Source organism: Mustela nivalis, assembly GCF_964662115.1.
Source record: "Mustela nivalis genome assembly, chromosome: 11".
NCBI lineage: Eukaryota > Metazoa > Chordata > Mammalia > Carnivora > Mustelidae > Mustela > Mustela nivalis.
This window is the reverse complement of record NC_139030.1, coordinates 80,989,992-81,134,170: the sequence shown is the minus strand read 5'-3', so window position 1 is coordinate 81,134,170 and position 144,179 is coordinate 80,989,992. Positions and strand designations below refer to the sequence as shown.

General features: G+C 38.0%; 1 protein-coding gene and 1 long non-coding RNA gene across 3 annotated transcripts; both read right to left on the bottom strand.

The window, feature by feature from the left end:
* Positions 1 to 24,088: 24,088 nt before the first annotated feature.
* On the bottom strand, positions 24,089 to 31,884 carry LOC309844147. Its single transcript, XR_014300519.1, has 3 exons — positions 31,803 to 31,884; positions 29,961 to 30,010; positions 24,089 to 24,177 (listed from the first exon to the last, which is right to left on the bottom strand). It is a non-coding gene; the product is annotated as an uncharacterized lncRNA (long non-coding RNA).
* A 14,978-nt stretch (positions 31,885 to 46,862) lies between these two features.
* On the bottom strand, positions 46,863 to 138,468 carry CUL3 (cullin 3). Of its 2 annotated transcripts, XM_082690408.1 has the most exons (16): positions 138,031 to 138,468; positions 117,791 to 117,988; positions 97,762 to 97,875; positions 76,957 to 77,117; positions 75,826 to 75,940; positions 73,705 to 73,933; positions 70,642 to 70,787; positions 69,724 to 69,900; positions 67,986 to 68,156; positions 67,321 to 67,428; positions 62,750 to 62,874; positions 62,215 to 62,311; positions 60,623 to 60,757; positions 54,431 to 54,617; positions 49,827 to 49,972; positions 46,863 to 47,333 (listed from the first exon to the last, which is right to left on the bottom strand). In XM_082690408.1, the coding sequence occupies exons 1-16, from the start codon at positions 138,094 to 138,096 to the stop codon at positions 47,202 to 47,204; spliced, it is 2,307 nt and encodes a 768-aa protein (XP_082546534.1). In that variant the 5' UTR covers positions 138,097 to 138,468; the 3' UTR covers positions 46,863 to 47,201. The 2 variants fall into 2 exon arrangements, with proteins under 2 accessions (XP_082546534.1, XP_082546535.1); XM_082690409.1 differs by lacking the exons at positions 117,791 to 117,988; positions 138,031 to 138,468 and adding an exon at positions 116,446 to 116,508.
* Between the last annotated feature and the right edge of the window lie 5,711 nt (positions 138,469 to 144,179).

Here is a 144,179-nt window from a genome sequence, read left to right as displayed (position 1 = left end):
CCAGCATACCTTCAAAGGAAAGCATGACACATGCACAGTGATCTCTATCGGTTAGCAGCGTAAACTCCAGAACAAAGGAAATTCAGAGCTAAGGCACTTTTAACCTCACTAGACTGCTGCTTTGAAGATAGGAATATTTATGCCAAGCTTTGACACTCTGGAGCTACAGAGGCTTATCAGGCACCACATCAGCTCCTCTGAGGTCTAACCAGAAACTTCCAGCGTCCATGGATATCCTAGATTCCATGACCTACAGAACATAGGAGTCTACATCAGCGCTCTCTCTCTGTAGACACATACATGCACACACAAAAATGTTGTTTCCTTGCTATTAATCACCACAATCAAAACTGTGAAAAAAATCCTCACTGTGTTCAGTCAACACAATTTTGAAACGAAACACTTGGGACACAGATGGAAGAGCCCAAAATATTCAATTTACTCAGAGAAATCATGTCCTGCCTCATTCAGAATAAAAAGAACTGCTTTCCAGAAAACGTGTCAGCCTCTTGCCATGGCAATTGTTCATTTTCCTTCAGGTTCAAAATATTTTTATCTTAAATGTCAGAGGCTCTCTCCCAAAGATGTTTACCCAGTCGCCCAAATCTGACAGGATATGCAGCTGTGAATGAGTTGGTGAAATTCAAAAGCTTGAAATCCTGTTTTCAGACTTGACACACTAGATTTTCTGGGTCTTTTGACACTGCTTCCTTTCAACTCTTTTAATCATGCCCTAAATTCTTCAGGCACCCTGGGACCAGCTGGAATACAGGTATCTATTCAAAAATTGTAACTTCTCACTGATGCAAAGGAATGCTCTGGGAATTTAAACTAACCCACTTCCTCTACTTTCTTTCCAAATTAAAGCTCAGGAAACCAGACCCGAATACTAACATTTCTCCCTAGAATAATGAGGAAGTACATAAGCAGGAGGTTCAGGAACGTCTTTGCGTCTTTGGCTATCCATGCACTTGGACCATTTTTTGTGTAAGACCGCCCCAGAGGGAAGCCAGGCTGGCTCCTGGTAACTCACCTCTTGGAAAGGCTCCAGCATGGGTCTGAGTCATACCCGCTTTGGTCAAGAGTAAAGGGGAATGCCAAGAGGCTCTGCAATAAAGTCCTAGCCATGGGAATGCAGTATTTCTGGAAAACAATTGGCCCATGCATTATCAAAGCTTTGAAAACATGGCTCCCAGGGCACCTGGGTAGCTTAGGCGGTTAAGCGTAAGACTCTTGAATTTGTCTCAGGTAGTGATCTCAGGATCACGAGATTGGGTCCTGCTTTGGGCTCCATGCTGGGCGTGGAGCCTACTTAAGATTCTCTTTTTCCCTTTCCCTCTGCTCTTCACTGACTCACGCTTGCTAGCGCATGCCTGTTTACTCTCTCTCTAAAAAAAAAAAAAAGTGAAGGGGCGCCTGGGTGGCTCAGTGGGTTAAGCCGCTGCCTTCGGCTCGGGTCGTGATCTCAGGGTCCTGGGATCGAGTCCCACATCGGGCTCTCTGCTCAGCGGGGGACCTGCTTCCCTTCCTCTCTCTGTGATCTCTTCCCTTCCTCTCTCCTACTGTGATCTCTCTCTGTCAAATAAATAAATAAAATCTTAAAAAAAAAAAAAGTGAATATCTTCTGACTCAGTAATTCTCCTTCTAAAAAGCTATTCTAAGTAAATATTAGAAACCGTGACAAACATTTGTGGACAGGGATAATCACAACATTGTAGATATGTGAAAGTAGGGGGAAAAATAACCTAAATTTCAAATAAGACTAATAAGCTAGAGTGTATCAACATGCTAGGAGCAGAGTAAAATAAGTCACGGCACTCCATTTGAAAAGCTTCTTTCAAATAATACCTCCGGGTGTAAAACTTCTTATGTTAATGTTACATTTTAAAAGCCAAGGTATAATATTCCATTTCTAGTGTGTTTCTTGATGGTAAAGAAATATTCATGGAAAGAACAGTAAGAAAGTACAAATGTGAATAACGGTAATCTCCAGATAATGGATTAACTGTGATATTCCTTTTCGTTTTTATCTTTCTGTACTTTCCAAATTACCTGAAATGTGCATTTAGAACTTTAATAAGAAGAAAACAATAAATACATTTTTTTCAACAAAGTAACTTATGCAGCATCTCCCTCCTTTATTACCCTGCATAGAAATATAGATAAAATGAGTTAAAATAAAGTCAAAGTTTATTGGGGGAGGCTTAAAAATATTAGAACTTAGAGTAGTTCCTGCAGTTGGTTTTCAAATAGACTGCAAAAGTTCAAAATAAATAAAAGGAATAGGACATATCCAGGATGTACATTTATATTTTGAGGACAGAATCTTAATTGTGAAAACACATGCAGACAACATTTATCAAGCCAGATAGTCTCGGTTAATGCACATTTTAATGAGCTCTTGTATGAAACATTTTCTTCAAGCTTCTTTTGACACAGTCTTCCCCTGTTTGGGGGACCCTAACCATGTTTGTTTGCTCTTTTTTATTTATTTATTTATTTATTTATTTTTTGCTCTTCCTTTTTTAACAATAAATAGTTATTGAACACCAGTTATAGGCCAGGCACCATGCTAGGAACTCAAGATAGAGTAGTTAATAAAACAGACACAATCTGTTTGTGTTCTCTCACTAGACTCTGCATTCTGGTGGGAATTAGGCAAACATTCATAAGAGATGACAACCGGTTCTATTAAGGAAAAGAGCCAAGGGAGGGGGTCCAATACAGGTGTCAGGAAAGACTTTTCTGATGGTTGAGGGAAAACCAGCCATGGACAGAGCAAGCACTCTGGGCATATGTAATAACAAATGTCCTGGGGCAGAAAGGTGTGTACTGTGTTTAAGCCACTACCAGGAGTCCTGTGTGGCTAAGGAACCGTAACTGAGGGCAGCATGACGTTGGGAAGGGTTGGCAAGGGGGTTGGCAAGAATCACAGCAGTCAATGATTTCCACAGCTGTCATAAAGAGTTGGACTGGTTGCAGTTGGAAGCCAATAATTTCCTTCATTTTTACTCAAGTCTTTTTTAACCTCATCCTTAACTAATTATAGACTCACAGGAAGTTGCAAAAAATAGTCCATCGATGTCCTTGTGCTTCCGCCAGCTTCCTCCACCCCCACCCCACCCCATGGCATCTTCTGTGGGCACAGAACAAAAATCAAAATCAGGAGGTTAACGTTGGTGCAACACTGTTCTCTAGACCATAGATCTTGCTCAGCTTTATAGCTTCTGTGTTTGTGTATAGTTTCACTCTATGCAATTTTATCTCATGCAAAGATTCTAGTGAAGGATTTTTTTTTTTTTTTAAGATTTTATTTATCAGAGAGAGAGAGGAAGAGAGCGAGCACAGGCAGACAGAATGAAGGGCAGAGGCAGAGGGAGAAGCAGGCTCCCCGCCAAGCAAGGAGCCCGATGCGGGACTCAATCCCAGGACGCTGGGATCATGACCTGAGCCGAAGGCAGCTGCTTAACCAACTGAGCCACCCAGGCGTCCCTAGTGAAGGATTTTAAATGGGCGATCAAATCTGGTTTCTGTTTTGGATACCAGGGGCTGTGAGGAGAATGAATTGGGTCACAGCGGTGAGGAGGCTGCTACTCTTGGGAGAGCCCGTGGGGGTCCCGTCTAGGTGGAGGCAGCAGAGAGACTGACAAAATGAGGGAATTCTGTGGAAGGTGGAAGGGGCGGGGCCAACCAGGCTTGGGGTAAACCCAATGTAGGGGATCGGGGGGAGATAAAATTCTCCAGGTTTCTGGCTTGAACAGCCAAGTGGTCATCTCCCAGGAAGAAAACATCCAGTCAAGGAGCAGGTTGGGGGATGCCTGGGTGGCTCAGTGGGTTAAAGCCTCTGCCTTCGGCTCAGGTCTTGATCTCAGGGTCCTAGGATCGAGACCCACATCAGGCTCTCTGCTCAGTGGGGAGCCTGCTTCCCCCCCTCCCCCTGCCCCTGCCCCCTGCCTGTCTCACTGCCTTCTTGTGATCTCTGTCTGTCAAATAAAATAAAATAAAATAAAATAAAATAAAATAAAATAAAAAAAGAGGAGCAGTTTGGGTCACAGCAGCTCCGAGCATGTGAGTAGGAACTGCCATCTCCCTCTGCTTTAGGTAGAGGACACACATCTGAGAACCAGCAGCATTTACACAGCATCCAAAGCCATTCAAAGCCCTGCGTGAAATCTGACGACTTTTTTTTTTTTTTTTTTTTAGTTAAAAGATGTGCAATATAACTAATGATTATAACAAAATAAAATCATGTTACTTTAAGCAAAGCAGCCCTGGGTGACTTCACCAAGGGAGTGAATGTGAGAAGGTGGCCGGAGCAGAGCTCTAACAACTCAATATGCTACTTAGCACACGCTCATTCTTCTCCACCATTTACTGGTCATTTTGTTGGGACTAAGGTCTCCTTAGAGAGAGACTATAAACCTCCAAGTGACAGAGATGCTGTCCTTTTAAAAACTTTTAACACCAGTGTAGCAACCATACCGTGTCCTATTAGTTTCAGGTGTGCAATAGAGGGGCTCAACACTTGCAGACATTGCTCAGTGCTCATCGAGGTAAGTGTCGTCTGCAACCCCTCCACCTGTTTCCCCCAACCTCCACCCCTTTCCCGGGAGAAAATATTCTCCTAAAATCTTGCGCTGCTCCTCACAGTACCTGGCATGATGGCATGAGCACTAGGAATACTCAGTACATTTGTTTTTGTTCAGCAAACGTTTACTGAATGTGACCTTTTGGCTGGTATTGGAACAAACACCAGGGAGACAAGAACACAGCTTCACTGGCCGGGCAGTCATTGCCTCCTTCCATCCGTGTTAACGTGAGGACGCACGTGGAGTGCGGACAGAGATTGCCCTCTCAGGTAAGAAACCCCACAAGCTCTGATGGGGATCGGACCTTACAAAAGAAGATGCCAACTTAGAACAAGGGGTTCATATTTCTCTTCTGAAGCCTGGCACCAATCACCTCCAACAATTAACAAAAAAAGATGTTATCTTTGAATTATCACATGCCAAAATATCGTTTACAATATACTTCTGGGCGGTTTTGGAAACCATTAAAAACAGGTTGTCAAAGCTCTATAAATTTCTACATGATAATGGAAGCTCAGCCTGTAAATTAATAGAATATTTCAAGTGTCATAGAAACTATTTCTAGAAGGTGAGGATCAAGCATCACCCCAGTGAGAAATCATCTGAGGTATCAGAAACAAGAAAAACACATTTTCTGTTCTATAGAATGCCCTTTGACTCTTACATCTGATTTCATGGGCTCTGGGCACAGCTGGATGGCTAGCTTGGAACTGAATCCACAGCAAAGGGGTATGAGGGTGGTGTGAAGCGCTGTTTGCTCTGAAACTGCAAAATCTCTTCTGAGAAGAGAAAATTCTCAGTCTCCAGAAATTTCAGAAGATTTCTCCCTTTTCACTTAAAAATATGTACCATCATTCATTCATTCATTCGGTAATTATTTATTGGGCTCCTTCTACATTCAGGATTTATTGGGCTCCTACTATGTGCCAGGTGTTGATCTAGGTGATGAGAATATAGAGGCAGATGAAACAGACAAAAATCCTTGTCCCTCACCCACTTCAGGGAGGTCCTCAGAAAATAAACAGAATGTGACTCATGAAGGATTTCAGAAATGAAATCAGAATGCAGGAAAGGGATAAACACTTGTGATGTGCTACAGACCAGACCCAAATCACAGCCCATTGTTCTGGGATCCAACACAAACCTCATCTGTTTAGCAAGGGAGGGTGGGTTTTGTTTCACTGTCTGTCCTCTGAGTCCTGGAATTGAGAGGAGAAGCCCAAGGGGTTTGTGAAGCCAAAGAAGCCACAAAAATGACCAGGGCTGGGGCTCCTGGGATAGTCTTCATGTCACCAATCCAGATGGCTGGCCCTGGCCATACAACCAGGCTTGCTGGGCCATGAGCCCAGGCTGGCATTGCTCCTCATCTTCTTTCCAGTTCCCACTGCCTGTTGGACTGGAAACTTCTACCTGGTCCTCCAGATCCCCTGTCCACCCTTCTCCACTCTGCTCTGTGTCCTGAGATGGACCTCTTGTCCTTTGTCCTGGTTCTTCGGCCAGGGAGGGGGTCTGAGCATCCTGAGAGCAGGATATTGGTCCCAAGGCTCCTGCCTGCAAGGTCCTCATAGGCTGGCCTCCTGTGATAGTCAGGGCTCCAAGTCACAGTCTCTTCCTAGAGCCCATCACTGCCCTGTGCCCTCACCCCACCAAGCTTCCTGCTTCCTGGCCCCAAGGTCCTGCACCATCCCTGTGGTTTCCTTAAGCCCTGCCCACACCTTTAAAAATAGTTCCTTTTTTTAAAAAGTATTTATTTATTTATTTGACACAGAGAGAGAGAGAGCGCCTGCACAAGTTGACAGAGTAGAAGGCAGAGAGAGAGGGAGAAGCAGGTTCCCCACCAAGCAAGGAGCCTGATGCAAGACTCCATTCCAGGACCCTATTTTACCTCCAGTCACCCACTTTGAAGGCACCATCTGTTTCCTGATGAAGCCTTGACTGCTAGGCTCCGAGAGCACCTGCAGCCTCGGGAGGCAGACACGCATGGGTTCTTCTCAGACTGTCACCGCCATCTACTGTAGCGTGACCCTGAGCAAACAAGTGAATCTCCTTTAAGTAGTTTCTTACTTGGTGACATGATGAAGACACTAGCACCCACTACTGAAGGTTGCTGTGAGCCAAACACACCCATTTGAGAGGCTTTGCACAATGTAGTGTGCACAGTAAATGCCCCAAAAGAGAGGTTGTCTTTAGAAACAGCTGCACCCCAGCTTGGACCTAGTCCCCACCGATGCCACATCCTCTGCTAGTCATCATCATCTGTCCGACAAAGCCAACCAGTTACCATCCCGCTACTTCCCTCTTCTGCCCAGGAACATGGAAACGGGGGTCCTCCACTAACTTCTCAAAACTGATTGTCATCCTCAACCACCCCTTCTGGTCACTTCTGAGATCTTCCTTCCTTCCTCACAGTCCCCAGGAGTCACTGTCCTTCAGGTGGTCTGGCCTCCTAACGGGTCAGACTCATCAACTTCAGACTCACTAAAACATTACCAGCAGCCTGGAAGAGAAATATCTAGAGTGCTCCAGACCCAGGTCTCCATGGGGTCCTGCTCAGGTCTCCATCCTGTGTCCTTTTCTCTCTCTCTCTGAACACACTGCCTCTGCCAGCTTGCCCACACTGTGGCTTCACCTACTGCCTGTATCATCATGAGCTCCAAATCCAGATTCCTAGTCCTGATCTGAACATTCAGCCAAGCACCCCACTCTGATGTTGTACACGTGTAAGAGCCTATTTAGCCAGAGTGGCCCCACCTCGGCTGAATGGCCATTTTGTTTATGCAGTAAAACTTAAGTGGACCCTGCCCCCCCAGGGGAACTTATTTAAAAGCAAGTCCGGCAAACCAGTCCCAGGTAACAAAGCCCAAATACAAGGGTGGGTCAGGTCAGGTCAGGTGGGGATAACAGCTTGAATGCAAGGATGAGTCCGGTCAGGTGGAGACATCCAATCAATAAAGCGCGCATACTGTCTCCCTAGCTACCAACAAGTGCGGGCCCTGCCTTTTGGGCGCCAATTCTCACCAAGGTGATAGGCTAGTTCAAATAGCTACTATGGGGTGAATTGTAATTTAATTGGTCACTTCTGTGTGACCTAGCATGACTGTGCAGCCTTCTCTGTGTGTTAAAATCTCATTGGCCACCTGTGTGTGGCCAGGCCCAAACACACGGCCTTTGTGCTTAAAAGCTAGTCTATAGGGCAGAGAGGGGTCGCGCTCTCTATAAGAGGCGTGGCCCTGGCCGGTCTGTTTGATTCTCAATGCTTGGTGTGAAATAAAGCTTTGCTTGACCTTCGCTTTGTATCAGTCTTGCTCCTTTAATCACGGACCCATTACTGGGGGACCCAACATTGGGACCCAACACAAGCACCTCAAACACGGCATATCAAAACTGTCCCCGGTCCCCTCCTCCCTGATTCCTATTCTTTTTATGGGCACCTCACACCCTCAGCGGCCCTGAGGGTGACCAGTGACTCAACCCTCTCCCCTGCACGTCCTGCCAGTTGCCACGTCCTGAAGGATTCATCTCAAGGTTATCTTGTGGATCGGTCCTCTGACTGATTTCGCTGCTGGCCCACTGGTCTCTCCTCCGGTGAATTTCAGACACCTTCCCATGAGCTCCCTGTACTATGCCCCCAAAGCAAGCTTTCTGTGTTCATTTTTGATCACATCACCAACAGCTACTATTTATGATGTGCTGGTCACTGCTGGAAATGCTCTACTTACCTTTAACCACTTAGGCATCTCAGTAATGTGATAAGGTAGGCTCTGTAATTGTCCTTATTTTCAGACGAGCAAGTGGAAATACTGAGGTCCAGTAACGTGTTGCAGGTGCACACGGCTGGTAAGAAAGGGCAGGTAGAACCTAGACAGTATTAGCCTGCCTCTGGCCACAGCATTACCTGCCTCTGCTTCACTTCCACTCTCTCCAACCCTTATCCCCTCTTCACTTTTCCCTACAGAGCCTTAAACTCCTTCAGGATTCTACCCTGAAGGATAGTGCCCCAACTCCTGGGCTTGGCACCAAGGGGCTCCACAAGCAGTCCCTGACAGCCTCCGCACCGCGTCTGTTACTCTTCCCAAAGGGAAGGGCCCCCAGCAGCTTCCTCAAAGAACTGCCTCCTTTCTGCCCCTTCACCTTCTTAAATGACCTCCAACCCTCACGTTGTACCTGGTGAAGTCCCGAGCTCTCTTGGAGTTTCAGCATTAGCATCTCTTCCTCCAAGAAGCCCTCCTGACCTCCCTGGGCTTATCCATGCCCATGCCCAAAGGACGGCACTTGGCATGCTGCTGCCACTCCCCTTACATGTCTGTCTCCAGGGGGCGGGGCCACAGCTCTCTTGGTCTTTAGAACCCCAGTGCCTGACACCTGCTAGGCTTTTCAAATATTGGTGAATACATACATCAGTGAAAGATAGAGGAACTTGTGAAGGGCAAGTGCAAAGAAAGCAACAGAGCTGGCTAGGGGCAGCGATGTGATGTAACATCCATTATATATGACTGTTTTAACACAGGATTCCAGCCCTTGTAACTACAGACCATCTCTAGTCATCACACTTCCTCATTCCACACTGAAGCTGGAATGGGCCCATGGAGTCTTTATTCCCTCAACCCTCCTTGATTAGACAAAGGATGTCATTATGTTGGGAGGGGTTCCTTTATAAAATCAAAATCAAATAACTCCTCTTCAAAGTCCAGCTTTTTTTCAACCAAATACAAATAACACCCAGCCCTAGGAGGACTTTCATAGTTTAAATGCAAAATCTTATCTTGCAGAGACCATTAAGAGTGCGACTGGGAAGTGTGTGTGAGGGGTCAAAGGTCAAAGAGAAATGACAGTCCAAAAAAGAATGTGTCTGGATGGATGTGCCTGATTTCTATAATAGTCCAATAAAACATCACATCCCCTATTGTTCAGGCCTTCCTCTTGGGAAGCCCTGGGTCCCTCAATGACGTATACACCAATCCATTACTAATTACTGATTTCCTCTTGAAAAGTCAGACAGAATCAAGAGTAACACGATCCCTGATTAAATAACAAAATTAGGGTGGCTCAGTTGCACAATGGATAGCGCACTGGACTTCTAAATAAAAAAACAGTTCTTCATCTGGTTGAAAAAGTGTCTGTTTAAGTTTATGGTAAAATCTCCACACAGGTAGCATTTTTTGAAAAGAGAAGTTGCCTTTCATTATTTTGAGAAAGCAGAAACTTATACTAAAACGATCCACTTGGTCGCCAGTCATTTTATGGGAACTCCATAGCCAGCTTGACCACCTGATCCTGCTACAGCAGCTACCAGGAAAACAGGGATCAGAGAGCTGACTCTGGGCCTAGAGATTTTCACTTGTGAGCCAGTAATTCAAATATGTTTCATATGCTGGTTACAAAGGCAGTAAATTAAATTAATACAAATTATTAAATTAATTAAATTAATCCTGATCTTCCAACAGGAGCTGAAATGAGTAGAGCTAAATATTCACTTAGCCAGAAAATTGCAAGCTCCAGAAGCCCACTGCTAAGCATTCGAGTGGCTCAAGATTTTCCAAATGCTTCTCAAAAATGAGAACTATCTGGCTGGGGTGCCTGGATGACTCAGTCATTGAGCCTCTGCCTTTGACTCAGGTCATGATCCCAGGGTCCTGGGATCGAGCCCAGCATTGAACCCCACATCAGGCTTCCTGCTGAGCAGGAAGCCTGCTTCTCCCTCTCCCACTCCCCCTGCTCATGTTCCTCCTCTCTGTCTCGCTCTTTGTCATCCAAATAAATAAAATCTTTTCAAAAATGAGAAATAGTCTACAAAAACGAGAATGGCATTAACTCTGCAAAATTTTCTTCTTGGATGATACATCGTCAACTGAACCCAGGTAGAACAAAAGGTCAATAGTTGGAATGGGGCATATTACAGAAAGGGTGAGAGATAAAAAGAAAATAACTGGCATTGCAAGCATCACCATTTTATGGGAGACAGATCCACGGACAGAGGGTCTTCAAAGGGCTTTCACTGAGAATCTTCTTGACATTTTCTTCTTTGCAGTGACCACCCCAGCCTGAATCGCAGAAAAGTATGTAAGTCCTTTTCTGCTGAGCAGTTCTTCTGAGCCATCATCAGCTCATCCTTGAAAAGGAAAAATTATGGTCTACAAAGATAGCCACCGACACCAAAACTCATTCCCCTTCCCACCCCCGCACCCCCCCCCCATGTACAGGTGGCCTCATCCCCCTCTTCTTGCATCTGGGCTGTCTCTGTGACTTGTTTGACCTGATGGATACTGCACGGGTGATGCTATGTGACTTTCAAGTCTCTCCCTTAGAAGGGTTTGCAGCTTGTACATTTGCCCTTTTAGAACCCAGCTGCCATGTACAGAAGGTCAGGCTAGGCTACTGAATGATGAGGCCATGAGAGACAGAGGGAGAGAAACAGAAGGCTCTTCCCCATAGGGAAACCCAAGCTTCTTGGCCAACAGCCCACACCAAGGCCCTAGACCAGTAGTGAGGCCATCTTGGTTTTTCCAGCACCAGGTGAGCAGTCCCAACATCATAAGAAGAGAGATGCCTGGACAGTCACAGCCCTCTTGGCCACTCAGCTGAGGCCCCACACCTCACAGAGCGGACAGGTGTGGGCTGCTGAACCATGTTTGAATCTCTAACCCGCAAGGCCTGAACAAATACAACGATGATTAAGTCCACTAGGTTTTGGAGTAGGCTGTGACCTAGAAAGAGATGATTCATCCATAAAATGAGGCCGGTTCTATCAAGGGCTCCTCCTACCTGCTTGCACTGGTGAGGTGCAGTGAAGGTGCGTGTTTCTGTGAGCAGGGCAAGGGCCCAGCGCTGTCCCAGTACCTGCCAGGTAACGAACACTCCTTCAGAGTGAATGCTGCTTCTACTGTTATTGTCAGAGGCAGACTAAATGACTCTGGAAGAGCTTATGTCACATACCCCCTGAGGCCCTTTTCCTGTCCACATGTTGGGAGAGTGCTGAGACAAAGATGATATGAGCACATTCCCTAGGCCTCGTGCTCCTGCACCCGAAGCAGAAAACAGCCTGTGTCCTGGAGATCACCTTCTCTGGAAGGGCCTCCTAGAGACACCCGCTGAGAGAAGCAGTCCGGGACAGTTCTTCCAGCATGACTCCCTCTTCTGCAACTTTTGAGAAGCAAACTCCTCTCTTGGCTTCATGGAAACTAAATTGGACCAGTTGGGTATGCTTTCTAGGGAGGTGTAAATGGCAAACACAGGGACAGACAGTGGATGTCAAGGAGACCCCAGAAAGAAGATGGATGGCCTTGGTAAGCAGCAGCAGCGGGGGAATAGGTAGGTAACACAAGACTCCTGCACACACCTGGTTCCTGGGTGGGTCTTTTCGTTCTCTGTCAGCGACCTTGATTCTTTTATGGCCTCTGTAAAGGCGGCTGGGTTTCTGTGGAAAGTTTACCATAAAACCCCATTTTTGCAATAACTGTTTTGCAAAGTGGTCGAGCAGGATAGTGTGTTAGTTCCTCCATCCCCTTCGTCCAGACCAACCGAGTCAGATGAATGTGCAGTCTAAGTAAAATCAGCAGAGATCTTCCAGACAGAGACTCTTAGGTGTTGAAGGCAGTGGCTGCCTCAAACCGTCTCCCACACTGAAAATTCTGGAGCTGCCCCCAAACACACACTGACTCCCTTTATTTGGAACCCGGTCTTTCTTCCCCAGCTTTTGCTCCTTGCATTACACTAAAATCCTGTCCGAGGCTTGAAGTTTCCTTCACAGCAGCCAGTTCCTCTCCCCCTGCCCCCTTCTGACTTGGGAGCTAATTCTGATCCCCAGTGCAGACTCTCCCATGGGCCACAACAACAGGAGTCCTCACGGAGATAGAGAAGTCACTACTGTCGCTCACAGCACAGCCTTCTCCACATGCCTCCTTCTCAGCCACCAATCCTGGGAGATTCACCCCCAAACAGCATCCATCCTATCACTGTTCCTTCCCTTTTATGTGGAGCTGGGATGCTTTATAAAGAACATTTAGTCAAGGCAAGTCTTTACAAGTCTTTGCCTAAGAGGATTTAGTTATAAAATACCTAAAGGGCTTCTTCATAATGGAAATTCAGCCTTTGTAATGTAAATCCCACCATCTGGCTCCTGCTCGCAGAATGAGAGCAATATTAATTTACTTACTATTTAATTATTCTCTCTTTCCCCACCCCCATCATCCCCTGAGAGATAGGGTTTCCAGGGACTAGAAGAATATTCTCCACTTCTTTCGAACATTCCAAAGCACTTTTGCATCCTAGGAGGGCTGGACACTGACCTTGAGAATGACAAAAAAAATTGGGAAGCACCCTAAATCAAAACAGACTTTGCAGGAGATGTGGCTCTTCCCCACTCTTGACTATGCCCCCTTCACATTCTTTTGTTTGGTTTAGTGGACTAGACCTTTGATGTCAGAGTCCCACCAGCTCATTCATGCCCAGTCTGTAGAGTTTTCTATTGTTCTTCAATAGAACAAATCAAAACTAAGAAAATGCCAATATTTTCATCTGTGTAATTTTTTTAAAAAGATTTTATTTATTTATTTGACAGAGAGATCACAAGTAGGCAGAGGGGCAGGCAGAGAGAGAGGGGGAAGCAGGCTCCCTGCTGAGCAGAGAGCCCTATGCGGGGTCTCAGGGCTCCACCCCAGGCCCCGAGATCTTGACCTGTGGAAGTCACAAGCTTAACCCACTGAGCAACCCAGGCACCCCTCATCTGTGTAATATTGTCTTGAGGATAAAACTGAAAGTCAGAGACTAAATATAAGACACGGTAGTACTTACGAAGTAGGGTCATTCATTTGCTTTTTTTATTATTTTTTGAGTGTCTACTAAAGCCATAGCGTGATTTCTACAAAAATAGCTTATTGTCAGGAACAGTAATTTTAGTAATGACTATTCTATTTATTAATAGCATCTACCAGGTGTAACGGGGCCGGTGTCTTCATTTAATTCTCACACAATCCTATTTAGCGGAGGAACTAGCAGAGGATCTGTAGATCAATAGTTCTTCCTGCCTCCCATGCAGCATGGAAAGGTGTGATTAGGATTCCAAGTGGGGTTTGTTTGTGTTTTTTTTTTTTTAAACTCCAACTGCCATGTACCCCTACAAGGCTATAACCTAAGGAAGAGAGAAGAGAGAATCAGTACCCTCAGTCAGTCTAGAAAATATTTTTATCTGATTCAGTATTAAAGCCAGAAACATTTCCCATCTCTAGCTTGTAAGCAACTACCCATTAAAGTGATAATTCTTGAATGAGGTTTACCCAAAACTGCCTTTCTTCACTTCTTGGTTCAACTCTTGATGGTTTTGGGGTCCCCCCCACTCCCCACCCCCCACCCCCGCTTATTTCTCTTTTTCTTTTGCCCAACAATCTCCAGCTTCAGGCTGTGACACAGTGACAATTCCGCATTATTTTGCGTGTCAAGGGCCTGCCACACTTGACATTCCCCAGCTACTCAACCCACTCATTGGAACTTAATCACTGTTGATTAGTGTCAAGATTTGAAGGATAAGCTATTCCTCACTCCCACAGTTTACTTCTTACTGGAAGAGTCACAGTGGGCACCAGGAGCAGTTGGCCTCTGACTTCAGCCTGGATTCTCTGAGGTATTACTACACCCCCCCCCGCCCCCCTCCCTGCCCGGCAAATGGCAAACTTACCGTTTTGTTTTTTCATTGCCTCATCATTACCTAAGTAAGCTGTAACAATGTGGCCTTGATAAAGCAAAACCTGATCCAGCCCAGTTAGAAAGGGAAGAGGAGACACCCCCCCCCCACCCCCCACCCCGCCTTGGTACCGCAGTGACTCTGAGGGGCAGGTTCTATTCCTGTCCGGGGGCGTACCTGCCGCTGGGGGCCCTTTGTTCTGATGCCCGTGGCCGTCACCCCAGCCACCCACCCTTTAGCTTTGACTCTCCACCAGCGCTGGCCTCACCACTCACCTTTTAGTACAAAGAGAGGAAAGAAGGGAAGAGCTTTTCAGAGAAAAGTCCTAACTGCTAGGGGGAAAAATAGGGATGGGCCAGAGACTAGGACTCAGGGACCCAGTTTGCGAACCACTTGGAGCACCTGGTGTCTAACTCTGCTACTGGATCTTTTCCTGACGGTGGAGCGGAGAGGCCAGGGCGGGGGCAGGGCAGGGCTCTGTGTTTGTGTAAGGCGCGAAGTGAGCGTTTCGTGCTGTCACGGATGGGGACAGGGTGGAGGAGGTGGTTCTCAGGAGGATTCAAACTGCGAAGCCAAAGACTGGTGTCGGGGTTCGGAAATCGGAATAACGAGGGCGGTGAGACAAAGGCCGAGACCCCGGACGTAGCGCCGGCGACAGAGAAGCGAAAAGGGGCGGGCACCCCGCATCCCGCTGGCCGGACGGAATCCGAGGGGAAGCCAGGCCAGTCGCCCCCGCCCGCCTCCAGCCCGCCTCTCCCGCGGACGCGCGCGCGTCCCAGCGCCCAGACCCGGAACCGGCGGCGCCGCGGGGGTCTTGCTAGGTTGGACCCGGCTCCGGCTGCCCGTCCGGGCCAACTCCCTCCGCGCCCCGCCCGGGTCCCGGGAAACGCCGTTGCCGAACCCAGGGCAGGGGACGGGCGGGTGCGCCCCTCGACCCGCTCCGCTGGGGCCGAGGCCGCGGTCGCTCGGCGCTGTCCTCGGCCCGAGGGGCTGTGCCGCCCGGTATCCACCGCACTGGTTCCGCGCCGCGCCGCCCCGCCGCGCCCAAGTCCCCGCGCCTGTTCGCAGTGATCTCCTGAGGCTGCCGAGACCCCCGTCCCGTGCAAGCCCGAGAGCCAGGGCCCCGCTGAGCCGAGGCCGCCCGGGCACCCGATTCACCCAGGCCGGGATGCAGCCCGCGGCGAAGGGGCTCCATCTCGGAAGGCTTCCTGGAGGCGCGGAGCCCCAAGCCTGAACCTAGCACTCCCTCTGCTTGGCGCTCAGCCAGCTCAGTAGGCCCGCTGTTCTTTTTATAATGATGATTTTCTTACTAATCGCAGGTGTCATCCCTTCGCCTCTCCTGCGGAACCACCTGCGGCTCCTGGTAGCCCGCACAGTTACCGCGAAGCCCTCGGGTCCTGCTCTGGCGCCTGCCTTTCCACGTCTGGTCCCCGCCTCCGCCGGCCGCGCGCGCGGGTGCCGCAGGCTTCAGCGCTACCCCGGACCCCGCGGGGAGCCCGGGCCGCACCCGGCGTCCGGACCCCCCTGGCAGCAAGCCCCCTCCTCTGAACTCGCCGGCAGTTCACCGCTCTCCCTCTCCTCTGGAACATGAAAGTCAATGCCATTTTCGTTTTTTCCCTTCTCGCCTTCCTCCCGGAGCCTCCAAGCCTGGAAGGACTCTTCAGGGCACACAGCACCAACTCCTAACAGCGCCACGGGGAACCCGCCCGAGTTGCACACTTGTTCTGGTCAAGGCTGGTCTCCTCCCTCCTTCCCTCCGTAGAGTCTGTCCCGCGTCGGGCTCCTGCTGTCCTTCCTTCCCACCCAGATACTGGGCAGACTCCAACCTTCCCACTGCTTCCCCTTAGCAGCTGAGGCAGGCTCGGGTTTCCAAGAGAAAAATTATTCCCCCAAAGTTATTTTGTAAATCATGACACTTAATTTTTTAAAATCCATTTTAGAAGCTTCGGGTTTCAGCTCTTCCTTGCGTTTGCTGTCTTGCAGGTTTGAAATCCCCAGAGCTACCCCCTAACCCTTTGGCTGTTCTCTCCCTCGTGCCGGAAATCTTCTTCCCCGAAGGGGGTGGGTTTCAATCCGAGCCCCATAGGTGTGGTTCCTGAGATGATCGCAAGTCCAATGGACATTAAATTGGAGACTGCTAATTTTAGGGGTTACTTGTTTCAGTAGGGTAAGTCTTGGATATGTTACACATAGGAAAGGCACGGCCAGCCTCACTGGGGGTTATTAATTTTCTTAGAGTGACATCATGTGGTAAGGGGAGGACCACCCAGCTTGTCCTTCAAAGTGCTGATACATTGTAAAGCAGATGCGAGAGAGAATGGGAAGGGAGAATTCAAAGGCATTGATTAAGTTGGAATCATGGGATCCTAGCAGTTTCGGACTCTATTTCCCACGCAGTTCCAGAACCCCCTGGTAATGTAATGCTTCCTCCAACCACCCCCCACCTCCCCACGGCCTCCCACCCCCAGCACTCCCTTCCAGACCAGGAGGCTAGAGAGTCCTACCCAAGGTCGACTTTAAAAGGGATGAACCACTGACAACCTGAACGAAAAGGAAGCCACATCACTTACCGTTTGGCTTTCGCGAATGAGCCTCAAGAAATAAATTAGATGTTCTGTTACATGTGGAACATTCAGAAAGTTAAGAAATTTTTACAGAGTATCTCATGATACTCCCTTTAACTAAACAGCCGAAAGCAGCGTTTTCCAAAGAGCACTGTACAGGAATTAGTAGGTGTTAGGTGAATAAAAGGGTTCCAGTCCTCAAGCAGATGTGGATTAAACAAACAACTGGGCTTTAAAAAAGTTAAAGACTTTACAGTGGCACTTCTTAGAGATGGGAATACACTATGTAGCCCTTTAATGTCTTACAGGGGGGAATGGGGCTTGGTTGTGGCAGCCAGCCTCCAGGGTGTGATGGAGAAGCTGGATCTTCCTGCAAGGGTCCCCTGCACTGGGGGCTGGCGTGCAAAACCCAGAGAAAACTGCCCTGAGTGCCTTCTGAGGGCAGGTCAAAAAAAGCACTCAAGTTTCTACTTTGGCCTCGTAGATATATATAATTCTGAATTTGGTTTGCAAGTATTTTAATTAGGATTTTTGCATCCAAATCATACATGTAATTTGCCTATGATTTTCTTTTCTTGTGCTATTCTTACCTACTGTTTGCAACTGAGGTTTTATATTAGCCTCGTAAAATTAGTTGGCTGACTTCTTTCTATCTCTCTCTTTCTGAAATCGTTTAATAAGAGAGAATAAATGCTCCTTGAAAGTTTGGTAAGACTCCTCCCACCTATGGAAAATCATCTGGCCTGGTGGGTTTTTTTTTTTTTTTTTTTTTGAAAGGGTAAAGGAGGCTCTCAGGAGAATCTTTTGATTACTAACTCAATTTCTGGCATAGCTATTGGCTCATTTCTTCTTGGGTCAGTTTTTGAAAAATATACTTTTTTTAGAAAAGAAAATATTTTATCAAAGTTTTAAATGTTCACATGTGGTTTTCAAAATGCCCAGTGAAACTACAGTTCTGTCCTTTCTTTCATTCCTAACAGTGCTTCTATCTGTGTATATGCTTTTACTCTAATAATTTTCTATTGTCTTAATTTAGTGAAAAAATCTGGACTTTGATTTTGGTGATATTATTTCTTCCTTTTACACTTTATTACTTTCTGCTCCTGTTCTTGAAAGTTCCCGCCTTCCACTCTCTCTATATTTACTGCTCTTTTGCCAACTTCTTGAGGTTAGTGCTCTACTCATTTGTTTTCAGAACTTCTTCTCCAAAACATATATTTAACATACATCTACAAAATGTGTCTCTAATACCTGTTGTTATCAAATTTCTTATCTTTCTGGTTTTAAGTATACTGCTGTTTTCATTATGACCTATTTTAAAATTAATTCACAAATTATTCAGGAGAGCATTATTGTGTTTCCAAATGTGTGTGCAGATTTTTATTTGTACTTCTTTTTATTATTTATTTATTTTTGCTATCTTTTATTTGTGAGCTCTTGTCTAATTTCAGTATATCCAGAGATTGAGTATGGTCTGTGTTATAAATACATTTAAAATGTGTTTAGACTTCACTGCCTATTATCAACTGTTGAAGATATTTTTGAAAATAATGGTATATCCAACTTAATTTTATTCTTCAATTCTACACCCTGACACTTATAAAGAAATGTAACCAATCAGTGCCTTGTAGGGATATGCTAATATCCTCCAATATGACGATGATAGGTTTGTCCATTCCTTATGTCCAGTTAATTTCTGCCTCCTGGATTTCAAAGCGCTGTTTTTTTGTATATACAAGCTCATAAGTACCATATACCCCTTTTATTACTGAGTTCTTTCCTTCTTTATCCATATGATGTTTTGCCATAAATTATATTTTGTATGAAATTGATTACTGCCATTCCTAGGGTTATTTTTTTAAGGTTTAATTTTTAAGTAATCTCTATACCCAATGTGGGGCTCGAACTTACAACCCCAAGATCAACAATCTCATGCTCCACTGACTGAGCCAGCCAGAAACCCCAGGGTTATTCTTTTTATTATTTATATGGGTCAGGTTTTACTACCTCTTTAGTTTTAGCTTATCTGGCTGGTTTTATTTTTGTACATACATTCTATCAGACTATGACTAGATTTTTACATTTTGATTTCATCATGTATTCTCTTATTTTTTTTTATAGTGAGTTTATTCTAGGTTCAAATTTTTGGATTATTGATTTAAAAGTACTTGATTTTATTATTAATTAAAAGTACTTGATTTTGATTTATTGATTTAAAAGTATTTAAAAGAGGTAATTTAAAATTACTTCTACTTTCTTGGTTTTTGATGTTCTGTTCACTGTCATTTGTCTTTGTTTCTTTTCTTCCCCCTGTTTTGCATGCTCTTGAACCAGGAAAGCTTTCTGTACTCCTCCCTTCATGGTTAGGAAACTAGTGACAGTGTTTTCATTTTTTGACCACTTATCTTTATTTCCTTAACATACATATTAGACCATACATTTTTCTAATAATCCAAAATGCTCAGTAATTTTTTTTTCTGCAAAGCAATAGCAAAAAAGCCTTCAGCACATTTTAACTTTTGTCAACATTTTCTCTTCAATTTATTGTTATCTAGAATTTGAGTTTTACATTTTTGAAACAAAACAAAAATTAAGAATTTTTTATAGTTAAAAAAATTTGCTTATACTTTGTCAATTTCCCTGCTTCCCCATTTTTTTGTATCCATACCATCCCTCTAGGCTCCTTTTTCTTTCTACTGAATGAAGATATTCTTTAATAATTACTTCAGTGCAGGTCTTTGCGTGGCTTTCACTCCGTTCCTACCATTGCATTTCTATCCATTCCCAGTCCCTGAAATAATGTATTTTGTTTTCAATCCATCTTAACAGTTTTTCTTTTTTATGCCTGTCTTTGCTATGGGTTGGAAACAAAGGGGATGAGTTAAGGGGTTAATTTATGGGTCATCTTGACTAGAAATCAGAGTTAATGGCTACAGAGTTCCTGGTCCTCAGAGGGAAGGATCAAAGTAGTTCAAAGCAAGCAATTATGGCAAATGTCCCGAAAAGATTTTTTTTTTTTTAACAGGCATATGCAAGTATCAAAAGGTATTTGGCTTTTGTAACTTTTTTTTTCTTTTTTTCTTTTTGGTTTAACACACTGATATTGGAGTGATAATGCTGTGTGCTGACCCCTGGTGGATTCAGCAAGTGCCTATTTACTACAATTTTTGGAGCTGGAATAGATCTTATTTCAGGAGCTACAGACTTCAGAGGTCAGACATCTTATATAATTGTATCAGGTAACCCTGTGTATGAAAATAGATCATGGTGCCAAGTACAGTAAAACTGGAAAATTCACCAAAGGCATATAAATTCAATTAAAAAATGTTAACACACACACACACACACACACACACACACACACACACACACACTCATGAAAGAAACCTGGAGTGAGAGATTGATTGAGCCAGTTTGGCCCAAAGTTCCATATTTAAGTTAACACAGGTTAAACCTCTGTCTTGGGGGAAATAAATTGATAACGAATGCTCTTCCCATGATCCAATCTTACTTCCTCCAAAATACAGCAAATACTCAACAATGCTATAATGGGCTATTTTTGTTAAATCAAGTTATACATTTGTTGACAAGGTTCAATGGGGAAGAATATTCATCTTTAAGTGAATTTCATGTATCATTCTGTGTTTTAAGTAAAACCATGTTGCATATATTAGTTGAGGCACTGTACAGAGAAACTCATTATTTTAAAACATTAAATGCTATACCAATTTAAATTTCTTTATCTGCTTTTTTATGCAGTCAACTTGAAGCTTAAGAATTTAAAATCAGAAACCAGACTCAAGTTGCTACATTTTTAACTAGAAAGTATGATTTGAGAGAATAAGAGTGAATCATGTAAGAGTAGCAAGAGTAGTGATGTTCTAGAAACAAATACTTTGTCCAAATACTTTGGAAAAATCCAAAATAAATGCCCAAAAGATATTACATGGAAAATAAAATATGCAAATGTTATACAGTGATTCAAAAGTATCTTCATTTAAAAAAATGACCTGTAGATACAAACTCTAATATGTACAAATACCAGGTGCCCAGAACATCTACATACAAATGTAGTGTTTTAAGAAGTTGGCTTCACATTTTTGTGAACTGTAGAAAATCTTGTAGCTATTGTTAAAAGTGAAAATTCCCAGGCCCACTCTGCATTTTCTAATTTCGTGGTATGAGGAAAAGTCCTGATAGTAGGGCTTTTTAGCAAGCATCACTGGTAATTCCAAGAAACTTTGAGAAACACTGCTGAAAGGGAGTATTCGTTCCCCAAATAAAGAAACACCTTTCCTGTTTCTATATTTTTTAAAGGATATGCTTACTCCATAACCAAAATAATGAAAATACAAAGTGTAAATTTCAAAATCTTCAGCCTTACCATGTTTTGGATTGTTTTGAATATAATGTTTGCATTTTTTAAAAATGCCACTTAAAATTCTCTTAAATCGGTTTTCTTTTATAGCCTTATCGTTTATTAAAAGACCTAGCAGATTTTTCATCTATTTAAGTACCAGAAATATTTTAGTCTGCATGCTAGAATCTCTTTAAAAAATATGCCAACAAGGAACACTTCTGAACTTATGAAAAATGCTTACTATTCATTTCCCTTAGTGTGTGTGTGTGTGTGTGTGTGTATAAATATTTTATTTATTTATTTGAGAGAGAGAACAAGTACACACTTAAGAGAACATGATTTGGGGAGGGGCAGAGGGAGAGGGACAAGCAGACCTCTCACTGAGCAGGGAGCACTAGGCCGGATCCCAGGACTCTGGGATCGTGACTTGAACCAAAGGCAGACACCGAACCAACTGAGCCACCCAGGCACTTCCTTGGTGGATTTCCACTGGAATGAGAATAGGTAATAAAATAGAGAAATTACCTGATTCTGAAATTCTCATTGGATATACCCCATGATACTTTGGAAATTAGCATTATACAGACTTCAGGGAAGACTGGTCTTTTCCCTCAAACAATGGATGCCAGAATTTTGACACAAACTTTCTCTCCTTAGAGTATCTCCCACACACAGAAGGCTCAGCAAGGCTAACCTTCTGTTGGAGGAATAGAGATGGGAAATCATGAATCACTTGAACTTCACTTACTGCCTGGAGCCTGTTGACTATGAGTAAGACTATAAACATGACGTTCTCACGCTACAGCAATGTGAAGTTTGTTAGGTGTCATAGTGCTCACAAAACATACATTAGCTATTGAAGAATGTCATGTTGTAGGGCTTTAAGACACTTTAGAAATCATCTAATTCTCTAAAGCCTCAATGACTTCATCTTACAGATCAGGTAAGTGAAACCCAAATTCATAGGAACCTCTAGGTCTCCTTGAGAGCAGGATTAACTCTTATCATCACAAGCCTGGGCATAACCCTTGGGATGTCAAAAGTATTAAATACATCAAGTTAGGATCAATGATGAATCAATTAAATGTTGGATTTTCTAGCTCCCACATCCAATACCAGATCCAGAATGAGACAATTTGACACCAGAGTGACCTTTGGTTCTTCCGACAGGTAAGTGTGGACCCCCGGGGTATTTCAGTTGTTCTAGACAACTGCACATTGGGTCTGTTTTCCTATTTTCTTTTTTTTTTTTTAAGATTTTATTTATTTGACAGACAGAGATCACAAGTAGGCAGAAAGACAGGCAGAGAGAGAGAGGGAAGCAGGCTCCTTGCTGAGCAGAGAGCCCAATGCGGGACTCAATCCCAGGACCCTGAGATCATGACCTAAGCCGAAGGCAGCAGCTTAATCCACTGAGCCACCCAGGCACCCCTGTTTTCCTCTTTTCTTTAGCAACACTGAACAGGATCAGTAACTTTTACTTTTTCCACTATAAAAATGGACAAAAGGCATTGCTGTTTTAATTTTTCTTTTTTTATTACTGGTACTGAGTAACATTTCTCATATTTACTGGGAAATGGTCTTTCGTCTATGAATTTGGAATGTACTTTTTTACTGTGTCCTATCTTTCAATGCTGCTGTTAAGAAATACTGTTCATTCTGATGTTTGGTCTCTGTGTGAAACCTTTTTATCTTCGGAGACGTGTATGCTCTTTTCCTTCCCAGCATTCTGAAATTTCATTTCATGATTATGTATTTTGGAGAGGCTCTATTTTGAGCAATTGGTAAGGCCTCCAATCTGAAACCTTGTATATTCAGTGGTTGTGTCACTTATAAGTTATTCCTTTGAGCTTTGCGCAGTGGCAGTATTGTAGCCAATGAGGTTTATCCGAGGCGCGATTATTGCTAATTGGAAGTTATTCCTTTGATCGCCTTTCCTTGTCTCTGTTCCCTTCGACATTACATCCTGGGATTCCTCTGGTTTAGATCTCCCTCCTGGGCCAGTCTACACATTATCCTTCTCGCCTGTTTTCTCCCTACTTCTGGAAAATTTCTTCAACCGTATCTTCCAATCCTCCTTCCATTGGGTATTTCAACTTGGTGATGGTATTTTTAATTTCTAAGAAATCCTCTTTACTCTCTAAATGCTCTTTTTCTTAGAGCAACCTGTTCTTACTCTGTAGATACTGCATCTTCTCTTAGCCATCTGAAGATACTGATGGCTCTTTTCAAAGTACCTTTTCACCATGCCTTCCAAGTAGCTTTTCCCTGTTTGTCTTGGTTTCTCATATTATATGCTTTGCTCTTCAGCTGTTAGAACATGAAACCCAAAAAGCAGGTTGGAAACCGTGAGTGCTTGTGTGAGACTTGTCAACCATGGTCTTCACTTTGAGAGAGGCTGGCTGGACCGTTTATTGGGGAAAACCCCTGACATCAATACCTTTGTGTCTTTTCTCTCAGCTGGTACGTTTCCCTGTCTGGAGGAGTCCAGTCTATCCTGCCCTCAGGATGTCAGTCTGGCTGCCAACATTCTTGGAACCCCTTTGGGGAAGAAAGCTAAAGTCTCACACCTGTTGTATCAATTTGCATTTACCTCCCCTGTTCTCAGCAAAGCAGCCCCACATTCAACTTGTTCTGGTACCTTCTATTTTGTTCTCTGCAGGAAAGCAAACAACTCTAGTCCAGTTTGGGGAGTGGGAGAGAGCCAGTAAAAAGGCTCTGTGGAGACTAGGGAGGGCATTATTGGAGTCCTAATTTCTTAAACATACTAGGAACTGATCCTCTCTGGCTTTTAGCTTCACTTTTTCAGGTTCCTGATATGTCCAGTTCCTGAGACTTTAAAACGTCTATAGTGTGAATCAGATTGCTTCTTGATTCTCTTTCTTCCAGATTAGTATTTCAAGAAGCTGCTCAGTCAGCTGCCGTTTTCCATCTGCTTTATGATCCTAACACAGGCCATTCCTTTCTCTGCCCTATAGTCTTGAGGAACTGCAAAAATCAAACAAAGAAAAACACATTTACTCTCATTTTTGTAGCATTTCAGGAGGGAGTGAAGGTTAAATATGTGTGTCCAACCTGTATCTTTAACAGTGGTCTTCATTTATTCTCAGATGAACCTGAGAACCAGTTTGTTTTGCTAAAAACGTATCTGTCATTAATCTACTCATTCCCACCAAGGGTCAGACTCTTCATTTTATCCATTACTTCTACTTCATTTTATTTATCAATTAATTTCTAGTTTTATGTTTATTATTTTCTTTTCCTTCTTTTTTGTTTTCTGGTTATTTTTATTATGTGCTTGAATTGAATGCTTTGTCTCTGATTAAATAATAGAAGCATCAAATCCTGAATTTTCTTCAGTGGCCAAATTCTTCAGCTGTTCAATATCTAATATTCCCATTGCTGTTCGATTTTAAGGAGCTTGTAAATTCAATTTTTATTTTCTTGCTGATAGGACTTATTTAGAAGAGCAGTCTTAAGTTTCCAAATGGGATTAATTTTATCTTTTCAATTATTAATGTTTAACCTTGTTTCACTGAATGTGAGAGAAAGTAGAACTATAAAATTTTACTAAGATTATTTTTATATTATGCTGTTTAAAATTTTTTTTTTGCCTTTAAGCTTCATAACTCCCTTATGAAAACTCTTCAGTTTTAACTGTCAAGATTATGTAGCATAATGGACATAACGTTGTTTTTTTTTTAAAGATTTTATTTATTTATTTGACAGACAGAGATCACAAGTAGGCCGAGAGGCAGGCAGAGATAGAAGGGGAAGCAGGCTCCCCACTGAGCAGAAAGCCCAATGTGGGGCCCAATCCCAGGACCCTGGGATCATGACCTGAGCTGAAGGCAGAGGCTTTAACCCACTGAGCCACCCAGGCACCCCTGGACATAATGTTTTAAAAAATATTTACATGGTTTTCCCTTCTGCCTTTCCACACATGTAAGTCCAAGGTGTTCATCTGCCACCAAAGAGATGTTGGAACATGAGAATTACTAAAATTCATTTGTGGAGAAGAAATGTAATGATGAACAAAGAGTTTTCAGTTTCTGACATTTAAATGGCATTTTGCAAGAAGACAATAGGCAAATATGCTTGAAAGTCTGTTGGAAACAAAGACATGTCTAAATTCCTTTGCTTCTACTTAATATATCAAATACTAGGTTGTGACCACAAAGCAGTAATTCTAAAGTTTATAGAAAATACTTTTGTCCACCAGGAGGGATTAGCCAAGAAATTATAACCAGCAAGGTGGCAGATGTTAAGCAGAGAAGTAAAAGAAGAGTCTGTCCGTTCTATTCCTGAGGGGGGACATTTGGAAGAGCAGGACGAAGAGGCCAGGGGGCACTGGGACCTAGGAGAAGGGAGTCAAATGTGTGTCTGATTTTGCTCAGAGCCTTGGCTTCAGGGAAAGATGCTAAGATAGTGATGCCTCCCCCCCCACCATGGTAGAAGGAGCCTGAGGCTCAGGGTGGCTCTGCTCTAAGGAGGGCGGGCCAGGTGGTTACAAAACAAGAGGGTCTAAATCTGTGGCCTTCATCCTTGTTCATAAGCCAAGGGATGGGGGATGCCGAACTGAGAAGCAGCAGGCAGGGGGCAGGCTCTGGGTGGATTGCTGAGCTAAACTGAAGGGATGAGGGCCCACCAGTCCTCAGGGAACGCTCAGAAAAGGCTTCCTCAGAAATTTGCCAGTGTAGCTCTACACTGCATTTGGCATTTGGTATTGCAACTGAGAATTTAAAAAAAAAAATTTTTTTTTAAAGATTTTATTTATTTGACAGAAAGACTGAGATCACAAGTAGGCAGAGAGGCAGGCGGAGAGAGGGGGAAGCAGCCTCCCCGCTGAGCAGAGAGCCCAATGCTGAGCTCAATGACCTGAGCCGAAGGCAGAGCCACTGAGCCACCCAGGAGCCCCCAACTGAGAATTTTGATGGGAGTCTGATTCTCTTTCCTTTACAGGCAAACTGTATTTTGTATCTATTTTGGAAAATGCTTATTTTGTCCTTAGAAATCAAATATATGTTTTTCAATTTGTTTCCACTTTTTCAATAATCCTGCCAAACATTTGTGAGGCATTCTGAGTCAGAATTCACAGAATCCTTAAACGTGGGGAAATTTTCTTTTGGGATTTATTTTGTTTTCGCTTATCCTCCATCTGCTTGCTGGTTTCCTAGCACTCCTATTCATGAATATGGGGTCTCTTTGGTCTCTCCCTTCTGTCTCATCTCTTCTTTTAGAAATTCCCTTCCTTGGTCTTTTTTGCTTTGTACCCTGGAAGAATTATTTACCCTTCTAAATCATTATTTCCATTTTGGGGAATGTTTTTCCCGTTAGTGCTTCTAAGATGAAAAATTTTTGACAATTATTTTGTTTTCTTATTTCCAAGAAGTCTTTCTTATTTTTGTAAATAGCCCTTTCTTATGACAAGATTGATTCATTACTGCAATATCTCTGAAATGAGCAAGAAGCCACATGTTTAAATACCGTGGAACTGTCTTCTGCTTTCTGCATTAATTCTGTCGTCTTGGGGTCATCTGCCGACTATTCGGTGCGGCGTCGTATTTTCAAGTGACTGATCCTGCTCCTATTCCTGCTCCGTGGCTCCGTTTCCACCTACGAGGCCGCAGCCCAGTTTTGTTGGAGATAACAGGCTCTGTTAGTATCCATGTCGGTCTGACTGCAGGAGGCCAAAGCTTAGTTACAGGAGGGCTTTGGGGGTGATTTTATTTCTTGGGAGCGAAAGGGGATCCTCCTGAGCTTTGAAGCCTGTGGGGATTATTCTCATTCCACAATACCCCAGCGAATCTCCTGGGTACCTGAGCTTCCCCCTGCAGGAGAACTGAGGGCAAACGTGTCCCTCTCATTTGTATCATCTAGGCTGACACCTGTGGCACCAGTACTGTAGATGCCTCCCATCTCTGGTTTTCCTAGTGAGAGAGTATTCTCTTTCCACATTAGGTGAGATTCCTGGGTATGGAGACAGGAAAAGGATGACGATGGAAACAACGTGTGTCTAGGCGGCACTCTTGTTCACAAGTGACTGACCAGGAACAACGGGGGTTGGAAGGGACTGAGGCATACCACCCTCAGTGTAGTATATTATTATATAATCTGCTTTATGCAGTCATAGTTTAGAAAGAGGAAATCCTTGTTTCCCTGACTAGGTAAGAATAATTTCCTACCCAAAGTCCATCAATGCCTGCAAGTTGTTCTGCAGGGGAAAGACACTAGAAAGTAAAACCTCCTAGAATTTGGAGGTATAATGAAATGTAACAGGATGGTGTTCATGAACAAAGAAAAGATTTAAAATCATAAGGAACAAACGTCATCTAACTGGCCATATTTCATGGAAGCATGTGTGGGCTATATTCAAACCCATACATTCTAGCTAAAGACCTGATGCTACCTGCCTTCAAGACTTACTATAAAGCTATAATAACCAAGGCACCATGATATTGAAAGAACAAACAGACCAATGGAACAGAATAGAGGACCTAGAAATTGACTCACACAAGCATAGTCAATTGAAAAAGGACTAAAGGCAATTCAATGGAGAAAAGATAATCTTTTCAATAAACAGTACCAGAATTGGACATTGGCATGAAAAAAAAAGTGAATCTCAATACAGATCTTGCATCTTTCACAAAAATTAACTCAAATGGATAATATACCTAATAATAAAACTCAAAGCTATAAAACATCTGGAAGATAAAACAGGGGAAATCTATGTGACCTCAGGTTTGGCAGTGAACTTTTAGATTCAACAGCAAAAGCTTGATCCATGAGAAAAAAATAAACAAAAAGCTGGTAAGTTGGACTTCACCAAATGTTAAGCTTTTGCTCTGCAACACACATGGTTAAAAGGAATGAAAAGACAAGCTGCAAACTAGGAGAAAGTATTTGCAAAACACCTATCTAATGAAGGACTTTTATCCAAAACACACAATGAACTCTGAAAACTGAGGAGTAAGAAAACAGTCCAGACGAGAATATGAAAAGATCCTTCTCCTTATATGTCACCAGGGAACTGAAAGTTAAAATTCATCATGAGATATGACCACACATCTTTTGGATGACTGAAATCCAAACACTCACAAGAATAAATGTGTGCAAGGGTGTGAAGCAGCAAGAACGCTCATTGCTGGTGGGAATGCAAAATGGTGCGGTCCCTGTGGGAGACAGTTTGACAGATTCTTAACATAGCCTTAAGATATGATCCAGAAATCCTTGGTGTTTACCCAAAAGAGTTGAAAACTTCTGTCCACTCGAAACCTGTATGCTAATGTTTATAGCAGTTTTATACATAGTTGGGAAAAGCTGGAAGCAACTAAGATGTCCTTTAATAGGGGAATGGATAAACAAACTGGGGTACATCCATAAAATGGAATATTATTCAGTGGTAAAAATAAGTTAGTTACCAAGTCATGAAAGGACATGGAAGAAACTTAAACACATATTGCTAAGTGAATAAAGCCAGTCGGAAATGACCACCTGCTATACGAGTCCAACTGTATGACTTTTTTTGGAAAACGTAAATCTATAGAAAGAGTAAAAAACAAACAAACAAACAAAACAAACAAACAAACAAAAAAAACAGTGGCTCTCAGAAGTTTGAGGGAAATGGGAGTGATGAATACATGAAACCCAGGGGATTTTAATGGTAGTGAAACTATTCTGTAGGATACTGGAATGGTAGATGCCTACTATTAGGCATTTGTCAAAACCACACACACACACACACACACACACACACACACACACACACACACACACCAGAATGGATCCCAATGTAAAATGCAGCTGTTAATAATGATACATCCATATTGGTTCATTAATGGTAACAAATGCAACACACTCATGCACTAATGCAAAACATTAATAGTCAGGGAACAGTAAGCAGAGAAGAAAGGATATGTGGAAACTCTCTGAACTTTGTTACATTTTTTATAGAACTAAACTGTGAAAAATAGTCTATTAATTAATATAAAACAAAAATGTACCTTCCTCCTCATTCCCTACCCTTCAAATTCTTCCAAGTGAAAACATTCAAATGAAATACTGAAGGAGCAAGAAAGAACACAGAAGTCTCTCTGGATGTATTGGCTGTCTCTTCAGTAATGGTTGCACTCCCAGCATGACTAAGTATTCATGTGATTTGTCTTGCCTCTTCATTTGGACGGTGTGTTCTTTAAGGTATTTCATTAGGTATCTTGCAGGTACTAGAATCTTGATAGCTACTAGTTAAATCAACTTAATCTTACACCAGTTCTCCAAATTACTTTTGGTATCTCAAGTCCAAAGATGATACATTAGCAAATACACTGCCATCAGCATGGAAAGAATTAAGACATACCATTATTCTGTTAGCCTTAACTTCACATGAGTTTTCTACTGGCAAAACAACTTTCTTCAAGTGAATTGTTCAGTCCGATGAAAGGATGGCCTTTTGCTAACCAGAAATAATGTTTTCTATTGTGAAGTGACAGAAGAAAAGGAACTGGTCAATGCCACAAAAAAACAAAGGGGATGGGACACCTGGGTGGCTCAGTGGGTTAAGCCTCTGCCTTTAGCTCAGGTCATGATCTCAGGATCCTGGGATCGAGCCCCACATCAGGCTCTGTGTCCAGTGGGAAGCCTGCTTCTCCCTCTGCCTGCCAATCCCCCTGCTTGAGCTCTCTCTGACAAAGAAAGAAATAAACTCTTTAAAAACAAAACAAAACAAAACAAGAACAAATGGGATCCACATGTTCCTCTGAGTTTTCACTTACCAATGCTCATCACACAACTGCAGAGATCTTTAAATTCCATGGGCTTCTAACTATAAGGAAAATAAATACTGATTATTTAACTAATTATAACGTTTATTTTGAAGAACAAGATAAAATGGTTTACTTGGTGTAACAGGCTGAATAATGCCTCCCCACCCCACCCCAAGATGTCCACACCCTAATCTCAGGAACCTGTGGATATATTATTTTATAGGGCAAAAGGGACTTCACAGATACAATTAAGTTAAAAATCTTGAGAGGGAAGATCATCCTGAGTCATCAGGATAGGACTGATGTGATTACAGGGTCCTTGTAAGCAGGGGGTCAGAGTCTAAGATAAGGGGGTGTGACTGACAGAGGCATTGGGGAAGGAGGAGAAAATTTTGAGGATATTCCAGGCTGGCCTTGAAAATAGAAGAACAGGAGCCTCTCCCAAGGAATGTAGGAATTTCAAAGAATGCCGAGGAAGGCAGACATCCTTCAGAAGCTAGTGAAGGCAAAGAAATGGGTTCTCTCCCATAGTGCATACAAGGCCACAACCTTGTTGGTATATTGACTTTATACCAGTGACACTGATTTTGGATCCTGACTTCCAGAATTAAGATAATAAATTTAAGCCACTATTTCCAGGTAATTTATTACAGCAGCCACAGGAATCTCGTACACCCAGGGAGACAGATTCCATCTTGTAGAAGTTTTCATTATGGAACAAGTGTATTTGAAATGAAAAACAAAAAACAAAACAAAACAAAAAACCCCAGAAGGATTTGTATGTGTTTGTGTGTGTGTATACATGAAAATATGTCCAGTCAACCCAGGGACTCCAGGAAATTGAAACTCTGCTGGGGAAGGACTAGTAGATATCCAGGAGTCTTGGATTCTATATTGGGAAACAACTCATACCAAACTAAAAGGAGTGATTTATAATGACTGGACTTAGATTAAAATCAAGAAAAATACAAATACTTGTGACTCTTTGCAGATGAGATTTTTAAAGAAAAATGCCAATCAGTGGAAGAATTAAATGTGGCTGAGATGTCCAATCCCATGAGCTGGAGACGGGAGACTGTATTTGGAAGTTGCCCCCTTTACACCGTAATAAAGTCTTGATTTCATTTCTGAATGATGAGAACGGACATATCCAGCCTGCAGAAGATGTTTTTTAAGGGACCTCACTTTTTTTTTTTTTTTTAGGATTTTATTTATTTATTTATTAAGGATTTTATTTATTTATTTGACAGACAGAGATCACAGGTAGGCAGAGGCAGGCAGAGAGAGAGGAGGAAGCAGGTTCCCTGCTGAGACAGGGCTCGATCCCAGGACCCTGAGACCATGACCTGAACTGAAGGCAGAGGCTTCAACCCACTGAGCCACCCAGGTGCCCCCAGGACTTTATTTACTTGAGAGAGGGAGAGAGCACAAGCAGGCAGAGGGGCAGAGGGAGAGGAAGAAACAGACTTCCCATTGAGCAGGGAGCCTGACACAGGGCTTGATCCCAGGACCCTGGGATCATGACCTGAGCTAAAAGTAGACCAACTGACCAACAGAGCCACCCAGGCACCTGAGGAGCTCACTCCCTTAAAAGACACCAATTTCTTCTTCCAGTTGGAGACAAAAGAAATATACATTATCTCAAGTTCAGCAGGTAGGAGACAGGAGAAGAGCAGCAAGGGAATGTTGAGGTGTCGAAACTATATGGGGAGGATTAAACCAGATGTGTAGCAGGAACAATCAGGAACCTCATAAGATGGAGAGACACATCTGACTCAGAAAAGGATTGAAGGATCCAAGCTGGAGCCAGGCTGGGGTGAACCCAACACACTCATTCAGGTAGGGCCCTACCTGCAGGTGACAAGGTACTTCCAGACACCAGCAGATTTGGAACTAATTTTCTTGGTTCTGCTTCACGTATATTATATGACCACACCTTGAAAAGACAAAGGTCATTGGTGAAGGGTTTTGCTGCAGAGGAGGGAGGCAGAAGTTTGGGTCGAAAAGCAGGATTCATTTTCAAAAGAGCAAACATATAAAGGAGAGATTCTCTAAACATTAAGAGCTTGATTTGCTGGCATTGATTTTCACAAAATAAAGGTAAGCACATGAATAATTAATAAGACATATACTATACATTTAGCTCATCAGAAAGTGCTTTTTATGATAAAAATTAAAAAGATGAATGTGGGTTAATCGTTTTTCCAAATATAAGTTGGCACACCATTAGAGACAAGGAGCATGCAAATGGTAGAGTGTGAATGTCAGAATCTTTAGAGTAATAAAGTGTTTGGGGAAATGAGAACTCAAGGTGTGAAAGGAGAGACCTTGCTGAAGATTAACACAGTAAAACTATCTTATTTAATCTCCTTATTGATTATTTTTATAGTGAGTAGAATTGCCATTCAAAATGCCTCCTTGCTGATTATGTTTTAATTTGTTTCAAAGTAGTTTTGAATACCTTCCGGGAAGAGGAATTATGCAAGAGTTCACAATGATCTACAACTAAACTATATCTAAAATGGGAATCTTTCATTTTTTATACAGCTGTCAACTGTCAAAATGCTGGTTTTTATCTAAAAGCATTAGACCAGAGTGAATGTGAACTTATGGCCAAGTTAGGAATGCCTGAATTCAACTGCAATAGCCAAAGGACTATGTGTGTAGAACAATCTAATTCGTCTGGCATACATGCGAGGAGTCAGACATTCACACTCTGGATTTTGCCTTCCCAGGAAAGAGCACTACCGTCCACCTCCTTGTCCAAGCCCTTAAAGTTTTATCTACCAGGGTTCCAGGCTTGGCTTCCATCGTCAGTCAGGAAGATTGCGGGATCTCCCTCAAAAACACATCATCAATCCACCTCATCATGGGAGTTCAAAAGCTGCCATCATCTTTTCAAGTAAATACTATAAAACCCTTGAAATCAGGATCTTGTCCCTCATTTACCACACTACTGTTTAAATGACTACTTAAACTTTCAATCTGTCCATCCTCTGATTAAAATTCTCCATTGGCTTCTCACTGATTACATTTAAACCTCAAGCCGGTGGTGCCCGGGTGGCTTACTCATTAAGGGTCTGCTTTCTGCTCAGGTCATGATCCCAGGGTCCTGGGTTAGAGTCCCACATTGGGCTCCCTACTTGGCAGGAAGCCTGCTTCTCCTCCCCTTCGCCCCGCTTGTGTTTCCCCTCCTGCTGTCTCTCTCTCTGTCAAATAAATAAAATCTTTAAAAAATAAAATAAAAAATAAAGAAAATGCAAGCCAAACTCTATCAAAGGCTGCAAGATGTTGAATTAGTCCTTTACCTATTGTATTTTGAGAAATTAGCTTTACTGAAGCACAATTTATATACAATAAAATTAACCAGTTTTAACGGTACAATTCAATGAACTCTGACAAATACACTCATGATATAGAACACCTAAAATTCCCTTCTGGTTCTTTACAGTTAATCTCTTCCCCCAATCCCCTGGCATTTTTTTTTTTCCTGGAAAGAGCTAGATAGTAAATAATTTAGATTTTGCACTCCAAAGAGTTCCTATCACAACTATTCAAAAGCAGCCATAATACAGAAATGGCAATACATAAATGAGCATCGCTATGTTCCAATAAAAATTTTTAAAGAACTATTTACTTGAGATACTTAAAAGAGAGAACGCACATGTGTGCACATGGAGGAGGGGCAGAGGGAGAGGGAGAGAGAGAATCTCAAGCAGTCTCCCCACTGAGTGGGGAGCCTGACATGGGGCTGGGTCCCAGGACCCTGAGAGCATAGCCTGAGCCAAAGTTAGAGTCAAACGCTTAACCAACTGAGCCACTCAGATGCCCCTCCCATTAAAATTTTATTTACAAAATAGGCATCAGGCCAGCTTTGGCCCACAAGTGAGTGTTTTCTGACCACTGACCTATAGTTAAAAGATTTTGAAAAACGTTGATTATTTCTTAAATACGTTTCAGTCTTTGTCTCCTTAGTCCTCCTACTGGGACTTCAATTACACATAATTTAGATCATTTCATCTCTCTCTCTCAACATTCCATTAGAGTCTTTTTTACATCCTCTATTTCTCTCTTCTTTATGATCTTGTTTTTCTCTCCTTTCTGAATATGTGGACTGTATTTATAAGAGGTGCTAGTTGCATAATCACCATTTTATGGGTCTGTTTCTTTTATTTTTTCTCCTGATAATGGATCATACTTCACTTACTTGCATGTCTAGTAATTTTTTAAAAAAGAATTTCTTTTTAAGCAATCTCTACACCCAATGTGGGGCTTGATTTTACAACCCTGAGATCAAGAGTCACCCGTTCCACCGACTGAGCCAGGCAGACCCCTTCTAATAATTTTTTTGTTGTTGTTGGATGCTAGATGTTGTGAATTTTATGTATTGATTGCAGGTTTTGTTGTATTCTTTTACATACTGGTTCATAGTTAAAGTATTTGGACTCAGTTGGAGTCTTCTGAGGTTTGCTTTTGATCCTTGTTGTTGTAGGTCTAGAGCAGCCTTTAGTCTACAGCTAATTTTGCTTCACTACTAAGTTGACACCCTTCTGAGGATTCTATTCAATGCCTTGTGTTTTGTAAGATTTTTGTAAGACTGGCTAATAGGGGCATAAATGACACCCAATCCCATTTGGGCTCTGAGACTCTTCTGCCTTCTCCTTTCTTGTGGATCTTTCCTTGGCTTTGGGTAATTTTCTCTCCTGAATGCTGAACTCAACCCTTAGCCAAAAACTGGAGAAGTCACCTCTGCAGGTGTCCTGCACTGTTTCCAGGCGCAGTCCTCTCTTCTTGGGACTATGATCCATAAATTCCATCCATACTTTGACCACCCTAAACTCTGATATCAGATTTTTCAACTTAGAAAGACTTCCGGGGTCCAGGTTCCTCCCTCCCTGCACTTAAGCCTGGGAACAGTCTTCCCATAATAACGTAGTGCAATCATAGGGATTGCCTTCTTTTTCCCCTTCTCTCAAGAACCACAAGCAAGTTGTCCAAAATCTCAAAACCACTGTTCTTTTTTTTTAAATTTATTTTTAATTTTTTTTATAAATATATAATGTATTTTTATTCCCAGAGGTACAGGTCTGTGAATCACCAGGTTTCCACATTTCACTGCACTCACCGTAGCACATACCCTTCCCAATGTCCATAACCCAGCCACCCTCTCCCGATCCTCTCCCCCCAGTAACCCTGTTTGTTTTGTGAGGTTAAGAGTCACTTATGACTTGTCTCCCTCCCGATCCCATCTTCTTTCATTTATTCTTTTCCTACCCCCAAACCTCCCATGTTGCATCTCCACTTCCTCATATCAAGGAGATCAGATGATAGTTGTCTTTCTCTGATTGTCTTATTTTGCTAAGCATGATACCTTCTAGTTCCATCCACATCGTTGCAAATGGCATCGTTGCAGAGTATTCCATTGTATATACACATCTTCTTTATCCATTCATCTGTTGAAAACCAGTTTTATATATAGTTTGTCCAGTTCTCTAATTGCTTAGAGCTGGAGTATAAATCTCACCCTTGTTGCTCCATCATGACAGAAACTAGAACTCCCCTTGTATCTCTTTTTATCTTATCTTCTACTTCTTTCCCAGATTCCACACTGTGCTTGCAGTCTTGTTCTCTTTTTGCCCCTTGAATCCACAAAACTCCTATATGTCACACCCTCTATCCAGAATGCTTTCTGTGCAGATTTTTGTTCACTGCTGTCCACAGGTAGGTCTTAGCTCAAATGCTCAAATTGCTTTGGGGAGGGTTTTTCTAAATCCTTATACCATTGCAAAGTAACTCCCTACTGTTCCTGGCACTCAATTTCCTTCATTGTGCATATCATTCTGAAAACACCCTAATTTATTACTTGGTCTCCCACCAAAATGGAAGCTTCATGATGACAAGCTTTTTGCTTCCCTATTTTACTACCATATCCCAGCTCTTAGACTAACACCTGCAACACAATAGATGCTCAATAAATATTACTTGATATATACAATACTGAGGACATCTCAATATTCTATGCTCTCTATACAATAGCTGATGTCTCTTTTCATTTGAAAAGTTAATTTTTATAAAAATTGTATTATATAAAGCCCCAAAGTTAACAGAACAAATTAACTAAATAGTGATTTGCAAGCAAATTTAGATATTCAGATTTAGGTGGAAGATCTGTCAAGGGCATCTCAAAGGCAGTGTTGCCTTGGGTGACAGGTTGGTAGATAGACTCTTTAGAGTCCTTCTAATGTTTCCGATTTTGTGAAGGCTGCTAGTGATCTTCATGTTGCTACATCCTGAATTTCATGCTCAGCTCTCATTATACGTGACTAACTAGCAGTTTCTGACATAGCTGATAACCACCTTCTTTGTAAATGTGTTCTTTGCTTGGCTCTAGTGATACGCCATGTTTTTTTATTTTCCTCCTTCCTTGGCCATTTGGCTTACTCCGTCTCACCTTAGTCCCTCTTCCAAACCTCTTAACAGTGGGGTGCTCAAATCCCTCAACCTCTTCTTCTGTTTACTATCAACTCCTCTTGTCAGTTTGGGCCCACTCAGGTGATGGATACCACACGTAACTTAAATGAAGGAAGTTTAAAATAAGGAATTAGTAAGCCATTTTGGAAAACTAATTGTGCAGATTTCAAGATAACTGTAAGGGGCGGTGTAGGCCAAGAGAGAGTGCTTGAAGAAGGACAGGCTCAGAAGGGGGTTCAGCCCTCCCTGAAGAAACTGCAGCCCAGTGGAAGGAGAAATTTGTTGGTTCACTGTCACCGTGCAAGCAGGAACAAGCCTCTGGGAGGCAGGTGAGCCGAGGCTGACAGGCATGTGTGCATTGGGCGTTGGGTGTCTGTGTCGGGAAGGCCATGGGAAACAAATCCCCAGGTGGGTATGAGCAGAGGCTGATGATGGGATAACGGGATTGGTCCAACAAAGGAGACGGGATGTGCAGAGGGGATTGAGGCACCACTGCAAGGCACTGCTGCAACCGGGAGTTCGAAAGGCCTGGCTCTGCTGGGATCTTGTACCCTTCTGTGCCAGACTCAGCCCAGATGCCTGGACTGCTGTAAGGGAGGGTAGTCTTGCCTCCCAGCATGTATGGGGGGGGGGGCTGAGGGGAGAAGTGAGGGAGCAGTGGTTGGTGCTGTGGGGTATAGGCCCATACTGCTTGGGGGTTGCAGCCAAATTGCCATGACTGGGTCAAGGGCTTAAGAGAGCACTGGGGCAAGAGTGGGGCAGCCAAATGCTGGGAAGAGCTAGACCCCGGATACCAAGGGGTGGGAAAAACATGCAAATGGGACACTGGATGAAAAAAACAAAAAGTGCCCTCTCAAAACCTGGTGGGTGAACATCAGGCCCAGGACAAGAAACCATTCCTCTTGTGATGCCTCACTAGTACCTTCTACTGCAAAACTTAACACTGTGTCACCTGGTAAAGGAAAACCATTAAAGGACTCAGATCTACTGGCACAGATGGAAGGGTGTGCCGATAACCGACCACATCCTTGGTGAGTTCCTCCAGTTTGATGGCTATAAATACCATCTACATATTGACAACTCTGGAATTTGTATTTCCAGCCTACTCTCCTGCCCTAAACCCTGAATGTGCACAGCCAACTCCTAGTTGATGTCACACTTGGTTGTCTACCAGAAACTGAAATTTAAAAGGCTCTAAAGTGACCACAGCTCACCCCTTCCTCAAAACAAAATGACCAGTGTTGCTATGAACCTAAAAATGACTATCTTCCCCTACCCCCAAATACAGTCAAAAACCAAAAAAAGGAAGTGAGGGGAACGGGAAAGGAAAACTACCCCAATCACCTTTACCCCCAACTAGGGAATGGCAATACTATCTCATCAGTTCCTCAGACCCAGTGCTCTGGTGACAGTTCTTTCTCAGAGCCCACATCATATTCCTCAGTTCTATGTGTGAAATACATGCAGGATCTAATCACTTGTCAGCACAGCCATGCCCATCACCTGGGTCCAAGCTCTCATTGTCTTCACCTTGCGACTGTTGCAATAGCTATAAAACAGCGACTGGAGCCATCTTTTTCTAAAGCCTGAGTGAGATTTGTGTCATGGCCATGCTGATTCCCCTGCAACAGTTCTCCAATTTCTTCCAGTAACAACCAGTCTTTAAAAGCCTGCAAAGCCCTCCAGGTTCCTGCCCCCTCGTAACCCCCCTCAATTTCCTACTTCTCTCCCCCTCCTCCACTCTGCACCAGTGACATCAGCCTCCTCCCTGTTGCTCGAACATTCTAGGCAGGTCTTCGACCTGTCCTATTTCTCTGCCTGGAACTTTTCTTCCTTGACAGTGGCATGGCTTGCCTGCTCCTTCACTTCCTTCCTTCTAGCTCAGATACAACCTTCTGAAGGCGGCTGCCCTCATCATCCTATTTAGAATTATAATGTGACCTCCCCTCGACCATGGCACTCCTCATTTCCTTGAGCTGCTTTACTTTTTCTCACAGCCCATACATTTTGCACACTATATAATTTAGCATGATTGACAATTCTCCCCAGTGTACTCCTCTTTAGGGCAAAGCCTTTTGTCTGTTTTGTTCACTGTTGAGTCTCCAGTGTCTAAAACTCTATATGGTACATAGATGTATAGATAAATACATATGAAAATACATCTTAAATATGGCTAAACACATAAAAATACACAATAAATGGTTACACAAATGAATTCTATGAAAAAAATGTCATTCAATATAGTGTGAACATATTTCATGACATTTACATTCTTTAAATGGAGTAGGTTATACATGAAAACACTATGTAGCACATGGGGAATCTTCATTTAGTAATGACATCCCAATTCCACCTGGGGATGAATGGGACATCCCACCACTAATACCTGTAACTTTTAAAAAGAACCTGTGTATTTCACAAATTGCTTGCGCCACACTCTGTCTTGAGTGAATTAAAGAACGAATCAGAATTCTTTGTAGGATTTAGTCTTGTCACCCTATCCTCCATGGTCCCTTTTCAATGTCTTCACTCGTTTCTAAAGAAGTTTTCTTAGTAAACCTCAAATGACGGAAATTTGAAGAATCAGAACTCAGGATAGATGGCAATTTCACACTACACCATTACATGCCATTATTCTGGAGGTTGGATTTCCCCTACACTTCAGAACCCAAACCGCAATTTCCTTCCAACATCTAGGCAAACTCTTACAAAGCCAGTCCCTCTCCTCCTCCCCACCTTGTTTTAGCCTCATTCACTCCTAGACAGCAAATGTGCTCTGTAGTTCTTTTGCTTCTTCTCTACTATAGGGGAAGCAAGGAGGCTGTCAGAGGGGGGAAGCAAGGGGGCTGTCAGAGGTAGGTACCCTAAAAAAGGAGGCAACTCACAACCAGACTGGGAGGGAAGCCAGACAACTCAAAGGCACAGAACTTGAACTACCGCAATTGATGCCCACTGACCCAGAGTTGTTAGAGACAGATCAGGTTATGTATGCACCCACCTCTTTTCAAAAAGCTGTAGATGTGTATCAGTTGCAGAAAGCTGACATCTGAAATTATAAAAAGAATATAAATTATGTAAATCTCTGGTTACACTAAATACCACATTTCCATATATATGTAGACATCTTTATCTATTTCTAGTGGGTTTTTTTGGGGGTTTTGTTGTTGTTGTTTACTGAAGAGGGGAGTTATTTACATTGTTATATCTGACAATGACACACTTAACCATGGGGAATTAACTTATAAATACAACTTTATTTCTTAGTGAACAAATTTCCTAAAGAGTTCCATCTATGTAGGCTCACATGTACCTGTACATTTTTGTCTAACATAGAATTTTGTTAATATTTAATAATACACTGTTTCTTAGCAAAGGTAGTGAAATAAATAGAACAAGTTTAACTGATTTTTTTATTAACTGGTTTCCCACTTGATAAACTATATACCTAGTAATTTAGAACAGAAATGATCAATCTACCTATCAGCTATGTACTATTCCAAAGATCTGATGTCACTCACCATGCATACACAACTGTGCACCCATGTGCACACATATACCCATATCCATACGCACACAAAAATGTGCAGACCATTTGCACAAAACTGGATTTCAACAACGTGATTGGATTGTAACTGTTTTAGTAAACTCACTTTTTGGTCCTATTCATTACAAAAAAAAGAAGTAGAAAAAAAATGGGTCTTTTAAGGAAGGGCTGCAGGAAGTAATTTAGATAAACATTATATTTCAAGAGGTTAAACTAGCTCAAAAGAGAGGGAAGAATATTATGAACGAGTTTAGTTTATAAATCCAAGTTTCTAGACCATAAATTCAGTTGATTATAGCACGATGTATTTAACAAGGCTAATGCAACAGCTTGGGTTAATATGTAGATCTACTAACTATATAGAAGGGGCTATGCTGTTGTTATTAGTGGGCTGGAATGAAGTTAGCATTTGAGAACTAAGTAACAGGCAGGTAAGAGCCATTACAGTGAGAGCATGTCACCAGCTAGTCCTTTGGTAAATTCAAGCTCCAAATCTTCTAAGAGAAGCTACAGAGGAAAAATCTCCCTTGGGAGCAGTAATGCTGTTTGTCATCCAGACTACCACTGAATTCATAGTTGAGGCCAATGGAGAAGTAAGTTATAAAGACAAGTGAACATTGATCAGCTGTGTATCCAGCACTTTGGTTGAAACAGCAGTAATTGTGGCCAGGGTACTAAGCACAACAGCAATAGCGAGGACTCTCCAAAGTGCACCTTCAGGGACCACAGTATAAGCTAGAAGGGGGCCCTCCCTCTTTTACCAACCTTGAGAATGAGGTTTGCCTGGGGATGAGCTTGTGGGTCTCCTTACACACTTAGCTCTTACTTACTCTACACACCAAACTGATGGAACGACATTTTAAGAATCGTTTCAAGACTCTCAACTTTTTCAAGATTGAGAAAAAACAATTAAAAACATGTATTTTACTAAATTACTAGTACATAAGAGAATATGGATGATTCTATAAAGCTCATTACTGAGAAATAATCCAAAAGTCAGATTTGGCTATTAGGGAATTGGGAGTATCATGTTCTTAAGGGAGTCCCCTCATGTCAAATTAAGTGGATGACTGTCAAACAAAAGCCTAAATTTCACTGGAAACACTTCATACCATTTGGATCACACGATAATAGCGGAGACTATGGCTTATACTTTATGATCTCACAAAGTTGGCAGCAAAAACATACCAATTTTTGTTACCCAGATCTCTTTAAACTGCTTCACAACCATTGGTTCTTAGACTAGTGGCATAAAGGTAACTGAACTTTGAATACCTGGGTTTCTGGATTCAGTTACTCTCCATGGGAATGCCTGATTATAACTGTAAGACCACAGGTTACTCTTTGACTATGAGGGCATGATTACGGACTCATTCTCCCTGCACCACCCCACTCTTCCCCCTCCCCCGCCCATTTAAGAGAATCCACTAATGACAACTGGTGGGTTGTGATTAATACTGTTATCTGATTAATACTAATTGGCCCACATTGGAATCAAAATTCTTGATCAACATGTTGTTTAACCAGCTGAGGTGTACTAAATACATGTAAGGGGCTAAAGAAAACCTCACAAATTGTATATCAAATGAACATTCTCTTAGTCATATCAGGAATTTATATGCTTTAATGACTACCATCAAAAGCAATGGTTCCCAAATTTAGCTGAACAAAAGAAGCACTTCAGACTTTCTAAGTCAAAATCTACAAGAGGTATTAGTTTTGTTTTAAAGCTTCCCTAGAAAACCCTGGTGTGCAGTTAGGTTTTAAAATACCAGTGCCACTTGCTGATCTGCTTTGGGAATTTTTTTTTTTTTTAACATTCTGTAGTATGCTTGTATAACCTTAATGACTACAACCCTCCAGTTCTTTGAGAATGGATTACATTATTTTTTAATTAGCCCAAGTCAGTTAGGTGAATATGGATGCCTTATTACAAATTTGGATAATACCAATTTTTGTTAAAAAAAAGCATTGAGAATATGTAGGAGTACTGCAAAATGGGTTTGCAGACAAACAAGAGAGCATGCGTGAACATAGTGTGCCTTCGTTTTCTTAACTTTGAAGGCCATTCCACTTCCTTTTCCTTCTTCGTTTAGCTGGATTCCAGGCCCTTCTGCTAAGTTTTCTGTCTCTTTTGGCCTACAAACCCATTCCATTTAAAAACTGGACTAGTGGTTATTTTTAAATAGAGGACAGTATCAATATGGGAAATAAAATTTAGGATGAATTCTACAGATACTGATATTGGACATCAGTTATATAAAATTTTATAAATGCAGTAATTTGAATATACCATATATACCAATACACACAGCTAGTATTACCAATTTCTCTCTTGTGCACAATCTATAAGTTTTACAATATCAGATTCTCCAAGGAATACTTTCTAATAAATCAAAAGAAACTTCCACCAAAATACACACAAAAAAATCTACCCTCAGACTCAAATTCAATTTATAAAATTCTGTCTACACTTGACCAAAATCAAGTCAGTCACTGGGGACACGTTAACACTCATTACAAGAATAGGGTTTGGAATCAGACAGATTTAGGCCCAAATCCCCACACCCTAGTTAACTATTCATAGGCTCTTGAATAAGTTTTTGTATCATTAAGTCTGAGTTTTTTCATAGGATGTTGTGAAAGTCAAGAGGGCTTTAAAATCAGCATTAAATATCATCTGAACAACTGAGTGGTTGGTCTACATTTTCCACTTTTTACCTAGTTGCAAACCAAAGACCAAATTATTAATGAAAGTAAAAAACATAATTCTTACACCATATTATTTGTCATACCTCCAATAATGCAGTACACATCTTAACTTCTGAAGCTGAATCCTTTCAAACTTCCTGCTAAGACACTTGGTGATCATGAAGTGCATTCGTCTGATACTTCCAGAGCGCCTACAACCACCACATGCCAGGCATTGTGCTGAGGCACTGAAGAAGTACAACTGCAGAAAAGAATTTTGAGACTTCAAATTTTAATTTTCCCACACTGCAAGAATTGAGTATAGTTTTGTGTTATTTGAACTGTACTGTTATCCAACTATTCAAATTTAACAATTTGTTACTAAAAAATATGCAAGATTGTTTTGAGCTCCTCCCATAAAATTACAAGGCCATGTCTGCTCCACTCATTCATTGGAGGATCAATTAAGGCCCTAGTATGAGGATCAGACACTTAAGTGACACCATTGCGAATTTGCTATCCCTAAAATTCACCAAGGACTTTTCAAGACTTTCCAGCTATTCAGGTTCTCCTGAGGGCTAGCTTCATGATCCATCTCTGCACCGTTCCCTGTTAGATTCACTGTCACTATTCCGTCTCCTCAAACTTCTAGCTAGATAATGGATTTGGTACAAGGCATGCAAAGGAGAAAATGTCTTTTAGAATTCAAGATTTGAATTTAAGTTCCATTTAAGCATCTCTCCATGCAACCCACTCAAGTATGTAAAACTTGCACTAAGCTTCCAGAATAGCAGGGATTGCCTTCCATTTCCTTTCCTACCCAAAACTGATGACCAGTAAGATGAAGTATCTAAAGTTTCCATACCAAGATGCGTGGTGTACTAAGTTTAGTTTGTTAAGTAAGAGTAATTTTGCCATATTCTCGAACTTTCCTTCCTGTGAATGAGGTATGGAGTAAAATAATGAATTTATAAACAGAAAGTCACATCAAGTGACACCATCTCAGGTGTTAGAACAGAGTATCAAATGCAGGCCCAACCAGCTTGGCTGTGCCCTTTCCTAGCAGTACCCTTAGGCAACATTGACATAATCGACAATTTCCATCTTATAAAGCTCATGTGAGGACTAATTAATGCACATGAAACACTCAGAACAATGTCTGGCACATGGTAATAAGGACATAAATGTTGTTATTAACTGTTTGCTTAACACTTTTATTTATCCCTGCTTTGGGGAATAGAAATAATTCATAATAATTTTGCTAACCTGAAATGTTTTAACGTTCATATCCATGGAATACAAAATACCTATTGACTATGTGCACCATATAGTAAAATATATGATCTTCAATCTTCATTATCTAACAGTTTTCCTCCCCAAGTGGAGACAAACTAATAGCAGTAAAAGATAGCTTATATAAAATTAGGCTATAAAAATTGAGTCTCAAGTTACAGTAGATAGGCAAAAATAAAACCTGTGTACTACTCAGCTATTCAAAATAAGTATCTAAAAATGTAACAAAAATAGCATCATCTGGATTTAACATTTTGAAATTATTTTCCAAATTGAGGAACTAAATAATATTTAGAAACCCCAGATGATGCCAATGTACTAGTTTTCTGGGGATGCAGGCATCATCTTGAACTCACTCTGGTGGTCTCCCAAGCCTTTCTTGATACCTAACATACACACTGGGGGAATGGAATATCAACAGTGCTTTACTAGGACAAGGATTCTTATGGAGAAGGTCTACCAGCATCCTGGGGGTTTGGGAGCTGTACATGTCTAGGTATACAATGCTACAACAGGTGATTCTAATACATCCTTTGGAGAGACAGGTGTCCCTTCCCCCATCCCCTTTTAAAATTCACTGACATAAAGAATCCTTGTATTCACAACCACATTTTATTTTGTGAGGCTGTGTTCCCTAATTGCAATGAATTTTCAATCTTTAAATAATATAACTATATAACAATTCAAAATAAACACTGTCCTGGATTTGAAAATGATAGCAGAGAATACAACTTAACAAGTGAATAAAGATTACATCATTTTTGCAGTTAGAAAACTATGTATCCACCCTCGAAATTCTTCAAGTAAGTCATCAAAATTTATTCACATCAACAGGACTAAATGATTAGGATGTATTATTCTTTGAAATTAAGACATTAAAGAACTGAGAAAAACAGCATGAATGACCACTTGCTGAAAAGAAAGCAATGTCAACACGTGCCATTACGAGCTTTATGAGCTAAAATAATAATTAAGAGTCAAAACGTGTAACTGTGTTAGGTGACCCATTTTTGTTTTTCACTGCAGTTATCATTCTCTGGCCATTCAACCCAACTGGAGTTCAGAAACGTGTTTCAATGTACTTATCAGCATTTAGAAGCATAAACATGAACCTGTACTCCCAAACCAGCATCTCAAAGCTCTAGATCTACATCTGATTTGTACAACCATACTTGAGACAAAATATAAATTTAACTTTACTGATTTTTAGTGATTTAAAGTAGCACTTAAATTTGCATTTATTGAAATTTCATATGTAGGTTTTACACCTTTCATATTTATTAACTCAACAATCTGAATTGTTCTATTTCCCAAGGTGTCATAATTATTTAACTGGGGACTGAGAACAACGAAACAACTGTGCTACCTAAACTACCAGTATCTTCCTATAGACAAACACCCTCCCATTACAGAAATCCAATTATGAAATCACAAGGGTGGAACCCTTCGGCTCACCATTCTACACCTGCCCTACTAGTGCTCAAGTATGGTAAAAGTATCCTGAGAATAATGTTCATGATAGTTTTCATCTGCATCTTAACTGCATCATGTACAAGTGGAAAATGTAGATTTTAAGAGCATAAGGCTTATAATTCTACAGTACAAATGGAGACAAAATTAAATGCAGTAAGAGAATATTTGCCAAGTTTAAAAAGAAAATTATAACCCAAGAGACGCATGGGGGAAAATATTTATGTGAAGCTTTTAATCCATTTTAGAATTCAGTTGTTGTAACTTGACCATAAATTTAAACAGAAACCATCTTCTGAGACATACATTCTAATATATGTATCAACAGTACTGATAGTCAGCCAAGAGCTGGTTATTTCAACTCATTAGTAACATTCCACTTTTCTATCCAACATCAACCTATAGTGGTTTGCCCCAATTACACGGCTGAAATACTGTCTTATGAAAACAAAATGAAACAAAATTAAATAAAATTGAAGATAAAAATACTTTGAAGTTAAAGCAAACTATAATCCTTGGTGGATCAATCATGTAAAAAACATTGGTGAAAGTTGGAAGCACAGGATAACTGACATGAATCTTCAGCACAAAGTACATCTTTGAAAACATGAAACGATGACTCTTTGGAGGACAATAGCTAAATACCCAAGAATCATCAGGTTTGAAAAATATTGCTTAATCACTCCCCATAACACAGCTGCAAGAACTGAAGATCTCGTTAAAAAATACCAAGGTAATCATATTTATTGCATCTTTAGAATGCATTTTAAACAGAAAATTAACAGTGCACCCCAGCTTCACCAAAATATATATTTAAGAGAGGGGCAACCTAAGAAAGATATTTATAAACAAAGTATCGGCTGTATGTGCTTTTCAAAGGTCTGAATTAAATACAACCAGCTGCCAACTTTGTGCTCTGACATACTTGAATTAGTGGGTGTGTGCATACTAAATCATTTATTTTTGTCTATAATAAATGAAATAAAAACACTGCCCTATACAATCCACTATTAGCAGTGAGTACAACAGCAAAAAATTATTATACAATTTATACATACTAAAATATTTTCTCTCTAGAGATAACGTAAAACAAAACCCAATCATGAGAGGACTTAATTTGGGAATCTCAAAATACAAGAGGGGAAAATCAAATCCGGAAGTGTATAGAGCCCAAAATAAAGGTTCCTGGTCATAAGGCTAGAAGATTAGTAAGTGCATATGGTAGAATAAAGCATGCTCATCAAATGTATGCTTGGGTCTGTGTATATTTATCAAACCTTTAAATTAAACAAGAGTAGCTAAAGAAGTGTCTTAAGCAGAGCAAGATAACTGGGAACGGTGTCATTTCTTTTACCATTTTTGTTACCCAACTTATACAATGCGCAAAGTGCTAAGCAACACTACAAAAACACATTTACATCAACACTGAAGACCTGGGGAAATGAAATTCAACAATTTTATTTTAATGAGCTGTATTTTCTAAATTTTTGTTTTATTTTTTCCTGTTTTCATACAGTATTGAAAACAAAACGCGGCACATTCACATTTTCCCGAGGAACTGTAAAGATGATCTCTACAGGGATAAATGTTGTAAAGCCTGAAGCTCAATCAACTGATGTTGAAAACTCTCAAAGGGAGTAAAGGCTTGATCTGAATGGTCTAGAACATGTACTGTAATTTAATAGAAGAGATGGTCGTCTTAATATTTAATGATTTAAAAGAACTTCTCAGTCCATGCGGAAGAGTACAGTCCAAGAATAAATCAAATTTCTGAACGCATTTTATGCTACATATGTGTATACTTTGCGATCCTCAGGTGTTCGTGCCAAATATTCTCTCTCAATAAGTCCTTCAATACGTTTCTTAATAACAACTGGACTTGGTAAGAATCGAGCCTTCAATTGCTGAGTTACCTAAAAGAGAAAGTAAAAAAAAACTAATTCCTACCAGAAAATTTTAAAAATGTATTAACACTTCCATATAAACACAAAAATTCTTATCTTTGAAAAGAAGTGATGTGTCATTTTAAGATTCAGATCAAATTCTACAAATCAGATTAGCAAATTCAAAAATTTAACTTTAAGAAGGTTTTATTTGAAAATGTAATATATGGGTTAGAACATGCCTCCTTCACATGAGAATATGAATGCTGAAGTGGGTTAGTAACTGAATTAGTTGGGACTATATGAATGCATAGTACATTATGGTTTAACCATTCTGATGGTCTAAATGTACTAACCTCTCCGTTACTCTCCCAACTCACAGAATTTAGGAACCATGATGTATTTAAGAGAACAGACTCTGGACCCCAGAGTCTCTAGATTCAAATCCTAGCTCTCCCATTTATGACCACTGGGCTCCTGAGAAAGTAAAGTAATTGCATATGCTAAATGAATTAATGGTGCTTCCTGGTCCTGGTAAATGCTACTGTTTGTCATTCTTTTTTCCTGCTGTTGTCAGGATTCTAGGTATCGTGACACATTGGTAAAAATAAAATGGTAACTACAGCAGCAGCTGAAGTCTGTGCATTGTTTATCAGTCATTCTGTATTTATTTATTTATTTATTTATTCCGTGCTCTTAAACCTGCAAAGTGGGTTGTCTTCTACAAATGAGGAAAACAGCCAGACAGTAAGACTGACATGCATGCATTATTGTAAACAGAGCCAGGAGTCAGAGATGAGAACCAAACCCTTCTGCCCGCAAAGATCGTTTTCCCCACTGACCCTTCGTGCCTCTCTTGCAGAACACCCATCCACCCAAAAGCCAGCTTTCCTTTTACTCCTATTGGAGAGTTCATTTCCCAGAGCCACAATGGATCGGCAATTCTTTGAAATGTGAACTTCAGTACTTCTGCCTCTAGCTAAAAATCTATCTTCCTTCTGGTATTATCCCTCCAGTATCAACAAACTTGTTCTCAACCCATGTGAGATCTCTCATCCTCTGACCCTTTCTTCTAAGCTACTAACAATTTCTTCTGACCTACCTCCTTGATGGGGTCCAGACTGCAGGCAAGATCACTTTCAGCTACACTCTGAACAGTACCCTCAAATCCCAGATTCCTTTGGTACTCTTCATCAAAAATCTGCTTCACATTTACATCATTCAGAATCTACAACTTGGGTTCTTTGCTGAGTAAAGTCGTCATTTTTACACCTTTGGGGCAGACCAGGAGACAACAAGATGCAGCCCACAGGCCAAACAGCCCTGCGGCCTATTTTGTAAATCCTTACTGGAACACAGCCACACTCCTTTGTAACCAGTGGCTGCTTTCACATTACACCGATCTCTGGTACACACTGGTAACACAAACTTCATGTGTTCAAGTTCAGCAACTTCCTGAGCACCATTCACCTCACATCCTGTTTGTCTGCAATTCCTCACATTCCCACACCGTACACATACACATTTATTCACACTTGTATCCACCCTTGTTTAGTACACCCCGGCACCCTGCCCTGGGTTCTCGAGAGAGGCATAGTCAGTACTATCCTTGTCAACATGTCTAGCACCCACCTGTGTTCCCTGCACAGTCCTCTCACCTTTCAACTGTCCCTCAACCCCCATTTTCTTTATTCCTTCTTTATTCCTAGGACATAAACATGAGTATCTTCCCATCAGAAAAACAAAATCCAGGACACTCCAACTTAACACTCAGTCCCCTAGTACTGTTCTCTGCTCCTTCCCATGAGCCAGCATCTCAAAGGACAAGGCCCCTTCCTGGTGCTTTCAGCTCTACTTCCTTCTCGAAGCACTGCCATCAATGTCACTCTACCAGAGCCATGAAAATGGCTGAGAAAACTAATGAGTTACCTTATTAGCAACAGGGCATTAGTTTTGAAATGACTGACCAATCACTCATGTAATTCTTTCTCTGCCAATGTGATATAAAAGTCAGCTTGTACAAAATACTGCAAATGCAGAACAGAGTAGCACGCTGCCCCTCCCTCCCTCCATTTAGCCTCCAAATCAGAAAACTAGGAGTCCTTGACTCCCTTTGTTTCCCATGACCAGTAAGTCCTATTGGTTCTACTTCCATTCATCTTCACTTAGCTCTCTATCCTCTACCAATACTTTATTCAGCCCTAATCATTCTTACCCATTCCAATGGCAACACTGACTTTTAAAAATAATGGTAGCTTGTTCATATTAAGTAGGGAAAATTTTTTATTCTTCATGTGACAATTTTCTATTACGAATATATTAGTTCTTAAAGTGTGCACATATTTGGATGTACTGATGTGTTTAATTATCAAGTAACTGCCATACTTTTAATGATAAATGTTACCTAACTCTGGTTTCCTAATTTTAAAACTGTAAACAACCTGAAATATAGTGATTTCCTAAATGTGAACTATAGTATTATTTTGCTTTTCCTACATTAATCTAGTCTTTAAGCACCCTCACCTCTGCTACTAATACATTGTGCTGCATCTTCTTTCTGGATTTCATTATCCGCACAATAGCAGCTTCTATCTCATGTTTTCTGTCGTCATCCACTTTCTGCCTCGTTTCTTTCCTTTCTGGGTCAGATTCACCTTGTTTGGCAGCAACTAAAAGAGAAAGACACTTATCATGTAACTACCATTAATAAAAAAATGCAGTATATAAACAAACAATATAATTTAGAAAATACCTACAAAGAAAAACCAATTTCAATATGAGTATACATTAATTCAAGTAAACATTCAAAAGGTGCCTAATTCAATGTTTAACAAATATTTAAACAATTAATAATCATGGATATTAAAAAATCTTACAATTCTAACTTATTCTTTTTAAATATTAGGAATTTAATTTTATAGAGGTAATAAAACCAATTTTATTTTTATAAAATAGATTCCTCTTCTGGAAGAAAAATGGCAGCCAGATGTACTTAGTAGAAAAATTACCAGAAAATAATTTTCATTGCAGAGCCAACTAGTATTTTACTAACATCACCCCAAGACACTTTAAGGGAAGGAAAGAGTTATGTGTTGGCAAGATGCAGTTAACTCAATAGTTAGAAAGTACCACTAAGATGTCAGTTAAAGGAATAAGTAATTGTACTTGTCACAGACTACCTAAAAATTTATCATGTATCTTATTAATTTTTTTCCATCACAATCTCATTATCACTAATGCATACTCTATTCCAGCCTTCTGGGAAAGAGAAGTCTTACTCTGTTATTCCCTACTGTCTTCAAGGTAACTGCTCAGGGATTAAATACTGAAGTCCCTTTCTTTTACAACTCTGCTCTAACTGAAGTAAGAGAAAGAAAAATGGCATCTGATTTTTCATTTGGTCATCAGTAAGAGATAGGTATGAAATTTCTGGAGGCAAAAACGAAATTACAAAGAAGCACGTAAGACATTGCTGACTTAGGCACAGGCACACCAACAAGACAGCAGACACTACAATTTAGCAGAACATCATTCTAGTGTGCATATCTATTCAGGTGTTTCTCATTAGAACCCCTTGGTTAAGAATTCTATTTTCAGTATCTTTTCCCAAGTTAAAGATAATCAGTATCTTAACAAAAAAAGAGTAAAATTAGATTAAGATGACCTACTAAAAAAGAATAAATAATGCTTTTCCTCAAACAAGTCAATGTCATTAAAAAAAAAAGATACTGGTTTAGAGTAAATAGAAATTAAAAGGACATAAAAATCAATGTAATGCAGACACCATGATTGAATCCTGGATTTAAAAAGTGATATGAAAGACAATTTTTCTTTTTTTACAATTTACTTATTTTAAAGAGAGAGTGGGTGTGTGTGTGTGAGTATGGTTGGGGGACAGATAGAAAAGAGAGAATCTCAAGCAGACTCCGTGCTAAGTGCAGAGCCCAACTCAGAGCTTGATCTCATGATTCTGAGATCATGACTAGAGCTGAAATCAAGAGTTAGATGGTTAACCAACTGAGCCACCCAGGTGGCCCTGAAAGGCATTTTTGAGACAACTGTGGACAAATATATATGGGTGGTACACAAATATTTATTTATGCAAATAAGTATGTATGGAATTATTAATTTTCTTGGGTATGATATAGTATTACAATTATTTTAGAAAATATATAGCCTAAAGGAGTAAATGTATGCTGAAGTATTTGGGGCAGGGAGAAGTGTGATGTTTGCTGAATAGCTGTAGCAAATATATACATAAATGTATATATTTGAGGAAAGGGCGAGGGTAGAGTCAAAGGCACCAGAACAAATAGGACAAAAAGTTTAATGACTCATAAATACCAGTGATGGCCATATATCCATTATGGTGTTTCTCACTTATTCTATGGATTTGAAAATATTTAAAATAAAATGTTGGAGGAAGAAATAATTTTTTAAAACAATCTATTTTGTTCTGTTGGTTTTGGCCGCCTAAAGAGGTCTAGTCCAAAATAAATGGAAAGACTGTGGTTACACATACTGAATTTAAATGTTTTATAAAATGTGAGGGCAGGAGCTCACTCCCAGAGCCTCACACCATACCCTGCCTTAAAAAGAAGGTAACAGAGGCATTTGCTTGTGTAATGGGGTACATATGTATCTGGCTTATCAAGTAAAGGGCAAGGGAAACGTGACCAGTGGTGGTGACTGGTGAACTATGGAAACCGCTGTAGATTACAACAAATCTTTTCAAAGGTTGTGTTATTTGATTAATACTTTTAACTTCTTTGAACTTCTATTAATGACTATAGAAAAGGCAGAATTGGGTAAGGACAGAAGAGTCTCTGCATATTTGATTATGAGCCAAAAGGCAGGGCTGTATTTTGACAACTTAAGGAAACCTATGTGGTCACAATACTTAACACCAGGGAGAAAATTTTAACTTATACTAAATATTTTTAAGTGATGATAATGATCTAAGTAAATTTCAAAATGAAAACATTATTTCTTCACAGAATTTTATAGCTGAAAAGAACTTTAAAGACATCATCTAGTTAAATTTCTTATCATATACAACTGTAGTCCCATTTTAATTAGATTTAAAGTACTATACACACACACTTAACATCAAAAAAAATTTTTTTTTAATCTGAGAGAGGAAGCAAATGAGAATGAAAGTGGGAGGAGGGCAGAGAAGGGAGGGCGAGAGAACCCCAGGCAGGCTCCACACCTAGCACAGAGCCTCAGGCCTTGATCTCACAACTCCGAGATCATGACCTGAGCTGAAATTGAGAGCTGGACACCTAACTGAACAGGCCACCCAGGTGCCCCTAAAAAATTCTATTTTAATCAGATCTAAAATACTACACCAAGACCACCACCACCCACAATTAAAAATTCATGAAGAGAAGACTATTTCTTTTGATACAATAACAGTATCTGAAACTACTACTATTGGACATGATGGAATCTGGGATTACAGAGTTACACTTAGGCTAAAGCGTGGTGAAGTTTGGTAATTCAGATGTATGTACATACCCGCACATCTTCCTCTAAATCTAAAATACAAACAAGTCCAGAACCTGAATCTACCCCAAATTATAAAGTCTTATGTCTCACACTGGGGAAAACAAGGTATTTTATTCCATGAGTCTCTTTAGTGTAGTTCTATTTTATTTTCAATTTACATCTGTGTCCAAACATGGGGCCATTTTGGTGATGAAGATACAATGATATGGCCTGCAACTATGGGACAAAGTAGACAATGCTTTAAAAGAGACACCACTCTGCTTCAGAGGGCATACAAATACCAATTAGGGTCAAAAAGGTCAGCAGAAGGGTGTAGGTAACATTTTGAATGAACGTAATCTGGCAATCAATTACATATTTGACATAAAATAATTTTTAAAAAGACCTCATCTTTTTATTAGTGTAAAATGTGAACATAGTTTTTTGTAAATCAAAAGAACTGCAATCATTTTAAAAACTTATTTTAAAGTACTGTTTCAATACACAGACTTCATAAACAGCTGTGATGGATGAAGTTAGCCCTGGGAAGTTTATCTAACACTAAATTTGAAATCAGGGAGCAAACTATATATTAGAATTTTAAACATTCACAAAGATAAGCTGCCTTTTCCCCCTTAAATACACCAAAAACACACTTCATACATTATGGTAAATGTATAATTAACAGGATGCTCATTATTAATTAAAAGTAAAAACATACTAAAAATCATTCACAATAGGATCATTTCTATGTTTTTAAAGTAGAGAGATTATACTGGTTTCAAGGTTTTGAAACTTAAAAGATTCTCTACTAAAACAAATGGCTGCATCTAAAAATCACACTAGATAACCACACTTTGAGAAATATATAAATCAGTTTTAAAAACAGATGTCCAGGGACACCTGGGTGGCTCAGTTGGTTAAGCGGCTGCCTTCGGCTCAGGTCATGATCCCAGCATCCTGGAATCGAGTCCCATATTGGTCTCCCTGCTCAGCAGGGAACCTGCTTCTCCCTCTGCCTGCCTCTCTGCCTACTTGTGATCTCTCTCTCTGACAAATAAATAAATAAAATCTTTAAAAAAAAAAAAAAAGATAAAAATAGATGTCCATTATTGGTTAACTCAGCCAGTTAAAAAGTTATTTTGTTAACTTCTAATATATTAACAAAATTCTATTTCGTTACTGAAAACCGTACAGAAAGAAGTACACTTTTACAGTACCAATTACTTTTTAAATGCTTACTGTACTTAGATTCAACTGTATTTTGACAGGAACACATAAGAATAAAAACTACTTTACTCCTTAAGCCTACTGTCATGCAGCACCAGAAAAGCCTTACTTTTTAAAATTTTTTAAGATTTTATTTATTAGACAGACAGTGAGTGAGCACAAGCAGAGGGAGCAGCAGGAAGAGGGAGAGGAAGAAGCAGACTCCCTGCTCTGCAGGAAGCCCCATACCGGACTAGATCCCAGGGCCCTGGGATGAGGACCTGAGCTGAAGGCAGACACTTAACCGACTGAGTCACCCAGGCAGCCCAAGCATTACTTTTTTTTAAAGAAAGAACTCCAGCAGATAATAATTTCTTTTGAGGAAAAAGATCATTTTTTTAAAAGAGGAACCATATAATCCCAGATACCTGTTTGAATCTTGACTCTGTGTAGTTTGGATGTGAACTGATCATTAACTGTGAATATGTGGCCATTTTCTATTTCCTTGGACTTGGGCTCTTTCGTAAGAACCCGCTGGGTTGGTTTACCACAGGCAAGGGACTGCAGAGCTCTAACAAGTTCTCTTTCGGGGATATCCGTCTCTTGTTGAATTTCCTGAAATTCCATCAGATTAACACAGTTAGACTTTTTGAAAGATTATAGTAGATTAGTTAATTAGTAAAGTAGAACTGACCAAGCAGTAAGTAGTCAGAAGGAATTCCATTGAAGAGATAATTTGCAACAAAGAGCTCCCTTTACAACAAAGAGTTTGTAACAAAGAATAAGGACTCTTCACTAAAATCTCACTTATTTGGAGAAACTAGAGAGAAAGTTTTTCAAATTACAAAATATTGAAAAGACATGTACATTTTTGTTTCAGGAGATACAAGGCCTGGCCTAAAAATGTCATCCGGCAGAGTTTATTACTGACCTGCTTTAATATTTAGGTAAAAATAAAGTGTTAACCAACAAAGGATTGCTAATTTTGGAAATACTCTACAATCCTTCTCCCCAATTAATCCACACTACTTCTGCTCAGCAACTTCCTTCACAGAAAGAAGCAAAGTGAGCCTGAGCTAAGGCCTTCTATCATACAATCAAAATTTATAATCCAAGTTGACTGTATTTACTGCCTGTATGACCAAATGAAAAAAAATTAAACACCTAATATTTAATTCTTAACATGAAAAAGAGTTAAGAAATATGATTTAGTTCCTACACATCTACAGGAATGTATGCCACCAGATCTCCACAGTAGGATATACAGCTCTGATTTACTGTACAAAGCTGTTTCTCAAAAGCAGCTCAAGAATAATGGGCATGAAGATGGGGATATTGATTATATAACTGATTTGAAGAATCATTCTTTCACAAATCTGAGCAACACCTCAGGCTGCTCTATAGGACTGTCTGGCAAGTGAGGATTCAGAGAAATGCGAATTTAGTGATGATGAGGCACATTCCTTTGCCTCAAATGATCTCTGTATGCCTAAGTTAGCCACGTCAAATGCTATGTATGTTATTAATTCCAGCAAGTTAAATAGGTGATATCAGAATGTTGATTGTAACTATTATGTACATGCTAGAACTGACTTATTTACATATGCTACTGTTTAATCATATTCAAAGAACTAGAAATACCTTCTTAGGTGTTTTTTTACAATTATAGATCATTGCAGGAAGTGACTATTGCAATTCAGTGTGCATCCTTTATGACTTTTCCTATACATCTACATACACACACAGGAATACAAAGACACATGTATATACATGAAGATGCCCATTCATACAATGGTATTAACATTAAACATACATGGGTTATCTACTCTATAATATGTAAACTTCCCATCTGAGCACATTTACCCTTTCATATTCTTTTGCTTTTATTGCCCCTTTGGTACAAGTCTTCTACATTTCCTGTTAGAATAATTCCTAGGAAGATCATGATTCTTATTTAAAATATAACTTTCCTCATCTCATTTTCTTATCAACTCTGATTTACAGACAAGTTGATTTTTTCTGGCGAGGGGAGGGTGCTGAAACCCGGGAACAAAACCGACAAGTTGATCTTTCAGTTGAACTCTCCTCAGACGATGTTCTCAGTTGATTACACATTGTCTACAAATTTTCTCACCTCCACATATTTTACCAAACCATTTTTTTTTCTTGGTGTGTTAGTTAGGACCTATAGAACAATACTGAGTAGCTGTAATAAAGGCAGATATCCTAAAGCTTGTTCCTAACTTTAATGGGAAGGGGTCTAATATTTTATTAACTACTGCTTGCTTAGGTCTCTCATCAGATATACCCTTATGATATTAAAGGTATTTCATTCTATTGTTTGGTGGTTAAGGGTCCTCCATATCCTGTAAATATGAAATGGAAGACTAATTTCTACAAATGCTTTTTCTACATCTATAGAGATCATTAACTGATTTTCTTCTTGAAATGTCTGATAAGACAGCAAGTGGTCAGTAAACTTAATTATTATAATAAAATTTAACAATACTAAAAAATTTCTTCTTTGCAGTTCAGGAATAAATCCTATTTGGACACAATGAATAATTCTTTCAATACACTGCTGAATAGGACTCGCTAATATTTGATTTAAGATTTGTGCATTTAAGGTTGAATAACCTATACAGCTTTTTCTTTTTTGTAGTCTCCTTATTCACTTTCAGTAATAAGGTTATGCTAACCTTGGATATTTTCCAAAAGCAATATGGGTGTTTTGTTTCTGAGTTCAAAGTTCTCCACAGTAGGATATACAGCTCTGTATAAATTAAAGCTTTCACTTTAATTTGCTAATTATGAAATCTTCTGTATCTTCCTTTTTATTGCCTGGTCAGTCATTACATCTGTGAGGGACGTGTATGATTGTGAACTGTGTATTTCACCTTGTACTTCTAACCGTTTTCCTTTATATGATGTGAAAATATGCCATTAGTGATTGCTGTAACTTCTTAACAAAATATCAATTATCACTATTGTTCAATCATTCTCTATTTATAGTCTACTGCCTAATTTTGATCATCTTCTATTTATAGTCTACTGCCTGACGTTAATTTTGCTACTGTCCATTAGTTTTTATACTTCACACTCTTTCTCAGAAAAACTTAAGAACTATAATAAAGAACATTCAGAAAAATATGTATTAATACCCATATCTCTTTCAAAAACCAAATGCAGGTTACAATAGTCCAAGCTATAGACTTACCAGTTTATGTATGTCCTGATCTTAACCGTTTTAAATAATACAAATTTCTGTTACTTAAAGAAATACTTAAGGAGAGGAAAAAGTTTAGCAGCCTGAATACTGTGGATGAATGGGACACTATGAATAAATGCCATCTTTTGCATGCAGCTTCCATGATGGCATGTAATGATTCTGGTATGTCTTACCCCTGTGTGATCCCCTTATCCTATCAGGGCTGACTTGGGTGATCAAGAAAATCAGAAAGTGACAATATCTGATTTCTAAGGCTAAGTCATAAAGGCACTTCAAGGTTCTGCCTGGGTCTCTTGGATTGCTGGCTTCAGGGAGGAGAATTAGCCACCAGGATGCAAGGACAATCGTGTGGTAAGGTCCATGTGACACATTTCCCCATGTATTAACAGAGGAAATCAACTTGTCAGCCTTGTGGAAGAAGAGTATACCAATAGCTTGGAAATGCACTTTCCAGCCCCAGACAAACATTAGATGATTGACACCCCAGCTGACATCTTCACAACCTCATGAGAAACTCTGAGACAAAACTACCCAACCGACCCTCACCTAAATCTTTAACCCACAGAAACCAGGAAAGAGAATGAATTGTTAGTGGTTGTTTTAGCCACTAAGTTTTAAGATGTGTTATGTAGCATTAAGTAACTAATACACCATTTTACTGAACTTGTAAAGAAACAACACTGAAGTTTAAAAATCAGGTTCCTCTTAAAAAACATTAAAGTTAAATACTTTTAACTATCTTCTCTAATTTGTGGAGATGATTTCTGTAAGAGTCAGCTAACTTACGTGGCAGACTACAATGAAACACGTGGTATGAGTACAAACGTCAAGTGCCTTTCACAATGCCCCCTGTTCAAGATGCAAGCAGTCAGAAGGCTTTGGGAGCCACAGGAATAGCATATATATGCCATTTACACTCAGGCATCTGGTTTGTGACTTAGCTAAAATGTGAAACATTAGAGGAATTTTCTGCTTAATTTTATCCTCTACCTAATGATGCTCATTAGCATTAGTGATCTCAAGCTAGTTGGGAAAGGGAAGAGTAAGCCTGAACCACTAAAATTACTAGTAATTCTAATAATGGCTTTAGAAAATTAGTTTTTGTTTCTCCATTTTCACCAGCTCTTTACAAAACAGGACTCTGAAAACCAACATTAGCATTTATCAAGCAATTTATTTTGCTTAAAATGTATTACCCATGGCAGATACAGATTAAAACATTCAAGCTGTGAGAGATAATTTAATTCCACCTCTGTTTGAAGAGGTTTACCATTTGAGTAAGGGACTCAATACTTGCTTAATCAATATCCTTGGGAGTAAGTCACATGTAACTTGTCCTTGACAATTAAGATTACTCCCTAGGTAAGACACATCTGGAAAAAGGTAAGAGCAAAACCTCTTGACTTAGCTACTGACCTAAAACACTTGGGTTTCAAAACATTTCCTTGAGGTGTATCGCATAAAAATGATCATCTCTTAATTACATCTTTCACATAAATCCAAGTATGAAGGCAGGTATTAAAGTGGGCCTACAATTTAATTTTGCTCTAGATTTCGAACTTTAACTTATTTCTATGTTCACCTAGATCTAAAAACTGACTTTCAATTTTAAGTATAAAATTTTACAGCTTTTCGAAACTATTTATTCTTTATCTTCAATTTAAACTTAAGAATCACATGATCTTTATTTCAACTCTAATGTACCCATTAAAGGTAAGGTAAAGGTAAGGGAAAAGTCCAAATGAATTTAATGTAATCAAAGAACTTAAAGGAGGAAAGAAAAAAAAAAAAAAGATGGTTATACAAAAGAAAACTGACACTATCAAACTGGTATGTAACTAGCCTAAGGATAGATGCAAAAATCAATGAAACAGCTCAGAGTGTAGAAAAAGACCCACACATATATGGTTAATTGATTTTTTTTCATAAGGGTGCCAAGGTAATTTAAAGGGAAAAGAACAAACTTTCTGACAAATGATAATGGAAATGAACAACTATCTGTGTGTGTAAGGGGGTATAAATCTTCATTTTTATGTATTTATTTTTTAAGCAAACTCTACCCACAACATGGAGCTTGAACTCATGACTCTGAGATCCAGTCATATGTCGTACTGACGGAGTCAGCCAGCCACCCCAAGCAGGTGAAATAATTCTTAATTCTTAATCTTAACCACATAAAAAAATTAACCTGAAACTGATTATAGACTTAAATGTGAAAGCTAAAACTAAAAAAGCCACTTAGAAGAAAATACAGAAGAAATTCTTTGTGACCTCAGGGTAACCAATAATCTCTTAGCTATGATATCGAAAGGAAAGAAGTGGCAACTGGACTTTTATCAATATTAAAAACTTCTGCTCTTCAAAAAATGTCATTTAAAGAAAATTAAAAGGCAAATGACAGACTATTCACAGCACACAGGTCTGACAAAGGATTTGTATCTAAAATTTATAAAAAACCTTTCAAACAACAAGTAAAGATAAGGACACTTCACCAAACAAGACATGTAAGTGGCACAGGAACACAGAAAGGATGCCCAACATCTTTAGAGTCAAGGAAAGGCATATTAAATCCACAATGAGATACAATTACACTTACCAAGTTAAACAGTTAAAAGACTTATTACATTTTTTAGAAGATGTGGGGCAACTGGAACTTCTCTACACTGCTGGCAGGAATGTAAAACAGCACTACATTTGGGACACAGTATGGGTCTCTTAAAGAAGTTTAACACATCTCTCTATTCCTAACAGCCTAAATCTGGAAAGAAGCCAAAGCCCCTCAACAGGTGAATGGGACTCAGCAATAAAAAGGAACGAACTACTGAAACTATAAACACACTAACATGGGCAAATCTCAGAAATGTGATGTGAGAGAAACTGGACAACAGCAACACATACTCTAGGATTTCACTGATCTGAAATCCTAGTAAGGCAGCGCTAACCTATAATGACACAAAGCAGATCACTGGCAGTCTGAGCACAGGGGGAGGGATCTGACTGCAAAGGAGTATAAAAATTTAGGGAGTAATAGTCCATACCTTGATTGTGATGGCACTTATACAAGTGCATAGATCTATTAAAACTCATCAAATTATGCACTCAGACGGGACATGTTTTATCATGTAAACTTATGGTTCCATAAAGTTAATTTTTAACAAACTAAATGAAATGTGACCTAATATGTGTATGGTGTTCATAAAGTTCATAAACTGTTCACTACAGTTTTATGCTGTTTTCTCAAACAGCATTCAAGGGTTACTTAATACTAACAACAGTAATAATAATACTCAAATAATAACAGCTTTACGGGTTAATCAAATAAGCAACACTCCAGTAACAGGTGAGAATCAGAGACAATACAATGCTTAAAATTTATACAACCACACCATACCTCAAACGTGTATTTTTCTCTATTATTAAAGAGCATTAATATGGTCATCTGGAAAGTGGAGACCTGCAATATGTGCTTCCGCGTATTAGAGCCAGTTACTTGTGCCCCTCCAACACCAACTTCGGATCCATCTTCCTGTTTCATTATTTAAGAAACATAAACAAGATAAAATTATCTCCTGATACCTTTAACTGTATGTTTTTCAAAGATAAGCACTATATTATCCAACTCTTTCTTCCCTTAGCAAAACTTATATAACTAATTTCTACATGAAAAGGAAATGTCACTTAAAAAATGGGTATGTGTATGGGTATGTGTACACACACACACACACACACACACACTAAATTTCTGTTAAAGGACTGTCCTTTTTTTCCTCATTATGAACATTTTAATGTATCTGATAAAATGAAGCAACATAACTTATCGTTACAGCTGTAATTATTTTAATAGTACACAATGGGATAATGGATTTAAAAGATAACACTGCCATTTTATAAGCTCCCAAAAGTAGTAGGGGTTTCCTTCAGTGTGGTCTGATCACAGCAAGAGATCAAATAACAGCACAGGATGGAGGGGAAAACCTCTGCCATCCTTAAGCTTGTTCCTGCTCTATGATTTAAGTACAAAATAGAAATTTAAGTCTTCAGTAATTAACATATGAACTGTTTTTAAAACCCAGTGATCTGTTTTAACAAAACTTCAAAAGAAAACATGGTTATCTAGGGAAAAACCCTCTCCTCTAACACAAAAGCAAGGAGTAATTAAAAGTTGAGTTTTTTGTATCCTTAACTTTCCCACTTACACTCAAATGTATAGCAGTGTCAAACACTATTCAGTAAATGAATTGCAAAGAATACTTCCCATTTCAATTAAATATAAAAATCAGAATGTGTAGACATTGACAGTAGTAAAAAAATGTGTTACAGTAACATATGAAACCAGTAGCACTTTTATTAAAATAAAGAATAAAACTTATTTGCTGCCTAAATAACAACTTGGATATTTTTTCTTAATGTTTTTCTAAGAGCTTTTTATTATTGTTCTATGTGAAGGCAAATGACTTTGATTTGATTTAAACGCAAGCAATGAAAGTAAATTATCGGTCTAAACCTCAAAATTTTTGATATAAAAAAGAAATTACATTTTAAAAACAAAGGCAATTCATTAGTGCCTTGCTAATTTTTATAATAATCACTTTACTAGTATGTTGCTTATCTCATAAATCTCGTTAATTTTCCTGGTTTTGATCTATTGGAAGTAAGGATTATAAAAGACTGAGAATTTTGAAAAGGGACAGTTTATTTTCTTATGCAATACTGTCTCAAATTTAATCTTATAAATAAAATGCACAATTGTATTATATATTCCTGAAGGAAGGCTACTGATACAGTCTTCATACTGTCCAATGAAGCTAGCCAAATTGAGAGAACAGAAGTTAACACCAGTTTCCCCTTTAGAGTATTTCAAACAAGTAGGGAAATTCTTAGGAGAAATACATTATTTATCCAGATCAACAAAAACCAGCAATGAGTTCTATAAACTAACTTTAATTTACTTTATGTAAGTATGTTCAAACTATCAATATTTACCTTTTTAACTGGTCCATAAAATGTAGCATTGAGATCTGCAGAACCCATATGATGCTGGAGTGTGAGCTGTCGACCACTGTGTTTGGCTAAGTAAAACCTTTAGCAAATCAAACCAGGTTTTAGAGAATCATGTAATTTATACATTTGGAATTATAAACTACAGGATAACAACCCTTAGTAAGCATCTTCGTGTAAGAGAAACATTAATCTCTATTAGTATCCTTTGCCCCTTGGCCTGCTGCTCATCTGCTACTATCCATAAGATCATTTTTCTCCATAGTAACCCAGCCATGAATTTGCTCTAAGCCAGGGGCAGACATCAACAATGCAAACCATACTAACCATGGAAAACGGTTCTCTTCAAAGAGTTTATGAAACTCATTTTTACATATTAAAAACCATAAAGAACAATTTCTCCTTTTGAACATGAGGTAAGAAATAGAGTAAATTCATCCTCAATCAAGGACACACTTATGCCCAAGTTTATTTCAACTCTGGACAATTTTTGTACTTACAAAGTTTGATCTATGTTTACCTTCTGAATATCTCAAAAGCATGTCTTGGTGCTGGCGGGATGTTACACTTTGGTGTGGCTGACTGAGTGGGCCAATATCCTGTTGTGAGCACCCGGACTGTGAGATCAACACCACCTAAAGATACCTGTATGAAAGATAAAAAAGATGTCTCCCTCAAATTAACTAGAATTTGTTTTCCATTCCATATAGACACTGCATTAGAGCTATCCAAGTATTCAGCTCCATGTCCAATATCTAACAAATAAATCTTCTTAAAGATGAGATCAGTGTTTTCAAAATTTTAACTATCCTGGCAAATACCCTATATTGCTTAAGATGCTGATTTAAAAATAATGACCAAAAGAGAGCTCTTAGCATACAAACGAAGTCTTACTGGTGTCACTGAGAAGAGTGAAGTTTTGACCCTTATGGGTTTTTTTTAACTAAAATGTCAATGGGCCCTATCAGTATCATTTTAGAGAGGATTTTGAACGTTTCATTTTAAGGATATTAATCTTTCATCTTAAATATTTTTATTTATTTAAATATTTTAAATATTTTTACCATCTTAACAACCCATTTCTAATATCCCATTCCCATTTCAACTACAATGATCAAAACTTCCATGTTTTCATATGTAGTTCTTAATTTAACCACCTCTGCATAGGGTACTGCAGATCTAGTTCTATACAGTGTGCTCTACAAATACTGGATAATTGATAACCACCTCTACAAAATATATGCTAGTATTACGATCACAGTTAGATGTTTCCTTCTTTATGTATAAATTTTTAAGAAAACTAGAAAGCACATTGTAGGAATTCCTCAGGGTGAAATATTATCTTTACTATTGATATTCATAGCTTGTTCTAACCATTTTTCTGTATTTACCTAACGTGGGTGATTAGTGATGCAGATTTTTTTTAAAGGGACAGTTAAACTTCATAAATATCAAGAAGTATGCCACACTCAGATTCTTTACAAGTCCCTATTAAGTAACTACTCAATTTTAAAGATGTTGGCAGGGTGGGGGTGGGGGGGCGAGCACCCGGGTGGCTCAGCTGGTTAAGCAGCTGTCTTCAGCTCAGGTCAAGATCCAGGAGTCCCAGGATCAAGCCCCATCTCGGGCTCCCTGCACTGCCTTCACCCCATTCATGCTCCCACTCTCTCTCTTTGTTAAATAAGTAAATAAATAAAACAGAAGTTGACCTAGTACTCTTAGATGCCATGGAGGAGAGAGGGCCACAGGAGAGACTCTTAGAGGATGAGCAGAGAGAGGTTGGCACTGGGAGTTGGTGCATTTTCAAGTGGCAGTAATGGTGTCACAACTTGGTTCAGTCCACCCAAGACAATACAGTTTTTTCTCCTTTCTCCCATGTACCCACATAGCTTGTTCTCTAAACTTCAAATCTTTCCTCAAAATGTCAGTTTTTAGAGGACGCCTTCCCTGACCACTATGCCACTACAATTTTCCTCCATATTTCCTAACCGCGGGTAAGGTGCTATGTGCTTGCTTGTCATCTGTCTCCAGATGAGAATGGAAGTTCCATCATGGAAGGGAATGAAGTCTCTTCCATTCTCTGCTGTATACCCAGTGCCCAAACAATGTTCGGCATGGAAAGCACTTAACGAGTTATTTGTTAAATGGAAAAAAAACCAAAAACAACCTCAAAGAACTATTGCTTTAGTCGTCTCGATTTCCTCTTCCTGTAGCTTTTTAAGCAATATTTTGAAGACATTCAACTTATTTGCAAAGATAGTACATGACAGGGGCAAGTATACAGAGACTGAGGTATCAGAAAAGTCTGCTGGGATGTGATATGACTTGCTGATATAAATAAACAAAAATATAATAGCAAGCCTGGTTTCCCTGCCCCTGTTCCAGTTTTTAAAATAAAAATGCAAGAAAAAAATGGACTACTACTTAAAACTTCCTTCAGCATAATAAGATTTATCAAAATAAAATATACCACAAATATTACTTGAATTTTAAGAAACCACGTGTTCTATTACTTCGAAAAGTAAATGGAAGAGCCACTATCTTGATATATTGCAATAGGCCAAAAGCACTTAATAAAGTTAGAGAAAGGTCTGCTTGAGGACTGGTGGTATTTTAAAAGGACTCAAAGATTTCAGAAAGCTCAGTATTTGTTCTGATTATTTTGCCACTTGTCATCAAATGTTCCTAATGCAGATTAAGGCTTAAAAAGACTCACAGTTTAAGATACTTAGCATAAACAATTATAAAAAGCCAGCAACTACAGACAAATAATGGCCTTACAGTAAGTGGAAACTGCAAGCTGATGAACAGATATGTAACTTTGAGAATCTTGATAAGCACTCTATTTACTACAGTTAACAAACTATTAAATAAATATTCTACCATAGACTATAAGATATACTTGCGTTATTAAGATAAATGAAAAATTCACAAACTTTATAACAGAAAATAACAAAGGCAAACAGGATCTGATAAAATCATCATGCTAAACAACTAACCCACTCCTCTTTTTTAAAATGAGCAACAATGGGGCGCCTGGGTGGCTCAGTGGGTTAAGCCGCTGCCTTCGGCTCAGGTCATGATCTCAGGGTCCTGGGATCGAGCCCCACATCGGGTTCTCTGCTCAGCAGGGAGCCTGCTTCCCCCTCTGTCTCTGCCTGCCTCTCTGCCTACTTGTGATCTGTCTATCGAATAAATAAAATCTTTAAAAAAAATAAAATAAAATGAGCAACAGTAACGAAGTGGTCAACAGTGAACATCATAATTTTCTTATAAAAAGACCTTCACCGATCACAGACAAGGTAATTAGACACTTAAATATTGAAGAGTAAGACTGTTAAACCCATCCAGGAACATATCTCTTACAGATGGTTTATTTCAACAATATATTTACTCAGACCAGGTTGTATCCCTATAGCACTTATTAAGTGTAGGATTAGTGTAAGAAAAAAATCAACAGGAACAATAATGCTATCACATGAAAATATAATTATATTAATGTATCAGATAGTATCAAGTACAAATCTCTAAAACTATCTAAAAAAGAAAAAAAGCATCTAGGATAACCACATTATACACTTCATGCCCAAGGTTTCTATTTGTCACAGACTTGTATCTTTCCTGCTCTCAGCCCTTGTCCACAATAAACTTTTATGAGGCAAATTATGTTAACTATTTACAATGGGGAAAGACCGGAATGAATTAGAATGCCTACACACACACACACACACACACACACACACACACACACACACACACACACACATCTATTTCTATAGAATTAGGTATTTTCGGGCGCCTCGGTGGCTCAGTGGGTTAAGTAAGCCGCTGCCTTTGGCTCAGGCCATGATCTCAGGGTCCTGGGATTGAGTCCCGCATCAGGCTCTCTGCTGAGCAGAGAGCCTGCTTCCCTTCCTCTCTCTCTGCCTGCCTCTCTGCCTACTTGTGATCTCTGTCTGTCAAATAAATAAATAAAATCTTAAAACAACAACAACAAAAAAAGAATTAGGTATTTTCACACAATATGTCTGTGTTGAGACTGGGAGCAGTTTAAGCGATGGTTTCATACCTTATTATCAAAGGAATGGGGGTACCCTGGGAGGCTCAGCTGATTTAGCGTCTGACTCATTTTTAATTCAGGTCATGATCTCAGGGTTGTGATCCAGGCCCCTGTCAGGCTCTGTGCTGGGCATGGAGCCTGCTTAAGATTCTTTGTCTCTCCCCACCTCTGCCCTTCCCCACCAACGCCCCCTGCCCTGCATGCTCTCACTTGCTCGCTCTCAAAAAAAAAAAAGAGAGAGAGAAGAAAGTCAGAGGAATGACCTCCAATTTTTTAAAATGGCTGTTAGAAGTCTTAATTATGAAGTTGTATATGGTAACTTGTGAAAGAAAACTTTTAAAGAAAAACCTGTGGAGTTCTTTAAACTTAAGGTGAAGCTGAAAAACAGTTAAAAAAAAAAGAAACAAAATTCTGAACATTAAACTCTCACAAAAACCCTATGGACTCCAAAGCCATGTAAGTTGTAGCTTTACTGCCCTTCTGGGAGTTACAATACAAAACCATATTTATAACACACTAATGTCAGCATTTTTATACCCTTGTTCATCTCTCACAGGCTCTGAGAACATGAGACCCCTTTATGCTGATCGTCTTACAGATGAGAACACTGAAGTACATAGAGGAAAGTCAGGTAACAATTCTACGATCTCACAATCCTAGGGGGTAAAGTGAGAGGAAGAGTACTAACTAAACGGAGCAAGCTTGCCCAGGCCCTGTCTTCTTTCCACGATCTATAATGGTTATAAACAGTGGGATCATTCTATTAAATTTTCAGCACATTCCCTCAAGTGGAGAGGATAAACTAAGTTCTAGGAGAATAAGAAAAAAAATTTTAACATTAACAGTTAAAAAAAAGGAGGGGCTTATATGGGGGAGAATAATTTTTTAAGGTATAAATAGACAATACAAATATTGCCACTAATAGTATTTAAAGAAATGATACCAGCTCAGTTTAACTTGGAGGAAATGCCCATTACAAAAGACTTCACAAAGATACATACACATAAGTAGAAATTAATGGAGAATCTTACCCCAGTTGCCTGTAGATGCTGCCTGAATTCATCCATAGTTGTGTTTGAGATGCTCATATCCCTAAACATTCCTTCCAGTTTTGAAGTGAACTGACATCCGCATTCAGTCTGTGGAAGAAAAATGCAAATATACAAAAATAAACAATGGATTTTTCTATATGCAAATATATAAAGTAAATTCTTCATGTAACTGACAGCCTTTCTAAATCTTTCCAATAGCTGCACTATGCCTATGGCTACCAAATTTCAGTGTGTTTAAGAGTAACCCATGGATTTTATTTTAAAATGCAGGTTCACACTCTTTTGGGGATCCCAATACACTCACTAAAGGCATGGAACAACCCTCTGTGTTGAATAGGCAGCTCAGGTGATATTGTGAAATCAAACTAAATGGTGATACTCCCTTTCCTATATCCCTCACACTAATCCTCCTCCCTCAGATCTCAGTGAATGTGTCCTGCCACATCAAGAGGAACTCCAGCAAACTACGAATGTCCTAGAACCTAAACAAACTTAAGTGCAACATGCTCAAAAAACCAAAGCTTTATTAATGTACAGAAATAACCATTTTAAATCAATTAAATATTTTCTAATCACATTGTGGCGTTCAATCATGTGATAAACATTAGTTAGGGGCACAACATTCCAGCTTATACACACCTTACCTTTAACTTAGATATCATATTTTTTTCAGAGTCATCAGAAACACTTTTATTTGTGAGAAGTCTCCTTGCCAAGTGTTGTTTATAATAACGTTCAAATACATCTTTTTCTTGCATAAACCTAAAAAGGACCATTGCCTTATCCAATATTGTTTCTACTTCTTGTTCCGTTAGCTGCAAAATCAATGAAAAGACAATTTATTTACTACAAAACTTTAGTTCTAAAAAAATAGCACCACAGTTCATCTGCTGTTTAAAAACAGGACAGGGGCACCCAGGTGGCTCAGTCGGTTGAGCATCTGATTTCAGCTCAGGTCATGATCTCAGGGTTGTGAGACTGAGTCTGCATTAGGCTCTGTGCTAGGCTTGGAGCCTGCTTGGGGTTCTCACTCTCCCTTCTCCTTCTCCCCTACCCACCCCCAAAAACAAAAACAAGTAAACCATGTAAATAGTCTGGTTCAGATGTTGTCAGGAGGGACCTAGTTTGAGAACGTGCCTCTTAGAGGAGCACCACTCTTCTACATCCTCATCTAGTGCAGTATGGATCAGGGACTGGAGTTCCCTTCCCTAGAGGACTACCACTGATGGAGCAAATAAGGGGATACTGGCTGGATTAAAGGATCACTAAGAACAAATGCAATGAAAAAAAGTTTTTTTTTTTAAAGATTTTATTTATTTGAAACCAAGCAAGTGAGAGAGAGATCATGAGCTGGATTGGAGGGTGAGGGTCAGAGAGAGAAGCTGATTCTCCACAAAGCAGGAAGCCCTACGTGGGGCTCAATCCCAGGACGCTGGAATTGTGACCTTAGCCGAAGGCAGAGGCTTAACCAACTGAGCCACCCAGGTGCCCCTGAAATGAAATTTTAATCACAAAAAAGAATCTTAAAATGCTTTTTTATAGCATTTAGGCAGAAACTAAAAAGTAAAAGACAGGTATTTTCCTATCAGCTCTTCTGTGCAAAGAGAAGAGTAATAATTGGTTATTTAATTAAAACTAAAAAGGCCTCTGTTCTTTTAAATAAGGGTAAAATGATATTGTAGCAGATTTTATTAAGCATACATTTAAAAATATGAAGACTAAATGAATTTTCTTTCCTATTGTGATCTTCTTGTTTGTTTCTTCATTGTTATAATTGTTATGGCTGACTGAAAACCTATGGCCATTTGCCGTTTCCCCTTCTGTTTCACATACACTAAGATGAAGTTAACAAGACCAATGTATGTGTGACCACAATATGCTTAATTTGATTTTCTTTGCTATAGTAATAGTAAGCTCCAAGATCCCAGATACATAATAAAGGCTTTCAAACTAGTTTCTGGTAGCAACTCTAATCTACTCCTTCACATTCTTGGTATCCAAGTACTATTGTTTGATACGTAACTCCCAGAACCAGATGACTGCAAGCAACATTCCATGCTATGATAGTTGTCTTCTAGTTCCCTGTTATCTCTACAGCATATCAAACCCTCACAGTCCACAGGCTGTTGAACAATTGTGGCTGTGTAGCTGTTTGGTTCTGATGTAAATTATACATTAAGTGAAATGTCAAAATACTTTTAACCATTTCAGATACCTTAAACAATCCTTTTCAAACATCACAGCACAAATTTAAAGCCATAGCAAAGGAAGAGGCTTTATTTCATACCTACAACATGTCCTATTTTTGTATTTCCTAATTTTATATACAATCTTAAATCTACAAATAAAACATAATGTGTTTTCAAATGCTTTAATACTTACCCCTTTGACTCCCTTCTTCAGCTTATCATCAATAAATAATGAGAGGTATTCAGGGGACCTGGAGTTGAGGTTGAGAAAATACTCAAAGTCACCCGCAATAGTTTGTTTAAAGAGCCGGTCATTATTGAACGATTCCTGGAGGAAGCGATCAAACCTACTCTTCAGATCCAATAAGCCCTTCCAAACAGAAACAAAGAAATTCAGGATACATTATATAATAATTTTCTTTTTATAAACAATACACTTACTATCAGGTATATTTATCTAATCTTGCTGGTAATAAATGGGTACATGCGGTATTAAACTTATAGGTTCTGTATTATTATTTTCAAGACTTATCTAAGCCCATATTAAACATGTCAGCAATGAGGGAAATAGTCCATTTTCCATTTATGTATTACTCTATTGAAGATGAACTAAAGAACCTCTGTGCTATTTCCCCACAACAACCTTCTTTGTCTTGATTGAGTAAAGCCTAAAAAAATCAGCTTTAAAAAGCAATTATTTAAATTGAAATATGAAAAACTTGAGGCATAATTTATTCATAGTATTGCTTAAAAACACAATATTTTCAAACAGAAAGTATTTAACTGAAAATAATTACTTTTTTCTCATACCCCAAAGTACAGAACACTAAAGCATATAAAAAAGTAGTGATTTCCATTCCTGAAACAATTTTAAAAAGGTCTTCATCAAACAGGTTAATGAATGAAAAGTAGCAGTTTGGTTCCCTGATATAAAGAGACATACTTGGCAAAATCCTAAAATATTTAGGATAATTACATATACTACATTTTTCCACTGGGAAAATTAAGAGTAAAAAATACAAAATACAGCTTAGGAAAAGTGAACTTCTTATTAGCATGTGTCAAAATTATTTTATCACAGACTTAAGGAAAATCTTCTGTATTCGCTTACCTGGATATAGTCAACAGGATTCTTTCCTTCGCCTTCCTCAGAAACAAGGGCTTTACCTTGCTCCCTCAAATAGGAACTCATACACTCACACATTGTTTTCAAGCCATTTGGCACACGACTAAATAACTTGTACATGCAAGCGAGGTCTGCAATCAGAAAGAACATACAAATTAACTACATTAAGAATTAAGAAAAAAATGTGAATCTGTTTATTCTGACTTGTGAATTTAAAGAAGCTTACTTTTCAACTTTTCACTACCACTTGCTGATCATGTAAAAAATTACCAAAAACACCCAGCAAAATAGACAAAAGGAAAAAAATTAGGCTAAAGATTACTATTGCAACTTATGAAATACAGCTTTCAGATAAGATGCTTTGAGGGCATCAATATGTCTGAAAACATTTTTCTTCACATGGAAGACGCCCATACAGCATAATAAAAAAGCCACACAAAAAAATGAAAACTGCAGCTTTGAGTTCCTACACAATTCCAATCTAAAGTCCAGTAATAATACACAGTATCTATCAAAAGAATAATTTCAATTATTGTGTTAACTAGTAGTCAACATAATAAAAACCAATTAAAAATCTTACAGATATCTTTGGGTATGTCTATCTCAAAGTTCAAACAACATGACAATAAATAAAATAAAATATACTAGAATTTATTTCATTACACACCATGACAAAGTTTATATGAAACTTTTAGCATATATTCCTATTCCTTAGTATTTCACTCAAAGCAATCCCTAGTACTTACCAGGTGATTTCCTAGGCCAATACCTATATTTTAAAAAGTGGTTTATCTCACTATATTATTCTTATTTAGAATGAGTAATTCTGGATTCTGTCCATTTTTTCTATTATTTTTTACACTATTAAAATGTGGAGGTAAAATACTGCTTTCCTGTTATGTCTGCTCTTTCTCTGAAATAAGAACTTACCGAGACTGTGTCAAAACCATACAATGATATAAAAAGCTTTATAATAGAGAACTTTTGAAAATGTAATTAGAATAGCAGTTTCTAGACTGGGGGCTAAGAATTTTTTTCTTGTAAAGTACCAGAGAGTAAATACTTTATAGACTTGTTGGCCATATGGTCCCGGTTGCAACTACTTCAGTTTTGCTACTGTAACAAGAAAGAAGCCACAGATAACACAGAATTGAATGGGCAAGACTACGTTCCCATAAAATTTTACTTAAGGACTCTGATATCTAAAAATTCATTTAATTTTCATATGCAGTGAAGTATTATTCTTCTTTTGATTTTTCTGACACCCTAACCAAACTGATGGTGGGCCACATTTGACGGACAGGCTATAATTTACTTATCCAGGTCTTCATTTTAACAGTTATTTAGAACTTAAAACTAAAGTTGCATATATTTAAAAAAAAGTTAGATCCAAGCTTTACAAAAAGGGCTTCTAAAATTTGTTTCAGTGACTTTCAAAGATCAAACTGTATTAAAAGTTAAGTGTTCAGCAATGTATGTCCTAAAGTAAACTACATACAGCAAATCTTACAGTTTCACATTTGGCATAAATTATAACCCCCCAAAAGTAATTTTTTTGAAGATTTTATTTACTTTGAGAGAGAGAAAGAGTGCAAGCAGGAGCGGAGTCAGGGGCAGAGGGAGAAAATCTCAAGCAGACTCCACAGTGAGAACGTGAACCCAATGTGGACTCGATCCCAGGACCCTGAGATCATGAATTAGCCGAAATCAAGAGTCAGATGCTTAACTGACTAAGCCACCCAGGCATCCCAAGAAGGATCTTTTAAAAGGTGGGGCACCTGGGTGGCTCAGTGGGTTAAAGCCTCTGCCTTCGGCTCAGGTCATGATCCCAGGGTCCTGGGTTGAGTCTGACATTAGGCTCTCCGCTCGGTGAGGAACCTGCTTCCTCCTCTCTCTCTGCCTGCCTCTCTGTGTACTTGTGATCTCTGTCAAATAAATAAATAAAATCTTCAAAAAAAAAAAAAAAAGGCAACATTCTCTGGTTTAATCAAATAAATTTACATACAACTTTCAGGAAGAAATAAGTAGAAATATAAGCATTTCAAAACACAAAGCAAGGACTACACTAGAGGAAGCACAGAAAACAACCTCCTTTCCCATCATCTTACTTTTTCTCTCCTCTTACATCCCTCCTCCCCTTTAAATTGTTCACTTAAAAATTGTTTTTCATTCCCTGTCAAGCTCTTAGCTTCAACAGGCAATATGTGTTTCTTTTATAAGTAGTAGCAAAATGCCACTAACATATCACCTAAGAAGCAGGAAAATAACACGAGTACCATGTTTGTTTATTTTTTAATAGCAAATCAGTAATTTCCAAAGTCACAGTTTTGAAGTAAAAATTCAGAAATTAAAAACAAGGACAACAGTGACTATTACTTTTACTTATAATTTCTCATAGGGAAATCATAAAATACTGTTTTTCGGAAAAAAAGGGTAAAAACCCAATAAAAATAAATGCTACAGTTATCTCAAAACTGTGTACCTTTACTTTTATAAAGCAATTCTTCTTTCTCTGAAGTCTGTAACCTCAAAGTTCCCAAAACCAATCTACTTAATCTATCTGAAATGTCACATGAAAGACATTATTTTTCCATTTCCAGCCCCCTTATCACAACTCACTCCCAAAGGAAAGCCTACAGAAATTTTATGATTGGAATGTCACATTAAGAAGAATCACAAAAAAAAAAAAAAAAATCACATAGAGACTATGGAGCAATGCTGAACCCTACTCTCTTGTACATTAAAAAAAACAAACAAACAGGAATATTAGACCTCTGGGCTAAGAAAAACAAAAAAGTGAGAAGACTAAAAAGAAAGATAGGAAAAAAGAGCCATTCAATTAACAAGAAACACCAAAAATCTTCATTAATAAAGTATAAAGCTTTACACTTAAACCTCATCAAAGTAACAACAGTTAATAAATTAATGACACACATAACTTTAAGACTGACATTTAAATCTATTTTAATTATAGGAAAATTTTTAAAAATTACTAAGAACCTGGCAGAATTATAAAGATTTAACTGTATTTCAATTGCTGACACTTACCTTCTGTCTTTCCATTTTTCAACATATGTACTAGCCCAGAATTTTCCATTTCTACTATGGTTTTCATGTGCTTGGAAATGAGCTCCCTCTCAACCACCTTTACTATTGGCTCTTCAGTTGATTTGTCAAGGCAGTGCATCACCCGTTCTATTTCTTCATTAATTCTAGCTTCTACTTTCTTTATATATACTGAAGCACTGTTTTCTGCTAAAAATTTCTGGCTTTCCATCTGCAAATAAAAAGCACGTTTTTTGCTTTTTTTTTTTTTTTAACAGAGAAGCAAAATGTGTTTCTTCTTTTAACTGGGTTTCTATAATTATTTATCACAAGCCAAGCTAAATATCATAAGCACTATTAACATTTTATAGTTTATCATACATATCCACATAGTCTGAATTATATCCTTGAAAGCACTTATCACATAAGAGACATCAATACATTATCCTTAAACAGTGTTTTTTCAAACTTTGCCAATGTACTTCAAATAGCAGAAAAAAGCAAGCACATGCCATTAAGGGTCAAAAGTATAGAATGAAGTAACTGACCCCAAATCAGAGTGGAAGTGTCTTTTTTGACTTGTTTTATGTATAATTAGAAAGACTCATCATGTTTATCATAGTTCTGCTGACATACTGCTAGTTATGTTAAGTCCAACTGCCACCCCACTCCCAATCTCAAAGGAGTTATGTGTGCACACACACACGGAAGTTTGAGAAACAGAGTTTTTAAGTGACTCTTAATCTTGTCTGCTAACACCAGCCTTACAGAAGTTCCACTAAACTGTAAATGTTAATCCGAATTATCTTAACCTATATGATAGCAGGACTAATCAGGAATTAGTATATAATTAGCAGGAATATATCTAAGATTTACAAAACAGAAGACCTCTTGATATAAACTATGTATAAAATTTAATAATACTTCCCACTTTCTTACAAAAAGTAGTTTTAATCCTTGAAAATAATACAGTTTCTAAGGACATTAACACACCAAATAAAACTCTTGGTGAGACCATGTCTCCATTCACTGTTAAAAATAGTATGTATTATGTATATATGCACATTCATACACATATCAGTGCAGCACATTTTGGAATCTTGACAATTAATCTTCTACTGGTACATCTACAAAGTAATGAAGGAAATTAAAACAAATGTAAAGGTCAAAAATGTTGTCAAATACATCTACCATTAGTTGTTACATTACTAGAAAATATAGCCTGTCTCCTATAAAATTAACAGTTCATAAAGGAAGGTCCAGGCTCACCAGTGCAAGCCCCAAAGGTCTTCCTGATGTGCAACAAATGAATTAAAAAAAAAAAAAAAGGCAAGTCCATTCTTTGTTTATGTGTAAATGACACCAAAACCTGAGTTCCATCTTTATATATATCCAATGGCTCTTATGAATGACCTATACTGAACTATTAAGAACTATTCTAACTTTGTATTCGTTCATTTCTTTAAAAGCTTACTACTGGGAGTAAAATCTTTCAGTGTTCAGCTAAGTCTGTTTTAACACTATAAAGCTTATCCTACTGTAATTGAGGTTTTCAGGAGGATGCCTTGTTATCATTATCTTACTTACACTTACATTTTGTTAATTTCATTACAAATTAGTATTAGTTTAACTTCACTTTTAGCAATTTAGCTAGTTCTGGGTTGTTATACTGCAAAATTTCTAATTTCCTCATCAATAGTCTTTAAAATATATATATATGCACTATGAGATCATGCACATTTCTGTACTTATTTTACAAATAACTTAATACTACCAAAAGCCTGAATAGTGAGACTTTATTAGTGATACACTGCCTGTGAATTTATGGTAAATAATTTATAACATGTAAAGATAATAAAATATTATAGTTATTTCTAAGTTTGTATGTTATAACACATAATTTAAAAAATTGTGTATGTAACTCCAAACTCTTCCAGTTTTTTTTCAATGGGTTTCTTCCCTGGAATGTGAGCATGGGGAGTAGGTGTCTGAAGGTATTTTCTGTACCTACCCTCCTTCTCAAACGGCCTTAGGAGAAAAGGGTCAAATGTTCAAATCAGTAGCTACGTTCAGTTACTTTGAGACTATCTTAAAAAAGCACTTATTTATATCTACACTGATTACCTGAAAAAATTCTGCAGACATTTCCAAAAAAGGAGCCTCAAAATCTTCTTCATAGACGGATCTTCCTTCAAGACCTAAAATCATTAGCATCTGGCAAGCATTTCTTATTGCGCCTCTGTCAAAAGAAGTTAAACCACCTGATAATCAAGTTATATTAAAGATTCAAGTAAAAAAAAAAAAAAGAAAAGGAAAGAGAAGTAGCTAGAAAGACCGTAAGAACATTTTTTTATATCAAAGTGACCCAGCTCCCATAAAGAACTCATTTGTAACATAAGGATTTAGAGTAATTTTTAATCCAAAAGCGTATCTTGACTATAGAGCCATTTATCTCAAGTTGTCCTCATACTGTTAGAACTTTAAAATCTGAAAGAAAATGCACTTAAAAAAAAAAAAAAAAAAAAGAAAATGCACTTAAAATGTCTAAGTACTTCTGTGCAGTTAAAAAGACTATCAGAAAGCAGTAACGAGAGAGGGGAGGCTATACTGCTTGACACGGGTACAATACGCAGCTACTCTGAGGCATTATAAATTTTTTTTCCTAATCCAACGGCTTTGAGGCAACCCTGCCCAAGCACCAAAGCTGAAATAAAAAGAATTTTACAAGTCTTCCTCTATTGCTCTGAGTGCAGACACACACAGAAAGCAGTCTTCCATGCTTCAAGCCGTTCTAGCTGCAGTGTCACAAAAATGATACTGCAGCCATGCAAGAAGGGGAGACAATGTGACCTAACACAAGGGGCATGGGAGAGTTGAGTACATTATGTTCAACACTTTTCTTCAAATGTGTTAAGAACGAAGGCTAGCCTAAAGCCTTTTAAAGAGAAAGACAAAGGGAACAAAAAATGTTATCTCACACAGTAAAAAAGAACAAAATGCCAGCATAAAAAAATACATGAAAAACCAAAAGGGAAGACTAATGGCTGATTTGTTTTTTTTAAAGTATATTAAATAAAAGTTCAGGATGGTTTCTTCTAATAATAGGTTATGTGCTTTTAAGTTAAAATCTAGATAACTTTATTAATTGTAAAAATGTTTTTGAGGATTTTCATTATGTCCTAGACGGTAAATCGGTTCTCAAGATATTAACCACTAAAAAAAACGAAACATAAAAATATAAAAAGATGATTATACCGATCTACAACTTCTCCTTTCCGCTCTCTTGCAATCATGTCCAATAGCGTTTGTCGTAGGTGATCCCTAATACACCCATAACGTACAACTTGATCACGAAAAATAATTAATCCCAAATTGTAGACATTCTCCACATTATTTTGTTGTACATATACACGGTCCTGCAGTGAAAACAAAATCATAGAAACATGTGCACAATTCCTGCAAACATAAAAATAATCATTGTGAGCTACAATACAGGAAATAAAATTCCAGAAGCAGCCCATTTTTCAGGTGAGAAACACTTCAAACTATTTCAAGCACCATGGAATTTTTTAGCACCTCCCAAATGAAGTAAAAGTCAGTCTTTACAGTTTATAACTGTACAATTTACAAACAATTGGCTATAGGTGGTCACCCATTAAACCTGAAGAAAAAAAGTGCCAGGGAACCACCACATCCAGGGAAAGGCAGGTGAGCAGAAAACAGAGGAGAAACGTAGACAGCAAGGTAGAAACATTTTCCTTTCTCTCCAGAGCCATACCATGCATGAACATGGTTCATACTTCCTTAAATACCGTACTTAAAGATCATATTCTATGAAGTAAAATTAAGAGCTGAATAAATAAAGATCCATGTAGCTTAAGCTGATTGCTTACTGGTAAATATTAAAAGGCTTTAATGCTTGTAATACAGCGGCACTGAGAACTACATAATTAGAACACCTCTAGTTATTGTCATTTCAAACAGATTCCTTGTAGTCCTCTTATTTTCAAGTTCTTGCCAACTTGATTACAGGTATGTCCTCAACTTTATACAGCACATAAATTCCAGAATTATTCGCTATGCAAGTCCTATTTTCTGCATTATTTGAAAATCCATATTTATACCAAAATACACTGGAATAAAACTACTAAGTTTTTAATTCACAAAAGGATTAGCAACAGAATTTCTTTCTGTTCTTAACCAGGATCTCTCTGGGCCTCAGTCTCAAAACTTCCAAAAATTATGAAACTATTGTGTGTCTGCTGGTACATAATACTAGCTTTCACCAGATTCTTAAAGGCATTTATGATCCCAAACCAGTTAAGAACCACTGCAAACTGTGATTCTGCAAGTTTTCTAAGGAACACTGTCCTTACATGCAACACCAAGCAAAGCCACCAGGTGAACATAAACAGAAGCTCAACGGTATCAGTGATGCAACCGAAATGGCACGGACCAACAAGGGCTAACTACATTCTCCCCTAGCACCATTCTCTTCATGTGACATCACTCCCACAACCTCCTCCATTCAGCTCCTCCAGGGCACACCCCTCCTGGCTACAAGGAAAGCCACTCTTTGATTAGTATCTTTGCTGCTCACATTTCTACATTCTGTATCATCTTGGCAGCAGTTCACATTTTTAAAATCATGCAACTTTAATAGGTTCAGAATTTTCACAAATGACTCTCTGATAAAATTCTGTTTTTTAAATATGCTCTCGTTTTTTTCCTTTGCATAAAACTAACATGGTGGCCACATGAGGAGCCTGGGTCCTCTTCACAGAGACTCTGGTGTGGATCTTTACAAGAACTGGTGAGTTCCTGATAGGGAGACTTGGTGAACACAGTCTTTCCAAAGGTCAGGGGTGAGACAGCTGTAGGTCTTAGAAATGATATCAGAACTTGGCGAAGGTGCCCAGGATGGCAGTGCAGCCCCTGGCTGAGGGGGAGCAATAGTCAATACCAAAAGCATCATCAGAAGCTTCTTGAGCATGGGCTGAGACGATGCCAGTACCTTTAAGGGCAGGGAGGAGGCGTATACTAGCACAGAACCACAGCAGCCAATCACCTTGCATGGGACAGTGTGGCGCTTGTCGATCTTGTTCCCCAATGGGGATACTGGAAAGCTTAGACCAGGATGATGGGACCCTGGATATCAGTGGCTATTTCCTTGTAGCACTTAACCCAGACCAACGTATTCAGTCTAATATCCGATGGCAACAAATGCCTTGAACCTGGTCTGCTGGCCGGCACTGGTCTGCTTTTGCAGAGTTACTAAGTTGAGAACCTCAGCCCTGAGGGATGACCCTAGGAAAAACTCAATAATCTCATACTCCTTGATGGGCAGAAAGAAGAGAGATTCCCTCTAGGGATCTGATCCCCGTGTCATTGACCAGGCAAGCCCAGCTTGGTGATGGGGAATCCACTTCTTGTCTGACCTTGCCCCTGAAAGCTCCACAGCCTTGGACCCAGCCCTAGCCCTGAGCAGAGGCTGCCAAATCCTATGAGGAAGCTCTTACCGTCTCCCATTCCAGAACCCATCCCTGGACACTCCAGCAGCACTGGGGTCATCCCCCATTTGGTGTTCTCTCTCCAATAAATTCTTAAGCTTTACATGTCCACCTCAAAATCTTAAATTCTGTGTCTCTCCAACTATTGGGGGGGGGGGGGACAGACAGAGAATACAGAGGAGAGACAGAAAACCTTTTTTTTTAAAATTTTGTTTATTTATTTGATAGAGAGAAATATCATGAGCAGACAGAGGGTGGGGGGGGAAGCAGACTCTCTGCTGAGCAGAGAGCCCCATGTGGGGCTCAATCCCAGGACCCTGAGATCATGACCCGAGCCAAAGGCAGAGGCTTAACCTACTGAGCCACGCAGGTGCCCCAAGAGACAGAAAATCTTAAGCAGGCTCCCCACTGAGCACTGGGCCCAATACCGCTCTATCTCATGACCCTGAGATCACCCTGAGCTGAAATCAAGAGTCGATGCTCAACCAACTGAGCCACCCAAGAGCTTCTGCCTTATTTTTCAGCATGAAACAGGATGCACACAATAAAAGCTGACATAAATCTAAACATTTAAAAAGCACCAAGAATCTTCTGTGTTATAAAAATACTCTATTGCATAAATCATTTGTAAATTTGATGTTTACAGTTTTAAACAGTACCATATACAGTATCACTCTCACCCTAAATAATCAAAACTAGTAACTGGCTGCTTAACTGAACATAGTTGGTAAAAAGAGAAAAACAAATGTACATTCACATATTTGCATCTTAAAATTTTTAATTTAAAACAATACATGTTCACTGAGCTATCAAAACTTTCTTCCATCTTTGAACAAGAATCCTGTGACTAGAGTTCAGTGTTCTTTCTTACAAACACTCTCACCTCATAGCAATTTTTCTACTTTGTTTCATTAAGATGAAGCATGAAAACTAGAGACATTTGTGAAGCAATCTGAATGTAAAAAAGTCCTTCTAGATTATTACGATCCCTGCCTTATTCTTTTAAATTACTCATATCTAATTTGAACCAATATTTAGTGACTTGCCTTTGTCAAGTCTTTCTAAAACATTCAATCTAGTTTACCAAAGAAAAAATTTTATCATTTTTAACACCATTTTATTGATTTACAGGGTATTAAATTATGTATTAATAACGAGTACAACTGACATAAACAGACTTGAAAATAAATACAACTGACTTAGTAAACACAAATAACTGGTAAGAGCAAAATACAGAAGAGATACTGAAAGCAGTGAAACAGCAATGACAGAATTCTGCATCAGGCTGTTTCATAGAATAGAAAATACTGGTAATTCCAGCAAGCACTGCAAGTTCCAACTCTACTACATGCCTATGGTACTTGTAGGGTGTGGTATCATATATAACGTATATATGATATATAACGTATCATATATAACGTATATATGACACTAGCAAGTTTAACCTCTTAGGAAACCAAATGTTCTTAAGACAGATGTCAAAAGAATTAGGTCAGATTGTACTGTTTTTCGTAAAAGGGCACTACCTATAAGAATTACAGGACAAAAAGGCACATATAATGTAATCTTCAGAGTAAATTATGAATTTTAGAGTGGAATATTTTTAATGTTTCCCCCTTTTCTGGCTTTACTGCAGTATGATTTATATGCCACTCATTTTAAGAGTACAGTTGTCTAACAATGGCCACAATCTAGTTCTAGAACTATTTCCATCATCCAAAAAAATCCTTTGGGCCCATTTGTAGTCAATACCACTTCCAGTACCCCTGCTTTCTCTCTTTTTCTCTACAAATTTCTTTTTCTGGTCATTTAATATAATTGAATCATATGTAACCTTTCCTGTGTGATTTTTCACCAGGCATAAAGTTGCTGAGGTTCATAATGGTGTTAACATTTATCAGTATTTCATTCCTTTGTAGTGCTGAATAGTACTCTATTGTATGGATATGCCACATTTAGTTCAACTGCTGATGGTTATTTGGGGCTGTGTCCAGTTTTGTTTACTATGAACAATGTTGCTGTGAATGGGTACAATCCTTTGGTGGATATATGCTTTCATTTTTCTTGGGACAGATTTCTAGAAGTGGAAGTACCACATCATACGGAAATTACTAAACTGTTTTCTAAAGTGGATTTGCCAGTTACAGCAGATTTTTGAATACAAAAATACTAGATATGGAGTTAGGAATTCTTCACGTGAGCTCTGGCTGTACCATTAACCTTGGCTATGTGACTTTGAGCAAGTCATTTATCCTCTCTGGTCTTGGGCAACCCGAAGGGATGGTAAACATAATCTCTAAAACTCTAGTATAATTCCTATGAAGCTTAACTCTGATCAAAAATTAATATATGTGAAGGATCAAGATACACTTCACTATCATTTTTCCCTTTCTATTTTTGTTGCCAGTCTCCCTCTTTCCAATCCTAAGCACAGTGATGTGGGTGAATCTATAACCCCTTGGCCGATAGTGCTGTCTAGCTCAAGTCCTCTGGCAAAAAGGCAGAAAAAGGGTTGGTTGCAAATGATGAATTCCTCACATATATTCTGTATGGGGAGAAACAATGCTTTAGTAAAGGAAGCCAGGTATGATGGGTACAGGTGGTAAGAGTGTTTGAGTAGGGCAGACAACATTCATATCCATGGAAGATGACTGGAGACAAAAGAAATACAGATGTAGTATAAGATCTAAACCTTTGTCTTTTAATGTGAGACTCTCAAGGTGTATATAGTGAATGCAATTAAATGACATATAATATTAAGAAAACCTGTTACCCCTAAGATTTGAGAGTACCAATAAATGGACAAGAGAAAACCCACAAAATATGTGTGGCTATTTAAACCAGTAATAAGTTATTTATATTAAATGTTAGATATGTATGACTAATTACCACCAAGCAAAATAAAAGACATACATGCATATACTCAAGTGTTTATATGTACATATGTTAAAGAGAAATGCACACACAATAAACTTGTGATCTGCACATGATATATATTAAAATATTTACTAAATAAACATACTGAAATCTTCTATTTCTTGCTTACTGGTATTATCAGAAGGAATTCAGCCTGTGGGTACACAATAGCATTTTCCTAATAGATTCTAACAGGAAAAAAAAATAAGTGGCTAGGGGTGCCTGGCTGGCTCAGTTGGTGAACGTGTGACTCCTGATCTTGGGGTTATGGGTTTGAGCCCAACACTGGGTTTATTACTTAAAAAATATTATAAAATAAAATCTTAAAAAAATAAGTGGCTGAGTTTATGTAATACAATAATGTAGTTCTAATTATTTAAATCACCATAGGACTTTTATTGCGTATATGTTTCTAAGTGAATATTTAATTTAAAAAGATCCAAAATCTCACCTCTAGTTAACCTCTAACTAGCTAAAAGAACACAACCTCAAAGGAAGGACAAGATGAAATCATCCCAAAAGAGAGAAAAAATATTAAAGAATAACCTAAAAGCAGTATTTTAATTTTAGGCTTTTTAACCAAAATATAGTTTGTATGAGTTCAACAGTAGTCATTTACCTATTGAAGAAAACTAAGTAGAGACAGAAAGTTGGTGGTTGCTTCTATTTGCCTTTTTTAGAGAAAATACACCACTTTAAATGTATAATGTTCTAAAAAACACGTATGAAAACTTAATGTCTGAGTCAAACATTAGATTTACTAAAGGGATAGAAGTTTCATTGCTACAGAGATAAACTCTATTTTCAATCTCTATTTATGATTCTCTCTCAGGGTTGCTATTCCTAGGCCAAGCAAACCTACAACAAGCAATCTTCTTCACAAGCTAAATGAACCCAGAGGTGAGGAGGAATAAATAATGATGGGACTATCTCACTGGCCCTGTTTTCATAAACCTGGGGAAAAGCCAGACTGCTTTTGTACCTGCAACCCAACTGCTACCCAATACACTACCTTACAATAATGCTACCCCACTTATTTCTATCCCTAGTCTTGAAAGAATACTTTTGCAAGGCCAACCTCCCTGCCAAGAACAACTATAAAGGCTAGATAAATTATAAAGTACCTGTTTAAAAGCATCAACTAGGGTAGGCAGGCAGGTCTCTAGGAACTGAAGTAGAGAGATTAGTGTCTTTCTTCCTCTGCCACAAAAAACAGAGACCTCAACCAACCAAAAGATTTCCACATAAATCTTCAGTAAATGCCTACTCATGACCTACGGCTCTTCACATTACCAGTCGACAACAGGACATCTGCCTACAAGGTGCTTGGCCCCACAAAGCCACAGATATTACTTCTCCCACCATCTTGAGAAATATCTGCCTTCCCCCCTTAACTGATGAGATGCTAATATTCTTAGAGATACCAAGACATGCTATGTGGACATGCAGAGCTTATGAAAGCTAAACCTGTACAAAGTCAAGGAGTGACTTTATGAGTTAAAGTGATTCATTACTCAGAAATGGTATTAAAACAATCAAAATAGACCAAAACCATGAGCATGAAGTTAAAAAAACAAAAACAAAGAAACACTAATTCTTAATACTTAATTTACCGGCAAGAAATAGTTCAGCAAATTTTTTTAACCAACAGGTTTTTTTTTTTTTTTTAATTTATATTTTAAAAAGAGGGTAAGAGGAGATGAAGAATGTAAACAGGGGTAAAATCTTTACAAATAGTAAGCATCTGTCCTGCTTATAAACTAGAGACAAACCCTGAAAAGTTTAGCTCATTAAAACAACAACAACAACAAAGCAAATAACCCTGTAACAAATAACTACTATCCGTTAGAACCAGTTTCAACCTGTTTTCCCAAGCTTAATCACTAGGCAATCTTCTATCAGCAAGTAAATATAAGTGTCTTTGGGTGGGTTCACTTTCAAGCCATGAAATAAATACAAGTTAAGAAGGCTTAACACTATGAAGACAGAAATAGAAAATTTCAAAAAAACCCCCAAACCTGGGAAAAGTAACAAAAAGTTTCTAGTGCAGTTACAGTAAAAAAAATCAATCTAATTAGAGCAAAGTTTAAAGAACTGACTGTCCCAGTATTTTCCACAATGTTAGTCCTGACTACACTATGGAAAGGGCACCAGTAAGAGAGGAAATAGTAAACTGCTCAGACAGATTAACACTTCTGGATTTAAAAATGCTACTGGGTAAAGTACGTAGAAAAGCAAAGAATACAGATGGCTTGAAAACTTACAACCATGACTAAAGCTCAAAGTCACAGTTTCCACCACTGTAAAATGGGTCTAAAATCTCTCTCAGGGCTGTCAAAGTTTTTAAAACAACATTGTTATGAGAAATTCTCCTTGAAAATAACCAGCAATTCTCAAGAGTTCAGTTTCTTCATACCCTTGTTATTTTCTGTTTTTGTTTTGTTTTGTTTTCTGATAGTAGCTATTTTGATGGGTATGAGGAGGTGGTAGCTTTTTATTTTCATCCATGTATTTTAAGAATTGTATCCTAGGATATCTAATAAATCAAAACCTTGGTCATATTTCTCTAAAGCTGTGTAAATTGCACCAAATCCTAAAATAAAAGCACTGTTCCCTACTCTAAAATTCAAGAATCTAATGGTAGCAGGAAAAAACCCATATTAGAACCATAAGAGTAATCAAGTAACAGAAATCAAGATCTTGGAGGAGCCTGGGTGGCTCAGTCAGTTAAGCACCTGCCTTTAGCTGAGGTCATGAACCCAGGGTCCTGGGACTGAGCCCCATGACTGGTTCCCTGCTCAGTGGGGAGTCTGCTTCTCCCCTTTACTGCTCCCCTTCCACCGCTCTTGCTCTCTCTTGCTATCTCTCCAAAATAAATCTTGAAAAAAAAAGAAAAGAAATCAGATCTTTGAATAATGAGGTTGTAAGACTTCAGAAAGGAAGGCCTGTTTTAACCAACTGAGCCATCCAGGCATCCGGGAAGGCCTATATTAAAGAAGCAATAGAATTCATTAGCGAAGAGCTCAGATTTAAGAGCCGGATAGGTTATTTCAATCCAATCTCTTCCATTTACTAGGGGTGACTTTAACATCTGTCCCTTTCCTCATCTTAATAGTAACAACAACCTTAAAATGCTATTCCACTTACTTCCACTTCTAATACTGAAAGACTGACTAGCTTTTACAAGACCAATTCCTCTGCCAATTATATACAGTTGCCAACAACTATAAAAGTTGGATGAAAATAAAAAGCTACCACCTCCTCATACCCATCAAAATAGCTACTATCAGAAAACAAAACAAAACAAAAACAGAAAATAACAAGGGTATGAAGAAACTGAACTCTTGAGAATTGCTGGTGGAAATGCAAAATGGTGTCACTGCTATGGAAAATAGCATGGTGGTTACTCAAAAGTTAAAAATGGAGTTGCCATATGATCTAGCAATTCCACCATCCGGGTATATATTCAAAATAACTGAAAACAGGGTCTCAATGAATACCCATGTTCATAGCAGCACTATGCAAAATAGTCAAACAATGGAAACAACCCTAGTGCTCCCTGACAGATGAATGGATAAGCAAAATGTAGTACAAACAGGGGCACCTGGATGGCTCAGTCGTTATGCGTCTGCCTTGGGCTCAGGTTATGATCCCAGGGTCCTGGGATCGGGTCCCATGTTGGGCTCCCTGCTCTGCAGGAATCCTGCTTCTCCCTCTCCCACCCCCCCTTGCTTGTGTTCCTGCTCTGGCTGTCTCTCTGTCAAATAAATTAAAAATCTTAAAAAAAAAAAATGAAGTACACACATAAAACAGAATTATTATTTGGCCTTAAAAAGGGAATTCTGACACATGCTACAACATGGATTAAACCTGAGTCACAAAAGGAGAAATACTCTGTGATTCCATTTATATAAGTTATCTAGATTGGTCAAGTTCATATAAATAGAAAATACAATGATGAATTCAACGGGCTCAAGGGAGAGTAATGGGAAGTAAACAAACACCAACTGTTTAAAAGCATCAAAGAGCAACAAAGGCAACCTGGACTTGTGGGGCCAAGATTCTGGAAAAAAGGCAAGTAGGTACACTGAAAATAGATCAACATTCACCCTCAGTCTTTTCCTTGGGTCATTGGTTTTATCTGGGAAACTGGAAATGAGAGGCTCAGCAGAAAGTCACAGGTAGGCTGGCTATCAAGCAGCTAAGACTTAGGAAGCCAAAGTCTGAAAAGAAAGAAATGCATAGAAGAACCAGAACTTTTTGCAAGCAGTTTTCGTCAAGATGTTTACTGACAAACCACGTAAGCATGGGCAAGACACCAAACACCAAACACAAAGCAGCATTGGAAGGCTAAAGAGATGAAGAGACCACAACTGGCAGACTTGAAATGGTGAGGAGACAAAAGATGGAATTCAAGGCATGGTAACATCTAGACCCCAGATAGCTATTCTCTACGAGTAAAGACACGATTCAGAAATAAAGGGAAACTCAAAATAGACAAACTTAGAGCCTAAAAGCCAGCTTCAACTAGATCATGGTGATTTGCCTATATTATGCCTGCCTGGCAGAAGATGATTACATTTCCTTGGAAGGAAGATACCATCCAGGGTCTCCCAATTTTTCATGCACAATGTTGACAAAATTTGCAGGTTTGTCCTCCATACCAAAAAAAATACCCAGTACCAAATATCTAAAAACCAAGGGGGAAAAAACTTCAGGAAGTCAAAGCATTCCTAAGACTCCCCCCCCCCAGGAAGTGGTTAAAATATATACATATATAAAGTAAACTCTAAGTCAAGGATCTATGTTATAATCTCTAAGGTTGCCACAAAAATAGTTTAGAAAGAGAATATATAAATATAAGTAACACAAGGTAGTATATATGGATAATAAAACATACTCCATTCACCTTAAAAAAAAAGGCACAGGAGGCTGGGAAAATCCAATAAAGAATAGGTGAGACAGAAAAAAAAATCCAATATAATGGCAAACTTGCACCCAAATGTACTAGTAATTATATTAAACATAAATAAGCCATATGCTTCAATCTAAAAACAAAAATTATCAGATGGCTTAAAAAGCCTATTACTGTATGGGGCTTATAAATGCTAAGGACACAAAAAGGTGGAAAGGAAAGGATGGGGTGAAATCTGCCATATAAACAACAACCAAAATAAAACTCATATAGTAATACTACACAAAGTAGACTTTAAAGCAAGAAGTATAAAGGATATTTCATAAAAATAAGAGTCAACTCAACAGGAAAATCAAGTAGCCCTAAAATTTATATTCATTTTATAACAAAACACTCAAAATATGTCAATTAAAAGGAGAAAAAAATCCATAGTCAAATCTAAAGATTTTAACATTTCTCAGGAGCTGACAGGACAAGCAAACAAAAATATTTAGGGAAGATGTGGAAGATGTGGACAATTTGAATATGGTTAAACAAATTTAACCAAAGAGATGTTTATATAGCACTTTATTCAACAACTGCAGTTTGAAAACTGTAAATAACTGAAATTTAAAGCTTCTCTTCAGAGACACCATTAAAAGAGAGGGAAAAAGGCATGCCCAGAATGGAATATAGTATCTCTTAAACTATATAAAATACATCTAGAAGGGCACCTTGATGGCTCAGTCGGTTAAGTGCCTGATTTCTGATCTCAGCTCAGGTCTTGATCTTGGATGCGAGTTTAAGCCCCACATTGAGCTCAAAAACAGACAATAAAAACATATATCTACAAAGAACTTTTACCCAGCATATATAAAAACCTCCCACAAATTACTAAAAAGCAAAAATCCTACAAAACCCACATTTAAAAAAATGCACACAAAAGACTTTTCCCACTTTTATTTATGTTACATGTCAACAAAAGTGTCAAAAAAATTAGAAGAGGACTTTCAAATTACTGCAGGGCTAGAGTACTATCAACTGGATAGAATAAACACTAAGGCATCTAATATTTTTGGTGATTTTCTAGATATTCTGGTAATGATGGTGTTAAGTAACTTCTGATGACAATTAGGAAACTTAAGTCTTAACCAAGTCACTCTTCAAGGAGAATTTTAATATCAGATTCAAACAAAATAAGAAGAAACAAAACCAGAATACTATTCTAATATGCTTCAATAGCTTACACTTGGGAGCATGGAAAAAGTCAGTTCTTCAATTCCATTTGGGGAACCAAGACTATCTGCCCAAACAGATGTCTGCATCATAAAACTGCCCAATGATAGAACTTGGAAAAAGAAATCACAGTTGTTGAGAGCAATGCTTGATACATAATATACTCATTGTATACTTGCTGAATGAATGAATTTATCCTCATAAGCACGAAGGTAAATGAATGTTAGCTCAACTCTGAGTAAATCATCATAAATTCTGGGAGCCCCTGGGTGGCTCAGTCAGTTAAGTGTCTCTTAGTTTCGGCTCAGGTCACAATCTCACAGTTGTGGGACTGAGCTCCAGTGCAGAGTCAGCTAGAGATTATCTCCCTTTCCCTTTGCTCCTCCCCTGTGGGCTCACGTATGCTCTCTCAAATAAATGAAATCTTTAAAAAAAAAATCAGAAATTCTGTTAAGCAGAGTCTACACACATAATTCTATGCACTGAGGTGGTTCAGGCCAAGTGGTGAAGACTATGGGCTTTGAATTAAAAAAAGACTTGGATTCACTATTCTAGTAATATTGTAACTGTGTGATCTTGACAGATTATCTTCTCTGACCTCGATTTATTCATTTGTGAAATGGAGAGTACAATACTTACCTCGAAGGTCAGGTATTTAAAACATTTAGAAAAGAGATGCAGCCATGTAATAAAGAGTATATATTGCTATATATTCAGAAAAGTATTTTTACTTTTTTAAAGAAATTTAAGAATAAAAATTCTATTAGTAAAAAATAAAAATTATTGCTTTCCCAAACTATTGCTTAAAAACAGCAACAATAAAAATAGCAACAATTTAAGAATTAAATGAAATATACTTAAATATGCTAAAAACAATGCCAGACACACACTAAGGGCTTTGAAAGTGTTAGGTGCTATTACAAGGAATAGTACTGGATAGACTCCTAGCCAACTGATGCTCTATCAACCCACTTTAAGAGTTCTTAAAGAAACTGTCATCAGCTTAATACTAATCTACTCTCACCTCTTGTTTTTTCCTTTATTACAAACAACACAAGTAACTGATCGCTTTCAGTTTTAGAAAGGTGTATGGGCCACCTGAGTGGCTTAGTTGATTAAACCACTCCCTTCGGCTCAGGTCATGATCCCAGGATCCTGGGATGGAGCCCCACCTCCGGCTCGCTGCTTAGCAGGGAGTCTGCTCCCTCACCCCCCTCTGCCTGCTTCTCTGCCTACTTGTGATCTGTCAAATAAATAAAAATCTTAAAAAAAAAAAAAGGTATAAAATGTCAGAGTTGAAAGACTTGAAAACTTAAAATGATCTAACCAACACATCCTCAACCCGATCCCATAACAGGCCTTAGAGAACCCATAAACCACCTGAAATTGCAAACAAAAGTTTACGTTGTATGGTATGTAGATGCAGATACCTACTTTTGGTAGAGGGTCAAAACCCCAAAGAGATAAAAACCAGAGCTCTTACCCAATAAATCTATTTTCCTTATAAATAAGGAATTAAAGAGTTTTACCTAGAGAAGTAACTTAAGCGAATTAATGACAATGTAGGAACTAAAGCCAAGTGTATCTTAATTCATCATTAAATATTTTTTTCTCCACTATTCCCCATTTCCTACAGGAAACACACACACACGAACACACACACACACACACACACACACACAGGAAATCTGTACACATAAGAAGTTTGTGCACATACAGACAACATGGAGCAGTACCCTTTATGAACAAGTTTCATTTCCTTTACTACCTCAAGAAATATGTGCTCTATTTCTGACCACACCACAGGGCCTACTTCATGCTGAATGAATACGTGCCTCCCTTAAGTCAACCTCATGGACTGCCACATCATCACTCCACACACAAAAACAGTTGTCAGGGCATGGTAATCAAGGGGTTTACGGGTCTACCAATTTGTCAGAAAGAGTAACTGAGATGGAAGGCAAGATGAAATCCTCATTATCAAGCACAACATTCTTGACCTTCAACAGTATTTATGATGATGACTTTTTTTAAACATAAAGGTCTAGTACTTGGCTTGGGATCTAACCACAAAAAAATGCCAAGGTATTTATACTATCAGTCACAAATACAAAAACTACAGCACAGATGGGGAAAGCCTGTTGTTCCAGTCAGGAAAAATATTGAACAGGTGCGAACCTTAATAATCTCAAAGCCACTGGATCCTATTTTCTATTATTTTGTATTTAATATGACATTTTAAGAGCAGAGTAAGTGCCAAAAAGACTCTTAAGTAACCTATCTGTGTTGTTCCAGAATAAAGTCATTTTCAAACTTCTCTAAATGTGCAATCTAGAATGCTGTAAAGAAGAAACATTCAAAGCCTCAAAACCTACAGGAAAAAACATGGAGAATTTCAGCATCTCAGTGTTCTCATCCTTCTCACCCTATCTTCTGACTTCCCAAAACACACAAATTCTTGGTAGCTTCGGCGAACAGCTTACTTCTTTCTTTCAACTCTGCTTCCTGCCACCTATTATCACTGGTAACTCCAACACTGACAAGAATGACCAATCTGACATGCTGTTTACAGGTGCCTAAATATTTACCCCCACCTTTATCAGGACTCCCTTCACCCACATACTGATATGGGCAAACCCTGAACCTCATTAGAAGACACCAAATATCTCTGGCCCTGGAGATCTTTTTCCTCACACCTTTCCTACTTTGTTACACTGAAAGGAACCTGCTCCTTACTCTCAACTGGCTCTCCAGGTCTACTCATCCCTAATACCTAATACCTCCATTTCCTGGGATCTTATGACTCAGATGCCTACTTATTAAAGAGCACAGACTCACAATCAACAATCAACCGTTTCGATAATGTTACTACATTAAAATCCTACCCCCCCCCGTAAGGCTAAATTTACCTGAGCATTCTTATCTAAGACTGCCAAGTACACCTGGAAAAAGTAATAACTCTGCTGATCAACTCTACTATGTAAACTCTGTGCCAACTCTTGCCTAATTTACTCCCTTACAACTAACTACGAGATGATCCATTTATTTACAAAGAGCTGACCCCAGCACAAGAGAGCCTCCAAACCTTTTCCTTGCATTAGTCCTATTGTTGCTGAGTACATGACCACAAATTTAGTAGCTTACTACTTTTTCACAGCTCTAGAGTTCAGAAGACTAAATCAGTTTCCCTGGACTTAAGTCAATATATCAACAGGGCTGATTCCTTTTAGATGATCTGAGGAGGGAGTCCACTTTCTTGCCTTTTCCAACTTCTAGTGGCTAGCTGTACTCAGCTATAGCTCCTCCTCCATCTTCAAAGCCTATCATTCCAATCTCTGCTTCTGTTACATCACCTCCATCTCTTATTGACCCTCCTTCTGTAATGACCCTGTGATTCCATTAGGCCCACTAGGATGACCTAGAACAATCTCAACCTCTCAAAATCCTTAACCTAATCACCTGCAAAGTTCCTTTTGCCCTATAAGGTAACAATCCCTAGGTTCCGGACACTAGTCATGGGCATGTCTGGGGGATCATTACTCAGCCTTCTTTAACCATTCTTTAACACCTCACATACTTCAGTCCCTAAACCAATGGTCCCACCTTCTACTTTACAAAGGAGACCAAGAGCATCAAAAGTTCTTTAGCTTCTCTCTTCTTCACAATGTTATTGCTACATTCTGCTTGACCTCTTTACTCATCCTTAATGACTTTCCAAATAAACAGCTCAAAGAAGCAGTGACCCTCCCTTCCTGGGTTAACTCTCACCTTGTGCCTATGAACTCACAGCCTCCCTTTAAGGAAAACCTGCAATGACACTATAGCTCTGCTATTTGTGAAAATGACTGTAGTATGGACAAATTCAAGTAAAAAAATGAAAATAAAGTTGCCATAGCTTTATGCAGAAAACTTCTCTACTAACTTTCCAGTAACCCTATGTATTACATTAGAAAACGTTTTTCTATTTCCTTTGCCATTAATTCTAATTGCTCAAAAGTAGCCTATAAAATACCATCCATAACTTTAACTTCCCTTCATACTATATTTATTTTTATAGTTTTTAAATTTTTTTGAAGGATTTTATTTATTTGTTAGAGAGGGAAGGAGAGAGAGTGGGAGGCAGGGAGAAGACAGCAGGGGGAGTGGCAGGTAGAGTGAGAAGCAGGCTCCCCACTGAGCAGGGAGCAGGATGCGGAATTTGATCCTAGGACCCTGGGATCAGGACCGGTGTGGAAGACAGAAGCTTAACTGACTGAATCCCCAGGCATCCCGTCATTTTTACAGTTTACAAAGAAAAATTAACTGAATAGTAACATATACTTATGCGCTATATTGACAATTAAAACTATTATAGAACCAGGACAAATTTTCTTGTAAAATGCTCACATCTTTCTCCAATCACTAATCTTTTAAACAATTAAAACTGAAAATGAAACTTTTACTAAGTAGCCACAAACCAATCTTAGAAGTTCAACATGTAAGTTTCAAGTATTAGGAAGGGGCAGAGTGGCAGAAACCAGAAGTGACATGTTCCATCTAGAGACATGTACACATTTCTTTTTGAAATGCTGCACACGCCGCAAAACCAAGTTATGTGGAACAAAGTGTGACCAGTGGCTGCCTCCATATAACCAATGATTCCACTTTCATTTTCAAGAGTCAGTGTGTCCCATAGTATCTATACATCGAGGCTGATTAATGACATTTTACAGACATCTCTTTGTAAAGAGTAAAAGTCAGCTAGCTGAGTAGGTAGGTGGTAGGTAGGTAGATAGTGAAGAATCTTCTCTCCTCCCTCTCGGAGCCTGAGATCTAGAATTCCAACAGTTATAGCCGGTATTCACCATCAGAAGGTTATATGTCTAGGATCCATGACGGTTCAACCAGTATGATTCAGATATGTGCCCTATCTAGAAGGTTATGTCACCTGAGAACTCTGGAACGATGGTAAAACTCTTCAAAGAAAATGCAGACATCAAGAGGAAAAAGTCCTTAGATTCCTGGCAATTAAAAGCATTTGTATTTTCTGACCAAAGTATTGGTTAAATAAATGCCTGTATTTGTCAAAGTAATTTTCTAACTCCAGTTCTGCACATTTCAATGTATAAAATTTTACCTTAATTTTAAAAAGCACTTATCTAATTAAGCCCAGAATACTAAGCATAAAAAGGCAAAGTAAAGAGAATAAAAGAATATGAAAATGAAAGAATTCTATCTTGTGGAATGTGAAGATATCTTATCAACAACACTTGAAATTCTCTCCAAATCCTTAACAGCATGTATTTTTAAAAGATTTTATTATTCAAGAAAGAGCGAGGAGAAGCAGGGAGAGGCTCAGAGGGACAAGCAGACTCCCTATTGAGCATGGAACCCTATGCAGGTGAATCCTAGGATTCTGAGATCAGGACCTGAGCCCAAAATCAAGAGTCAGACACTTAAACTGACTGAGCTACTCCAACACCCCAACAATAGTATATTTTTTAAAAGATTATTTATTTACTTATTTACTTGAGAAAAAGAGTACGTGAGTGTGCACAAGCAGCACAAAGGGTGAGAGGTGCAGAGGAGAAGCAGACTCCCCACTGAGCAGGGAGCTCAATGCAGGGCTTGATCCCAGGACACTGAGATCATGACCTGACCCGAAGGCAGACAAACAATAGCATAATTTAAAAAGCATTTTGCGGGCGCCTGGGTGGTTCAGTGGGTTAATTCAGCTCAGGTCATGATCTCGGGGTCCTGGAATCGAGTCCCGCGTCGGGCTCTCTGCTCAACAGGGAGCCTGCTTCTCGCTCTCTGTCTGCCTCTCTGTCTACTTGTGATCTCTCTGTCAAATAAATAAATAAATGAATCTTTTTAAAAAAAAGGCATTTTGCAAAACTGTAATCTATAATTTATTAAAAATTAATTTATAATCTATAAAAACTATAATCTATAATCTACTAAAAAATGTATAATCTATTAAATCTGTAAGTCTATAATCTATATCTACTATAATCTATAATCTATTTTTAAAAAAAGAGTCCACGTACATCTATTTATTCAAGTTACACTTGAATGCCTAGTTGGTGCAAGCTGTGATAGGTGTTGGGGACACAGTGGTAACAAGACACTACTGGCCCCTCTTCATAATGCTCAGTCTAATGGGGAAACAAGGCCCTAAACAGCTGTTAATGATGACTGTGATAAATGACACAAAAGAGGAGCACTGGGTACAAGGAGAGCAACTGCGGCCAGTAGGCAGTACACAGCGTAGGTCAGGGAATCCTTACCAGAAATCTACTGAGACTTAAAGGATAAGTAGGAGCAAATCACATACGGAGAGGAAACGTTCTAGAAACATTTTCACACAGAAGACATGTATGAAGATTTCAAGATGAGCAATAAGAACTTCAGCAGACTCGATCACATGCTTTCAACTAAGCACTCTAGGAGCACAGCAAGTGTTCTAAGACTAGTCACGAAATGCTCTGAGAGAGAAACGAAGGTGCTTTCCTGCTGGGTAATTATGAAAATCGAAAAGCTGCAGATTCTAGAAATATATGATGGAGGGTGAAGACACTAACAAGAGTAATTCCCAGGTTTCTGGCATGAACAAATAGAATGGTACCAATTTTGCATTCATTTGGAAACGCCAACTTTGAAGTCCCTCTCAGACAACAAAGATGGCCATCAATTTGACAAATGAATATAACAAATCTTAATCTCAGAAAATGAGAATGGAGACGTGATTTGGGAATCATCTGCACAGAGGCACTAACCGAAGCTACAGCAGGAGCTGAGGTGAACCAGGAGGAGGAAGTCCAGGTTACTAAGCCCTAAGTTACTAAGACTGCCTCTACTTAAAGGGCAGAGGAGGAGGAGGAGCTGAGAAGGAACAGTCGGAAAGGCAGGAGGCATACCAAGGGAGTGCTATGTCACTGAAACCAAAGGCCAGCATGTGAAAAGAAAAGAGTAGTCAACTGTCCCCAGTGCTGCAGAAAAAAAATCAAGGAGCACAAGGATTTGCAGTGATCTCTGCCTTCGCACATGGTGATCCTCCTAAGAGCAAGACTAAAGAGCATTAATTGAGGAAGAAGCTTAACTGGAATGTATTCAAAGTGAATCAAAGATAAGAAAAGGGAGATAGCCAAGGGTCAACATTTGCCTGTGAATGACAATGACCCTAGGAGGCAGCACAGAGTAAAACAGAAAATTTAGTAGGATTCTGAGGATGTGAGTGGTCTAAACATGTCTCATGTGTATAAATAAGACTCAGTAAAAAGGTAGAAGCTGAAAACACTTGAGGTTTTTGACAACGTAGAAAGGGATGTGATCCTGCTTAAGCACAAGAGGAAAACTGGCCTTTAACATGAGGGAAGACAATGCCTCCATTAAAACAAGAGGGAAATGGAAAAACACAAAAGGGAAAAAATACAGGCAAAACTGTAGATTTAGTGGTTAAGAAACGAATATAAGTTCCACCTGATGCTTGCTCTTTTCTGTGAGACATGGAAGGCAATATCATTTAAGAGTGAGGAGGCCAGCAGGAAAGCTGGAGGTTTGGAGAGAAACTAGTAGAGGGGAAATAAGACAACTGGACAGTGTGCAGGGTCAACTGGACATTGTGACAAAGGACAAACAGTGGTAATTATCTACCCTGTTGGGAGTTTCCTCCAGCAGAGGCCCAGGAAAGGTAAGTTGCTGGTTTTATCCAGGGCTGTGGTCCTATCAGACAGGTTTGATGAAAGGATAAAGGGACAAGAAACCTTAATCCTAGTGAGTTTTTACGGAGCACATTACTTGGTCCAGGGGCTATAGTACTCTATATGAATGGCACCTTCAAGCATCATGGCTACCCTACCCAATGAGCAAAATATTATTTTCATTTTATAAATGAGGAAGCCAAGGAATAAACTGATTTGTTTCTTGACTTTCGTCACATAGCAGTCAGGATTCAAGGTTTGACATTTCATTTGGGAAACCTCACCCCCACCCCCCAAAAGGGAAGTGAAATGAAGCAGAAATTTTTTAAAACATGTAAGAGTGACTGTGTGTATAATCTTGAAATAATTCTTTTATCAATAGAGTAATGGACCATAAAATTACAAGTGGTTTTCTATCTTACTGTTTGTTAGTGTTAAAATTTAAAGACTCGTCAATTCTAGAACTTAATGAGAACAATATAAGCTAACTTACTTCACATTTATATCCAAGGCATTGTATGTTTTCACATGCTATCTCATTTACCTCAAAATGTCAGCACAGAATGAATCTACATCCTGAAGAGGAAAATGAGGCTCAGAAAGGCTAAATACCGTTCTACTTTTTTACCAACCCCTAAAAATTGAAGTAGCCTCTCCCTGACCCCCTTGCCACTAAGCCCTGTAAAACCAGGGGTAATAGGCCTGACTGCATTCTCTGAGCAGAACAAAAAACTCCAGAGCTGTTTACTCTCATTGGAAATTCTTTCCAACCACTGCTTTATGCTAGCAAGTGAAAGAAACTAGGACATGCTCTCATCACTATAGCTAGAATCAAACTAAAGAAACTGAAAATAAAAATTTGAAAAACAGAGAGTAAAACCTTAGAAGAAAACCGTATATCCAATTCCCAAATATAAACACTGAAGTAACAAGAAACGTTATTAGACTTGTTAATTTTGCACTGACACAGTAATTAAGCTTGATGAATCTGGCTCCGTTCTATAATCACACAAAGTTAAGAAAAAAACTCGATAGTTTAATCTCCTTTATAGTCATTAAACAGCTTAGCTCATGTCAATGTTTTCCAAATTGTTGAATACAGTATTGTCCTTGACTGACAAAAACAAAAAACAATAGTAACAGGTAAAAAATGGAATATGTATCTGAATAACATATACTGCAAAGATTTACTATTAAGACAGCAGCTATTAGAATATAATTATTACAAGCATATTTGTATAAAATGACACCTCATCACTGAAGATGTAAAGACATTAGGTTTTTAAAAACATGTAAGAGAGTACTAAGTTTTCATCTCTCATGCTGTCATTCAACCACTGTTACTCAAAAAGAGACATTCAGCATTTTCCATTTTGAAGTACAAGTGTTATATACTGAGAAAAACAAATTAGACCTTTCTCTTTTAGTCTTCCATTCTAATCATTAAATATATGAATAATTAAGGTTCTACTTCATATAAGCTAAGGCTGGTCCCTTTAAAATAACACCTTCCACACTGACCTGTGCCATTCAACTAAAGGGACAGAAAGAAGACAGACACTGTTTTGAAATGCCTAACTACTCCTTTTTTTTTTTAAAGATATTTTCATTTATTTGACAGATCACAAGTAGGCAGAGAGGCAGGCAGAGAAAGAGAGGAGGAAGCAGGCTCCCTGCTGAGCAGAGAGCCTGATACGGGACTTGATCCCAGGACCCTGAGATCATGACCTGAGCCAAAGGCAGAGGCTTAAGAGACTGAGCCACCCAGGTGCCCGTGAAATGCCCAACTTCTTAAAGGAAAAACAAAAAAAGCTCTACTTACCATATACATTAGTATGTCTCTAATCATCACCATAGCTGTTTGATGATCATTCCAAGCTTGATTTAGCGTTTGAAGAAAGTTGTTATTCAATGAATTTAGTACATCTTCTCGCACCTATTAACAGAAGAGTTCATTAAAGTATTTTACACACGTGCACACACACAAACACACTCTCATATGTATACATGCACATATCTGTTCAATAAAACCGTATGGAATATTCAATTTTACATCACAGAAATAGGTTATAGGCCAGTAGAAATATTTTAAGCTACAATATAACCTAAATACAGATAACTAACAAATGTGTTGTATAGTCCAGACCCATCTCCTGATCTCCAGAATCATAAAGCAACCTCCTGGGCAGTTCTCAACCCTCCAACAACCTAACATCACAGTCAAAATAAAATCCTAAATACTTTAAGGAACTACAGGGCCCCAGAGAATTGGTTCCAGGCTATTGTTCCAACTAAATTTCTTACCACACCTCCCCTTCCCCATCCTTGCAGAATGGTTAAAAATGTTGACTTAGGAGTCAAACTACTGGGCTCAACTCCAGCTCCCTGACTAGCTGTGTCACCTTGGGTAAATTTATTGCAGCTCTGTGCCTCAGTTTCCTTACATGTGAAACAGTATCCATTTCACAGAATTGCTGTAGAGGTTAAATGAACACTAGTGACACACTGAGAACAGTGCCTGGCACTCGGCCAACACTTACTGAGCATAAACTATTAACTCACCCTGCTCCAGCTACTGTGGGGCTACATCCAACAACTGTGTTCTACCCTTTGCTCTGCACATTTCACACAGCTTACACCCCTGTTTTCTACCCAAGTTTCACTTCCACAAAGAGGTCTTTCCTGATCACCCTATTTCAAACAACTTCTATCTCTACTCTTTGCACTAATTTTTCCTCACAGTACTTGTCACTGCCTACTGTTTTACCTATTTATCTACTTACTATTCCTCTCACTAAAATGCAAGATCCACACCAGCAGGGATTTTGTCTTTTTTCATGTGTGCCTCCCACACCTAGAACAGTGCCTGGCATCTAGAAGACCCTTTACTTTATTCACCCTACCCTCCAATACCATGATCCACCATCAACATGGTAAGCTTTTTCAGGATATCTATCTTTGCACATCAAGCTGCCTTGAGTCTGAAGTGCCTTTGCAATGCAATCTTGCTAAGACTACTCAGACTCCAAGAATTCCTTTCCATAGTCCGCAAGCATATTGCCACCTTCTCCAATAAATTCCTAACTACTAGTACTTCCTGCTACGCTATCTGTCCAATGATATGATTACTGACTAGAAAATGGAATTTAGACTGATTCTAGCTTTATTATAAAGAAGCAGTTTGTCCTCTGAGTTCCTGTAACTTTGGGACTTTACTGCCAACCTCCCTAATTATTCCAACCCACCCAAATCCTCCATGGTCTAGCCCTAACCAGACACGTTCTAGCTCCAAACACCTCTAGTAGTGATTAAATATTTTTAGGTTGGGGAGAATCTGAAGTCATGGTGTTTTGTGAGAAACAAATTATTTAATGTGTGTTGAGATATATAGATATCTATAAACTTGAATTATAAACAGTAAATAAAATGTCACTGCATATTAGCACTACTATAAACAAGTATAAACAAGTAGTGGCAAGTGCCGAAGACCGAAAAAAAAAAAAATATATATATATATATACACACACAAAACACACTATACCCACAAACGGGAGAATAAATTAAAATTGAGAAAACTGTAACTAATTTTTCTTACATATTAGAAGAAAAACACCCGTTAGGAGATCTTAGTGATGAAACAATGTCTGTTCTAGTAAATGTGTAGTCTGAAAATCACTAGCCTATATCACATAATTTAGCACTGTATCACATGTAATCTTTTCTTCATAAGACTAATAAGCTCCTTGACTTTAAAACATATCACCCATAAGCATACTGACTATATCAAAAGTGACACACACGTTGGTTCATAGATAGTACTGTGTTAAAATACTTTTTTGTAAAGTGAATACTAAAGCATTTATTCCAATTCATTAAGTCTGGCACTTGTCAGATGCAAATTCCCATGACAGATAACACTAAAAAAAACCCACAAACTGAAAATATGCCTATTTATAAAATTCCTCACCAATCTTCATATACTTTCACTAAATTCTGAATAGCAATTAAATTAAATAATGACAATACTAGGGAAACAGTACTATATATCTAACAATTATTCTTAATGACTTAAGTTAACTTCTGAATACCCCTCTGTTATAAATTCAAATTACATGTTAACAAAGTCACCCTAATTTTGGAATGCAAAAATGTGCTTGGTATATCTGTTAAATGAATGAAAAACTGACCACTCAAATTTAAAAAATTTTTAAAAGACACGTGTTTTATATACTGATTTATATACACTTCCAAATAAAACACCTCAAGTATTTATCTAATATTTATACTTACACCTGCCTTTCAACAAAATAAAAATGTGATCAACTAGCACAATGTGTCATAAATGATAAAACTGCTTTATTTGCATCATGCCTCAAAAAATTACCCTGACAAATCAGTAACAATGAATTTTACTTAGCAGAAAATAGCTGCTATTCATTTTGTTATTTTTACTTTGTTTTTTTACTGTTGAAGTTAGATGTGGTCATGGATCTGCTTTGGCCAATGACCTAAGCACAAATGATACATCATTTTTATATAATGTAAACTTTATCATCTTAGTAATTTTTAAGTGTAAATAAAATTCAATATTAAATACATTCACAATAATTAACCTCTATCACCGGACATGAGAGTTGTAAAGGTGCCCCAGAAGATCTCCTGCTGGTCAGACATACTCTGTTACATTTATTTTTGAATGATTACGCTCACACACACAGATACAGGACTAGAAGACATAAAATAAATGCTTAACATACACTTGCTGCATTCTCTTAATTATTCAGATCACTCTATGAATAAATAATTCTTCTGCTAGTGATGTCTCAGAAAATTGTCCTTCTACTCTGAGAGATGAAAAGTGAACAAATATGTGCTCAAATATACATAATAAAAGGTAGGAATGAGATGAAAATTCAACCTTTATGAAGATTAAAATGGGCTTTTTAAAAGGTAAGTTTGTATTTAAACCAAAAAACACATTAAGTAGGGGATAAAAAGATTTAACTCTTATTTTACAAACTGTTAACAGAATACATAAAATTTACAAGAGATAGGAATTGGGGTCAGTTGTGTGTGAATAACATGGTTAACCTCACACCCTCATAACCACAATTAGTTTTTGCATCAGCAAAGGCAAACAGGAAGGAACCCTGCTGTAGAGGTGGTACCAGTACCGTAGGGGGCAAGCAAACCAAGTATATCCACCATTACTATATAGGAAAAGCTACATGAAGGTTATCCAGGTGAAGAGCTAGAATTTGAGGGGTGAAACAAGGAAAAACCAAGCAACAAAACCATGGAAACGGAGAATAGGATGGGACCAGCTGTGACAATGAGGCTAAAATGAGTAATTGAAAACTGATGGCTTGTTCATGGCACTTAGCCTTGCAAAAAGCAAGATACAGACGTAGCCAAGAGCAGTAGATCAAGAACCTGGCAGAAAATTAAAATCCCTTGAAGAGCAACAGATTTTGTTCAAGAGCATGAGATGACAAGACACAGACTGAAAGAAAATATCTGGTAAAGGACTGTTACCCAATATATACAAGGAATTAATAAAAGTCACCAAGAAAACCCAATCTAAAATACTGGCAAAAGGCCTGGCCACCTCACCAAAAAAGATAACCAGATGGCAATTAAGCATACTGAAAGATGTCCAATATCTGATTAAGAAGTTGAAAAATGAGGGGCACTTAGGGTGACTCAGTCTGTATAGTATTCGACTCTTGGTCTTGAGGTTGTATGTTCAAGCCTTATGTTGGGTGTAGAGAATACTTAATAAAATCTTTAAAGAAAGAAAGAAATTGCAAATTAAAACAACAATGAGACACCCTTACACATTTATCAGAATGGCCAAAATCCAAAACACTGACTACACTAAATACTGCTGAGGATGTGGCGAACAAGCACTTTTGCTCACTGCTGGTGGGAATGCAAAATGATACACAGCCACTTTGGAGGACAGTTTGGTAGGTTCTTACAAAACTATATATACTCCCACCATACCATCTATCAATTAGGCTCCTTGCTATAAATATCAAAAAAGTTGACAACTTATGTCCAAACAAAACCCCAGACTCACATGTTTACAGCAGCTTTATTCGTAACTGCCAAAACGTGGAAGCAACCAAAACTTCCTTCAGTAGGTGAAACAATACACTGTGGTACATCCAGAAACAGAGTATTATTCAGCACTGAAAAGATATGATCCATTAACCCACCAATGGAGGCATCTTAAGTGCAAATTACCAAGTGAAAGAACACAATCTGAAAATGCTACTGCCTACCATATCACTCCAACTACATGTCATTCTGGAAAAGGCAAAACAAAAGAGACTATAAAAAGATCAAAAGAGGGGCGCCTGGGTGGCTCAGTGGGTTAAAGCCTCTGCTTTCGGCTCAGGTCATGATCCTAAGGATCCTGGGATGGAGCCCCTCATCAGGCTCTCTTGCTCAGCAGGGACCCTGCTTCCCTTCTCTCTCCCTGCCTCTCTGCCTACTTGTGATCTCTATCTGTCAAATAAATAAATAAAATCTTTAAAATAAAAATCAAAAGATCATCAAGGTGCTAGAGGAGTTAGGGTAGAGGGAAAGATTAACAGACAGAGCACAGAGGATTTTTAGGGTAATGCAATATTTCATATGGTATTATAATGGTGGATACATTTCATTATACAATCATTAAAATCCACAGAATGTACAACACATGAAGAGTGACCCCTAACATAAACTATGGACTTTGGGTGATAATGACAAGTCACTGTAGCAAATGTACCACTCTGGAATGGGATGCTACTGAGAGTAGGCGAGGAAGTGGGAATATGGGAAATGACTATACCGTCTCAATTCTGCTATGAATCTAAAAATGACTGAAAAAATAGTCTATTTAAAAAACAAAGAAGATTCGGGGGCTGACCGAAGACCAAGAAAAGACAATCTCTCTTTTTTCAACACAAGTATGTTTTGTATACTTGTAATAATACTGATACAATTCTGAACCTGATTTTTTAGAGAACAATGAACATTCAACATTACCCTCTGCTTTAGGAGAAAAATACCTAGTTACAGCATTTCATAGCATGATAACAATTCAAAGAAAAAAGGTTCTTTCAGAATAAAATGCAGGAAGAAAAAGTCATCTGAGAGTTTAACCAATTGCCAACCTAACACCAAAAGCATTATCTATAAAAGGAAAAAATGATAAACTGGACCTCATCAAAATCAGAAACTTCTCTTTCGCAGACACTGTTAAAACAATAAATAAACAAGCTACAGACTGGGAGAAAATATCAAATGATCTGTATCCAGAATCTCTCTCTCTAGAGATAAAAAAAAAAAAAAACCTCTTACAACCCAGTGAAGAAAGCAAACAATTAAGAAATGGGCAGAAGACTTGAAAAGACACTTCACCGAAGAGGTTATATAAAGGCAATTTTACACATGAAAACATGTCCAACAACACTGGCCATTAAGGAAATGAAAATTTAAAAAATAAGATACCCATTATAATAGCTAAAATAAAATATACTGACAACACCAAGTGCTGACAAAGATGCCAAACAACTAGAACTCTTCTTACACATCGCTAGTGAGAATGCAAAGTGGTATAGCCCTAGAGGAAAACAGTTTGGCGTATGACCTAGCAATCCCACTCATAAATATTTATCCCAGAGAAATGAAAACCTACATACACACAAAACCTAAATAAATGTTCACAGTAGCTCTCTTCATAATCACAAAAAAACTACATACCATCCAAAACTCGTTGAACAAATAAACAGGTAAATGGATATGTAAACCGTGGTACATTCACACAACAGAATGTATCATTCAGCAATAAAAAGGAACAAACTACCAATACATACAACACCTTGGAGCAATCTCAAAATAACTATGCTGAATGAAAAACATTTGTTTCAAAAGGTTACAGACTGTATTATTCCATTTACAAGACATTCTTGAGAAAACAAAACTACAGTCACAGAATAGATCAGTGGTTGCCAAATCTCAGGGGAGGAGGAGGATAGGACTACAAAGGGAAAACAGGGAGTGTTCTAGGGTGAAGAAATGTTCTATACTAATTATGGCAGCATTTATATGAATCTATACACATGGGCTAAAATTCATAGAAATGTATATGAAAATAAAAGGCTAATATCAACTTTTTAAAATCTGCAACAACTATGATTCTCAAATTGTGCCGTTTAGTTATTATACCGTAAACATAAGCTAGGATGTCACAATGTTTATTCTTAAAAGCAACTTTGAGGGGTGCTCTGGTGGCTCGGTTGGTAAGCAACTGCCTTCAGCTCAGATCATGATTCCAGGTTGCAGGGATTAAGTCCAGTGCTCAGTGGCAGGGGCTGTCAGTCTGCTTCTCTAGCTCCCTTGCCCCTCCTCCCAGCTTGTGCTCTCTCCCATGTACTAATAAATGAATAAAATCTTAAAAAAAAAAAAAAAGGCAAACTGATTACCAAATAATTGTTAATTACTTCAGGGGTGTCAACCTATGAATGACTTTGGAATAATTCAAACTGGCATACTACATTCTTCATTTCTGTGAACATAGCTTTTCCTGTCCTTTTAATTACATCCTCAGCCAAGATTAAAGTGGAAATACTAAATCAAAAGAAAATGTTTATTTTTCAGCACTGTAATTAAAATCTGTTCACTGATAATGTCCAAGTTGCATGAAACACATCTTCAATCAAATTATTGGCAAAAGGAAGAGGATGGAAAGGAGGAAGAGAAGAGAGGCCAGTAGGCATGAGTATGCCAAGACCTACAAGTTCCCAGTCTTTGCCCTCGAGTTTTCTTATCTAAGTATCTTCATGGATTGACAAGGATGCTACCTTGGGCCAGGAGTTCTTGGTTGGTTGGAGAGTCAAAGACATTAATAATAATCTGCACAGTCTCTCCCCCCACCCCTGCTGCCAACACACACAATTAAATCATTAATTACAATTTTCTTTCACCCCCTCAGTTTCAATGCCTGGGCAAAATCCCAGCCAGCCAATCCTAATTAAATGTTTAGGTAACACAAAGAAATTCATTGGCTAAAACTAATTATAAAAATTTTAGCTCTAAAGTCCACTGAAACTAGAAATGAGCCATATAATTAATGTGATATGGACTACTGAAAATTAATGACTTCCTTCTTAAAAAGTCTCAAAACTCAGGACAATTTTTAATTCAAATACAGACAAATCTCTGAAGTACAGAAAACTGTATTTAGCATTATTCTGCATTGAAATACTGAAATACACATTGTGTATTAAAAACACGAAGTGGGGGTGCCTGGGTAGCTCAGTGGGTTAAAGCCTCTGCTTTCCTTCAGCTCAGGTCATGATCCCAGGGTCCTGGGATAGAGCCCCACATCGGGCTCTCTGCTCAGCAGGGAGCCTGCTTCCTCCTCTCTCTGCCTACTTGTGATCTGTCAAATAAACAAATAAAATCTAAAAAAAAAAAATGAATTGATAAAAAAAATTTTTTTTAAAGATTTTATTTATTTATTTGTCAGAGAGAGAGCGAGCGAGAGCGAGCACAGGCAGACAGAGTGGAAGGCAGAGTCAGAGGGAGAAGCAGGCTCCCTGCAGAGCAAGGAGCCCGATGTGGGACTCGATCCCAGGACGCTGGGATCATGACCTGAGCCGAAGGCAGCTGCTTAACCGACTGAGCCACCCAGGCGTCCCAATAAAAAAAATTTAAAAAAACACAAAATGGGTCATGAATACATGGAGCATATGCTAACTACACAAAAAACATTTACAAAAAACCACAGAGAAACTAATACTTTAAAGGCATATAATCTCCTAGAAATCTAAAGTATTTTAACCATCACTCAAAGTTAAAAAATCAAATTAGTATTTGAGGACAACTTTCAGGGCAGTTACTAACCAGGACTTTGAATAAGTTAGTTAACTTACCTGGTCTGTAGCTCCTCCTACGCATATTATTACCAGGGTTGACTAGAACAATGGCATTTATTTCTTGCTCCACTAAGATGTCTTAATACTACTGCAAGGTAGGCTCCATTTTTCCCTGAGTAAATATGATTTATACTGGTTCCATAGAATTTAGAAAGTGGCATTTTCCAATCTTTTGGAAAAAAAATTAAGAGCCAAAGGATATCTGCTAAGTACCCTCTGGTCTCCAAATTCTGAAACAAATATTGTTTATTTCATCTGACTATTTAGATAAATATGCAACATTTACATGATCAAAAATAATATTTAAGTTCCCACATATATCTGAATTTTTTCAGGGGCCTGTCACTTTACAAATTTTACCAGTTATGTAAACCCTATTTTTCTAAGGAATATCATTAAAGAGTTATTCTTGAATAGCTCAAAAACTTACATCAGTGATGACATAAACCTGTCGATAAAAGTGGCTACCTACAGAAGTCCATCTCCATGAAGTGTAGAAGACACCTCTCCTAATCTGACACACATAGGTTTTAAAAAGCTCCATAGCTCTTCGCTTTCTCCAGAGAACTCTTAATTTAAAAGATTAAAAAGAAATAGTGTAATACTTTGCTATTTTTATGTTAACAGTCCTATATAGGGAATAGAGGCGGCACAGGAGAGCAGTTGCTGAAAAGTTTGCCTTTCTGATGCAAATCACAGATCCAACACTTAATAGATACATAACCACCAGTAACTTCTTTGTGTATCAAGTTTTTACAAAATAGGAATAATAACAACACCTACTTCAAGGAGGTGTTGTGTGGATAAAATGAGTTAATATATAAATAATGCTTACAACAGGGCCCAGCCCACAGTAAATGTCATATAAGCATTTGTTGTAACCATAATGTTATTGATATTATTTATTTATAATAGTATCACATAAATATTTGATCTTGCTACTCTGTAAGTGTGGTCCTTATATAGAATAAGGTTCAAGACCGTCATCATGATCATCATCATCACCTTGAACTTGTTAGAAACTCAAAATCTTGGGTCCTAGGTCAGTTCTACTGAATCAGGATCTGCATTCCCAAGTGCTTTAGATTTTGAGAAACATGTGACACAAAACACATATACATAAATATGGTGACATATGTTATATAGTACTTCCTAAACTCTCAATTTCTACTGGATTCTTGCTTTCCTTTCTTCTATAAAACAAATTTCTCTGTTAACTGGAAGGAATCCTTTTACTTTATAAGTAGAGGAGTTTGTAAAGCAGCTAACATCTATTATCTGTATACTTAATGTAAGTTTGAATAGATACTGCTCTCTCTCACAATACATAACAACCTTAAAATTTTTGTATTTCAAAAGCAAACTGTACTAAGCTTAGGAGCATTAATCTTAAATGCTGGTATCTTAAACTTTGTTGGTATTTTTAAACTTTCCAAGAATTCACTAACGTCAAAAGATTCCTCAATGATATAAAATTCACTGCCTTCCTGATATTTTCTAGTCTGATAGTATTGTTTCTCACTATTTTCACTAACATTCAGGAAAAAAAGGTGGCAGTCTCAATCGGAGGAATCATAACAGTATCATGGAAAAAACAGTAAGATAGCTACTACAGGGTAAACTTGTTTCTCGACTGCTGTCAGAACATTCTTCTGTAAATAATTTTACTAACATATATATAATACTTAGTAATGTAAATTTAAACATTTTATAAAGAGCACACTACCTGTAATTTCAACTTAAAATTCATTCCTAGTGGCAGAATTTCCCCACTCACTTTGAAGTGTCCAAAATGAAGCTCTTAATTCAAAAGAATACATAAAAATCTTTCTTCAAACTGTCAATTCAAATATATAACGATTCCTTCCAACAAGCAAAGGAGGGTGCTAGCCACTATGGGGGATAGAGGAGCTTAATACTAGCATTCATAGGACCTTAATACAAAGTAGAATACAATGAATAGCAGTAGAGAATCAGGAGGCTCAAAGCAGGGGCACACAGTGGTAAATTAGGAGAATGCATTTTTATAATTCCATACATAAAGAGTATTTGCTACATGTTAAAGCAAGTAAGAAATCATCTAAATTTAGCATCATTTAAAAAAAATGTGTCCTCAGTTAATATAAAAAAAAAAGAGTTAGAAAAATCAGGATTTCTCTGAGTACAAAGTAGTGCCATGAAAACCAGTAAAGCTTTTTACCTAATGGCTGGAAACGAAAACTGAAAGAAAGCAGAATACCACAGAAGGACATGAATTATCTATCACTTGTAAAGTATTACATTCACAATGGTTAAGACAAAAGATATACATTAAAAACCCTTATAGCACTAGTACCATAATTAAACTCTGGACAAAGATACTGACAGAATAAGTAGTAAAACATATACAAAGCATGGCAATATGGTAATTAGTCTTTTTGTTCTCTTCAATAACATGGGGAAAGAAAACCCCCCTAGTTCCACAGGATCACACAATCTGGCTCCCACCAGACAGACAAACTCATCTCAAAAAATGAGAGATAGAGACCCCAAAATCTTCACTGTGCTTTTAAATGGTGAAATATACTCTACTTTAACAGGGTTTGGATTCAGCAATTAACTGGGTAGGTAGAAGCACATTTGGAAGACAAAACAGAATCTGGCAGCTGGTGAATATAATGCATGGTTTCCATCTGACTGCTAGTATTCTCAGGGATTCATTTCCATAGACAATTATTGAGCGTCAACTATATGAAGGAGCAGGAGGCAAAACCAAGAATAAGACAGGCTCTAGGTTGGTCACTTGCTTTTTTGATAAACATTAAGAGAACACCACTAGAAAATATAACAGAAAGCAAGACAGAAAGGGGTATCTGCCTTCACAGTGCTTCATCTACACAACAATTTAACTGGGAATAGCGAATATTTAACACATGGGTGAATTTACCAAATTAACACCTTAACCTTGGCTCTCCCCAATACCATTTCTCTTCCAATCCTTTCAAACATTCAATTTCTTAGGCTCCTCCTATCCCGCGGTTGCCATCTTCCTGAATCTCTAATATTCTCTATTCCCTTCATTATCCCCCCAAATCTCTTTCTCTTTGAGGATTCCTCTAATCATATTCCAGTCGCTCTTCCAAATCATATTCTTAAGGGTTTGCACCCCTAGCTCAGACAGAGCTTTCCTCCTGTCATCACCCTAAGTTACTTCAATATTCATTTTAATAGTTGTTTCTTTCAACAACTTAAAAAGTTAGAAAATAAGGACAAGATGGCAAGAGAACAAAAGATATGTAGCAATGAAGCACTTAAGATGGCATGTCTACTAAATCTTTCACTCCATCTTCACTTCAGTCAGTATCTTTTGGAAAACAAAAAACCAATGGCTCCCACCACCCAACAGGATAAAACCCAAATTCCCTATAATGTCTTTCTAAAACCTAATCCAGCCTACTTTACCACTCTCATTCCCCCAAAATTATCTGAAACCTTTTATAGTCCATCTACACTGATCTTCCCTGATTATGCTCATGCTTACCTGCCTTTTTTATTTATGCCATTTTTTGGACTATCTTTTCACTCTGTTCGTATGATGAACCTTTAATAATTCTTTAAGGCTCATCAACAGTGGAGGCTCTTTCTACTTTGCCCTGAATTCCTCAAGCAAAATAATTCTCCTTCAAATCTGATTACCTCACTAAAACTGGAAGATTCTTACTGACAGGCATAGTGTCTTAATTATTTTTTGGTAGATGAAACACAAGAGACTCAGTATCTGTGGGCTTCTGAAATGAATCTGTCTTTGCAAACAATCTTATTCCTGAGTGTTTCTATCAATGTCCTTTTATAATTCACTGCAATTATTATTCTTATATTTTGTACTTAAATGTCATTAAAATAAAAACCACTACACTTATTCACATTTGCCTAGAAAGAAAGGAAAAGAACTAAAAAAGCTTTATTATAAATGCTAAGTCTATTAAGTAATTGGCTTAACAAAACAGTCCAAAGCTTACCAAGAATACAAACTTCATTTCCACATGCAATTAGTACCCTCATAGAAACACTTTAATTTACTGGTGAATAAACATAACATTTAAAATCCTGGCTCTTCTCTTTCTCCTTTCAAAAATGGGGAGAAAAATCAATGTACTAAAGAAAAGTTTATATAGAGACATCATTTTCAGCAAATGAAACCCTATATACAAAAAATAAATAATAAGGTGTTATAAAAGATTTTCCAGTTTACCACACACACAAAAAACTCCAAAAAACCTCAAACGAGAAAGCCATTTAAAATTTCAAACTATTCTTCAAAGCTTCAGTTTCTCTACCTGTAAAACAAAGTGCTTACAACTGATCAGATTACTAGGCACAGATTCAAGTGCTTAAGTTCCCCAAAGGCAGGGACTTTTCATATAATGCAAATGCTTATTATTAGACCACTGCTTGGTACATAAGAGGTCCTTAATAGGGAGTTTTCTAAATGAATGAAAAAAGTCAGCAGGATCAAGCTCCCTTATTCTGCCTTCCATCCAAAGTAAGAGAATATTTGAAGAACAGGATATATGGATATAAAGACTTCATTTTTTTTCATTGTGTGGATATAAATCCACTTATTCAACAGTCTATTAGTGAACATTTATATAGTTTTCAGCCTTTTTTAAGCATTTAAACAATACTACAGTAAATATTAGTACAAATACTTTTTATACACATATTTAAATGTATCTATAGAATGGATTCTTTTTTTTTAATCTTTCAAGTTTTTACTTAAATTCCAGTTATTTAACACATATAGTGTAGTATTAGTTTCAGTTGAATTTAGTGATTCATCACTTACATATCACACTTACAAATAACATAATTCATCACTTACATATAAAAGAAATACTTTTAAAAATCACTGAAATCAATGTTCTTTTTATTAAGAAGAAGCTGTTTCTGGTACAGCTAAAGTCAGCATCGTTTTTGCTCAAACTTTCAAAGTACAAAAATTAGCTCATTTATGAGGCTACCATAGTATTATTCAATTACTAAAGAGAAATAATTTGGGTGAGAAAAGAAAATTAAGCATAAGGTGAATCTAAGAAACCTATTAAGCATCACAAAATTGGAATAAAGTTCTTTCCATATTAAAACCAAAGAAAGTTTCTCTCCCGATTTTAAGAAACAATTAAAAATAGAAATGTTTTTATGCTAAATACGTTTTATGGCCCAGAAAAGGACAACAGTAAACTTTAAAACTATTAATATTACTAAGTCTTAAAAAAATAAAATTTTCAGAATACATAATCATTATATAACTTTAAAGCCCATTTAGGATAACAAAATCAATCCCAATTATAAATTAGTAATTTGAAGTCCAGAGAAGTCTAGTAATTTGTTCATGACTGTTAGTAGCAGAATTAAGCCTAAAGCCCAGTTTTTCCTACTTTCTACCCAGTACTTTTTCCACTACAGCTACTTCTAAATTTTTTCATATTATTAAACATGAAGTGTTCAACAGTGGATACAAGAAGCAAAAGCAAGTCTTCAGTTACTTCACTATGAGCTTAAACACTTTCCGTCAAGTTTAAATCCCAAACAGGTATCTTTTAAAAGATGACTCCAAAAAAATCAACAAGACCCTTAAATATCTTACAATTTTGTCAGTTACACCTCAATAAAGCCAAAGGGTGGGAGATGGTTCCACCCTTACCTAACCCTACCCACAAGTAACAGAATTGATTAGCACTATGTTTAATTTTAAAATTGTCTTTAGCCATTAAACATGGTTACAAAAACCACAACTCTGCTAAAGAAATGTTGACATCATTTTATAACTTAAAGTTAGAGCTTGATCCGGTCATTTTTCAATTTCCACTGCAATCCTTAAATCTACCTAAAATGTTTTAAATCCTCAGGATTAAATTCCTTGTTTCTCTTTTCTGTGTAACTTCATCTATAGCTCATGATTCCCAAATTTACATTTCCACTTCAAATTTCTCAGAGAACTAGATTTGCATACTCAATTTCACTGGCAGCTTAAAATCAACCTGTTCAAAGGGAGTTCCTTTCTCTACCTCATCCGTATATTAAGAAAATGGAAAACACCCTGTTGCCCAAGAACCAAACCTAGTCCTCTTGAATTCTTTCCTCTTCCTCATTCCCTACAACCAATCTATTAAGAAGTAACAATCTTTCTACATTCAAAGTATCCTGAATCTGTAATCTTCTATCCCCACTCTCACTACACTGGTATAAATCACCACTACTGCTCACTCACCTCAATTACTGGATTATTCCTTCTTACTCCCCTCACTTCAACTCTTGGGCCCCCTAATTTATGCATCACACAACAACCCAAGTAATATTTTAAAAATCTGTATCAGATCATGTCACTGTCTTATTTAAAATTCTTGAATGGCTTCCTAATGTACATGTAATTAAGTATGAAGCCCTTATACCAGGGCTTCAATGCCTCTCTTTCCAAACCTCATCTTGGTCCCATTTTTCCCCACTGACAATACTTAATTCCCCATTCACAACAGGCTTTGTTTTCAATTTCTCTATTCCAGAGATTGGCAAAGGATGGTCTGCTGTCTTTTTAAAATAAAGTTGTACTGGAAAACCGCCATATTCATTCATTACAAATAGTCCATTGCTCCTCTGGTGCTAAAAGAGGAGAGTGTTGAGGAACTACCAACAGAATCTATGGCTCAGGAAACTAAAAATACTGACTATCTGGTCCTGCAAAGAAAAAACATTCTACAGCCATCCCCTTTGCCTGGAACACTCCTCATGAGCACCTTCTCACTTTTCAAGTTCCCTCTTACTCAAAGAGTCATTTCTTGAATATACAGTTTTCCTCTATCACTGTATCCTGTTTTCTTCAACATGTTTTATAACTAAACATTTGTTTACTCACTTAACTGTTCTATGACTGCAGGGATCAAATGCATTCCAACATATTTTTTATACCTAAGTCAGAGGCTGGCAAATAACATACTTCTGGATGTTGACTTACGTAATAAGAAGTCTTACATGGGTACTTTTGAGGCTTTGACAAAATGATCTATAATTTAAAAATCCTTAAAACTGGAAAGAACTTTTTCTCCAGTAAAACCATGCTTTTAAAGTTATTTAGAAACAAAAGTTAAAGATAACCCTGTCAATTCTGAAATGTTTTCATATTTACCAAAATGAGATTTTTTTTTCTTATGGAAAGGCACAAAGGCCATATAATACTCCAAGTTTTGCGTTGTGGTTTAGAGAAATTCACTGAATTCCTCTGGATCTCAGTTTCCTCAAAGGGAACATTCTTCTAGAGATCAGAAGAATATACTACCAAGTTAAAAGAAAAGCATTTAGCTTTTCTATGGCTGCTTCAATTTTGTGAACTTACTTCTAAAGCCAACAATTAGCTACCCTAATCTCAGTAAAGTTCCTCCATTCATCCACCCTGATAGTTTGTGCCACGCTGTTTTATCAAAGATGCTGCTCAGATATTTACTCTTCTCATCTTGCAACCAGGATATCAGCAACAAACTCTGAGTAAAAATTATATTTATTTGAATCTTTCAACATGAAAAAATAGGTCCTGGCTGCCTATATACCACAGCACTAAAATGTTCACTTCAGTAGAAAGTAACTTTGCTTTAAAAAAAAAAAAAAAAAGTATTATTGCTTACGTAGTTGCAAAGTGCTAAAAGCATAATGAACAAAGAAAACCAACAAAGAAACAAAATACCCCACCTGACTAGACCACACATAAGGTTTTCAGAACCACAAAAAGGAATACATTCTGGGAGACTGAATACGGTTCCTTTCATACCAAAGACCCTGAACCTGAACCAATTTCTCACCTTCTAGTCAGAAAGTGCACCGCATAAACAGGTAATATCAATTTTTATGCAAACTGTGCTTCTGCACATTTGGTAGGAAAAAAAGACACTTCCTACATCAGAGCACATTTAGGCTATTACATAATGGCTCTGCCTATCAGTTAACAAACTTCTTTGTCCCATTCATATAGTAGTACTGTATTTGTATGGTTACTAAATGTTTTCATAAGACTAAGAATGAAATAAGATCTATGAAGAACACAAAAATAAAAGCAGAGGTTAAAAGATTTAATTCAACTGAAATAATAAAATTAATCATTAGATACACTGGTATTGGTATATTGGTATTGGTATATTTCCTGGCCAGAAATTGACTAGTTTAAACTGGTCAAATGTTTTGTGAAAGAAACAAAAAATTAAAAAACTTTTTCAGATGCTGGTGATGTATGACTAATGCCTATGCAACAGAAATAAAAAGAATTTAGTGTATACAATTTCTTTAGCACAATTAACTTGAATATATGTTCTCTGGAACATATTATAGGGAACTGCCTATATTTTGAAATAATAACAGCTAACCTGAGATATGGGATCACTTTAAGCAACTCACAAGTATGCCGAAGCTTTTACAGTTATAGAATTATTGGTCACATGACTTCAATTTCTACCTAACCATATTTCGGAGTCCAAAAAAATCACTTATACACTGACTTCCCACTCTGGTCTCCTCTCTTCTCCTCACTTTTTGGGTTAGCCAGCTCTCAATACAGCATGTAACTACAGATGTTTTTTATGCATCTATGCCCAAGCTGCAAAGCAAATTCTTCAAAACAAACAAAAAAGACAAATCACACATTCAGGCCAACTCCTATTGGGCTATCTTTTTCCTCACTTGCCAATTCCTTAGTATATTCCCAAGAAGGGCTACTCCAAGTCTCTTCATCTCATCTTCAGAAGATGCATGGCTTAATTATTAGATTTGTAATAGTTTCAGAACTAAAGAATCTCAGGAGATATTACTACTAGCTCTTTCGTTTTAATTATAAATAAAGCAAGAACTAGAATTAAAGGACTACAGCTTTACAAACACTGAGCCAATTTACTCAAAGCCTCTCCTACACCCTCAGTTTCATTGAGTTTATTGCATCTTGATCCATTCATTATGCCTCAGGAGTAGATCTACAGAGGAGTCAAGGACTTAGCCTGAAACCACACTGCCTGTACTGTTCCAGCTAGGCTGCTTACTATGTGCATCTCAGCAAATCACTAATTCTCTGTGCCTTGGTTTCTCCACTTACAGAGAGAACAGTCATATCCTGCTCATTAGGTTGTGACCACTAACAGAGGTAAAAGCACTGGAACTGAACCTAGCACATACAAATGCTAAATAAGAGTAAGTTATGACCACTACCACCATTCAATATGGGACTGCTGCTAAAACCTTTGCTTCTCTGTTCTCAAATCCGTACTCTCTCCATAACCAAGAACTCAGCTGCTTCAATCATCTCCCCTTCAAGAGCTTTAAGCAAAACTCTTGCACTCTACATTTCTTCTTCCTTTTGATGCCACGTTTCTTTATTTAGTCATATTCATTTCCCACACCTACGTACCATAACTCGCTTTTGAAAATTCGTCCTCTCGCTCTAGGATTTTTTTCTCTGAAATCCAATACTTCTTCCTCGGAGTACATGCTACCAAACATCCAATCTTCATCTTAAGTTTAAGTTTCTGCTCAAGCTCAAAATCTATCTCTAAACACATGGTATTTCTAGCTGAGCATTTTATGATGATCTCACACTCAATTTCCCTCATATAAAATAATATCTAAGGTATCTTCCAACTATAAAAATATTCAATCTTACCTAAAACCATATCTCTCACACCCTCTATCCAATCATGTCTAGCCTATTACTTTACTCAAAATTTCCAGCAAACATCCAGCAAACACCCAATTCTACATTTATACCATTTTCATCTTAATCTTCTTAAAATATTCTGTCACATTATCTTCCACTTAAAAACCTCCAATAAACCTCCACTGTTAAGCCCAAATTCCTTAGCTTGGCATTCAAGTTTTTCCTCCAATCTCTTCCCAAACCACTATATTAGAATGCACTAATCCCCATAAATTCTTATATACCTCAATCAAACTCCATTTACCACCTAAGTGAATCCAACTTATTTCTGTATAATCACATGACATCTGCCATCCTGGAATGCCTTCCACACTATTCACTTATATCCCAAATGTCTCATGGCTTGGTTCAATTTGATACTTTCCCATTTAATCTTACAGCCCCAGATAATTTCTCCCTCATTTGAATTCCTAAGCCATTTATTGCCTACTGATTCCATTTGCCACTTAATTATATAATGCCTCACACTGTTATCTAAATGCCTGCATCATCTCTCAGATCACAGTACAAATAAGGGATACCAAATCTCTTTGTACCCACTGTATATTCCTAGAAAGCTGTGCACAGTAGGCACTAAAGAAACTGTTGGTTGCATAAAGAACATAATCACCTTGCTTCATGAGATACTAGGTACCTCCTCATGTAATCCCATGTAAGAGAAAGAAATTATGGAAGGAATAGTAGAAATAGAAAGTAACTATTTTATAACCACCACAGTAATAATGATTCATGCAAGAATCATCAATGGGTGCTAGAACCATCACATAAAAGATTCTTGGGGAAAAGGATATTTATACAGTCTCAAAATATATCTGAACAAATTACTTATGAATTACAAAGGGAAAAAAGGTACCTTCACAGTGGAGAAATCTGGCGGACACCAAGTGATCAAAGTTAACATCACCAATAATGGGATAAACTGACATCATGTGCCTCCTGATGTGATGCACTGAGGACACAACATCACTTATGTATTATTCCTGCCAAAAATGCATAACCTGAAACTAGTCATCAGGAAACAATCAGACAAACCAAAAACCGAGGGACAATCTACAAAACTGACCCATACTCTTGAAAAATGTCAATGTGCTGAAAGACAAGAAGCTCTGGAGCTGAGTGTGTGATCCTGGATTGGATCCTGGATCAGAAAACAAACTGCTATAGAGGACATCACTGTTACACAGGACAACTGATGAATCTGAATATGGACTATATTAGATAACAGTATTATATTAATGTTAAACTGCCTGATTTCAAACATTAGTCTTCAGTTAAGTGAGATTTCCTTGTTTTTAGGAGAAACATCCCAAAGCATTTGAGGGTAAATGAATTTAAAATTTATTCTCTGATTCTTCAGCAATAATAGTAATATCAATAATAGTAATAATAACAAGTATCAATAGAAAGATTAGCAAAAATGTGGCAAAATGTTAACTGGTGAATCTACAATACAAGAGATCATTGTACTATTTGGTACAACTTTTCCCATTTTTTGGTTTCTAAATTTTTAAAAAATGAACCCTAATACCACACAAAAACTTTGAGAAGTTTTTATTTACCTGTGGTAATTTTCTACTTTATCTGACAATCTTAAAGCAAGACATACTTGCAATAGAAGAATTTGTTCTACATAATTATTTTAAAAAGTAAAAATATCTTTTTAGCACCAAAGAAATATTTATAATTTTAATAGCCCAACACTAATTTACTTTAAAAAACAATTCACATTTACTATAAAACTCAGCTAAAATAATGTCAATTTCAACTGGTGTAAAGTCTTAGACAGTATTTTTTTAAACAATGTTGTTTTATTACACAGAGAAAGTAGAGAAAGATAAAATGGACTGACTGGTTAAGCATTTTAAGGAAAAAATAATGATCTCTAATTCATACATTAATAAACAAGTATTCGTAAACTAATGAAAGTCTGTTTCCTTAATTATGATTACAGAGAATGTATTTATTGTAAATCACAAACTTCACCTTCCCTCAATGATCAAAAATTGTGATTTAGCTGATCATAAGTTTTGAGTGAGGTTTTATACTACATTATAATACAACTATTAATTGATTACTATATATTTCTATAGGCTTCCTGGAGCCCTTAAAACTAGTATTTCTAGTCAAAGTACAATATAGTATATAAAGGATTTTCTAGATTCCATATAATTAGCAATAGTCCTTTTAAAGTTGGATACCTTATTTATGAGATGTTCGGTAACAACTTCTCTTAGTCCAGTGTAGAGCTTTTCTCCATGTTTATGCAAAACCATTGTATAAGCATTTCTATAGAGCTCCTCAAAACTAAGACCACTGTTATTCTTACGCTGGATTTCTTGAATTGCATTTTTCAGAAGGTCCCAAATGCTGTTTACATATTTTTCATCCATGGTCATCTGTAATATCCAAAAGAGAAAAAGAGACAAAAAGAAACACCAATGGTTGAAAATCTGTGTTTGTCCATATAGTAATTATCTTATTATACGCCTAAGATTATAAATCTGTATGACTTATAAGACTTCTTGTTTTAACAATAATAAAGGGGTACATTTAAGATTTTTTAGAGATGACAGAGCAATTTTTTAAAAATACTTTGACCGCCTTCCTTTCTTATATGCATTAAACCCCTCCAATTTAAATGAAATCATAATCCCTGATGTTAATACTTGCTTTATTTAGCCAAAAGTGTAAAGCACACTTTTCCTTAGTTTATTTAGTAGAACACAAGCTCAGAGAGCTACTGAGACAGAAAGAGTTCCATGATTTTAAAAATAATACAGGGGGTGCCTGGGTGTCTCACTTCATTAAGCTTCAGACTCTTGGTTTGGGCTCAGGTCATGATCGCAGGATAGTGAGATAGAGCCCCACAATGGGCTCCACATTCAGCGCAGTCTTAAGTTTCTCTCTCCTGCTCCCTCTGCTCCCTCTGCCCTCTCCTGGTCCTCCCTGCATGCACTCTTTTTAAAACAAATAAATCTTAGGGAAAAAAAAAATTGAGGACATGAACACTATCTTCTTCTCCTGAAGATTTACAGAGCTCCTTAGCAAATTAAAGATTGGAAGAAGAACTGCAGTTAAAAACAAAACAAACAATCCTCCCGCAAACACTTTCTGTTTAACCTAGCATTCTTATTTTCTTCCTTTCCCAGGAAGAAATATACCTATGAATCACTTTCCCCTCTCCAGACCAAAATACTTGCTATTCTAAACCCCATCTACCCACCTACTCTTCACATGCACCACGTGTAAATCAAAGTAAATGAATAACATATATACGCCAATATTCAACATGTCTCAGTTTAAATTCATTATCACTAACCACCAAGTAGGCCCTGGGTGCAACCACATAATCCTACATTCTAGACTACTGACTATCTTCCTAGATGATTTTACACCATTTCCTCCAAACTCACTCTCGGATAATGACCTGCTTCCTGTTCCATTGAGAAAACAGAAACGACCTGAAGACATACTGTACAAACCCCAACCATATCCAGCAATCCATATGATTATGTATCAATATTACTACTCTACTGTTCTTGAGCTCAAAGTACAAAGTTATTATACTCAAATTATAAACAGGGACCATAAACATAGGCATCATCGAGGACTTACTAGAAATGCAGAATTTCAGGCTCCACCCCATGCCTACAGAACTATAATCTGCATTGTGACCCCAAGTGATACCTATACAGAATGAAGTTTAGTTCCATCCCAACTCATCTTTTCAAGGACCTCCCTTTATCAATCTCCCTTCTTAGCATCATCAGATTCTTTCCTCTCCGCTAGACAATTTCTATACACATTCAAAATCATCAATTTCCCATCTTAAAAACAAATGCTCACAAACCCACCATTTCTCCAGTACCATCCAAGCCCGTGTTTTCCATTTACAGCAAAATCACAAGACTTGAGACATTTCTACATTCACTGTCTCCAAGTCTCATTTTTCTCATTATATCTTGAATCTATTCCAGTAAGTCTTTCATCTCTACTATTTCAATGAAATTACCCAAGGAGGTCACCAGTGACTTCCATCCTGCAAAATCTAAATGGCTAGAGTCTTAGTTCTCATCATTCTTGACCTATCTGGCAGCAACTGAAAGAGCTGATCACTCCTACTCCTCACTTGCCTTCCAAGCACTACAATCTTGTGTTTTTCTTCCCATCCCTCTAGTTTCTATTTGTCAGTCTGCTTACTAGTTCTTTCCCTCCCAGCAGCCTCCAAACTTGAACTTCTTTGTCTAGCCACAACTCAGTTTTCAGGTGAAGCTCATTTCATCTATGCTCATGGCTTAAGTTAACATCAATATTTATATATTGTGTTTGGCCCTCTCCCCTTGATACCAGAGTCCTATATTCAGCCATGTTTTTAACTGAATATCTACTAGCATCTCAAACTTACAGAAATCCTAATCCTTGCCCTTAATTCTGCTTTCCCAGCAGTCTTCTCTGACAAGCGAATGTCCACTCTATCCTTCCAGTTGCTAAGGCCAAAAAAAAAGCTTGTAATCCCTCAACTTGATTCTAATCCAATAGGAAATTCTTTTGTCTCTACATCCAAAATGTACCTAGAATCTAACTCCTACTCACCCTTTCCACTACTACTAGCCTTGTCCAAAACACCATCATCTCCCAAGGTATTCCAAAAGCTCCCTAACTGGTCTGCTCCTAACCCACTATCAAAGAGCAACCAGTGACCTTCTAAAAACATAAATCATGTCACTCTTTTGCTCACAACCCTCAAGTGACTTTTCATCTCTCTTGAAGTTAAGTCAAAGTACTTATACAAACTACAGAACATTATTTGGATCTGATAATCTGACTTCATCTATCCTTCCTCCTTGCTCCCTGCTCTAGCCACAGCAGACTCTCTTTGCCATTCTTTGGAATATGTCAAACAGATTTTTGCTTCAAGATGTTTGTATTTGCTACTCTCTCTCTCTAATGTTCTTCCCTCAGGTATCTGCATGGCTCATTCACTTTATCAACCTCAAAATTCTTGTTCAACCATCACCATAAAATGAAGCTTTAGGGGCGCCTGGGTGGCTCAGTGGGTTAAGCCGCTGCCTTCAGCTCAGGTCATGATCTCAGGGTCCTGGGATCGAGTCCCGCATCGGGTTCTCTGCTCAGCAGGGAGCCTGCTTCCCCCTCTCTCTCTCTCTACCTGCCTCTCCATCTACTTGTGATCTCTCTCTGTCAAATAAATAAATAAAATCTTTAAAAAAAAAATGAAGCTTTAATTTCATACTCCATTTAAAATAGCAGTCTCCTCTTACTAGTCACCCCCAAATTCCAACTCCACAGTCATTTTTTTTTCCTTATTTCTTTTCCCACCTCCCTCCTCCCATTCAATGTCCACTGCATGAAGGCAGCAATTTTTTTCACTGAGGAATCCCTCAGCCACTGAAGTAATACATGGCATACAACAAACATTCATATTTGCTGATGAAATGATGTCCTGCTAATCTTTGACTAAGTAGCTGTTATTATACCATGTACTGCACTCACAACCTGGGAAACATGGCAACAATTATTCATCAGCTTCACACCTATTTCTGACTTGGATGGACAGAAATTACTGAGTGGAATCCTCTCTGAAGAGGTTAAGAAGAAACTTTTGGAGGTGCTAAATATGTTTATTGCATAGATCATGGTGATGGCTTCACACTCTCTTCCAACTTACATTCGTTAAATATGTATGGTTTTTTGCATGTCAGTCACACCTCAATAAAGTCATTAATGGGGGGAAAAAAAAACCACACTCCCTCCAAGCTATGTTCAATGGGTATGAATGTGAAAGAGTAAGTAATTTAGATAACCCCAAAATAGTTCTTTCAGTTACTCTAGCAGTAAAATATCAGTTCAACCCTCAATCATCGAGGATTCTTAAGCAAACGACTCCAACAGAACCTTATTATTCTAATCTTTTCTGAAGTGCTTAAAAGGAATTCTGTAAAACAAAACAAAACAAACAAACAAACAAAAAAAACCAACCTTTTTATTACTTTAATCTTATTCAAATCCCAGGTCTAGTAAATACTATTTTGAAAAGGCCTTAAGAGAATTTACCACTAGATCGAAACTACTCTTTTTTAATCAGATATCCTGATACACAGAATGCCATCCTTATAAAATAGTTTAATAAGATGTAGTTGTTCATAACTTTTCACAATAAAAGATACAAGTCCATATGACAATCATGGCCTCAAGTACTCTATACACTGAGGTTATAAAAAAGCAGACTAAGACACCATCTCTAAACATTAAATAATGAACACATAAAGCAGAACATTCAGAAAAATTCCAGAGGAAGACCAAAGTTAATGTTGACTCTAAACTCCAGAGGTAACCATACTGCGAATAGCTGAGCAAAACTGCAAATGATCTTTTCAGGCTCTGTATGATAAGACCCCATGAAAGCTAGAAAATGTACAAAAAGGTCGCTATCTGTAACAAATTACTAAATTTTCTATTAGAAATTAAAGAACTTAAAACACATAAACCAAGAGACTTTGAATATTGTAGAAATGCCCTTACATTATAATAAATCATTTCTCACATATATAAACCAAGAGTTGTTTTATAATCCAAGATTTCTACATAGTACTTTCCTCAGTATTCATGCTTTATAGACAGAGCAGAGATGGAGTCACAGGTCAACAATGTTTAGGTATAAAAATTTTCAAGTAAATGAAAAAATGGACCCAGAGACATTAAACTACTGACTCCAAATCTCAGAGATTAGAAGTTATATATCCCCAGATCTAGTCCAATCCTCTGGACTCATGTTACATTTCACTGTGCTAATCCAGGATACCATATCACAGCATGACTGATTATCCTGGTAAACACAGTGTGGTATATCAGTAAAGAACATAAGTTCTGCTGTCCAAAAGGCCTGGGTTGGTATCATGGCTTTGCTAAATTAACAGGCCATGTGACCTTGGGCAAGTTACTTTACTCTTCAAAATCTATTATTTCCTTGCTTATAAAGTAGGTTTAACAACAGTATCTACCTCAGGCACTACCCGGAAGATTAAATAACAATGTCAGTAGAATTTAACCCAGCTCAGGGTACAGCACAATCCCTCACAGTTGACTAAATAAAATGTCCAATAATAGAATCTCCAAACTGCCAACTATGGGCATCAACTGTCAGAAAAAAAATAATAAAATAACTTTTCAAGCTTAATAAACAAACAGATAGGAACTAAAACAAAAGTACCTGAAAAGTACAAGTATGCATACAAGTCTGTATAATGTAGCCTTCTTTTGGAAACACTATTCCCTACTTTCTATCTCCTATTTTTCGGTGTCATTTAAAACATTTTATTCCCCAGAGCTCTGTCCTGACTCTTTTCACTCCACTCTGGGCTACTATGCATTGCCATCCATTATCATGGTTACAATGACTACCCTCACATAGAAAATTCTAAAATTTACAAGACACCAGATTAGTAAGGGATTCTGGAGCCTCCTGAAACTGTACACAAAATTTTACAAATTTAATGTGCGTATTTCTTTTTCCTGGATGATGAGTCCTGAGCTCTTATCACATTTCCAATGAATTTTGGTCCACATCTCAAAGAATAAACTACTATCTTATATATTAATTGCTCCCAAATCTCTACTACCAGCCCAGACAGTCCTCCAAAGTCTAAAACTACCATATTCAACTGCCTGCTGGACATCTCAAGCCAAATGTTCTAGACATAGATCAAACTTATCAGATCCAAATCCCTGTTAACTGAACCCCAAACACACACATATCTTCCTTTTGTATTCTTTAATTCACAAGCCACTTAGTTATAAATGCTAAAAGCCAAGGCTTAACTTTTCTTCTCTCATCCTCTTTCATTCAATCATGAAGTGCAGCCAACAGAGGACCCCAGATTATTTCTCAAGTATGTTCCCATTCTTTCATCCTGCATACTATTCTAAAACCTGCACCTAGATCACCATGTCAGCCTTCCAACTATTATAAACTCGAATAACCTCTTAGAATCTACCTTCTTCAGAATCACCATTTAAAAAATAAACCTGTTCAAAACCTAACTCTCATTAACTACAGAGGTGGAAGGATGTACTTTAAAACTATTCAAAATCTAGTCTATGTCTACTTCTCTAACTTCACTACTTTCACTCATCACTACCTATCTTACATTTATTCCTTAACAACATTAAATCAATAGTTATTCTAATCCAATGACACAACTCCACCTCATTCACCACCCTCCCTTTTCTTAAAGGCCCCCTCCTCTGCCTCTTCTTTATCCAATTCTTTATATAGCCTCTGAACACAGCTCATATATGTATATCACATATGTATCTTCCTTCCCTGACCACCTCAAGCAAAATGGACTCCCTCCTCAGAGCTTTCCTAACACTCAGGTCGTATCTATCCTACGCTTCATACTGATTCATAAACAGCTCTGCATCTTTTTCCTCCACTAGACTAAGAGATACTAAAAGGGCTATGCATTTTTCTTTAATGTCACTTAGATGGCCATAAACAAATGTCCGGTGAATGAATATTGCTTTACCTATATTATACTAATGCAAGTTTGAACATTTAAATTAGTAAGCACAAAGATACGGAAAAAAAATTTAATGTAATTAAATTTAAGCAATTAATAAACAATTAATGTAATTCTAAAATAATAAAATGTCCTTTTCAAATAAAATATAGTAATGTACAAGCAACAAACTCTTAAATTTCATTTATCAAGCAGTGTTTTCAGATTCTCCTATGCATTTAACTGCTTAGTCACTGATTTTATTAATAAATTGTTAACTAGGAGAAAAATCATATCCAGAAAAGGCCCCCCAGGACAGGATCCATAAACTACAATCTTTCCCTAACTCAAGCAAGTCTAAAAACAATATGTGAAAGGAAATGGACTTTAAGTGCAGATTCTTACATATGCATGCCTTGGTCTTGGCATCAAATGAACATGTCAGTAATAATGGCAGAATAATTATGTTACTGATGAACTTTAAATTCTCACTCATCTTGGTAAGGAATACAACATTAATGATCAATGAAAGTTAAAAGGGCTAAATGAACTCTAATGTCATCAATATGTTAACCATAAAAACATCAGTCCATACCTCACTCAGAGTCACAAAACTTAAAAGCCTTGAGACTGTGTATTTTTTAAAATAGAGTTAAAACGTACTTTAAAATAATATTCTAAATTATTCAAGCAGGATTTTAAACTCATTGATGAAACTGATTTCCTTAGGTTCCATTAATTGCAAAAACACTCAGGAAGAAATTTTGTTAATGATGCAACAAAAGCAATAACATTAAAAAATGCACACACACACAAACGTTTAATGTTGGCAAATTATTAAGCATACACAGTATTCTGCTCCAACAAGTTTAAGTTATAAAGTGATCAGCAGGGAAAGTAAACTCATTCAGCAAGAAAAGAAACAAAAGCTCTTTTAAAGAAAAGGTATAATTAAGCATTAAGTGCTTATGGTTTAATGAGACTTTTAAAAACCAAAACAAAACTTTGATTTTTAAAAATGACCTCCACCCCCTTTTGCCTCTTCTTAATCCAGGATTACAATATCCTCATTAGTAAGTATCAATAACAAAAACAACCCTAACAGTCTGTATTTTTTTTCAAAACATTTTTGATTATTCATCTACATTATTTCAAATTACGTAAAAACCTTCAAAATGCCTAAATCTGGGGGCAACTGGGTGGCTCAGTTGGTTAAGTGGCTGCCTTCAGCTCAGGTCATGATAAGGGTCCTGGGATCTAGTTCCAATTTGGGCTCCCTGCTTAGCGGGAAGCCTGCTTCTCCTTCTGCCTGCTGCATTGACTCTCTCTCTCTGACAAATAAATAAAATCTTAAAAAAAAAAAAGAGTGTGAATTTGGAAGGATATCAGTCTATTATATACTTACACATCTTGTAGGATCTGTAATAAGAGTTGGAGAGGACTACAGCATGAGCCAATTAAAACTAAAACGAAGAGAACTGTATTCTTTACATCCACTATATACAAAGCACAAGAAGTCTTTAGTTCTCTGTGAATAATTTGACAAGAAATTTAGAACAGGGTGGGTGGGGAAAAGGGTGAAAATTTGAAATTCCAGGCAATTCAGAATGACACAGCTAGAAAAAAATAAACAAGGAAAAATGCTTGATCATAATTTTGAGCTTCAGCCTCAAAAAAGTTGCTCTGGTACAAATATCTGAGGAATGGCAGTATTCAAGTCAGATACGACTAAGCCATAAATTATGTAAGGACGCTCCCTCCCAGGTTATATGCACTTCAGAGCAATATAAAGTCTTCCTTTATTTTATTGTATCCTTTATACTACATGGCAAAATGCCTAAGTGACTTTCCAAAAATATGATTTGAACTTGGTCCAGTTATGGTTAATAATAATGATGAATCTTATTTGGTGACCAACAACTACACAATGACTTATAACATCTGCAAGCATCCCATTTATCCAACAGTTAATCTTTAAGCAACCTCAACCATCAAAAATCTAACCAAAGACCCAAGTGTTAAGGGAACAGTACAATGGGATATTCAGACTTCGCACAAGTTATTTAGCTTTCCAGAATTTACTTGCTTCACATGCTTGTGGCAGAAGAAACAGGAGATGATCATGTACTATGTGGCAATTAACAAAGTCTGTGAAAGCATCTGGCACACAGCACTTGTTCTATACATTTGTTTTCTTTACTACACAAAACTGACACAGAGCCTTACTTATTTAATAACTTAACCTGAATGTAAAGTTGAGATTGATGTTTGCTTAATTGGCTTTTCTGTGGTTACAGTGGACATCAGATGGCCACAGAACTGTGCTGCTAAAAGTAATAAAACTGTTGTCAAAGAGCAGAGAGAAAGATTATCAATTAGAAAAGCACAGGAGCCTGGGATAATTCTGTGAATCACAAACTGAATCTGATCAACATTCATTTGGACTCTAATATCATTATGGAACAGTAACATTTATAATGAGAAAGCTGAACTATCAAAAGAAGGTTCAATTATAATCTGCATTTAAGTCCTCAGCATGAGTAGGCTGTTCAAAAATCAATTTGAAACATTTTTTTTTCAAATACCAAAGATCAAACTTTCAGATTAGCCTACTGAAGTCCATGTTAAGACACAACTGACTTGAGTACAATGTATTTCAATGACTTTTGCTTATATGAAAAAAGGTACATGTAACATTTCATGGTCTGATGATAATCACAGTAAAATGCAATTTTAAGTACTGTCACTGAAGCAAGAAGTTTGTCACTGTCCTACTACTGGTGCTGTTTTTGCAAATGAAAAACTAAAGGCCACCAACTGGGCACCCTGAAACACATTTTATCCAGAGATATAATTAGAGACCTTCCCTATTAATAAAATCACTTCTAGTTTATATCTAAGTGCATCTAAATCTCATGTTTCTATCCTACAATCTAAAAATTATTAATTTTAATCAAAAGTGACAATATTTTCTTCTCTTTAGGTAACTTGTTTATTATCATTGTTGTTTTTGAAATGGGTAAACCCTGTTTTTCTAAAACTATGATAATGTGTAAAAAGCTATACAAATTTATCAGGTACCCCCAGTCCACAGGGAGAGGGGGAAAAATGTGATAAAGTATAAATTACCAGTTAGCAAATGTGATATGACAACAAAAGCCCATCGTATAAAATTATTATAAAAATCTGGTATCAAATCTGCTCAAAATTTCTCCAAAACTACCAATTCACACACAAAAAAGAATACACAAAAACATAGCTAATTTCCTACTGCTTCGTACTATTTAACCATCATCACTGAAATAAACCATTTATTTTAAAGAAAATTCCAAATCCAAAACATAGGTAGGTGACTTTTACAACACTACACAAAATGTTTTATGCCACAACAGAACACACCAGCATTCCATTCCTTGACTTATGCATAAGTATACCTATTTAAATTAAACTTTTAGAGTTGGAATGAGCCTAAGATAACCACAAATTACAATCTCATTTTAGGGGTGCCTGGGTGGCTCAGAGGGTTAAGCCTCTGCCTTCGGCTGGAGTCATGATCTCAGGATCCTGGAATCGAGCCCCACATCGGGCTCTCTGCTCAGCGGGGAGCCTGCTTCCCACACCCCTCTCTCTGCCTGCTTGTGATCTCTGTCTGTCAAATAAATAAATAAAATCTTAAAAAAGAAAAATCTCATTTTACACATGAGGAAACTGAGGCTAAGTAGCTTAACCAGGATCACACAGCTAATCAGAGCAATGAAGAAATCCAAGCGTCCTGAACGAAGTGTCCTTCTGCTAACCTCAGGTCAACTCAATGGGTGTTTAATATTAAGATGTCTTTTTATAGTTGTATAGGCTAATGTTACCACTGAATTATTATGGCTACAGGCATGTTTCAGTTCAGTCTAGAAAAAAGAGCCTTTAATTTAAATCAGGCTTCTAGTCCTGGTTCTCCGTAAATTCAAATCCTGAAAGTATCCCTTGGTAAATCATCCTCTGTAGACCTCCCTTTCTTCATCTATTACGTAAGACTGGAACAGTCTCTCAAAATCCTTCTTAGCTTTTAAAAATTAAAATGTGAATACAAACAGGAGCAACCAAATTACTTGTTTATTTGGCTAGGGCTAGCATTCAGCAAAAAACCCCCACAAAAAAAACTGCACACTTCTCTCATGTCTCATTTGCATATACCATAAAAAAAGTGAATTATTTTTAAGTGCCTGATTCTTGTGCTTCAGAATTCGTTTTACTGTTTAACCTATTTAATATGTTCTCAAACACAAAAAATAAAGATTATATTAAAGTATTTTAACATGTTAATGCCAAAGAATCCCTTTTTGAAACATACTTAGTAAGATAAATTCCTATTGAATTGAAATTCAATAAATATTCAAAAAAGTTTTAAAAAGTGTGCTATCAGCCTTATAAAGAGGAAAGTGTTAACTCACCAATATGTCAACTAGTGTCCTTCTCATAGGTTGTAACTTTGCTTTATTCAATGCAATACACACTGGGATACCCTTAAGCAATTTATATACTCAAATTTTACTGAAAACATACTTCCATTGACTAAAAGTTCTTAATAACATTTATTCTCTTATGAGAGGTGCATTTACCTTGAATCGAGAGAGGCTTACACTTGCAAAAGCTCCTTTCACTGGCTGAAAACTAATTTTGAATTCTTTTTATAGAGTACTGCATTATATAAGCTTTAGGGCCCCAGGATCTGCCCCTGGCTAATAATGTGAATGGCATTCTTAGAATTAATTTTCCAATATATTCCTACTAAATAAATGTTTCAGAATCTAGCAAATGCTTAACAGAATACAACTAGGAAGTGTAGTGTAGGGGGAACAATATGAATCTTTTAATAGATACACCTGTGACCTAAATCCCAGCTCTACCCTTTCTTAGTTGGATATGCAATATCACACATACCTTACAAGGTCTCTCTGAGCCTTAAGATTTAAAATCATAACAACATCTAAAGGTTGTAAGGATCTGAGGTAATTATAATTCAAAGCACCTAAATCACATTAACATAAGGTAGACATTCAACAAGTTGTTGTTACTAATGTTATAAAGCAATTTCTCATACTATCCATAAACTGGAAAGAAAAAAGAATTTATCATGATTACTTTCAAGAGGACAGACAAATACATACGTAAGGTTGCCCAGTTAAGAGTTGCTTCAAATAAGAATGACTTGCAATCTTATGTTAAAGAATTCCTCTTAGCAATGAAGCCTTGCTTTTATCGAAAAATATCTCTAAAGGAGCTTGTATTTTCTTAAAGTAGGTAAAGATATTCCTTTGAAGTCCTTATTCATTTGCTCAACAGTAACCTTTCACATTTAAAAAGTAAATTTGGGTCCATTCCTTTTTCAGTGATCACAAGTACTAAATGAATGAAAGTCACGAAGTTTTACTTAACTACATTTTCAACTTCAGACTGACTTTAAAAAATAAAGGAATGATTTCTAGTAGCAAAAGGTCTGAATTAGGGGTTAAAGCAACTAAAGAATCAGTTCTCAATTTACTATTGTCTCAACTTGGGCAAGCAGGACTCTTCTCAACTTTAAAATGGCTGGATTTTAAAGCAGTGGTTAATAGAATTTTTCCAAAATGAAATCTTGTATACAAATGCCAGGTTCTGAACAGCTTTAAATAACAAGAGAAGGAGATTTTTGAAGCTACACCTAATTCCACTCCTCCTATGCCTGGAGACGCTCTTCAAGTTTGAAAGTAACTGTCCTACATAAAACATAATACATTTTTTAGTTGAAAATTCTGACTTTTTAGTTGAAAATTCTGACTTTACGATTAGAAAATTCATTCAAATGTCTCAGTGATACCACTGTTTATTAGAAAACACTTCCTGATATTTCTTTTAATCCTCACAACTAATCTGTGAAAAAGACTGCTCCAGCTCCCATCTTAAAGTTGAGAAAATAAAGAGTGTATTAGTTCATTGGTTCAACGTTGTTGGATACTATTGTGCTGCACTGACAAAGATCAATACAAAAAGACTTGATGCCGGCTCTAAAAAAAACATACACATTCTAATAAAAGAGATACAGACTATTCTTTGAAGACTTTTTGGATAGGAAGAAAAATAGTATGGTAGTTAGCATGACAGGGAAGACAGAAAAAGAACATTTTCCTTCTCTAGGACCTGAGGTAAGGCACTGAGAGAATGAGTAAAGATACAGGTTAAAGGCTACAATTGAAAAAGAAAGCTGAAGAACTTACACAAGATAACATTAGTTTTTGACAGTGAAGCAGTAGTTAAGTTTCTGGAAGAAGACAGATAAGACAATTCTCAATAAAGAGCTTAAGACCAGTGATTAAAGTCTGGAATAGCTCACACAGGAAAAGAGAGAGGGAGCTTACCAGGGACACACACAAAAAAACTGCCAAGGGGCCCGGAGAGTCCAGCTTAGATACCACTATCTTCCAATTTTCCCCAAGAGTGCACAACAGCCTAAAAAATATAAGCAGTGAAGACGGATGGAATGATCCAAGATACTTTGTGCCATTTCTGGACTTGCTCTAGAGAAAGAAAAAGAGGCAACTAGTAACTGGCATCATCATTTGGAGAACAAAGGGGGTCTTCTTGAGGACCAAGAGCACATTAATGTGAGAAGGAAACAAGCAGAAAGCAGAACAGAATAATTAAATAATAACAACTGGCATTTACTTACAATGTCTACTTTGCAACAGGTACTATTCTAAGAGCTTTACATGTATTAACTATTTTTACAAAGTAGGTGCTATTGTTTTCTCCTTACAAAGGAGGAAAGAGGTTAAGCAATCTGCTCATTATTATAGCTAATAAATGAAGATGTTAGGATACAATGCAATATTGGAGTTTAAGATTTCTAAAGCAATGGAATAACAAGCTCTAAGACAGAGTGAACACCACTGTAATAAGAGGAGGCCAGGACCATTTGATCATCATTGTATATAGTGCCTGACCTCCAGTAGGAACACATAATAAACGTTATTTTAAATCGAATCAATTTCTATGCCACAGTGGATACAATTAAGATCTTAACTGGAATGAATATCTGTGAGGAAGGTATTAAAGTCTTCAATGACTGAAGGAACATGTGTAAGAAGTTAGAGACAAGCATAGGAAATGTACAAAGAGTAGTTCACAACGGCCCAAGCCACAAAAAAGGATGATGAATGTGGTAATATATTGTATGTGGGCCCAATGATTCAAGGATTACAAGGAAAACAAACACCTCAATTTAAGAAGATAAGCCAGTATTCTCAGGGCAAAGCCAGGTTTCAGATGAAAAGGCAGTAAGGAATTCTGAGAACAGGCTGAAGATACAGAGAGTCAATCTGCAATGAAAGTAGATTACAGTGGACAGCTAAACAGGTTGGGAAGAAGGAACCATGGTGGAGGGAGAAAACGCTAAGAGTACAGCTAGTTAACAGACAAGACTGGGCCGCGGGTTTAGTCTTCTGAAGATTAAGCCAATGGTACTGCAAATGCATCATACTATCTTTACTTTCAAGTCATTATTGTTTCAGAAGACCAGACTGACTTCAAATCATTAATGATTGACTACATCTTAAGACTTCACTTACAGTGGCAAAAACAGCAGTAAACATTTCAGAGTACTACTTCCATCAACTTACCCAATTAATCAATTACTATGGTTTGGCTTAAAGGATCAGTTTCTCATTTAATCATTCACTAACCACCCACACTGTGTCTAACACGATGCTAAATATTTTGTGGTTCAAAAGGGTGTCTCGTGTAAGTTTTGGGCAGGGACCACACTCTAGTTCACGAGTGAAAACATAAATAAAAGGAAGGAATGGAAAAAAAAAAAAGGGAGGAAACGAAGAAAAACGAAATGTATTTTTAGATAACATTTAAGTACACAGTAGAATGTACACACCAAATGAATGTGTATGCAGACATTCATTTATTCCTTCAATAAAGTTACCTAAGAAATGACATATTTACTTCAATGATTATGTAAGAATCGTTACTTGAACTTTTTTTAACTACCCCCAAGAGCCAATAGCATTCTTTTCAAGTGCCCCAGTGGTACCTAATCCTTTATCCTTTGAGACTGACTTTTTAGTGTGGTTCAAATTGGCCCTGCAGGCTTTTCAGAATAAAAAACAGTACCCAAAAAATCACAGCATCACTAAAGCAAGCAAACAATATTATAATACAACTATTTGCAAAAATAACAATTTTAACATTTAAATTGTGGCATAATCATGCCTAAACAGTAACCACAGCTGAATGCCAGACAGGGTACTAATGCTTTTTTTTTAAATCTCTCAACAACTGTGTGATAAAGGTCCCACTGATAATTTCATTTCAGAGGAGGAAACTGAAGCTAGAAGGGGTTAAGTAACTTGTTAAAGATGATGTGGCTAGGAAAAGATGTAAATGACATTCAAAATCTGGCAGCCAAAAGCCCACCATACTCTATTATACTCATTCTATTTTTTAGTCATACTCCTAACACTGATGTTGAATACTCTGAAGGAAAATTCCGTTAAAGACTACACATAGTTTGGGGGCTAGGTGGCTCATAAAGCCTCTGCCTTCAGCTCAGGTCATGGTCCTGGGGTCCTGGGGTCCTGAGATCAAGCCGCACATTGGACTCTCTGCTCGGCAGGGACCCTGATTCCCCCCTCTCTCTGCCTGTCTCTCTGCCTACTTGTGATCGCTGTCAAGTAAGTAAATAAAATCTTAAAAAAAAAAAAAAGACTATCCATAGTTTTATTCTTAATGAGTAGTCAAAGAAATGCAAACTAAAGCATTAGAGTACTATTTTTTCACCTATGAAATTAAGGATATAAAATGTTGGCTAAGACACTGCTACACAGTAGAAACCCTGACAGGTATAATTAATTCTGAAGAATATTCACTTATGAGCCAGATTAGGATCCCAGTTCTGCCATTTACAAGCACAGTGACCTGAAACAAATTTCTTAGGTTCTCAAGGCCTCCTTTGTAAAACAGAGGATAGTAGTAGTACTCTATGGAGTTGTGCAAATGAAATGAGTTTACACATGCCAAGCACAGAGAACACTGCCCATGATAAGCATTCACTAAGGGTTAGCTATTATTATTCCTACTTTTCTGGAGGTCAACTGGCAATATGTACCAATTTTGCTTGGCTTAATAACTCCATAATCATGGATAGGTTCAAATATTTATGTGCCTAAATAATCATAGTTGCATTATCTATAACAGAGGAAATATGAATTAACCGGAATCGATCAAAATACCTGGCAGTTGGGAAATGGTTAGGCAAACTGAGGTGCCACAGAATACTAGTCTTTACAGATCATATCCTTAATATATTTAACGTGAGAATACTGCATTTTTTAAAAAGCTTTTTTAAAAAAAAACTGGTATTGTACCTCAATTTTACTGGGAGCTCAGAAGTGTATGAAAGATTAAAAGAAAATACAACAAAATGTAAATGTTGCTTATTTCCAACCAGTAGGGTTAGATGTGATTTTTATTTCCTTATTTATAAATTTAGATACTTAAGTATTCTATCATGAATATGCATTATTTTTATAATTAGAAAACCTACTAAAATGAATTCATTGCTTTGACAGATTATGACTGAATAGTATTCACAATACACTGATAGACACTAATTGCAATTCCTATTATACCTCAGAGATTTGTGCTTACTAGTAACATCTTTACTTTTTTGCTGCATTTACAATGAATAAATGAGATCTATTTTCAAACTTGCATTATTTGAAACTACAAATTATCCAGTAACTTTTATAAAAATTTAAGAAAACTGCTAACAAACATCAGATAATCTTCACTGAAAATGAGATAAAAAATTATCTGATAATTGGAAGCAATTTAGAAAACAAAGGGAGGACATACTTTTTTTAGTCTTAACTATATAACCTTGATGAACTAGAGAAATGCTGTTATTAGCTACATTTAATGAATGATGTACAAACAAATGAAGCTTTCTCTACCTTGTCTCAATGAACTGACCTTATTTAAAAGGCCAAATTCTACATTATATTCTACACTCTAAAATAATTTCAAATTCAATACTGGTACTTTAATTTTCCAGGCTCCTCTGAACTGCCATCTAGGAAGATAATGCAGAATATAAACACCTTATAAATAACTACTTTAAGCTTTTGTTTTTTAACTTCTAAAGCCAGAGAGGTACTAACAGTTACAACATAGCTCGCTGTCCTGAAACTGTCAAACAGAAAGAATCAATCTAAGTACAGGCAACACTTTAATGAATCTGTTATACCTTACTCCATAATTTCTCTGTTAGAGAATGAAAAATTCTTAATTCCCCACCCTGTGTGATTTGCAAGACTATTATTCAGCTTTCCTGTACATATTTCAGGTAGTCCTAGACAACAATTACTTTCTCTAAGGAAGAGAAATCTATTATGAAGATCAAAGCTGTTCCCCCAAAGCTAGCAAATTTTACAACAGCTAGGAAAAACAAAAACATTAACTGTTCCCAATTGTAAATGCAATTGCTGCATTTACAATGAATAAATGAGATCTAATTTCAAACTTGCATTATTTGAAACTGCAAATTGTCCAGTAACTTTTATAAAAATTTAAGAAAACTGGTAACAAACATCAGATAATCTTCACTGAAACTTAAAACTCTTGCATTAAGTACATCGCATATGATCTTAAAACTCATCTCTTTCTAATGTCATTCACTCCGCGGTTTCCATCTAACAATAACCTCCACATCACTCACTGTCTATGCTACACAGGTGGAGCTCTGTGAAGCTCATCTAGGATTATGAAGTGGACATCTCAAAGATTCTTCACCGTGATTTAGCATGCTTTTTTAATCGCTGAAACAACTTTCAGACCACACTCTAAAGACAATCCCTTTCACAATGTGACTGCTAACTCTGAAGACTAAGGTAAGAAAGGACTATTAGGAGAGAGAAGAATATTTTCAAACATAGCCTTTCCAATCCAATCAAATTTTTCAAGCCCATATGGACAAAACCCATGTGAAAGTACAAGTGACGAGGAATGGCTTTTCAAAGGTAAGGACAAAAGGTTCACCTGACAGCAACTAATCCTACATAGTGGAACAAAACTCTGGAGTGAGACATTCAGCAACAGCAAGGCAAGAAGAGCAGGAACTTCTTGGGGCAGCACTCTGATCCAAATCCATATAGCTTCCAGGAGTTTCACAACTACAGCCTCCTTCCTTAAAAAAGTTTTGTGGCCCTTGCTGTTAATTTTGGGTACCAGGAAAAAAAAAAAAAAAAGATGTGAAATGACATGTATTTTGTGCCGGGCAGGAAAACTTATAAACTGAAATAAACTCTAACTCCATCAACAATTTTTAAATCCAGAGAGTCCCTATTGTTCTCCATCTTAAAAATAAGTAATTTCTCTTAAAACCTTATGAAAAGTTCTACTTAAAATTGTGCATAAAACTGTGTTATGAACTTTTAGTCTTGTGAACAATGATGAAGGCACACTTAGAATATGCATTCAAGACACTAAAAAGAGCCTGATTTTACTGATGGGACTGTATCTGGAATAGGCTTACACATATATAAAATAACCTCTAAGTTCACTTACCACTCTATTCTGCAATGAAAACAACCTCAAAACATATTTTTACACTTTTTACACCTCAATTTCATAAAACAGAATCTGAAATGAGCACCTGAGACCTTTGGTTAAACTACAATTGTCTTAAACTACAGTACCTACAATATGTCCAAAGATTAATGCAAATACTATAGCTGTAAATAATGTACATATGTACACACATAAATACTATTTCTTCTTTACAGAATACTACACATTTACTACTAGAAGACTGCTAACCTGGAAGAAAAAAGAAATTCTGAAATGTCTATAAGATACTCAAACATTCACCAAAGGGTAAGTCATGAAATATCATACAACTGAGGCATGTATCTATTCTTAATGAGGGCTCAAGGAACCAGGACTTAAAAATTTTTATATTAAAAAGTATAAAGGTTCTTTTCAGTGGAAACTACTTATGAAGATTAACTCACAAAATGAAAAATTATGCTTTTAAAAATTAGCTGACATTAAACTGAGTATCAAACACAAATCATTTATAAACTTCATTAAAAGATTTTAGAAAATTTTAGATGGCAACAAGTTATGAACAGAAAAGGTCCAAATTAGCTCACAACCATAAACACTACTTTTTAAAAAATCAGTTTCAGCATTGCATGCTATCATACATTATACTCTTTTAACTAAAGGCATAATGCAATTCTCTCTTGTCTCTTCCAACAATATACAACATCCAAAAAGAAGGGATCTTGAACTTCAAGCAGTACTTATTTCAAGCTCCTAGAACGGTGCCTGGCACACAGTACTCTGTATTTATTGAAATGAGGAAATGAAGACCAGGGGAACAGGTAAACCTAAAGAGACGACAAAGCTGATCATATTTAAAGGTACAACTGGTTAATCACAACATTAACAAAACTGAGTTAATGTTATATGTGAGCTATTCCACATTTTCGCAATAAATCTGAACTAGAAGAACTCAGACTTCAAAAATGGCAAATTTTCCCTAGAAAACTTGTATAAAACTACTTAAAATTCATAACAATTCTAAATTCTGCTCAAAATGTTCACAACTTACTTAGCAGCAAAGCTAACATTACCCAAAAATTCATAAACCCAGCTCATTTTATTACAAGGGAAAACACGCTAATCGACTTCATTAGGTCCCTTTGGTATTAGTAAGTCTTGCCTCAGTACAAATTACACTTCTGAAAAAGCGTGCTTAAAAAAGTGAATTCAAACCCCATTCTCCCCCTTCACAAGGTTATGTTTATAATCCTAAAACATTCAAGATCTTTCTCTAGTTTTACTGTTCTAAAATCTTCAGTTCGATTGCTAGTTTGTCTATCTTGACGTATACCTGTTACTGTAGCGATGTGAGCAAGTATGTCCAGTTTCTGTTACAACAGTTTAATTGCTTGCCATTGGCTATCTAATCAGGTATGACATCCAAAGTTATACTCTACATGCTTAATACTTCAACCATATGACTCAACGTAATGCTAAAAAAGAAAGTTTCTAAACAACACGTTTGCTGTCACTAAAACTATATAGAGTAGAGCAACTCGGGGTAGTGACGACTCGTTCTTTTGGGCTTCCATGGCTAAGAAATGGAGACACAATTGTCCAATGTGTTTTCTCTTGCTTCCCCTTGACCCTCCTTCGAGTGGCGGGGCAATTCCTGCACAAGAGAGTTTGTAAAGTGCTCTGGAAGCCTGTGGATGAAAGAGGCTATAATTACAGCTGATGTTAGTACGTTACTACTGAGCATTACAGGGAACCACTGTCACTGCGTCGGGGGTAGACTGGTGGCAAAACCCTTCCTGAGGAGGGGAAGAGAGAGATAGAGGACAGTCCCCTTCATCATCCTAAAGGTCTGACTGGCCACCTTCGGGGCTAGGTTATTTTTCAAACTGCAGCGAGACCACACGTGAAAAGTTACACACGCCCCATACACGGAGGACTTCCACAGCCCTCGTCCCTGCTGTCTGGTGGTCCCGGGAAGTGAGCAGGGAGAGGAATACTAGGGGTTGGGCCTATACCCCAGGAATGTGCGAAGGTGCTGGGACCGGCCAAGGGGCCCTGGCCGCAGCCGACGCCCGCTGGTTGGCCGGAGGAGCAGCTCCCGGGCGGGTTCGCGGCGCCGGGCTCCGGCGCGGGAGGGCGGCCGCGCCGGGGCCCCGCGCCGCCCCGTTGCCGGGAAGGCTCGCGCCCCGCGGCCGGCGGCGTGGGGGAGGGGAAGCCGGGCCTGCGGCCTGTTGGGGGAGTTCAGCCCGGGCCTCGCGTGCGGCTCTCCGCCGGGCCCCCGGCCCTGGGGTCCCAGGCGCCGAGGAGAGACTCACCGGAAAGGCCCGGATCCGCATCTTGGTGTCCTTCCGGCTGCCCGTGCCTTTGCTCAGATTCGACATGGTGCTCGTCCCCTCCCCGGCGGCGGCTTCGGGTCGCACTCCGAGGCGCCGGTGTCACATTTAAGGCGGGCGGGCAGGCGAGGGGCTACGCTGGGGGCGGCGGCGGCGCGGCCCCCGGGCTGGGCTGGGGAGCTGGCCGGCCGCTGGGCGGCCGCGGCGGGGGCGGCAGCGGCTCGGGCTCTGGCGGCTCGGGCTCGACTGGGGGGCTGCGCTGGCGCGGCGGCTCCGCGGGGTCCCCCTCACGCCCGGCTCGGCTCCCTTTATCGCGCTCCTCCGCGATGGCGGCGGCGGCGGCGACGGACAAACATCTCACTGCGCAGGCCGAACGTCCTCCTCCTCCTTCTCCTCCTCCGCCTCAGCGAGACGAGATCCGGCCCAGAGGGTGGAGGGGGGAGGAGGAAGGGAGGAGAGCCGGAGAGTGGAGAGATTGGGGGGAGGGGGGTGGGAGGACGGGAGGGGGAGGCAAGCGGCCGCGGCGGGAGGGGACGCTTAGATCTCGCGAGAGGAGGGCGAGCGCGCTGCCCCGGGTGGGGCGGGGCGAAGCTTGGGAGCGGGAGGGGTCAACAGGAGGGGAGGAGGGAAATGAGAAGTTAGGGAGTGGGAGGGACCAGCAGGGCGGGGAGATGGGAAAGGGGCGGGGCTGAAGGCGGGAGGAGAAAGCTGCCTTTTTGAAAGGGGAGCGTAGGAGACGAAGCTATGGGCGGAGGTGGTTGCTGATTGGTGGAGCGCGGAGGAGGGGGGGTGGGGCCCTGATCACGTGGACGGGGTGGGCGGGGGAAGTTCAGAGAGCCGGAGCTGGGTCTCAGTAGTGGGCTGGGTCTTCCTGGGCTGGGCCTGGGTAGGGTCTGGCCGGGCTTGCCCGGGGGGCAGGGCCCTGGGCCTAGGCTGCGGCCGGGGCCGGGCCAGGAGGGGGGCAGTCTCGGGGAGGAGCTTAGGGGAGCTAGGTGGATAACTAAGTCCTAGAACTGGTTCTGTAGTTTTCTAGGGCAGGTGAACTAGGGAGGGTTACTTGAGCAGAAGCCGGCAAGTAGAAAGAGTTTGTGCAGGAGTTACCTGCAGTTGTTAGAAATTAGCGTACTGTATGTATACGAGGTCGTCGGATCGGATGTGCACAATCCTCTCAGGACTGAGGGGTGGAGATGTTAATCCACAAAATTTCCTTAAACTGCAGAAGCCCCAAGACCTCTTGATTCATTGATCTTTCCTAAGGGAACCCAGGACTTAATAGCGTTAAAATCTCTTTTTCGTTATCATTGAAGTAAAATGACAGCTCCCTTCATGTAGTGCAATATTTTGGTAAGTGCTGAAAAATAGAGGATAGGGTGATAGAAACCTGTCTTTAACCTGCCAAATCATGGTTACCATTACCAAGAGTGTTATCGGTTTTGAAAGCCAAAATTATTGTCTTTGATTCCAGTTTGATGTAATTTTGGAGGTTTTTTATTTTATTTTTGTCATCGTAGCCAAAAGGTCTAGTTGAATTCATCAGTTTTGCCTTTTATCTTTTTAGCTGTTATGAATTTTGCTTCCCAATATAACTCTTCGCTGAATTGATATTTTATTTGGACTTCTGACACTGCAAAAAAATATGTGAGTTCTCACTGAAGTCTGTAATCCTTTAATTAAGAACCTATTGTTGGAATGGATAGTTGCATATGGAAGTTGAGGTTTTAATACTTTATTTATTGTAATACTTTTTAATACCTTTATAAAAGCTACGGTGTTAATGCTTTTTCACTGCATTTGGAAGCTGGAGTTTTATACTCTTTAAGTAAACAAATGTTCTTTTTGTGTGTGTGCGAGAAGGTTGAATTTGGCCCAAGTTAACTTAATCATGATGACCGAATTTAGGAATGTTGTGCTTTTGTCCCCTATTTGGTTGACTACTCCTTATTTTCTTGCTTTGTTTTCTGATATTTGCTAACTAAAATTTGAGTCTAAGAAATAAGGATATTGCTTGAAGCAATACCTCTGTAAATACTGAAGCTAAAAATAGGTCAACAAGAATTGGGTTGATAAGGTAGGATTGGGAAGGGCTCTGATATAAATATAAGATAGTAGGAGTCTTGGGTAGGAGTTTAGAATCTGTATGCTGATTGGATCTTCATTTCCATAATCATTAGAGTATAATAACAACTGAATGTTTTTCTATTGGCCCAGTTTCCTTATAATAAAAGACCATCATTTCTAGAGCCAGCTCTATCAGTTTACTAGCTATATTTTGTGTCTTTTTGGGCAAGAGGCCTCATCTGTAAAATGGGGAAAAAAAAATAATACTTCTTTCTTGGACTACTGTGAAATTTAGATGATTAACACATTTTTATTAGCACCACGCTCTAACCAACTGAGCTAACAGGCCACCCTGATTAACACATTTTTAAAAGCCCTAAGAGCAGTGCTCTGCATGGAGGAGCACCTCTACACCCATTGGCTATTATTATCATGGGTAATTAAGGCCAAGGGTATACTATCTATTCTCCTTCATTCAGTATGTATTTTTTTAAGTACTTGTATCCTTTATAAATGAATCTTATTTTAAAACTAAGTCAGTCTCCAACATTTGGATTTCTCAGAACAATAAAACATTTTTCAAAAAGCTGAGGAACTAGTACATGCTTGGCAACTTTATTTTGGCAAGTAAGAGCATTAGAAAAGAATAATTAGCATAGACTAGCCTTGTTATCTTGTTTTTCTAAAAAAAGTATTTTAACCATGGAAACAAGAGAAGGTAATTTTTGAATAAAGGACGTTTTTGGTTTTGTTTTTGTTTTTAATAAAGATTTTATTTATTTATTTGACACAGAGGGAGCAAGAGAGACACAGACCAAGTACAAGCAGGGTGAATGGCAGGCGGGGTAGAAGGCGGCTCCCTGCTGAGCAAGGAGCCTGGGATTACTACCAAGCTGAAGGCAGACCCCTAACAGACTGAGCCACCCAGGTGCCCCAAGGATAGTTTTTTAATTAATTTACTCTTATGAAAAATAATACAGTGAGCTGATTTTTGTTATTTCATCATGAACCTGAGAAAAGGTAATGAGCCAGCATTTAGGAACCTTCTGAATTAGTACATATTTCCATGTAATTGCAAAGCATATAATCACCTTTTAATTGATAATATATTTGTTTTGTGAACCCAGATTTTTTCATATGCTGGTTTTGCTCAAGCAAAATTTGACTGCATCTTAAAAGAATTATTGTCAACTGCATCTTTTGTTAGGCTTTTACCCACAATAGGCGAAGAAAAACTCTTCAAAATGAATTTGCCACTGACATTAAGAAATCCACTGCTAATTTATTTGTTCATTTACTCAAGAACTGCTTATTTAAGTCTGCTTGATGTTAGTCACTAAGGGGAATAAGACACACAAGACCTGCCATCACTGAACACAGAGTCCTTTTCACATCTCAAAATTTGGAAACCACAGACCCAAGTTGGATTTGGCAACAACTTCCTATACACTCCAGTCCTGAAATCAGAGATTTTCCTGCCTAGAAGACCAGCAATCTCAAAACATGTATGAAATATTCTCTAAAGCTGCAGACTATTCTTCCGTATCTAATAGAGTTCTGTGATTTTTAAGTAGCAAATGAACTTTCAAAATACTAGTTTTTATACCAACTGCCACCTGATCTAGCAAAGAACACAGGGCTGCAATAGGAACTCACTAGATGTTGCAGGCCTGCTGGGTGGTATTCTTACTGATGCTGACCATGTCCTGACACAGGAGAACAGTGGCCCCATTTTCATTTATTTGTATGGAACACGTGCAGTCAGAGAAGCCAGGAGGCTGAGTGGGCCAGTGCCTTTTCTACATCCCAGTCTAAAATAGCACGGGCTGTGAGAAGCCAACAAAAGGAAATAGCCTCTTCTTGACCATGAGTTTCTAGGTATCCAGGATACCAACCCATTTTAATCACTAATTTGATTGTATAGATATTGAAAGAGCTGACAGCCTACCAATTCAATTAGACCTGTTCAATGGTTTTGAAGAGACAAAGACTGTTAGGGAAAGATGTATCGTTTTCAGATTAAAAGGAGGAGGTTTAGAGATACCATCACTTCATTGAAAATAAGGGCTAGATCTTATACTTTCTTCCTTGTCTCCAATAGACAACCAATAGGTATTGTAGGCCATTTAATTTATACATATTTATAGAGTAGTAGCATTCATATGTGCTTCTAAGATGACATGTTAGAGGAGCATCCTGTTGAGAATGTAACCCCCAAAACTTACATATATGAAAACTGTAGGTTTTCTGTATGTACATTTTCTACTTTGTCCTTAATATATACCTCCAGAACAAGAAGCCTGTGAGATGTGAGGGCACGTGAGAAAAGTTACATCTTGAATTAAAAATCTTAAATGTCTGTTGTATCATAAAAACCCATCTCCAGGGTGCCTGGGTGGCTCAGTGGGTTAAGCCCCTGCCTTCGGCTCAGGTCATGATCTCAGGGTCCTGGGATCGAGGCCCGCATCGGGCTCTCTGCTCAGCAGGGAGCCTGCTTCCCTCCCTCTCTCTCTGCCTGCCTCTCAGTCTACTTGTGATCTCTCTCTGTCAAATAAATAAATAAATAAATCTTTAAAAAAAAAAAAACCATCTCCATTTTCATCATTTTGTCATGCTAAATAAGATCATCTCACGGGCAGCTCTGGAAACTTTGTAGTTAGCCTGGGCAGTGTTCTGTCTTCCATATTTATCAAGCAAGTTAATATTGTGGAATAAAAATATCTATACAGCCAACTGAATTTAACAATATAAATTCTTGTTTAAAATTATAGGTATTGCCTGCAATTTTGTAATTTTATTTTGAAGAAAAAGAATTTATTTTGTGTAAAAAATTTCCTCTTACCGATAGCAGTAACTATGTCAAGAAACCTCCAGAGAGCAATTATGAATATGTATTGCTTTCCTTCATGATAAGTAAAGTACATGTTGAATTTTATAACTCATCATCTCTGTCTTTGTGAAGTAAGTTAATTTTGGAGTTGAGATAAAGCATGGTTCCAAAGAAGCTATTAAATTTTACACTAGATATAGTAATTGTGTGAATTATAAATACAATGGTCATCAGTTAGCAAATGTAATAAAATAACATTATTGTCAAACTTGTTTGATAAGCTGTTTATCTTTAGTTCATAGTTAAATGGTATGCTTTACTATATCTTGAACTAGTAAAAATCAAAATTTGGATAAAACAAAGGAGTGTTGGTAGAGGTGAAGAATAACCTTTAAGAGACTAAAAAATAAGAAAAAAATTGTTTGGAACAATTTCTAGCTACATATTGATATAATGAATTAATTCCTAAAGAGAAATTGCTTTGAAGTTACTGGTTTCTGAATCTTCGTCTGGCTATTGGGCAGAAGACCCACTGAATGGGCAGTTTTGAGAAAGACAACATGAGCGCCTTCTTAAATGAAACCGGCAACTCTAATCTAGTTGAAAATCTTTTAAAGAATTTTCATTTATGAGACATTAAAAGTAGTACTACTCTACTACTGAAATCCTAATCTTTGTTGAAGAGTGCCTATCTCTCCATGAACATTTATCTTTGGGAAAAAGTTGCTTTAGATGCCTGGATTGTTAAGGTACTTCCGCATTCTTTAAATTAATTATTGTAATGATATTTGTCCTTTAATTGGGGGGGATGCTTTCTCTTACCATCCTGATTTCTTGTCTGTGCATTGACAATACTTTAGACTGTGAAATAATATAGCACCATGGGTAAGAGTGGCAACTCCGAAATCAAACTACCTGAATTCTAATCTGCATTCTGCAGTGTATCAGGCGAGTGCCATTCATTCCCAGTAAAATTAGATTAAGAGTAGTGCCAACTTCATGAGGCTAGTATGAGGATCAAATTAAATAATGTAGGTAAAGTTTTTGTATAACACTGGCCACATAGTTTGAATCCAAGGGCTATTAGTGATTATTCCATGGCTAATTACTAATACTATTTTTTAAAAGATTTATTTATTTTAGAGAGAAAGCAAGCACAACCAGGAGGGGCAGAGGGAAAGGAAGAGAGAATCCCAAACAGACTCCATGCTAAACGTGGAACCTGATGTAGGGCTGGATCTCT

Coding starts and splice junctions, on each gene's coding strand:
- CUL3 (XM_082690408.1), bottom strand. CDS start 138,096: ATGTCGAATCTGAGCAAAGGCACGGGCAGCCGGAAGGACACCAAGATG. Junction 117,989..138,030: donor TGCGGATCCGGGCCTTTCCG/GTGAGTCTCTCC, acceptor TGGATATTACAG/ATGACCATGGATGAAAAATA. Junction 54,618..60,622: donor GAGAAAAATACACGTTTGAG/GTATGGTGTGGT, acceptor ATGGAATTTCAG/GAAATTCAACAAGAGACGGA.